Source organism: Pistacia vera, unplaced genomic scaffold, assembly GCF_008641045.1.
Source record: "Pistacia vera cultivar Batoury unplaced genomic scaffold, PisVer_v2 Contig271, whole genome shotgun sequence".
Taxonomy (NCBI): Eukaryota; Viridiplantae; Streptophyta; class Magnoliopsida; order Sapindales; family Anacardiaceae; genus Pistacia; species Pistacia vera.
Window position 1 is genome coordinate 35,985 of NW_022196081.1, and position 141,652 is coordinate 177,636.

The following is a 141,652-nucleotide window of genomic DNA, read 5'->3' on the forward strand; positions in this document are numbered from 1 at the left end:
AGTATTTTGACAACGACCCGATAAGTTTTAGTTGACTATTTGCTTTATTTGTCTGGCTTTATAGGCCCATCCTGATAGATTAGTTGCATCTCTTGGGCTTCTGCCTTGACTTTCGTATCAGAAATGAAAGAGCTCTCTATGACTTTCTTGTTTCCATGTTCAATCAGAAGACGTATTTCACTATTTCTATTAATTTTATTTATTTATTATTTTTGATTATATAAAAGAATAAATAATACAATAAAAGGGCTGAACCCTACATAAAGTGTCCATTTAAAACAATAGAAAACCCAAAGTAACCCGGATAAACAATCCTCAAAAACCCAGCACATATTACATGATTAAGGCAGACACAAAAGGAAAACCTGTACTTTCCAAACCAGCACAAAACAAGCTCAAATAACTTGGCAAAAAGACCAAAACACAATCAATAAAAATACAAAGGAAAACCGCAGCAGGACACTGAACAACTCAAAAATCAGCAAACGGCAAGCAAAAACAACCTTATCCTACATCTGTAGTAACCCCAACTCCCACCCAGTTGAACCTCCATAAGGACCAATCAAAACACTAAACCAGGCCATGCAACAGCTCCTCACCAAACAACCCAAAGCTTTTGCAATTGGAGCAGCAGTGCACGAAACATAGCAGGAGGGAATTAAGACTGCTCCAACAGCACATAGCAGCCCATCCAAGAGCAGCCACGAAAAGGGTCCCCAAAATCAAAAACATCCAGGCACCAAAGCCTTAATCACACAACAAGATCACTACGCACAAAATAGACCCAATCACAAGGACAAACCATCCATGCCTGAACAATAGAAACCGCCCAAACCCATCACAAGGCCAAAAAAGATCGCACCACCAGCTGAACACTACCCATCTCCACATGCCCACCTCAACCACACGGACAACCCCACCCACACAAACAAGGCCTAAAACAGGCCCTCCACAAACACCACCAAACCCCATAGCACTCACAAACATTGGCCAACCCTACCCCACCCTAAGCAAGACATAGGGATTTCCGACTCTTCCAGCGTTTTACGCACTTTAGAATTGTCCTTCATAAGCAAACTCATCAATCTAAGTCTAACAATCCCAACAACCCGTTGGCCCACCCAAAACCAATGCTTCCCCTAAGCCGTGGAAGAAGTGAGCGTTCCTTTCTTGCCACACACAGTAGCCCACAACCGCAAGGAGAAGACGACAAATGATAGTCCTAATACTTTTACCCCTAAAGGAATTAGCACATCAAAGGACTATGGTGTCCCACCCTCCAATTGACGCTGAGAACTTTCCTTTAGTCTAAGCCATTTTCCAAATTGCTTTTGAGAAACTAAACTTGAAAAAAAGGTGGTCATGGGAATCCATAAGGCACATTTCAAGTTCATAGGGCCCCTTCACAAATCCATCCTATCGTGAGTAACAAGCTTACGTTTGATGGCAAGCCAATGAATGAACAAATGATGAGGGATACATCCACCATACCATGTGAGATGGAACCAAGGCACCTGGCAACTTCCCAGGGACAAGTCCACACAAGCTTGACTAACCAAACTTAACTCTTTTGCCATCCTTAGTTTTTCAAAAAATTCATCATTAATAGTGTTAGAAGGAACCCCAGGAGTATTTTCCACCACTTAGGGGAAGCATTCTTGAATAACATCAGGCCATATCCATTGACCATTAATAAGTATCTCACTCACTTTGGCATTATGCCCCAATATTGAGGCATAAATTGTCCTGGTTGGAATGATCTTGTCAAGAGTACCCAAAGAATGCCTCGGATCATACCAAAGAGATATGGACTGCCCACTACCAATGGCAAACTCAACACGCCTTCTCATCTTCTCCCTTAACCTAAGAATTTTGCGCCAGCACCAAGTGGCACCCAAGGAACCTTTACACTCCAAAAGTTCCTACCCCGTAATCGGATCGTATGGATCCATTTACGTATGGCTAGTCCTTACCAGACACAATGCTCCATAGGTGATAGGCCATGAGAGACTGATTCCAATTTTTGAGTGGGCGAATCCCCAGACCACCCTCAGCCTTAGGCATACAAACATCATTCCAAGCCATTTAACCTTACCATTTCCCATATCATTACCCGTCTAGAGGAAGGCTCTCATCAGTTTTTACATGCCTTTAGTAACTGAACTAGGGAGAATGAACATAGAAGTCAGTAGACTTGCATAGAGAATGTTAGGATCCCACATTGAAAGGGAAAATGGTGGACATGTGAGTTATAAAGGTTTGGGCACCTTCCCTTGGCAAGCCGGTTTTCCAAGGAGAGTTTTACCCAAGCCCATGAAAGACCCATGACCTAGCCCAAATTGTTGAGTTATTGGAGTGGGTTTCTATCAATTGGTATCAAAGCATGATCCTGCAGACGTATGGTAGGCTGACCTTGGGCCCGGGTTGCTATCCCAAGGAAAAGGGATCCACCCAAAGGGTAAAGAGGTCGACGTGGAGCCCACGTAGCAAGGCTAGTGGGCCTCTCGAGGGGTCGAGAAGGAGAGTTGCTGACAGGCTTCTAGGGCTTGACATGCTTCTAGGCAAAGTAAGACCTAAAGGGAGGACAGTAAAGGCCGATGAGGGCAGGGTAGCTGATGAGGGCGGGCGCTCTTTGGAAGAAGACCAACTAGGGCGTTGGGTCTTGAAGCATGGGGGAATGTTAGGATCCCACATTGAAAAGGAAAAGGGTGGACATATGGGTTATAAAGGCTTGGGCACCCTCCCTTGGCAAGCCGGTTTTCCAAGAAGAGTTCTACCTAAGCCCATGAAAGACCCATGGCCCAACCCAAATTGTTGAGTTATTAGAGTGGGTTCCTATCAATTGGTATCAGAGCATGATCCTGTGGACGCGTGGCAGGCTGACCTTGGGCTGGGGCTGCTACCCCAAGGATAGGGGATCTGTGAAGTCACCCAAGGGGTAAAAAGGCTGACATGGAGCCCACGCAGCAGGGCTTAGTGGGCCCCCTGAGGGGTCGAGAAGTAGAGTTTCTAACAGGCTTCTAGGCGAAGTAAGACCCAAAGGGAGGGCAGTAAAGGCCGATGAGGGCGAGCGCTCTCTAGAAAGAAGACCAACGAGGGCGTTGGGTCTCGAAGCGTGGGGGAGTGTTAGAATCCCACATTAAAAGGGGAAATGGTGGGCATGTGGGTTATAAAGGCTTGGGCACCTTCCCTTGGCAAACCGGTTTTCCAAGGAGAGTTCTACTCAAGCCTATGAAAGACCTATGACCCAGCCCAAATTGTTGAGTTATTGGAATGGGTTCCTATCAATTGGTATCAGAGCATGATCATGCGGACACGTGGCAGGCTGTCCCCAAGATCATGCTGACCTTGGGCCCGAGTTGCTACCCCAAGGAAAGGGGATCTGCGAAGTCACCCAAGGGGTAAAGAGATTGACGTGGAGCCCACGTAGCAGGGTCTAGTGGGCCTCCCGAGGGGTCGAGAAGGAGAGTTGCTGACAGACTTCTAAGCGAAGTAAGACCCAAAGGGAGGGCAGTAAAGGCCGATGAGGGCAGGCGCTCTTTAGAAAGAAGACCAACGAGGGCGTTGGGTCTCGAAGCGTGGGGGAATGTTAGGATTCTACATTGAAAAGGAAAACAGTGGGCATGTGGGTTATAAAGGCTTGGGCACCCTCCCTTGGCAAGCCAATTTTGTTGAGTTATAGGAGTGAGTTCCTATCAGAGGCTAACACCGAGATAACCAATTGAAGGTGACCAGCATATGAGAGACACTTATTAGTCCAAGACTTGAGCTTTTTTTCGACTCTATCAATAAAAGGGAAACAATCAACATGGCAAAGTCGTGAGGTAATCAAAGGAATCCCTAGGTAACAAATTGGAAGCTGCCCTTCATCGAAGCCCATAACATTCTAAATTGTCATCTTAATATTAGTCTTCACATTACAAGAAAACATAACACTTTTCATCATATTAGGGAACCTAACAAAGTCACTTAAGGCATCATGGATAACTCTGGCTGAAAAAATATCACCATGGCAAAACATGAAGAGGTCATCGTCAAAACAAAGGTGGCTAATTTCTTGACTCTTGCATCTATAGTGGAACTGAAAACCTGAGTTCTCATCAATTTTCTTACAGAACACTGAAGATAGCACTTGCATGACAATAGTGCACAAATAGGGTGATAGAGGATCACCCTGCCTCAAACCTCTTTTTCCTTGGAAGAACCCATGAATCTCTCCATTGAAGGACACAGAGAAAGACGACGAAGTGACACGCTCACGGATCCAATCCACCATGCGACGAGAAAACCCAAACAAGCTCACAGTGTGAATAAGGAAACCTCAATCAACACTATCATAACATTGTGAATGTCCACCTTAAAAGCACATCTAGGTGGACTAATAGGCCTGTGGTAGTTAAAATTCCTTGGGCTAGTAGCATATTGTCACTAAGTCTCATACCCGGAACAACACAGATTACGTCTTGTCAATAATATCCTCCAGACTGTCTTTGATTCTATTAGCTAGAATTTTTGAGATGTACTTATACACAACATTGCAGCATGAGATGGGATGGAAATCAAAAACAGTTAACGGGACATCCTTTTTCGGAACCAAAGCAATAATGGTAGCATTAACTTCCTTTAGCATCCTCCCATACCTAACAAAATCAATGATTGCCATCTAAATCTCAGGCCCAACTGTATCTCAAGAATCCTTGAAAAACATTGCTGAGAACCCATCAGGACCCAGGACTTTATCATCCCCAATCGAAAAGATAACCTTGCGAACTTCATCCATAGTGACAGGTTGTATCATACAAGAATGGTGCTCTTCCGAAATTCTACAAGGGAACATGTCACAATTGTTCTCCAAACAGACAACAGAGGGGCCTACATTTGGAAGATTCTGGTAGAAAGACACAAAGGCGTTAGCCAAATCCTTATTCTCAATCACATCACCTGAGCCAGAGAGAATTTTGGCAATTCTTTTAACTCTCTAAGAGGATTCAAGAGACCTTTGAAAAAAAAGTTGAGTTCTGATCACTCGTACTTAATTAGTGCACTTTAGATATCTGTTTAATGAATCTTTCTTCATCCAAGTGGGTCATTCTGAGGGCCGACGAAAACACAACCTCATGCTCACCAATCTCACAATTATGAGGGTCACAGTCAAGGGCAAGCTGTAACATCTCAACATCCCTTCTAAGAATCTCCACTTTTCTACTAAGATGACCTTGATTCCTATTGACATTTCTAAAGAAAGGCTTTAAGGATTTCAACTTACTGACAACAGAACACATATGCGCCTTCACATGACAAACATCCTAACTCTTCTTTACACCATCTAGAAACTCAAGTTTATGCACTAGATAGTTGAAGAATTTAAAAGGACGGGCCTTCAAAGAGCTATTCTTAGAGAAAGAAGTAACATAGGGCTTATGGTCACTAAGACCTTGTGGCTAAAAAAAGTCCCGACCCTTGGAAACCTTCTCACAAAGGAAGAATTACTCATTACCCTATCAAGCTTTTTAAGGACCCAATTATTGCCATGAGGTTTTCCACTCCATGAAAACATAATACCCACTTGACTCAAATCCTCAACCTCTAAGTCTTCAACACAATTTCGAAAATAAAACATCCTTGAAGAGACAACAGATGAGCTCCTTAAGCTCTCACTAAGATTAAGAGTCACATTAAAATCTCCCAGGATAACCTAGGGGCTACCCCCTGCGGTAATCTTGTGAGCCCTCAAACACTCCCGTAACTCACGCCTTAAAAGTAATCATTATCAACATAAACAAAAGAGGAGAAGAAACTATCCCTATCAGTAATCTACCTAATGGAGCAATGGATAACCTGATTTGTCATCCCACAGACACCTACACTAAACACCGAAGGGTCCCAGCTAATAGCAATATGACAACCCCACAACTCATATTCACCATTAGAAACCCACTCCCATATACTAAAAACGCCATAAAAAACATGCTTCACATTCGATCTTGCAAAACAAGTCTCCAACACAACACATAATGTAAGCTTCTTATCTTTAATAAGGACCTTAATCTTTTTTTTTTTTTTTTTTGCTTAATAGGCTAGTTAAGACCTCTAATGTTCCAGCAACTGATACTAATCATGGATGGGAGAGAGGGTTTGAGGGCTGGTATTAGACTTGACAATACGGGCCGATAGGTTGGGTCCAAATGAGTGCAGGTACAACAGGTATGGGCCCAAAACGGGTCCAAAATATTTGACCTGCACGCTACCCTATGCGGGTATGGGTGGACTTGGAGTATTTTAATAGCTAAACTAATGCAGGATGCTTAAGTCATCCCCTAATCAAGATGTTGGCGCAAAAAAGCATAACATCCAACAAGAAATTTACAAATCGAATAGCTTAAGAAGTGGAACGCCAATCATTGAAGCATAACAAACACTTTTTATGAAAGAAAAATTAGTGGAACACACACCAACACAACATAACATTCTTCTAAGGAAAATGAACATCCATCACTAAAGATAGGAATTTTTCATTCACCATAATTAGATCCTTGGACTTATTACCTCTCTGACACATGCTCAAAAATAGAAGAATAAACAAAATTTGTTTCATGGTCCCTTTTTGCTTCCTTCTCAATTCCTTTAAAAGATAACCCAATAAGACATGAAACAAAACTTTGCATTACAATTATGCATTAGAAAAAACCTAACTTGAAAGTGATTACATATCAAAACTTATGTATTCATCGACACCATCTAGGCAGTGCAACACACCAAAGTCTCTAGATACCATCCAAACCAAATTCAGAAATCAAATACCATAACAGAGCATACTAGATTTCTACGCCATTGACCTCATTCTAGCATCCCCATCATACAAGAGCAAAGTTGTTTTTGTGGGATTTCCCCATCAAAGAATGACATCTTCGATGCATCTTCACATAGGCATCACTATTTGACTCATCCTGACAAAATGAACCACAAAGTATCACAAGGGTGAAGATCGAAGATGTCATTTAAGGTTGTGGGTGGCCACTGCACCACGATGTGGTAGTCGACGTGGCCTCTTCGTGGAACCAAGGAGGGCGTGGCTATGGCCATGGCAGCCGCTGCCATTTAGAAAGCACCCACACTGGCGGCCAAAAGCATGAGAAAATACCTAGGTTTAGGGGTGTAGTGTGTTCAATTCATTTTATGCCCCTTGAGTCCTTGACTGCTTGTGAGGTTTGTTTAAGTCAAAATTGTCTTTTTCATTTATTTATTTATTTTTACATTTTATTGGGTCTTCATTTCTTATTAAGGAAAAAAGATAACAGAATTAGGAAAATAATTTGAGTTCTGATTATTATTTACTGGGACATGTTGATGTACATACTAATAATCTAATTTATATTTTTTATTCTTCTTTTTGCATAAAAATTTCTAATTAATTGCCGTGTTGGCTATAATATGCACATATCCCATAATTAGTCCCAAAATTAAAATATATATTACAGTAGATACTCTTAAAATCTAATTAGGTATGGGATTAAATAAATTAAAAAAGGTAGAGCAACATCATATAAATAAATTAAAATAAATCTTTTAAAATCTGTTGACTTGTTGACCAATCTTTTAAAACATTGATCAACAATGAAGATGAAAAGGGTGACTGTTAAAAAAAAAAAAAAAAAAAAGATGAAAAGGTGACTTATCAAAAAAAGAGATGAAAAGGTGACATTTTTTCATTGGAAATTGGAGGGACTACATCGGACTTTATGATTGCTGCAAGCTTCTTTGACAAGCTTTCATCCTACACGGCCAGTTGTCCAAGATTATGCAAAAAGTTAGCTTCTGTTTCCCAACACACACAATATCCACAAAACCAGTGTATCACAAAGTAATGAAAATACAAACATTTCTGGGTGACTCTTTCCGTTTACAAACACTCAAACGGAAATAATCAACATAACATTTAAAAGTGATTTTGTTATTTTTTCATAACAAAAAAAGGGCCCATTTGCTTCATTCCCTAACAAACATCTGACCTTCACTTAAATGCAATTCCCAGTTTTAGATTTTCATTCAAATAGAATTTATTAACAACTTCAACCTATTGCTACTAGGGAAGTGAAGGGACTTGCAATGGGAGTATCGAAGCAACTGAGGCTTGCTCCTGTTCTTTGTACAAGTACACCACCAAAATTCACGTACCTATTACCAACATCAGTACAAAGAAAAGAGCCCAACCTAATTTCATTGTGCACTAACAAAAAGAAGAAAAAGAAGTGAGAGATAGGGATGAATTATAAGAACAAAAACAAAATCTACAAAAAATTCGTCGTCCAAACCACAGTTCTCTTCTTTTCGTCTTACCTGCTATGCACTGGTTTCTTTATATTAACAAGAGTAAAAACTTATAAAAAAGAACAAAAAGGAGTTATAGATAGGGATTAATAAGAACAAAAACAAAAGATACAAATAATTCGTCGTCTAGACCACAGTTCTCTTCTCTTTGTCTTACCTCCTCTGCGTTGGTTTCTCTGACTTAAGTTTTTTTAAATCAACGAGAGGAAAAACTTATGAAAAAGAACAAAAAAAAAAAAAAGAAGAAAAAGAAAAAAAAGTGAGAGATAGGGATGAATAAGAAAAAAACAAAAGTCTTACTTGCTTGGTCTCTGGCTCTGTGTGCGCTTGTCGTCCAAACCACAATTCTTTTCTCTTTGTCTTACCTTCTCTATGCTGATTTCTCTGACTTAGGTTTCTCTAAATCAATGAGAAGAAAAACTTATGAAAAAGAACAAAAAAAAGTGAGAGATACAGATTCAGAAACATCATCCAATGGTATGAACGACGTAACATAATTTATGAGCAATTCACCTCTAGTAGGAGGGATGAACAGGTGGACCACTCCCTGCAATAAAAAAAAAAATCAACCAAATTTACAAAATTAATTAATCAACATATCTTTTAAGCGACATTTAAAATAAATACATATTCAAAAAACAAATCCTTCAATCTTACCTGAGCCGCTTGAATTTCCACTTGAATTTTATCATAGTCCCAATAGGTGCTCTTCTCGGTATGCCACCACAACATCATAGGAAATGGGATCAGTGTCTCATCCAATGTTTCCTTCCGCCCCCTCGCCTTACCAAGGGTAGGGATAGCCTCGTACAACCAAACCTACATTGTAAAAAAATAATTCATATCAGATTTAAAACACATGTAATACAAAACAAATAACAAAAACTTATTAATATTTACCTGCATTGCCCACGGAAAGCCGAACAAATTATAAGTGCTCGCTTTATCATTCTCCATGTATTGGTAGCGTTTTATCACCATATCTTTTCCTTTGGAGGGAATCAATGGTTAATTGGAACGATAACCTTCCTCATGGATAAGAATTAAAGAATTCGCCATTACTTGCAAATCGCACCCAGTCAAAGTTAATGGCTTTTATTGAGTCATAAGCCATAAGGATGGAACGTACGAACCATATCAAACAAATTCATAACTTCTCTGAAGAGGTATAATTATTGTCATTCGCATCTAACCTCTCCTCTAAATCATGCACCGAAACTGACTATTGTCTCCTCATAACCTTTCTAACAAAATTTTCGGCTGCCTTGCTCTTCTTTACCCTTTCTTCCACTTCTACTTTTAGAAATGGTCCACAATTAAGGTCTGTCATAAAAAATAATTCCATCATCCCAAAACACATCGGCTTCCCGTCCACTATAAACCACATTTCATTTCTCTTTTTGCCTCTAACTGAGTGCAACAAAAGATAATGTGCAGTCTAGAAGCCCCTGTTCCAATTTTCACCTAACTCCGCAAAATGACTGAAATAACTCCTTCTAAACCAGTCCATACCTTTCCTTTGCCTACCTAGATTCTCCTTAATTTTGGAAAAGACTTGCCAACTTAACCTTATCGTAACCCTTGCAGGGAAGTATGGTACAATAACAACCTCAAGCCCATTTTCCTTAATATTTATGCTTCTAGAACACTGCATAATATATATAAATTGAATATAAGCATAGGAGCACCATGCCAAAAAGAAACCAAAACAAGCAACATGCTGCGTATTTGGGGGATATGGACTTGGTGTTGGTCTGATCGGAGAAGTTCGGGTGATTGATGCATTTTGTCGAGCACTTGGAGGGCATCGGGGGAGTGGGTGTTTTTGGCTTCAAGAGGACTAGAGAAGCCAAGTCAGGCCCTTGGGAGGCTTTCGTGGCAGGTTGGTTGGCTGGAGTTGGCAGAAGTAGGGTTGTGAAAAACCGGTTAACCAAACCGATTAGGGCATTTTTCAAACTGAACCGAAAAATCGGTTCAAGCAAAAATCCAAACTGAAACCGAACCGAATCAATGCTTAAAACGATTTTAAACCGGACCGAAAAACCAGTTCGAAAAACCGGTTAACCGACTTGAACCAAATTTTAAATATAAAAAATTTAATCTTCTTTCAATCCAAAGCATTCCCTTCGGAGGCAATAATAGATTTGATTATCTCATGATTAATCTTGGAATGACGCCCTGAAGGTCTACAAAAACTCATAACAATAAGTTCTAAACACAATAACACAAGAAAACAAATTAATCAGAAATAGAGATTAGAAGGAGAAGCCATGTACCTCAAAAGTTTCGTTGACGATAAGAAATTTCTAGAACTAAGACTAAGAGGAAGCCGTTTCTTTCCTCTCCATGCCAAAGAACTCAAGTTTCAGTCGCGAGAAAGGGAGAGTATGAGAATGGAATTTGAATACTTGAGAGAAAGAGGAGATGACAACTTAAATGGTAAATTGGGAGAGAGAATGAAGAAGCATGAACCACGAGGTACACATCTACACATGAGATGTAGAAATGAGAGAGAAAGAGAGACGCCTAGGGGTTGGGTTTGGTTTGACTTGTAAATGCACACTCTCCCATGTTCTTGACAATATTAAATAGGGGAAAAAATATTACTTTTTTTTTAAAAACCGGTTTTGGTTAATCGGTTTGAAAAAAATCTATAAACTGAACCGGATAATCGGTTTATGAAATTTTGAAAACTGAACCGGTTTACAAAAAAACCGAATTTTCGGTCCGATTTTTCGGTCCGATTTTTGGACTTTTTTTCACACCCCTAGGTAGAAAAGTAAGAAAACACATATGGGGGGCTGGGACTTGCCTACGCATGTAGACACCTACGTATGACATAGGCTTACGCGTGGGCAGCCCTGCAAAATGCAGCAAGCCCCCAGCCCCTCTTTACATTTCCACACTCTTAATGTGGATTGCATTTTTAATGTGGTAGTTCGTTTTTCTATTTGACTACTAGTAGTTTGCTATAAAAATATGTCATTTCTACAAAGAAGAAGAAACTTAGAAGCCGACAGAAGAAATTGAAAGCTTATGACCTATCCTCTCTGTCGAAGTTTTGTCCTGATGTGAAAATTTTCTTCAAGTTTATATGTAGAAAATAATTTACTTGATAATATTTTCTGAGGATGTTTGTAAAACCAACTTCTAGATACAAACATCCTCTAGATTTACCTTAAAGCCACCTTTTATTTTTTGTGATGTATTTGTTGCTTTTGAGATACACATCAAGAAAAATTTTGGATTACAAGTTTCAGATTGTGATCAGTTCGCACATCGGCACATGTATCTTATTAACCTAAAATTAATCACACAATCAACATATTTTATTTGCTGCTGTGCAATATTTTTCCTATTTGATTAATATGGCAGCATTATGTTCTCTTTGCTGTTGTGCAATGTTTTTGCTTGTTAGGCAGGATGCCTGAGCATATTTTTTTGATGAAATCTACCAGTCTTTATTCTTTCTTGACTTTTGTTTAAGAAACAATGACATTCCAAGTATGTGAGCATGTATCTAACTTTCACGATTTTGAGGTTGAAAGTACGGTGAAAGAAGCCCTTGAAAGGGGGGGATTAAGTAAATTGTTAAAATTACAACATATACCAAAACTTTGTGCACCTATAATCAAGGCATTGGCTGCCTCTTATCGGAGAGATACATCTTGTTTTAGGCTAAATGATAATGTTTTCCTTCACTTAGGTTTAGAAGATGTCCTTCACATCATAGGGTTGCTTATAAAGGGCAAACCTATTTTAGGTTTAAAAAGTGATGGGAAACTTTTGTAAATAAATATTTTCCAAGAGCTCCAAATGATTTTTTCATTAAGAAGAGGGGGGTCCAATTGAAAATGTTAAGAGGGATGACAACTAGAAGGGTCAACATCCCTAACAATTAATTCCATCACCAGGAGAATCCAAGAAACATGAATGAGAGTTTGTTTGTGTGTATGTTACCTAAGCAAGCAGCGACCAGTGAAGACTAGAGAAGCGGCGACCGATGGAGAATGGAGAAGCTTTAACAAAGAGTGAGTGAGTGAGTGAGTGTGAGAGACGAGAGTGAGTGTGTGAGACGAGAGTGACAATGGCTTTAGAGATTGGAGATGTGGTGACGGTGGAAATTGGAGAAGCTTTAATCAAGAGTGAGTGAGTGACTATGAGAGACTAGAGTGGGTGAGTGTGAGAGACGAGAGTGACGGTGGCTTTGGAGATTGGAGATGTGACGACGGTGGAGACTGTATACGTGGCTCTGGAGAGTGGGGACTGGAGAAGCGACGACGGTGGAGTTACCTGGGTAGCAGCGACAATGGAATGGCGTGAGTAGCGGTGACGAAAGAGTTGTTTGAGTGAGTGTGAGATGGAGTTGCATGAGTGAGTATGAGAGAGAAGATGAGTTACAAATTAGGGATTTCAATTTACTAATTAGTTTAAAAAAAAAAAAAACAAACAGGTACCCGCGGGTAGGGCTGTAAATGAACCGAATTTTTCGCGAATAGCTCGATATTCGTTCGATAACTGTTCGACTCAACTCGATAATAAACTATTCGCGAATAGTTCGATGTTCGTTCGATAATATGTTCGATTCGAGTTCGAACATGGGATGTTCGTTCGATTATGTTCGTGAACATTATACGTTCGACTGATCCATCTGTTCGATTATCGTTCGTTTATGTTTGAAAAACATGGTATACATTATTATAATTTATATATATATATATTTTTTTTCTTTTTTATATTATGTTTGGTTTAGTTTGGATGAATTTTTTTTTAATGGTAATCAATAATAAAATATTATGATGCTTTTTTTTTTTCTTATATATATAATATGTTTGGATTTTTTTTTTCTTCCAAATCTCATCAATAATTAAATATATAATATATAGCATTTTAATTAAAAATTAATAAAGTATTATGATACATAGCATGACAAATTTAATAACATAATAGATTGTATAATCAAGTGATATATAATATAGTAAATCCAATAATTTATTAGCTTCATATTTTTTTTAATTTAATCAATAATTAAATATTATAAGATAGCATTTCAATTAATAAATAATAAATATAGTATGGTAAATTGATTAACATAACATATTGTATAATCAAGTGATATATAGCATAACAAATTTAATAATATAATAGCTTAGTTAAATATAGTATGGTAAATTGATGAACATAAAATATTGTATAATTAAGTGATATATAGCATAACAAATTTAATAATATAATAGCTTAATTAAATATAATATGGCAAATTTATGAACATAACATATTGTATAATCAAGTGATATATAGCATAACAAATTTAATAACATAATAGCTTAATTTAATAACAAATTTAATTTACTGAGTTTTTATTGATTTATTTAAAATATAAATATAGATAGAAAGTTGATTTATTTTCAAATGCTGAATTAAATAGGTATGAATTATAAATTGTTGTATATTTATTTTTTAGAGCATGAATTGGAAACTTGGTGTATATTTTTTATTCAAACAGGTATTCGAACAGGTGTTTACAAGTTATCGAACAAGTTATTCGAACAAGTATTTACGAGTTAGTCAAACGATCACGAACTGATCGTTTTGTTAATCGAACGAACTCGAACAGTCATCCTGTGTTCGTTCGAGTTCAAACACGAATTCAAACACTCCTTCATGCTTATCGAACGAGTTTCGAACGGGGGTGTTCGTTCGTGTTCGGTTCGATTGTACGCCTACTCGCGGTACCCTTTTCACCCGTTTTCAAAATGGGCTGGATCGGGTATGGGTAAAAAAAAATGAGTCCAATGTAGTGGACTCGTACCCTACTGGTCAACCCGTGGATCCGGACCCATTTTGCCAGGTCTAGCTAGCACATCCCCCTCTAGGACATTTCTCAAAAGAACCTCCATTCATGACAAATTCTACCATCGAAACCTAGTTAGAGTCAACATCCGAACCCTCCAAGCTCGATTCAGAATTCGTTTCCATACCCTTATCAATTAAGCACGATTGACCCTAATTAACCATCACTAATTCCCTATCGCCATCATGTTCAGATGCTAAGCATTGGAACACATTACCTGTTCGGATACCTTTTTTCCACTTGCTAAGTTGAAAAAAGTTATTATTTTTAGAGCTCACAACCTTTTTAGACTTCGAACAAGGAGAAGGAATATCATTGGCAATCCTTGAAGGATCTACAGGGTTACTCGAAATAACAATCTGATTTGCCAAGGAGATACCCACTGAGGGTTTTAAATCTGCCTTGCCTTTACCCTTACGGTTAACTTTAATAAACCCTTTCTTATCACCTTGAGGGACCTTTGAAGAGTCCCTTACGGGGCTCTTTTCTACAGCTTTCGGAAGAGATGGGTAAGATTCCTGTGCATGCCCAAACACTTGACATCTTGCACACTGAGAGGGTCTCTATAGGTGGCCAACATGAGCCTCCATAGTTCTTGGTTCACAGTTTTCATTCATAGGCATTTTCATTCTAATCAATTCTGGCAATTTCCGGGTAGCATCAACTTTGATCAAGATGTTAGCAAAACCAATGCGGCCTAACCAATCAGGACACATTTCATCGGTAATATTATTAAGGACTATAGGTCTACCCACCGTGCTCGCCATATAGCTTAGCCCTATTAGACTCCATAACTGTAGAGGCGCATCAAAGAACTTTACCCATAGTGGAACTGACTTTGGGGAGACTTTGCTAAGTTCCAAGTCAGGATGCCATTTCTAAAGCAAGATAGGCTTATTTTGGAAAAGCCATGAACCATCCTCCAAACAATCCAACATAGCCTCTTCATGTTCAAATTTGAAGAAGAAAAATCCCTTATCGTTAAGCATCATTTCCTTTATACCGTACTTCTTCCACATTTTCATAGGAAAATGTTGCTCCATGTGAAACGAGGGTTTTTTTTTTTTTTTTTTTTTTTTTTTTTTTTTAATCAATGAATGAACCAACCAAACTGTTTTCCATTTTTTTTCCTACCCTTCTAGGCAATTGACAACGCAGGCAACCCATGACATACCATCATGTTCAAACGAGGGCTGAAAAGAACATAAGTTAGTTTTTTTTTAGCTTGAGACTGATTCTGACTAATCCCCATCCCCCTTCAACACTTAGGCACCACCTTCAGAAGAATTTCTAGATAAGACTTGAAGCTGGACTCACCATAGAGCCTCCGACCCTAATGTCGACCCAATAGAAACCCCTAAACCATGCTTGTAGGCACCTGAACGCCAGCCTCCTTGACATGACTACGATGGTATTCCTAGCCACAATCGCCTAAACCTTGACCTCGTTGCAACTGACATCGACACCTAAGAAAAACCCCAACCTTCCTAAAATTCCTCATAGGAGGACTATGTAACGGTCTCATTATTACTACCCCTAACTCTGAATTCACCACATTTTCATGGTGATGACCACCCCTTCGATGGGTAACTTCTGAATCCTGCAAGTCCACAATGATCCTAGATCAACTCCTAATAACATCTTGGGCATTGCCACTCAAAACAGGTTCTCCATTCCCTTTCATATCGACGACACATACCCTCACCAGTGGACACATACCATCACCAATGGACACAACCCTTTTTTCATCAAACCCATCCCCACCATTTTCTTAGAAAAATCAAAACACTCAACCACGCCACCCACCTCAGCATCGTTACCACTCAAATACATGGAGTCCTTTCCCTCTGTAGATTTGAATGACTAACTGCTCATCCCTTTGCTTCTCACAACGCCTGAGGAGCTGAATTTTTGCCCTTGACCCATCAGCGGAGTCCCTAGCTTCATAGAAGCAGTAGAAAAAGAAGAAAAAACGATCAAAAGAAGACAAGGAAAACCAAAGAAAACCACCCCAACCCTTGGAGCAAAACCCCATCCAACGACCTTGAGGGCCACGTTGACGACGACAACACAAAGTGTAGGGCAACGTAGCAACACAGAGAACTTTCTCTTTCTATCTCATGCTTGAAGGGTTCTTTTTTTTCCATTTTCTTTATCTTCTCTTAAAGCTGTCTAAAATCATATTGAAATCCATATTAACTTGGTACCTTTTCTCTTAATAGTTTCACCTTATGGATCTTGATTATTTAGAAAGCTAAGATAATTGTTTTTTTTTTTTTTAATTTTGGGATTTTTTGTTTTGCTATGAAAGTGAAGAAAAAATAATTTTTTTTTATATTTGGGATTTTGTTGTTTGGTTTATAAAAAACAAAAACAAAACAAAAAAAAAATATTAGTTTGAATGCTGATTTAGGAAATTTTACTGCACAATGAAAGTCGTAAAAGCAACAAAGCATCCATGCAAACAAACTTTTGATCAAAATTTAAATAGTTGAGGGGCTGATTTTTCACCATATCCATTTTATAAAATCAAAACGCAAGATACTTGCATAATGTTTGACATTCATATCCGGGTGTTCCTTGAAATGGATACGATGACATACTGACAATTATAATGATCTTAAAATAGATTATTTTCCTTTGACCAAAAACCCAAGTTTTGTGTTTCTATAGGCTTGCAAATGTGGACATTGATTGGGAAGGACAAATTTACCGTTGCACAGAAATTGATCATAAACTTGTGGAAATCGAAGGCCCAAACAATAATCTCTATCATTTTTTATTTTATTTTATATATTTTAACAATAACGCTTATCTAATACAATCTCAAACCATTCACTGTATGTTAATCTGTTGAGTCAGAAGCTTTATTCGTAATTCAGAATTCAGATCAACCAAGAAGGGCTATTGTTTAAAGTTTGTGGACACCAATAAAAAAGGTGATAATAGTATTTGGAGATACTAAGGGTGCGTTTGTTTTAATATTTTCTACCCTATTTCTTATCCTATTTTCAGAGTAAGTGGTTGTTTTGTTATTCAGAAAACACAATCTTCAAAATTCGATTTTGACAATTGTGACCGTTGTCTGTCTATTTTGCAGTGCTTTCTTCTTATTCTTTCTTCACTTTTTTTGTCTTTCTTTTTGTTCTGTCTTCACTCCTTCACCACCTTCACAAACGATCTTCCTCTCAATTCCCAAATCTATCTCCAAACGATCTTCCACCTAAATCAGAAAACAAACCCAAGATCTTGTAGCTTTCCTTCCTCAAGATCTCTGTCCCAAAAACGACCATATAAATTAAATCTGTTCCACCCACCGCACATTGTCTGTCTTGTGCCACCACTCATCACCGAGAATCTCTCTTCCTCCTCCACGGTCGTTGAACCTCTTGCAACGCCCACACACTTCAGCCTTGGACCACCACCGTCGCACGATCTTCAAGACCCCCCACCATCGTCAGCTATCCTCCTCCAACAGTAGGCCACCGGCTTCCACCACTGCTCATCACCGTCATACTATCTTCCAAACACACCACCATTCAAGATTTGCCCATTGCCCAGATGTTTCGGGCTTCGAGGTCCACCGTTGCATGATCTTGAATAAACACCACCATCGTCGGCCATCCATTTCCAACCCCAGGCCATCGGCTTCCACCACCACTCATCATCGTCGTACTGTCTTCCAAACACACCACCATTCAAGATATGCCCATTGCCCAGACGTTTCAGGCTTCGAGGTCCACCGTTGCACGATCTTGAACAGCCACCACCATCATCGGCTACCCTCCTCCAACGCTGTCTCCATAGGCGAGTTTCTTTGTTGGATTTAGGCACCTATCACTTTCACTTACTTTTTACACCGGCTGGCACCTATCTCTTTCATTTTTTTTTACACAGGTTGGCACCTAAAAATACAAGCAACAAGATGATTTTTTAGCTCAAAAATTAAACATAAATGTACCTATCTTAAAGTGGGCAAAAACTAGTTAATTAGGTCCAATTCCACTAATCTGTTCCTAGAATTCATTCAAAATACAAACAACAGATTGATGTAAATCTTGAAAGGGACTAACAACTTGTACATTTTATATTCATGTGTTATATTTTAACTCTAATTCTTTATAAACTCCATGTTATAAAGTGGTAACCAGATGTGGACATGTTAGGGCTAGACGAGAATTCCACTTTCCAGCTTAGATTTGTAAAGCAAGAGTTTTACTTTATTTATTATTGTCTTAATGTAGCTTAGAACAACCAAATCTTGGGATTGATATTGGTTTATAGGTTAAGACAACCGATTATGATATCAATGAAGTAGGTAGTTAAACATAACTTGCTTGTGCCACCGTTCGGGTTTCTATCATTGAAGCTTTGTTATATGAATCTGCTATATTTTATTAATTATTACTACTAGTTGGTGTGCGGATATGAAATGGTGGAGCAACTTCTTCTCATGAAAACCCACTTGTCCGGAGGAGCCCACCTATACTCTTGTATAGGTAACGAAAAAAGAAAAAAGAAAATACCGGTAATGAAAAAAGAAAAAGAAAAAAGAAAGAAAACAGTGTGGTGAGTGTTGTGTGGCGAGTTCATGAAGAAATTTTAGGAGTAAATTTTTTTGGGATTTGTCTAACTTATACATTTGTTTTGCAGATTCGACATCGTTATTTGATCTTAGGAACAAATTACGATCATATGAACAACTGTCAATATAATTTGGCCTGCCGTCATAGGATCGATTACTACTTTCAGCATAAGAGAAAATTTCGACGTCTTTCTAGACTTGGAGTTCATCATACACCCTGTTGGTCAACATTGCCCGTATCTTCCCTGCATTGACGGCTTCAAGTAGTGTTGGATTGAACGAGGTAACGATTTATCTGTGTTTAGTTTATGAGGTTTAAATGTGCGTATGTGTATTGGTAATGTGTTTGTTGATTAGTATGGTGTCCCAATCTTGGTTGTTGTTCTCACCGTACTGTTATTAGATGAGTGATAATGTGAACTGGTCTACTAAGATGACCCACAAATTTCTAGTCCTGTTGTCTGAGCAGACGAAAACTTCCCATGGTACTTTTATAAAAACAATAGATTACTAGGAAATGTTAGATGACTTATCATCATTGGCTGAGAGGAGACTCAACATGACACAACTAGCTTCTAAGTACTTTCGCCTGAGAAAAGTATATCAAGCATGGCGAAAATTGCTTCAACGCACTGGCTTTGGTTGGGATCATGAGTCGCACAAACTCCAATGTGTCCCTTACAGGTTTGGCAAGAATATATCAAGGTAAATTTTAAAATTTTTAATTCATATTAATCAACGGCACCATATTTTTACGAATTTTTTTTTTGGAACTGACAGATATTAATATGTGTTTATTTTTCATTACTAGCAAAACCCACAGGCTCAGCAATTCTTCCGCAAGGGACTTCCTTTCAAGGAACTTTATGAAGTCATATTTGAGAAGCAAACTGCCATAAGGAGATATGCGTACACATCTACGTCTCAACTGGTGGAGAACTTCACTTCTTCTAATCAGGGATCAGTTGACATTGATGATACTGACTTCGAACCTGATCCGAATTAGATGACAGGGGGAAAACGGCCAAATACATCTGGTCATGCAAGACTGAGAAATAGAAGGAAGAGAAGCAACCTAGGACAGGCACTTGTGGATGTCATTGGTAAATTGACGAACGTGCTTGTGGAAAGGAGGAGTATGGGATCGAGGGCTGGCAATCGTAGTAGAGATAAGGGGGACGAAGAGAACACCAGTGCTCCATCTGATCCGTTTTCCATGAGTCATTGTATTGACATCTTGACGGCCATCCAAGTACCCACAGAGTTTTACATGCCGGTTGTCAAGTACTTATATCAAAATCTAGGGTGGCGGGAGGTATTCGTAAAACTCCCGCCTGAGGAAAAGGTTAATTGGATTTATAACGACTTTTGCAATTTGTAGATAACCCTGTATGTCCTAAGTGTTTGCCCACAATTTTATATGTGCCAGTGGGCACTTATCCTTTTACGGCTAAACCAAACATTTTTTTCAACACCTTGATTTGAAAATGTCCCCAAATGTCTGCTACTGTATGAACTTATTCATTGTGCTATTGTTTTATGTGAGATAACATGTTTTATATGAGTTTGGGATTGTAATTAGAATTAAAAATTGACTATTATATTTTGCTAAGTACTACAACAACTGTTAAATGTTAATCAATGTTTTGCAAATGTGCAGGTTTAAATGGCGTCATCTAGGCGTACAGGAAGAAGACGATATACTGCAGATGACGAAGAAGAAATACTGATAGATATAACCATTGCATTGTGCGTTGTTGCCGCATTAGAAACAGATGGGCGTCAACTATTAACTGGTCATGATTACATGTTGGAAGTACTCAATGGTCATGATGACAGAATCTTTGACAAGTGCCGCATGGACAAAGACTGTTTTACATACTTATGTTACATTTTGGCATAGCAAGGGAAATTGCGACCAACTAGGAGGATGAGTATTGAAGAACAAGTTATGATATTTTTGACAATCGTTGGTAAAAACAAGACAATCAGAACGATGATGAAGAATTTTCAACACTCGGGTGATACGATCTCTAGATATGTTGGCGAAGTTTGCGAGGCGATATGTGAGTTGAAGACAGAGTTTATCAGGCCACCTGACTTCAGTGATGTTCCACTGAAAATATCAACCAACCGAAAACATTACCCTTTCTTTAAGTACTCCTTCATTATGTTTTATATTAGTGGATAATTAAGTTCATTGTGTTATTAATGTTGATAGTCGGTTAATATTACTAAAATTCAATTTTGATGATAAGACTGTATTGGAACCATTGATGACACACATGTATACGCTTCGGTTCCACAAGAATTTGGCGATAGGTACCGGAATCGCACAGGAACGTTGTCATAGAATATAATGGTTGTATGCGACTTTAGGATGATGTTCACTTATGTCGTCACTGGGTGGGAAGGATCTGTGCATGATTCAAGAGTTTTAAATTCAATTCTTGATGATCCTAATTCTAGATTCCCACATCCTCCACCAGGTATAAGTATTTTCTTGATTTATTATAGCATATTGTCTCCACTTTTGAGGCCCTGGAATTCAAATAACATGTGTGATTTTATTATAGAAAAATACTATTTTTTTGATGCGGGTTATCCAAATAGAGAGGGGTTCCTTGCCCCTCATAGGCGAGTGACTTACTATATTTCTGATCACCGCTGTAACCGAAGGGGGCCACAAGAGTTGTTTAACTACAGACATGCATCACTCCGCAATGTTGTCAAGAGAATCTTTGGTGTTTTAAAAAGAAGGTTCCGTATTCTCAATGGAATGAACAATTACCCGTTAGAAAAACAACAGAAGATGGTTATGGCATGTTGTGTACTTTATAATTTTATCAGAATATACAATATGGAGGACCCTATCTTCCAACGGTATACTGAAAATACGGGTAATGAGTAAGTATATTTTGATGGCCAAAACGGGGCAGAAGATGGCGAAAATGGAGAGAGATCGAGTCAACTGCAGCAAGGTATTATAGACAACATGACGACTTACAGGACAACATAACGACTGAACCGTGGGCAGCACATATGACCATGTCGTAGTTGTTAATGAAGTATATGTGTACAAACGATTCTAAGGGTTGATAATTAGTAGCTTTGTCATATATATATTAATGTGGTGTTTTTAAACAATTGGATTAGTACTTGAAATTAATATGAGTTTTTTTTTTTTTTTTAAATATTTAGTGGTTACGAAATTACCAATCAAATGTTTAATATTATTAAAATGTAAATTGATAAGTTTTTAGGTTATAATAATAAATTATTTTAACAAAATACACCAAAATATTATATTAATAAATCATTTATAAAAAAATATATCAAACAAATATTCAACACAAATAACAAGGTCAAAATATTTTATCAAACACATTTTATTCAAATCATATTCTTGTAATAATAACTCAACTCAACTCTTTAATACTATTTCAAAAATTTTATCCAAAATAACAAAACAAACACAAACAAACACAACTTTTATTATTTTAAATAATATTTTTGAAAAAATTGAATTGAGTTATTATTATAAGGATAGGATTTGAATTTAAAAATATATTTGATAAGATTATTTTTTAATCTCTTATATTTGTTAATTTAGTTAAACATGCCTATTTCAAAAATTGTTATGATTAAATGATTGGGGTTTGGCTCCTTAGTGGGTTGAGAATGGACTTTAGAGTTTAGACTAATCTTCAAGCCCAAAGGCGTTAGAGACCGACACCCAAGTAGAGAAATGGTGGAGATATTTTTTTGCTTTTTATTTTTTATCATTTTGTAGAATATTCAATATTGGAAATATTGTGACGCAAAAAGGTGAAAATTTGTTTAGAGATGAAGAACCGGTGGTGGAGATGTGACAACACTAACATGTGCAATTGTGTGCACTTGGTTTAAGCGGCTAGCCTAAGACTAAGCGAGGGGCAAGTGTATGTGGAATTAATGGACTCTGTTTCTCTGGTTCAAGGGGGATGGGTTTCAGACTGAATCTCAAGTGGGTTTCCCCCTTTCAGTCTAATTGTTTCACAACTTCCTCTTGCAGGCTCTCTTCTGCCTCTGGTGAGTGACTTAATTAATTTCTATATCTTCTGCCCCTTCCTGAACACAACAGAATTAATTGATTGGTTAAATAAAGAGAAGGTACCTGGTTTATCAGGTTGATAAGTGGTGAGAGTGTCAACTTTTCTTGTTTATCAAATAAAAATATTACTGGGTTTGGATTTTGTTTCTATGTTTGAACAAGAACTTTCAAGTCGTTTATAGTAATAACAACCAAAGCACCAAAACTTATTGAATGGAGTAAAACTGCCAAGTTTAATCTATTTTGTTACATGCTATGATCCTGAGGTTGCGTTAGTTTGATAACTCTATCCGGTTAATTTTCAGACTTAAGCATCACTTATCTCTATTACTATATATAAAAAAAAGATTTATCCACAATTATAGGTGGCGAGATAGTTTGTTTTTTCAATATGTTTTTCCAGTCCACATATCTTCAATCAGTATGTTTTATAGTAAGGCTTATATTGTATTTTGTTGTTAGCCAGTGTTTTGTTTGTAAATTTCATTTCTTTGTGGGGATTGTATGAGAGACTGTTGCTTCTGAATTTATGCAGTTCGAGGCAGGGAGGGTAGCTTGAACTCAGTAAGGTTGTCTTTCCTGTCTATAATTTCTGAGGAGGCTTCTAGCTATTCTCATGATCCTGCAAAAGCGTATGCTCGTTCATCTGCTGGTCCACAGACCTTAGAAAATGATTACTCAGAAACAGATAAAATTTCGCAGAAATCTGCGTCACAAAGAGGCCAAAATATGTGCAGCACATCGGATTATGGTTTACTAATGGAAAATCTTTATGTTTTAGAGTCAACATTTGCTGATTCGGATGTGTTGAGGTTGGAAAGAGAGATTCTGCAACAATTAGGAAGACTTGGAGCTCTTAAATTATTCAATACTTGTCTATCTAGGACACCAAAAACCTCAAGTATTTTTAATTTGTCTGATGTTCCTGCTGAGCAGACAATGAATGGCACAGTGGAGAATCACAAGGGGAAGATAATTATTCACTCTAAAAGGAAGGAAAAGAGAAAATCAAGGACAGAAAGAGTATCAGAAAAGTCTAGTAAAACTTCTTCAGTGTCATTGCCTTCAAAAGCCACCTGTGGAAATTTAGAGCAGCGCACTGTTTCTTTCACGAAAAGAAAATCAAACTCTAGAAGCAGAAGATCAATGATTGCTAGAAATGAGGCAGAGATGTCAAAGGGGGTTAAGGTTGTTTCCGACTTCTAGTTTGAAATGACTTTTCGTTCATCATGTCTGTGGGATATCTTTTTGATAATCTATTTTTGAGATATTACAGGTGGTTGCAAACTTGGAAAGAATCAGAACAACTTTGGAAGAAGAAGCAGGGCAAGTTCTCAGTTTGAGTTGCTGGGCTGAAGCAGCTGGAGTCAGTGAGAAGGTGCTGCGGCAGTATCTGTGTTTTGGTTGGTATTGCAGAGATGAGCTGCTACAGGGTACTCGCTCCTTAGTGTTATACGTTGCAAGAAATTACAGGGGTCTAGGAATCCCATTAGCAGACTTAGTTCAGGTTTCTTGACATGTTTTAGTTTGAAGAATTGCTACTGTGCACATAATCTTTCAATTTGTTTATTCCTTGACTAGACATCAATTAATGTTCCCCTATTGACAGGCCGGAAATTTTGGTGTTCTACAAGGTGCGGAGAGGTTTGACCATACAAGGGGATACAGATTCTCAACCTATGTTCAGTACTGGATAAGGAAATCAATTTCAAGGATGGTGGCACAGCATGCTAGGGGAATCAAAATTCCTGTATCTCTCTTTCTTATTTTGGAGATTGTTTTCTTGTACAATCATAATTTTTAATTAGAGCGGAGCTTGATTCATGTGTTGTTTTGGTTTCGTTACTTTTTGCAGTACACACTAAGCAGGTCAATAAATAAAATACAGAAAGCTCGAAAAGCCTTGAACAGCAGCCATGGAAAATATCCAGAAGATATTGAGATTGCCAAGTTCACAGGTCTTTCTTTGGCTGAAATCAGATCAGCTAGCGAATGCCTGCGAGTTGTGGGGTCAATTGATCAGAAAATAGGGGATTGGCTGAATGCAAAATATTTGGTATGAGCAGAACTTAGTTTTCTTCTTCAAGTGCCTTGTTTTACATGTTAAGTCTCTCTAATTACAAGTTGTAGGTATGCTATTTTTGTCCTTTGGCCCAGGGCAATGAATTTATCATCATAATGTTTGGAGCCAATGCCTACTATGTTTGATAAAACTCTTTGATTTTGGTGGAATACCAAGTTTCTTGTATTTGTTTAATCACTCTTTTTTTCGGGAAGCCTTGGAAGATGGATCCTTTCTGTCTATGTCTCTCTTCCTTCTCTCTCTTAGGGAGGGGGATCCTTTATTTGGGTTGGGGATTTGATTGAGGTACAAGGGGATGGTGTTACTTATGTTCAATAACTTTATTAATATGAATGTGTATGCACATATGCACGTTTTATAAGTAAGAAAATTCAAATTGTACACCCCATTATATGTCTACTTGATTCCTGGCATCGTCTCCAAGCCTTGCATGCTAAAGTATTACATCTTCCTTTTTTATTTCTCCAAATAAGTATGGGAAGAATAATCCTACTAGTGGGTGCAAGTTTAATATGAGACAACACTATAGATGCAATCTTATTTACATATAAGTGATAGTAGCATTTCATATTTGTTAAAATTTTAGATATCAATTATTTGATTGACAGCAAAGTGTTTCATGGGAATGATAATGCAGGAATTTATGCCTGATTTGTCTATAAACTGTCCTGAAGAAATTGTGACAAGGCAACACATGAAGAAAGACATTTATAATCTTTTAAAGAATTTAGATTCAAGGGAGAGACAAGTATTGATGCTAAGATATGGGCTTAAGGATCATTGCCCTAGGTCGCTTGAGGAGATCGGGAAGCTTTTCCACGTGAGCAAAGAGTGGATAAGGAGAATAGAGAAGAAAGCTATGACAAAATTATCGGATGAAGAAACCCGCAGAAATTTAAGCCATTATTTGGATTTGTAGTTACCATTGAACTCGAGAAGCTCCCATGTTCTTCTTTCCCCAAAAAGAAAAAGGAATTGAGCTTGGGAAAAGTGGTTAATCTGAAGCAGGCCGGAAAGCTTTTCATCAGAGTGCCAACAGATTTATCACCTTGAACGTGCAAATTAGTGAGATATGGCGTTTCTGTCAGAGGCATTATTCCACAAAGAGAGTTGATGTGAGTTTTGTATATTTTTGACCTAATAATTGATCTACCACATCAACTCTACAATGTAAAAAAATTTCAATGATTCATACATATTACTTTGATTTTGTTATTTCATTCTGGGTGAGGTTAGTAGAGGTCCTAGAGGATATACATGTATATTGGCTTTGTCACCATAATTGTGCAATTCTTTTGTTGAGGTTAGACGAACTTCAGACGTTATTATCTAGTGTGTTGTATGCTATAAATCTACAATTCATTCGTATTACTTTATTCCTTTGTCCTGTATGGCTTTGTCTGCCATTTCTTTTTTGTGTTTATCTGTGAGTGTCAAAACCGACTTTATTATAAAATTAAATGTTTTTAGGTTTGACCATTAGAGAAGGATAGTGTTAGCGTGTCATTCTCTCAAGACAACAACAGATTGTTTTAAAATAAGCGTAAAAACTTTTTCCCACCCAAGGTTTGCCTTAATGACATTTTCGCACCAAAAAAGTTTCAAAGTACTACTTTTTCACCCAAAGTTTACATTCTGTTTACTACCCAGAATATCTTTTCCAATTCAGAGGTCAACGGAGAGCTAACTTGATCCAAACTATTGAGGCTTTTGAAGAGGGGATGTCGGTGAGTCTTTTGGTGGTGAAGGTTGGATTTTGGTGGTTGAGGTTGGTTGGAATCTGACTTGGGAGGGGCGGTTGCGCGTTTCACAAATCACATGATTGTCGGTAATTGGTAGGGTCGACAGAAGCAAGGTTTGAGAGGTATTAGTAAGTGATGATTAAGAAAGAGAATAGTAACGCTGTGGGATTGTAAATATGTTGGAATTGGCTAACAAGTTGTCGGAATATAAAGTTTGGATAAGAAAATAGTATTTTTTGGGTGGGAAAAAGTCGTTTACTCTTTAAAATAATTGGTGTGAAACATTTCTTCATAAATAAAATTGAACAACATATTATAAATGCCAAATAAAACTAGGGATAATTTAAGCTACACGTCATTCATTTTCTAATCCTGGATGTCGTTTCTGAATTGTTCATAAACAAGAATGGTTATTCTCTTCGACTTTGGTCTACTATACATTATTAATACTGTAAAACCGTAACGTATCAAAAACTTGTTAGTTGTTACGAAACGAAACGGCATCGCTGCCCAAAAATAGCTTCTCTGGGACACCTTGCACTGCCTTCCTTTACCAACTGTCCTCTCTTTTCCAAGAATTAAATTAAAAATCTCAGCTCATAACCCTCACCCGCCTTCTGTCACAGACCAATTAACATTCTCTCTCCCGATCATTTCTTAGAGGCGAAGAATCTAATTCCCACGCGCCTTCTATTAACTTCACTCGCCTACGGCGTCGGTCACGTACTCACGTCGCAATTCTTTGCTTAATAATTTATTATTAGTTATTTCTCGTTGTCAGGAGGTGTGCATAACAAATCTAGCGCGCTCAAATCCACTGAACTTTAAAACGTGGCACTCTGTTATTCAGTAAAAGTACCAAAAGTCAAAAAAAGAAATGAGGACCCATAAATCTAACCAATGGAATTTCAAGCTCACTTAATCTTGATACCCTTAAATTATTTTCCCTTTCCTCGCACAATAAAGCCTCCCTCTAATTTGAGCCTTGCACCTCTCTCAAAAACTTTTGTTGCAGAGGGACAATTCTAGGGTTTTCAGTAAAATTATACAAATTCTCAAAAAATTTGTACATAAAACATTTACGTAAAGATGGTGGTGTCAACGGTTATGTCCATATGCTTTCAATTCAATCTCATTTCAAATTCAAATTCTAACCTTCAATTCTAATGACTTCAACAGCAAGTGAATGGCTCGAATTCACTCTCCCTTCCACACTCTTAATTTTACCATACTTTGTATCCTTCTGATCCTCACCGTAAACCCTAACTTTATTTTGTCGTCGATAAATGACGATGATTTCTCGATAATTGATTTCGATACCAATCTCTTCCACCAAGATTATTCTCCACCAGCCCCTCCTCCGCCGCCGCCTCACGCGCCGTCGGTGTCATGCACTGACGATCTTGGTGGCATCGGCTCGCTCGATTCCACGTGTCAGATTGTCAGCGACTTGAACCTCACACGTGACGTGTACATTGCCGGGAAGGGCAATTTTGTAATCCTACCCGGTGTCAAGTTCCATTGCCCAATCTCTGGATGTTCGATAATCCTCAACATAAGCGGTAATTTTACTTTAGGCAAGGATTCTTCTATTGTGACGGGGGCTTTGGAACTCGTTGCTCAGAACGCATCGTTTTTAAACAACTCAGTTCTGAACACAACTGGTTTGGCGGGAAAGCCACCACCACAGACGAGCGGGACACCCCAGGGGATAGACGGGGCAGGCGGGGGACATGGAGGGAGAGGTGCGTGCTGCTTGGTGGACGATACTAAGTTGCCTGAGGACGTGTGGGGCGGAGATGCGTATTCGTGGTCGTCTTTGCAGACTCCTGAAAGTTTTGGGAGTAAAGGAGGGACTACCAGCAAGGAGGTAGACTATGGTGGTGGTGGTGGTGGGAGGGTAAAGTTGGAAATTACAGGGTTTGTAGTGGTAGACGGCAACGTTTTGGCTGATGGAGGAGATGGAGGGAACAAAGGTGGTGGTGGTTCTGGTGGCAGCATTTTTATTCAGGCTTATAAAATGTAATTATTCTCTCTCTTTCTTTCATGTCACTTTTGGTTTTCTATTCATTTGCGTTTGATTAGTTTTAATTAAAATTTAGGAAACAATTTAATTGAGATGGTTTTGTTTTTAGCTTATCTATTTTTCAAAGATATGGAGAGGCTATAAACTTTGGAATCTGAACAATATGGGATATTGGAGTATGGAAAACTATACTTTAGTAAATGTGGGTGTTGGGCATTTATTATCCTGATATGTGTGTATGTAAGCTAGTGGAGTTGACCAAGCTGGGTGGAAATAATTTGATCAGTGATCTTCTTTAAAAGTCCTAAAATCCGTTTTCAATTTGCTTTCTTTTAATCATATATTGAGATACAAGGTTGCATAAGACTGTCAAGCACTGACTGATGATCATTCAATAAGTCCAAGATTTTATTTATTTTTTTATCAAAATAAGAAAATGAGGATGAAGTGCAAAGTCTGTAGTTTTATTAAACATTTAACTTCTGGCTTCAGCTGTTAGATTGAAGAGAGAGAATGAAGTTATTTTGTTGATGGATGCCCCTTGAGTTGGAGAGCCCTCTTTGGCATGCCCACTAATTGGAGTTGAAGATATGGATAGAACACATGGAATTTTTCAATTTATAATTCAATCTTGTTTTTCTAAAGATGTAAAAAGTAATAATTAATAGGTTCCCATGCTTTTTCGTTATATTTACTATGCCCCAAAATTTTGTCCAGATTTTCTTTGTGTTGTCCATTGTCAAAATCATGTTATATTAACTTGGTAAAAAATATTTATACATGTACAAGAACTTTACTGGACTATCAGTGCATCATAAATAAGTGGACAGCATTTAATGTAACTTACTTATATTGTGCATTTTTCCAGTCCATAAAAAAAATTGCCTCTTCTTCCCTTTCCCGTTCCACAATTCAATTAGTGCCAGTTTAGAGGCATACTGATGTTTGCTTTAAGTGGTGGTTAGTAGCTCCACCATTCAGGCTGTATTTCGCTTGTAAAGAAGTGAAACTCCTTATGTTTTCAGTAGTTGGCATCCTTGTCATTAAGGTCTGACCTATTTAAGGGAAAGTAACAACTCCTAATTATTTCAAATTTATTGTTCCTGTTCATATTTTCATTTAGGTAATTAATTTAAGAACAGGAGATAAAAAGTGGAATTACATTTTTTGCAATTTTATTACCAGAATATCTTGACGACGATAATGAATGCAAAATTGAAGCACAGTTGTTATTGTATCTGTGTGATGGGGAAATAAAATGCAATAACGAAGTGGAGCAGGAGACAACTTTTTACTGGGGAAAAGTGAGTTTGCTTTTATGCTGTGATCTCATTGATATCATCCAATTCAATAAGTCATGGTGACTGTAGAATCTAGTAGTTTTTGATAATATTTAAGATTTAACTCTTAGACTTCTAATAACTTCAATATGTTATTTACTCTGTTATATTTTCTTGCCTTGTTCTCTTACTAAAGAATAAGATTTTAGCTTTTGAGTAAGGCTATATCGTTTTTAATTTGTAGAAAGGTTAATTTGCTTCTCAAAATTATTTATCCTCTTCTAAGTTTATAAGCCTAAATGAGTCAATTCATATGTGGCCTCGAATAAAACATGTATGAAATCAAATTTTAGAGTTCATATCTTGTAGAACTTGAATGTTCCTCTTTGGTGTTAATTTGCTTGCTCAACTCAATAATTTTCAGATATTACGTTTTTCTTCTAAGGCAACCAAATTGTGCTTGAAAGGTGAACTAAAAATTTCCTCTTCTTTCTCAATCAATATGGAAGCATGATCAAAAGAAAAGGAAGCGTCTTAAATGAATAAATTAAGATGTGGAGATTGTGTGAGACTGCATAACGTGGACTGAGGTTGCAGATTTTTGTCACCAGTTACCACATTGATAATGGTTTTTTATGTACTAAGGTGTAAGATACATCTAAAGAATATTAACTTTCTGCCAAATATATAGCAAGTAGTAGTTGCTTTTGTTTCACTTCAATCACCTTAAACAATTTTTGCTTATCACAAAAAACAGGTATTGATATTCTCATTATCTTTCTTTGAAGAGCAGGACAGGAAGTGGTGTGATTAGTGCCTGTGGTGGTAATGGTTTTGCTGGTGGTGGCGGTGGAAGAGTTTCAGTTAATATTTTCAGCAGACATGATGAACCAAAAATTTTTGTTCACGGTGAGACTTATAATTTCTATTGCTGTGGCTCCTCTTGTTCTTCCCTCCTAATTAAATTGTAGTGAGAGTTATTTGTCACCCCTAGTTTACCGTTTCTGGTTGTTATTGGTAATATCTCATTATCTAAATATGATTATTATTTTTAATTAAAATTTTCTATTCTTATAAGAATTTCCCTTTTTGGTTATATCAATGTTGTTGCATTAAATATATGACAACATTAACATTTTTATAAAAGTTTAGTTTTTCAAAAGTCATTGCAAGACCTTTGCATGTTTCCCATGAAATTTTGTGTTTCCATCTTGTTGTTTTCTCCTTTTATTTGTATATGGAGCACTTATGCACTCATTCATCGATTGACTTAATTTTTGTTGCTGAGAAATTTTTATTAGGGCTCGATCACTTGCTCGTTATCAGATGGTTGTGCAACATTATCGGTGTTATGCTTTTGTTCTGTTTTAGTTGTCAGTTGTGTAAATTTTGTGCTATTCAAGCTTTTTACACTATCATTGTTTCAGGTGGAAGTAGTTTTGGCTGTCCAGAAAATGCGGGTGCTGCTGGGACTATGTATGATGCTGTTCCTCGGACCCTTACTGTTAGCAATCACAATATGACAACGGATACAGAGACACTTCTTCTAGAGTTTCCTAACCAGCCTATGTGGACAAATGTTTATGTTCGAAATCATGCCAGGGCTACTGTTCCCTTGCTTTGGAGCCGTGTACAGGTTTGTGGGATTTAATTCTTAATGGATGCTGACTACAATCTTTCATCGCTGTTTGATTTGGCTTCTTGTTAGGTTTTATTCCTCTCTTTTCGTTTCCCTTTATAGTCTTTTTTGTAGGTTCTGTTTTTTCTGGGGTGAGATTGGGTGTGTTTTCCTTCAGCAGCTGGGTCCACTTCCTCTACCCTTTTTGCCATTTTAAATTGATAAGATCTTGCGTGAGAAGTTTCTCATGAAGGAAATGAATGGAGTATGAACCATTGAGCAGTTTCCTTTGGGTTTGTGTAGTTCTGTTTGGTTTGTTTAAATTCAACATGTTGCACCAAATGAGCATCAATGATGCTCCTTTTCAAGTGTGATTATATGTTTATTTTTTACATGCATTTTTGGGGTATTTATATGAACTTCTTTTTGCTACATGATCATATTATGTACCTTATCTTCTCTTTGACCAGCTTTAATTATGAACTTTTAGTGTATCAGATTCTCAATATTTGCTACATGATCATGTTGTGTTGCTGCTATTTCTTGGTCTTTTTCATTTGTCATTTTTATTAGAGTTTTGGAGACAATGTTTTAAATACATTATTACCTTAATGAATCAGATTCCTTTGGATAATTTTTAATCTATAATATCATGGAATTGTTGAGTATCTTTTCTACAGTTATGTTTTACATGAAGAATGTAATTCAGTCATCTGTTTTGATGCTGTCTATAGGTCCAGGGTCAGATAAGCCTTTTGTGTCGTGGAGTGTTGAGCTTTGGGCTCGCTCATTATGCTTCGTCAGAGTTTGAATTACTAGCAGAAGAGTTGTTAATGAGTGACTCTATAATCAAGGTGAGTGCCATCTCATGGTGTGCTCCTGGTTCTTAATGTGAAAGATACTCCGAGTGTTTTTGATATTGATCTTTTGTTGCCAGATATTATTATGAAAGTCCTGAACATCTAGATCCACTTATTTTGATCAGAACATTCTCTTTTCTATATATATATATATATTTGTGTGTGTGTGTGATTTTTTTCTCCTTAAAAGTAGAAAATCTCAATCCTGTGAACCTCCATGCTTTTTCTTAACTTGACCCCTTATATCTCTTCCTCTTCAATTGTGTGTGTGTAGGATAGCATATGTGTATATCTTTTGTCTATATTTTGAGAGCTTCTATTTTACTTGTGAATTTATTTCAATTTATTTATTTATTTATTTTTGAATTTAAAGTATCTCTATGTATTCTTGTAATTTGACAATTCCTATAGGCATTGTCCCTATTTTCTATTAGCTATTTTTGAATCACATTTTATTCTTTTTATGAGCATGGCTCTTATATGAATGCTGTTGTTTCTCTTTGGACACAGCTGAAATAATTCAAACCAAATTCCTTGTTTCTACATACTTCTCATTTTTCTGTTTGTGTTGCATTCAGAGCTTGCACACTAGTTCTGCCTTATGAGATGCTTCTTTATATATACATGTAGTTCTTACTATGTTTTGGTCTGCTGTATGACCATTGGGCTTGGTATACTTCAGGTTTATGGAGCTCTACGCATGTCAGTAAAAATATTCCTAATGTGGAATTCTGAAATGCTTATAGATGGTGGTGGAGATGGAATGGTTGCAACTTCCTTGCTTGAGGCTAGTAACTTAGTTGTTCTAAAGGTATATGATCTATCATGTTTTTGCCAGCGTTGTGCAAGATTGGAAGCACTCATATGTGACATGGTATCGTTTTTTTTTTTTTCCGAAACAGGAATCTTCTGTCATACATTCAAATGCTAATTTGGGAGTTCATGGACAAGGTTTATTAAATTTATCAGGACCAGGGGATTGTATTGAAGCACAACGTCTGGTTCTATCATTATTCTACGGTATTCATGTAAGAAACTGTTCTTTAATTGATTATAATTGACCAATTGTCTGAGGAACTTGGTATGGTCGCTTATAAACTTTTTCTTTTTGTTGGCTGGATGGATATGAAAATTTGATAGTATTTTTTTTACTTGTGTTAGCTTCATAGATGGTTGGATGCATAATATCTGTTTTATGCTTCTTTGTGTACTGCTATTAATTAACCTTTATGGTATGGTATGGGATATGTAACTATACATTATGCTTTTGCCTTCAAATTTCAATCTTGCCTACTTTAACTGTTCTCAACTGCCTTTTGGCGATGCATAGTGATTTTTTTATAGACCAATCCACGTCATGACTCAAGAATTTGCATTAGGTTTATTTATTTATTTAAATTATGTGTGTAGCATTGGGACCCCCATTTATAACATTTTGTAATGTGATATATTTAGGATGGTTACAGGTCTTGCCATGACATTTTATGTCGTGGGAAATTAGCAGCAATGTATTAAGTATTGCTGAATTATCTGGTCTTGGCATGATATTTCTGTGTCCATTTTATATTTTTGGGGTTTTTTCTTAAAGCTTCCTCACCATTTTTGAGTTTTTGGAATCCCTTTTTTAGGTTGTTTTACTCCATAAAGTTTGGTCATCTTTTGGTTAAGTATGTGCCCTTGTATATTCTACGAAATGTGACTTTCGATTTGTTTGACTTGTTGCAGAGGTGCTATTGAAACGTTTGTTCTTTTTAATTTAATTTTGTTTCTCTTCCCCTTAACCAAAACTTGAGCTTAGGTTGGGTAAACACAAGGTTTTGGAGCACCCTCTTTCTGTTTGGTTTATTAGTTGAAATTTTTACTTTGCCATTTTTTTACAATTATTTAGCTACAAAACAAACAGATAATGAAGAGTTAAATCTATTTTGGTCCCTGAGGTATGGCCTAAGTAACAGTAAGGTCCAGTAGAATCTGGTAGTACCTTTAGGTCCTTGTCAGGTATTAATTTTTTGAATTTTTTATAAATGTCTAAAATATCCTTAATCTGTTAATTTTTATTTTCTTATAATTAATGGAATTGTCTAAATTTTTACCAGAATTCTCAGTTAGCAGCCGTTTATTTTTTTCACAATTCTATTAATTTCATTTACATAAGAAAGAGATTAGGGGTATTTTAGACTTTTACAAAAAAAAGTTTTAAAAAATTGTTACCTTTCAAAGACCTAAGTCTTACTATCACAGATTCTACTGGACCATACTGTTACTGAGACCAAACCTCAAGGACCAAAAATATTTCACTGACAATGAATTATAATGATTCTATATTAGAGTGACTAACTACTTAAGCGATGGAAATAAAAAGAACAAGGAATATTGTCAATGATATTATTTGCGGACTTCCACGAGTAATTGTAACAGAATGTTTATTCAGTGTATTTAGAAATTTTATACTTCTTTCCATATATGAGTATTAAGTGAATTTGTCATGTTTTGAATGCAGGTTGGACCTGGATCTGTTTTGCGGGGTCCCTTGCAGAATGCAACAACTGATTCTGTGTAAGCTTGGCGGTTGTATAATTTTTGTTTTTTCAATTTCTTATTTTGCTTTATGTTTATATTAAACCAGTTTTTTCTTTTGTAATATTTGTAGTACACCGAGGCTGTATTGTGAACGCCAAGATTGCCCTATTGAACTTATTCATCCCCCTGAAGACTGCAATGTGAACTCGTCTCTGTCTTTTACTCTTCAGGTGTTCTTTAAATATATTTTATGCAATTAAAAAAATTGAAGATTTTTATTTGTTTTTCCAATTTATATAACATTTGTGTTAGTTTGCTTTCAGATATGTCGAGTTGAGGATGTCAGTGTTGAAGGCCTTGTAGAAGGATCAGTTGTTCATTTCCACAGGGCAAGAACTATATCTGTTCAGTCTTTAGGAACGATAAGTGCATCTGGGATGGGTATGCTTTCTTTTCTGACTCTTCTGTGTATTTTTGTCCAGCCTTCTTGCTGCTGTCATTTCTTTCCTTAAAGTCCACAAATGGACTATATACTGTTTTATGTGTGAAATATTGTATTTTAGTATAGAAACTAAGATGCGACTATTCCACATTCTTGTGATGTTGTTACCTTACAGAGAGGGAAATAGGCCAAAATTCTTCGGAGATGTATTGTTTTAGCTAATTTTAGGTGATTTCACTTAAAAGAAATAATCATTTTCTGTTGAGAGAAAAGAAGAAGGCAGTAGCAAATTGTGGGGTAGAGTTCATCTTTTTATTCCTTTGAGCTTCGGTAGTTGAATTTGAAGATTTATCTTTTTTTTTTCTTTAATTTATTTAATTGGGAAGGGGTTCTGTGTTGATTTTGTATAGTTTTTGGGCCTTTTGTTGTTGGGAGGGATGATTACTATCACCAATCTTATAGAATTTGGTTCCCCTTGGTTTTTTGAACTCTTTGTTTATGTAATTACATGTTATGAAGTTTGTATTTGCTTATATTTTTTGGTTATGCAGGCTGCACAGGTGGTGTGGGTAGAGGTAATGTTCTGAGCAATGGTATTGGCAGTGGTGGTGGGCATGGTGGTAAAGGTGGCCGTGGATGCTTCAATGGTAGCTGTGTTGAAGGAGGTTTTTCTTATGGAAATGTTGATTTACCCTGTGAACTTGGAAGTGGAAGTGGAAATGACAGCTTAGATGATTCTTCTGCTGGTGGTGGTATTATAGGTATGTTTGTTTTTAATTCACTGAACAGATGCACTTGAAACTCTTCTGAACATAAATTTTAAGTCTCATTACCCTGTTGTGTTTGTAACTGCTGAAAGAATTTTGCTGTGTATGCTGCTAATGGTTTGGGGCTCTTAGATTGGCCCATGCTCTGCTGTATGTCCTTTCTTTTGCCTGGGGCTGGGAAAAAATATTTTTCTTCACATTCTTTGAATTTAGAAGTCAACATTGTGGTAATTTAACTTTTTATGTGGAGAATACTGGTTTGTTTGACGTGTTTTACAGTATCTGAGCTGGTAGTTATAGTTTTCACTTCTATTTCTTTTCACTTATTCTCGTTCATTCTGTGTCTGAGCAGTAATGGGTTCGTTTGAGCATCCTTTGTCTAGTTTGTCCATAGAAGGCTCAGTTACAGCTGATGGAGAAACTTTTGGAGGATCTTTCATTAAGCAAAAATTTGCTGTTAGAGCAAGTTCAAGCAGAGGTCCTGGTGGTGGTTCTGGTGGATCTATACTTCTTTTTTTGCGAACGTTGGACGTTGGTGAGTCTGCTACTCTTTCAAGTGTTGGTGGTTATGGCAGCTCCAAGGGTAGCGGTGGAGGAGGTGGTGGGAGGATTCACTTTCATTGGTCAGACATTCCAACAGGAGATGTATACCAGCCCATTGCAAGTGTGAGAGGAAGCATCCACACCGGGTTTGTGTTTAGCTAATTTGTTCAAGTTCTATATATTTCCGATGATACTACTCATACATTCTAGGGGTTTATCTATCATAGGAGTAAAATTTTGAATTTTTTTGAAACTTGATCATTCAATTGGTTGTATGTTATTTGTACTTTGGAGTATCTTAAATCTGTAGTTGGTCATTTTTCCCCAAATTATTCCATGAGCATTTGCCCAAGGCTGTAGCTATACTTTCTTCCGACTTATATTTTTGAGTCCTTTTTTTCCCTTTTGGAACTTTGAGAGAGGTTGCATAAATGTGACTTGGGAGATATATAGTCACTGTGATGGAGGGGATAAAGAATAACATAGATAATAGAGAATTAAGTCAAGATAGGGAGATAGACAGAAATTAGATAGAAAATCAGACAGATAGAGAAGAATTAAGATAGGAGAATCAAGAAACAGAAGGATAGAGAAGAGATAGACAGAGATAGATTAGTGAGACAGCAAGAAAGAGAAGGAAACCAGAAGAATTAAAGGAGGAAGAAAGATAATCAGTAGGGAGAGAATCAAAACTTTATTCCATAATAATCAACCAAGCCTAAAAACAATAATGAAAGAATCCTTTATTTATAGGCTTAAAGATAAAGGAAATCCTAATTGAAATTAAACAATAAAACAATTAAATAAAAGACTAAACAAGCTAGAACACTCAATCCGAATAGATAGACAGATAAGGTCTAAATAATCTTAAATTAATCCTGTTTTTCCTACATAATGTATTACCCTTGAGAGTTCTATTGCTACTGGACAAATATTGCGTTCTTCCATTCGTAACAGCATAACCAAGAACTTATACACACACGTACAGATATGCTCCAACACACTAGTTCAAAAAGGATGTCTGGTGCATTGCAATATGTTAGCAATTAGTTAGGTGATTTGTTAATTAAGGAAGAATTAAGAGCTATACCAAGTTGTACTGATTTGTGTTGCTCGTTTTCTTTCTGTTACTGATCAAGTGGACATCAGGCAACATATTAATGATATTTTCATAGCTTTTTTTTTTTTTTTTTTAATAATTTTGGGAACAGTTAAAGAAATGGTACATATATGTGCGACACCCAAAAATCCCGAGTGTGATAAACAAGTTGTGTTTACTACTGTGGTACAACAACTGCTCTGGTATTAGCATGCGGAACTTCATACTTGCTTTTCCTTGATTGTTCTTTGAATAATTTTGTGGAATCCATACATATTGTATTCATTTTGAGCCATTTGCCATAGGACACCCTCTCTAAGATTATATTGGAGACTTTTTCTGAGTGCAGACCTCTGGATTACACCATTTTCATGATTTGAAGTTTTTGAGATTGGAGAATGTTTCATCTCATATCAGATGTAACAAGTTTTATATAGAAATCATGTGTTGGTGCTTGTCAAAGGGATTCTCAATTGTTTCTTAATTATCATTTACATGTTTTATAGAGATTAAAAACATCAAAAGTTGTCAGTCATGGTTGCAATATAATGTTTCCCATTGATGTTCATATGTGAAGTCGCTGTTTTCCAATCATGTTGATGGTGTCTATCATTTTATAGGGGTGGTTTTGGTGGCCATGACGGTGGTGATGGAGAAAATGGAACCGCCACTGGGAAAGCTGCCCAAAAGGGCTTTATGGGATATTTTGTGAGGTGATGTTGCAATTTATGACATTTTGGTTTTTTGTGTTCTAAATATGTAATATCTTTGATGCCTTATGTTTGTTTTTTTTTTTTTTTTTTTTTTTTTAATTCAATACATTTGTTTAAGAGATTTTTTTGTCTAATTTTCAAGTTGCAGTAAATCAATAAATTTTCTATTTATGATGGTTGCATTCTTCAATATTGTCCAGCTGGTGCTTATAAGAAAGTTTCCGAGTTTCTAAATTGTGTTGTTGGTATTTTTCAGGAATGTCCTGTTGGCACTTATAAGAACGTTACTGGATCTGATAAATCTCTTTGTCATCACTGTCCTGCTCATGAGCTTCCCCATCGTGCAGTTTATATTTCTGTCCGAGGTATTTTTCAATTATTGGTGCTTCATTGTGGTACATGTTATAAAACCAGTATGGTAAAATTTTGCTGCTAATTTTTTAATTCTACTGTAAGCCAAAAGTTGAATATGGTAATAAACTTCAGAACCTTTTTTTTTTTTTCCATGCTAACAGGTGGTATTGCCGAAACACCTTGTCCTTACGAATGCATTTCGGACAGATATCACATGCCACACTGTTATACAGCCCTTGAGGAATTGATTTACACCTTTGGGGGGCCTTGGCTATTTTGTCTTCTTCTCATAGGTCTCCTTATTCTCTTGGCGCTGGTGCTTAGTGTTGCCAGAATGAAATTTGTTGGGGTTGATGAATTACCAGGCCCAGCTTCCACTCAACAGGGCTCTCAAATAGATCACTCCTTTCCTTTCCTGGAGTCACTGAATGAGGTTTCTTCAAAAAAAATTTGGCTTATGGATGATTTTGTCTGGGTAGAAATATAGCTTTTAGTCCTTCTGTCACTATCTATGGACAGATACTCCCCTCTCTTTTTGTGTTTTGGTTATACGTTTTTTCATTTGAGGTTAAAATATGCTGTTGCTTTTTCAGGTTTTGGAGACAAACAGAGCTGAGGAGTCCCAGAGTCACGTGCATAGAATGTACTTTATGGGTCCTAATACTTTCAGTGAACCCTGGTACCTCCCTCATACTCCCCCAGAGCAGATAAAAGAGATTGTGTAAGTAAAATTGCTGCTCTTTGGTTTGTCCCTTACTTTATGATGATGTTCTTGAATTCTATAGCTTAATGAGTAGGAGGATATTTGGTTTTGTTTATTAGTTGAAATTTGTTTATAGGATTTGTTTTTTTTCCATTGTTTATATGACTTGGCAGATACGAGAGTGCATTTAATACATTTGTGGATGAGATAAATGCTATTGCCGCTTATCATTGGTGGGAGGGTGCAATGTATAGCATTCTTGCTATTCTTGCATATCCCCTTGCATGGTCCTGGCAACAATGGCGAAGGAGGATGAAACTGCAACGATTACGTGAATTTGTTCGATCAGAATATGACCATGCTTGCTTACGTTCATGCCGTTCACGAGCTCTCTATGAAGGGCTTAAGGTTTTTCTACTAAACTAGTGTTTTAATTGGTTTATTGTTGTGACTTAAATTGACCTATAAAGTTGTGTGATTGTTGTACCATGTCCAATTCTTCCTGGCACATGCTGTATGTTAGTGTTCTTCCTCATAAAGTACATTTCAGCTTATTGGTTGTTTGAGATTTTGTTTAGGCTTATTCTCCCATCCATTTCCTTTTGTTACATATTCATACCTGAATGGTATGTATGCATTCTCCTACGAAAGGATTTTTTTTTTTTTTTTTTTTCCATTTTGCTGGATAATTAAATGGCATTATGCTGTTGTGAATGTGTATAGTGGTTATGTAAACAGAATTATTGGTCTAACTATACCTTATCTTTACTAGTTTGCAGTAGACAGAATTATTTTTTATTCATTCTCATTGGAATTCATCAAACCTGGTCTGGGGACTGCGACTAGCTTTTGATGTCCTTAATCTGTTAAACTGCTTGTATTTTTTGGATTTGTTATTATCTCTATGTTTCAAATTAGTCTTTGGTGCTGCCCACTGGGAAAAGGATACTTATGGGTTGTTTATAGAATGTTGTAGTCTTTTGTTATATAATTGACTGTTTATATTTTTTAATTGATTTTGTGTTATTTTTTCTGTTGTATATAGTATACAAAAATTATTTGCTTACAAATATGTGACGCTATTTTACGGTTTATTACTTGCTGTTTGAATATGTACAATCTGTTTGTTTATCTGCATGCATGCACTTCCATTCAGCAAAAAAGACTGATTTATATGCCCCTGAATATTTAAATCCTGCGATGTGGTCAAAGTATAATTTATAGTCTTGATGAATTGCACATTGTTATTCTTTTTTATTTTTTTTTTTTGGGTCTTTTTAGCATTTTTTTTTCTTTGTGTAGGTAGCTGCAACTTCTGATCTAATGCTAGCATATTTGGACTTCTTCCTTGGCGGAGATGAAAAGAGATCAGATCTTCCTCCTCACCTCCATCAAAGATGTCCAATTTCAATGATATTTGGTGGTGATGGAAGTTACATGGCTCCCTTCTCACTTCAAAGTGATAATATTCTTACCAGCCTAATGAGCCAGGTTCATTAACTGAGTATCCTTGGTCAATAATTTGTTCATGAACTCTTGGAAAAGAGATTTGTCTTAAACAAACAGCTTTTCTAATTGTAAGTCCTCTTTTTAAATTGTTTATGTTTATTTAAATTGCAGGCTGTCCCACCAACCACTTGGTATAGACTGGTGGCTGGTTTAANAAAAATTATTTGCTTACAAATATGTGACGCTATTTTACGGTTTATTACTTGCTGTTTGAATATGTACAATCTGTTTGTTTATCTGCATGCATGCACTACCATTCAGCAAAAAAGACGATTTATATGCCCCTGAATATTTAAATCCTGCAATGTGATCAAAGTATAATTTATAGTCTTGATGAATAGCACATTGTTATTCTTTTTTATTTTTTTTTTTTGGGTCTTTTTAGCATTTTTTTTTCTTTATGTGTAGGTAGCTGCAACTTCTGATCTAATGCTAGCATATTTGGACTTCTTCCTTGGCGGAGATGAAAAGAGATCAGATCTTCCTCCTCACCTCCATCAAAGATGTCCAATTTCAATGATATTTGGTGGTGATGGAAGTTACATGGCTCCCTTCTCACTTCAAAGTGATAATATTCTTACCAGCCTAATGAGCCAGGTTCTTTAACTGAGTATCCTTGGTCAATAATTTGTTCATGAACTCTTGGAAAAGAGATTTGTCTTAAACAAACAGCTTTTCTAATTGTAAGTCCTCTTTTTAAATTGTTTATGTTTATTTCAATTGCAGGCTGTCCCACCAACCACTTGGTATAGACTGGTGGCTGGTTTAAATGCACAATTGCGCTTAGTTCGTCGTGGAAGGCTAAGAGTAACATTTCGACCTGTCCTAAGATGGCTTGAAACTCATGCCAATCCTACTTTGAGAGTCCATGGCGTACATGTTGATCTTGCCTGGTTTCAGGCTACCACTTGTGGTTATTGCCAGTATGGACTTTTGGTGTATGCTATGGACGAAGACACTGAGTCTCCCCACACTGAAAGTACTGAAGTAGGAGGAATTGAGCAACAGTTACGTAATGGTTTCATCTGTTTCTTATACTGTCATTTTACAGTAGAAGCTACTAAGGTTTAAAGTTTAGGTATTATGTTGGTGGATTTGTAACAGTTTGGCAGTTGGTATGATTAGTTATAAATCTAGAAGAGCACATTAACTAGTTTACTTTTGAGGGTATAATAAATGCATATGCAGGAAAGACATAGTGGCATATAATTAGTTGAACAAATTCAAAGACCATCATCATGATGACTGGCAGGATATAGGAAGATTAACATGCTTGCCATGCAAAAAATTTCACTTCTTTATATATGAATGCTTGCACCTATATATAAAAGCATATATCCAGTGCTAGATGATATGAAGTTTGACTTGTTTCCTTTTGCATTTGGTTTACACTTAACAGTTTAAAGAGCATACGAGGGGAAAATCCATCTGGTCTTTTGAGTGATGATATGCTTTTAAGTCGAGCCCAAAGAAGCTGTGAAAATTTTATGAAGCGAAAAAGGAGTTATGGAGGGATTATAGATACTAACAGCTTACAAATGCTTGAAGAGAAGAGAGACATATTTTACTTTCTCTCTTTTATTGTTCATAATACTAAGCCTGTTGGCCACCAGGTCTCCTCACATGCTTTTGATACTAGTTGATTGTTTCAACTTTACTATAAATTTAAGTCTCTCTCTCTCGCTCTCTAATTAATTGTTTTTCTTAATTGCAGGACCTTGTTGGTTTAGTGATCTCAGTGCTACTTCTAGGAGATTTTAGCTTAGTGTTGCTTACGTTGCTTCAGCTGTATTCAATTTCTTTGGTGGATGTTTTTCTTGTTTTGTTTATCTTACCTTTTGGCATTCTTCTTCCTTTTCCTGCTGGAATCAATGCTTTGTTCAGTTTTGGACCAAGGCGTTCCGTAGGTCTAGCACGAGTTTATGCTTTGTGGAATGTTACATCCTTGATTAATGTGGTAAGTCTTCTTGTCTTTGCAGTGGAACTTATTTTCTTGTTCAAGCAAGATCTTTAATTCTTGTCTGGAGAGTCTTATCAAGATGAATGGTTTGGGTGGAAGAACAGTGATATATGCTCCCTTTTGGTTGCCCAGAACATGTTTAAAAATAACTGAAATTTAGGTGTTGCTTGGTATTATTTCTGTTTTCTCTTCTAATTCTGATTGTGGACTGCAATATTTATGATGCAGTTTTATAGAAGTTGTTGGAACAAAAAAAAGGACAACACCTTTTTATGCTTTCAAAAATTTAAGAGAAGAAATACAAAGTTATGACGCCATACGACCCCCTCGCCCTGTGATTGTTGATCACTTTTTATTTACTACCACCACTGCTACTCTCAGTACCGATGACCACCTGTCCGCCACTATTATCCAGCCTGAAGTTTTCATCTTGCCTTGATCCTAGAACCATCTTTTATGTTACGCTCCTACCATTTGCCATGTCACTACTATTACCATCAGCTAACCAAATATGTTATCTTCTTTCTTTTTTCAATGAAACAATGTAACTACCAACTTTCATGATTTAAAAAAAAAAAAAAAAAAAAAAAATAAAGAGTTTTAGAAGACACATTTTTGTTCCCTATCTCCAAAATGACATGAAACTTGCAGACTCCTGAGTGGACTGTAAAACATCTCTAGTGTTGGGGTTCAAATTATATTGTTTAGGTTTACAAATCTTCTATTTAGTTTTTTCCTTTGTCTCAGATTAATGATTTACATTTTTATCTTTGTTTTTTGAATTTAGAAATTGTTGTTCAATTGACTTGTGATCCATTACCAGGGCGTTGCTTTCCTTTGTGGATATATTCACTATAACCGTCAATCATCTCCTAATAAGAGACTTCCGAACTTTCAGCCGTGGAATATTAACATGTGAGATGATTCTGTGTTTTTGTAACTTTTTATTTTGATTCAAAATCTGTAAGTGTGCCTAATGTTGTCTATTCATTTCTTATTGGTTGGTGCAGGGATGAAAGTGAATGGTGGCTTTTTCCGGCTGGACTAGTTTTGTGTAAAATTCTCCAATCACAGCTTATTAATTGGCATGTTGCCAATTTGGAGATTCAGGATCGATCATTGTATAGTAACAATTTCGACCTCTTCTGGCAGTCATGATGATATACTTCTACAAGATATATTCCACTTTTAACAGCCTTTTTTGTTCAGTTTCAATTGGTCTCTTTCTGTATGTTCTTTGAGAGTACTAGGTGAGTGGCTGACACAGTAGAAATAGAAAAAAGGAAAAGAACAAAAACAATAACCCAAAAAAATCAAGAAACAAAATGAAGATATAAATACTAAATAGAGGCAGGCATTCATTCATGTAATTCCTGAGGGATGCTGAAGTTCTTTTTTCTTTACTATTTTGTTAAAAATTCAATGTAAATATTAAATAACAAATGGGGGCATACCCATATGCTTCAGGGAGTTCATTTTGTCTGCGTGCCCATATGCTTTCTATACATAGTTTCTTCACTCTGCTTTGGTCTATGTATTTTTTCGTTTTAGATTTTTCATCTGTTCGATTTGAAGTTATTATCATTGTGAATGTTGAATTCGCAATTTACAGAGGTTCTTTCTATACTTGGCTACTTTGTGATGTCTTGGATTCTGTTTTAAACCTCAATGCATGCAATTCCCTCAACACATATATACCATATCCAGTGATGTTCCAAGGATTAAATTAAGAGTTCATCCTCTGAATGAATAGCACATATGATAAATTATGACCTGGTTCTGAATTCACGGTTTTCACATTAAATGATTGAAATATTTACTATTATTTTCTTGTTTTAGAATTCAAAATAAAATTACTATCCTAAAATATATTTTATTATTTTTATTTTATTTCAATTGATTTAACAACAAATGCAGTATTTTACAATAATATTCGACTGTGTATCCATAAGCTAGAATTTAAAGTCGTTCCCCAATATGTTGGGCTGCTTCTAAAAATTCCCCTTGTTTTATAAACACATACTAAATGATGTATCTTTGTAAAGATATTGATGGAAATTCAATCTGCTCGATGTGTTTTGAGTCTTTTGACAATCTTTTGAACGTTCGATACCTTGCAGCCTCTCAATGAGTGTGGTTCAAGGTGCAGTCGTGCAGATGTAATTTGCGTACATATTGCAGACTACACCATATCTCTAACTGAAGGTTTGTGTCGATGAAGAACGGCTGCTTGTAAGCGTCCTATTGCAGGGCCTTTTATTAAAAGATTTATAATTTGTGTCACCACGTTCGGGGTTTCACCGTTTAGGTTAAATCACAAATAATTTTTTTTTAAAATTAAAAAAAAAATGGAGAATGGCGATGGAAAACAAGAGCCTCATCTACCAATTTGTAACTGTGAACCTGTCACCACGTACAAGGACACCTAAAACATCACAGTTCTTTTTTTTTTTTTCTTTTTTTTTTTTAAAAAAAGAAAAAAGAAAAAGGTCTCTGTACAACATAAAGAGCAACGAAGGAACCAAAAGAATTTTCACATCAGCTGCTACCAAGGTGTTTCATTTCAGATCTAGTGCCTTTATCTCTTGCCGGTACTGCACATAACAGCATAACCAAATCAAACCATGCAAGGCTAAACACTAAAATTGAGCAGAAAGGAATTAATGTCTTTTCAGCAAGCTGTTAAAACTGAATCCGTGTTAGTCAAACTGATATCACGGTGAACATCATCATAAACAAACAAACGGCAATTAGACATGCTCCAACATTTTAAATTAATCATTTAAATAAACTTTCTTGGGTGACTATTGGCATCCACAAGCAAAGGCCTTACGCGTCTAGCAACTCTCTTTAATTCAACAAGTGACAGAGGGGCATAAAGGCTTGAGAGGAAATATTTCAAGGAAAGAAGAACAGTTAAAGTTTTGAAGTGTTGCCAAGCTTTCAAAGCAGATTGTAAAGACCAGACTCATGATAGAATTGGGACCAACTTTGTTTGATGAAATTCCAAAAAATTTCAGCGTGTCAGCAGCAGAAAAGATCCATGTCTTATTAATTGGAAAATAATAGGCTCAATAATATATAGTAAAAGGAATTGCCACTAGAGATCAAAAAATTACCTGAACAGCTCTACTCTTTGTTCAGGACTTTAGGAACTTTGATATATGGCTCCTCATAGCTTGGAATGGCAGCTATCATGGCTTCCCTGTAGAGGAAAATTTGAAATTGGTCAACATATAAGGTGTGTCTAGCAGGAAACTTAAAGAAAAAACCATCTTACCTGTTCTCAAATGTTTCAGGAGAATCGTCACGCAAATTTTCAGTTTCATTATCTGTGAATTTGAAAGAGATTTTAATAACATATTAGAACTACATAACTCGAGGAGTGTCACCAACCAAGCAGCCTTTCCCCGTCTTGACTTTATTTCATGAAACTGAGAACATAAATAAATAAATCTGATGATAAAATTATTTGCTGTAGATAGTTTCCTGATAAGAAATTAGTAACTTATTATCCTATCTAAGGTGTACAAGATGGGTCAAAAGTTCTCCGTTACGGAGCTGTCCCAGGCTACTGCAATTACCAACAAAATTACTTAATTTCCTTCGCCTCTCCCAGATATTGTTTCATGAAACCGTCTAAACCTCAGTAGAATATTGCGAAGAGATGCTAAGGAACATTCCATTTACTATATTGACAGAAGGCAGAAGGATTGTATGATCTTAGAAGTTTCAGCTAGCATCTACTCAAGGATGATTACATATGGTTATTATCTCCACATACACGGCATATCACGAGCATCTAATTGAAAATAATAATTAACCATTTGGGAAAAGCAGTGACACAACCAGAAATTTCCATTTGGAGCCATGATACAAAAAGAAACAAATGATGGACCAAACTAGAATTGGATCCAAATTTTATAAAATTTAAATAATATATTCGTCTTACCAAAAAAAAAAAAAAAAAAGGTTCGCCAGGTAGGCCACGGCTGGGCAGGAGCAATAGTGCGAGAATTCATAACAAATTAAAATGGATAATTCACCAACAACCATATAATCCTCTCATAAGTGATATCAATTAATTTTTGAGCATGTTAGAAAACATATTTACCAAACCTATGTAAATACTTTCAATATGCATCCATGAATAAGGTATGCTTCCACGACTTGTGAAGTAAGAGATGGTAGATAATGTCTTTGAAAAATAACAAAATATAAATAAAAAGACAAACCTGCTCTGATGGCAGGATCAACACTGTTGAGATCAACAGCTTGAAGTTGTCCAAACCTGCCATTGAAAAATTAAAAAGTCCAACCATTTACAATTTAGAATTCTCACCGTCAAAGCCATGCGATAAAAACTTGAAACAAACAAGTCTAATATAAAAGTGTAAACAGGAACGCAAGTACCAGTCAATGACTTGTCGAATTTTAGGGGCAAATTCGTCAACCTAAAAAAAAGAGAGAGAGAAGGAAAAATGAAAACTGAGAGGAGAAAGGGTTAAAAAAGAATAAAAGTGTAGAAAATGAAAAAAAAACCTCATGAGGTGAAAGAGAGATTCGAGCAGTTTCAGCCAAACGAGGAACGTCTGGTGGTTCAAGAGAGGAGGTCGTTGCGGTTGTAGTTGAGCATTCTCTGAAAATGGGCGTTTTTGAAGACCAACTACTGCTTCTTGTTCTTGTATAATTAAAAATGTAATTGCTCTGCTTCTTCGGGGGTGCCACTCCTTTGAGCAGAAGCAAACCCTTGCTTCCCATTTCGTTTGTCTGGGAATTTTCTATCTCTATCTCCAATTCCCCGTTTATCATAACATCACTCTTTAATCTGGGCCCAACTTGTTTTGGACCACCACCTGGCAAACTTCAATCTTGGGCTCGCCCAATAAAAACTCCAATGTCAGCAATTATCTAGTTGATTTTTCAATGAGAAAACCAAAAATAATTCCCGTTTTTATAAAATATAAATTTTATTAGACCTAATTTCTTTTATAATTTGAATCTTATTAGAACATGATGAAATAGGAGGTATGAATTCTGCGCCAACAGAGCTCGGGAGAGAGCGGTTTAGTAAAGATATTTATGTAGTCTATTTTTCCTAATTACACAACTCCGAAAAGCATTATATATCACTAGTCTCTACATCTTTCCTTTCTTACAGAAGTAAAAATTAGATTTTCAATTACATGTGGGATTGATTTGCAAATCAACGTGTTCAGTAAAAAAATTTTACATAAAACAATCAACAATGACATGAGAATCAGCCTTTGTCTTCATCATCTCCTCCTTCATGCATCAGATTATTATTTTTGTCTGCATTGTTGTCCTCAAGATTAAGCAGTTTGGATGGACCAAGTAAGCTCTTTTGATTCTCAATAGTAGAAGGCAGTGCCAACACATATTGCGAGCTCTCGCTAGTGGACACTAATGTAGAGTTGGATCCTGAAGCAGGGGAATGAGAAGAGGAAGCGGAGGTGGAGGTAGGGGCAGAAGTGGAAGTGGGAGTGGGAGTGGGAGTGGAGGCAGATGCAGATACAGATCCCGCAATCGTAACTGGGGCTTCCTCTGTTTCATTTCCTCCACCGCAAGTTCCATCTTTAGCACCACCTACAGCCAAAATTATTTATTTGTAGACAAATATCATAATCTGAAAGCAAGAAATCTATTTTACAGATGCAATTCAAGGCTGGAGGAAAACTGTTTCAATAAGGAATCAAAAATTTCTTATAATACATGAAGAGGATGCAGAATCAGGCAACTAGCAACCTGATACAACAATTTTCAAACAGTAAAATCTCAAAAGCCAAAATTTATCATTTAGTGAGGTCATTTTCTTGAACTGAATGAGTCCCAGATGGTTTAAAGAAGAAGAAGAAGAAATCATTAAGTGGGAAGAATAACCTGTCTGAGTAGTGATAGTCATCTGTATGCTTGCCGTTGTTGACACAGAAGAAGTTCCAAGTCCTTTTTTCATCTTCGACTGTACAAAACAACCACAAAAACATGATACATTACTCTTGCATCACCTAATTACCAAAAACTATGCAAATGATCTTCTCTGTTCTCTTTCAACATGCTTTTTTATGCAGAGTCCGTTTCTCTTTCAACATGCATTTTTAAGCAGAGTTTTCTCTGTTTCTCTTTCAACATGCATTCACTATAAATCTATGTAGCCCTGCTCATGTTTTCATGCAAATGTAGTATACTCTTATGTTTAAAGAAATCAGTCACTCCCCTGTCTTCAATGGTAAAACCGTAAAAGGACTCAAAGATCTCTAAATTGTTGGCTCTAAATAAAAAGAAGGGGCAAAAGAACTAGTAAGGACTCTTTGGAGCCTAGCATGTTTTAAAAGAATGCAATTTACATTTGGACAAATAAAAGAACACCAAAAGGCCAATTAGTTTACAAACCTTCACATTTTCTTCACAATGCTTTACGACAACTGAGATGTTTGCACAACGGCCTTGTAACAATGTGTAAGCCCACAAAAGAAGCTTCCGAGGAATGCTTAGATCAAGAATTTCGACCCCATCAGTCCCTGGCTGAAATTGTGCTTCTGTTGCTAACCAAGATGGCACAAAATAAAGGTTAACACCAGACACAGGTGTTACACAGGAGCTCTCCCGATAGAAATTGTAAGAACTTTTAAGTAAAGAATTGGCAGTGTCTAAATTTTCATCCAAAGCTTTCTTGATTATTATATTCTTAATTTTCGACAACACCAGATTCCACTTTGTTTCAAGAATTTTCAAGTGAGTTTTGTCCTCAAATGATGAATTCCATATCTCATTTGTTTGTAGATCAACACAAAGCAACTGCCTATTTTCCACACCATTGTCTGATGAGTTAGGAGGTTGAATTTCACTAGTGGGCACAGAATATGATGGAGTGATCAACGCCAAGCTAACTATAAGACATCGACACCAAGCAACAGATGCATGCCTGCAGACTTTTGCACAGTTACTATTAGACAACTTTGGATTCTTGAAACGCTTTCGAATCTTCTCATTTATTGCCTCGAGAGTTTCCAGCTTGCCCTTCCTTTCCAGTGATACAATATATTGGTGGAGATATCTGAATTAACGTAGTTGATTGTTAGAGATGCATGTAACTATTAGACTATGCATTGACTGATGAAAATCTGCAGTAGCACTTTAAATTTCAAACATAAATAGAACGACAGAAAAAGTCTACTGCCCTACATGAACTAGATCTGCAACATTCCAGACCCAGATTGTTGGAAACTTGATACTTCAGAATTTGGATGTGCTATGAATAATGATAGCAGAAATACAGAAAGGCTTCAATTAGAATATTAGAAGGTTCCTCAAAAAGCAGAAAGATTTTGGGTTTGGACAAGGGGTAGAATATACACACTGGACAGCAAGACTGAAATCTTACCTATTTGTCTATGGGACTTTAGTATCAGATTTGGATAGAGGGAAGTTGGTACTAGATTAACAAGTAAACTTGAACAGTTTCTAAAGTAAGCATGGGAATCAGGGCCAAGACTCTAAACACTTCTTTTGTTCTAGTGCCTCAGGGATGGGGAGAGGGCACAGTAGAACTGGTTATGCAAATTATGGGGAAAAATGCCATTATGACATTATTTGGATTAGGATGCTTTCAGTAGTAATAGCCTCGTTGAACTATATGTCAACTATAATTAGGATCTCTTAAGAATGAAAATTACCCATAAAGGCTGCTTTCTGATATTTCTGGACTCTTGATCTCTGGCGCACCACATATCTCTGGCCATAAGTTCCCCTGTTCCATGAACAAAGCAAAGATCTTCTCCAATTGATGCTCAGAACTGCTTGCAGCAATAGAACCAGCAGCCTCTGCCTGATTCATGGATGAAAGTAAGGCCCTGATGTACCTCCCTAGTGCCACTGGAACAAGATCTTCAATGCACAACGAAAACTGGGTTCAAAATTGAAGTTAGATGCCACTTTAACTGCTGGAATTAATATCATCATTTGGATTAAAGTTATTGAAGCACACAACCTCCAATTACACCAAATTATAATATTTTAAATCAAAATATAATTTAATGGTGCCTGCATACAAAGCCCTTTTTCCGCTAGAAAACAGTTTACAACATAAAAGTTCTCTCAATTTTCAATGAAGCATGAGCTTGCAAGGAATTTATTTTCCTAGAATTTACATTGATGCATTTATAAAAATGAAGTGGTTACTTAGACTTTTTTTGCAAAATACCATAAACTTCTTTAATAGTACAAGGGATGACTTATTACCCTTTTATCTGCCTTAAGAGAGACATAAGCTCGCTCAAGAGTACAGATGTCTCCAGTCTCTTCCAACAGTTTCAGGTAGAATAACAAGTACTTGCGTATACAAGTAATAAATTTTCGAGAACTTTCAGGTAAATTAACTTCAAGGACCTTTTTGTTCCCTGTCAATCCTGCCATCTTGCGCCTGATATACACAAAAAAAAACAAAAGATGCTTAGAACATGACATTCACAGTAAATGTTACAAATGGGTTTTCTGGACACCACATAATAAGACACAACTCACTTTTTCTTCTTACATAGCATCCAAAAAAAAGACGACCTTTTAAAGGAGATCATTTTGCATGTATGTGACAGTGTTTGCATATCGAAAGATGTTATTTCCAGCCTTTGAATACATTTTGGTATTTACTTACTGTATGACGTCAATTTCAAATTTCCTCCATTTATCACTGCAAATTCCTACAGGCAGAGATCCAGTTGCCATTAATCTCAACTACTTATTTGATACATGAACACTCTCCAGATCCTATCCTCTGGTAAGTTATAACCACCAGATGTTTGTGCCTTCGAATTGCAATGATTTCAGTCCTTGGGGTGTCCAAAACCAACATAAATAGTTCGAAGTATAGAAAGAGAATATGTGAACATGATCATACCTTCCTTTTTTAACCAAGCCATCGATCTCCCACATGTTTATCGTAAATGATGACCTAGAAGATTTGAAACAAAAGGAGAGTTCATCCTTTGCCTTCTCCAAGTCACCAGATTCACCCCTCTTATACAGCCCCTGAGAGAGCATATATCTAGCCTTATGAAAATGTTTGAGATCCCCTTCAACACAAACTTCCAGGGCAGAAAGGCAATCATTGTAAAGCATGTGCCAAGCCTCTTCCATTTGAATCAATTCCTTAACTTTTGTATCCTCAGCACGAGGACTTCCATCCTTTATAACTTCTGGCAAATGCAGAATTTCAGGATTCACTTTACTAAATATGTCCAAAACAGCATCCTTCGTGGATTGACTATAGGAATATACCGAAATTATCTGGAATGAAACCAAATAACAATAATAATCAAGACAAAAGAGATGTGTCAAGTAAATCGAAGAACAAAAAGATGAAAATCATTGAAGTTCAAGTGCTCCACAAAAAAACAATAACTAATAGTTGCTAATTGATCTAAAACTTTAATATAAACCTTACCAGATATAATTAGGATTTGAAAAAATAAAATAAAATAAAATAAAACTATTCCAAAATGAAATTGGGTTTCAAAGACCTTTAAAGCCTCCAAATTCTGTTTTCCAAAAGTGCAAAGCAACTTTAAGCGAGAAGCGTGCATCCTATAGATAGGATCCACAGCTGACGGATTCAAAGCAATAGCCTTATCATAATATAATAATGATATCTCATGTGAGTATCCAAGCTTTTCACTGAGTTTCCCCATATAAAATGCATATGACCAATCCTCCCTGTACAATAGAGGGATTCAGTTAACTATATAAATTATATACAATCAGAAAATCAATGAGGAAAGAAGAAATACTTGTGGACGAAGGCTTTCTTAAAATGTTTGAATGAGTTTTCACAGAACGTCTTCCACGCAGCATCCTTAGAGGGAATGACTGATCGTTGATCATAAAATGGTACCACGTTTTGCAGGCTGTCATAGTATACTAATGCCAATAACTCATGTATCTCACACTGGAATCACACAAAAATTCACAATGGTTAACAACAATATACTAATCAAGAAAATAATCCATTTCATTCCATGATATCCCAGAGAGTATGATTAATATTCAGGACACCACAGAAGCACCTACATCACAGATTTTAGAGTCATTGTTATTACTTTATTAATAAGTCCTCCAATTAGACAAATGTATCTGCCTTTTAAAGTACACTAAGTTGCCACATTATATAACCTGAATTGATTCCTAAAGCTATGTATCATCATATATGCATATGCTTTGGGGACGTGCTTTGACATGTTGCTATTATCTAGCAAGCCATGTGTTACAGAGGTGAAATACAGATTTGAGGGCCAAGATTGAACATTATGCTGACCAACATTACTAAGCATAGGCACCATGTTGGTCAAACCTGCTGAGCTGACGTTTTTGCCAAAGCCAAACTCATCAATAGACAACGCCTACTCCTCCTTCGACTTGTCTCAACTCTCTGAGGTAAAGTAGCATTTTTCCTCCATCCTGTTACATTTATGTGCTTACTACCATCATTTAGCAACAAATCTACCTCCTGTTTTTTATAAAACCAAGAAAAAATAAAATTATTGACAGTGACCAGGAACATTTAAAAACATCCCAAATCAAGATTCATCATAATTATACAATATTCAAGATTGAAATGACAAACAAAACTAAATCTTGCCTCATCATATATATTTGCAAGTCTTTGCCAACTCTCAAAACGCATAGGATTGTACAAGAGATCAAATTTGAAAAGATTAGCATTTTGCTGTACAAAATCTTCCCCTTCTTTTGTGAGTACAAAGCCAGGCCATTTATCAGTTGTACTCATCTCCTCCGCCTGAGCTAGAAAATAATACAAGTTGTGATATACCTCCAAATATGGCTCAGAGCTGCAGCAAATTCGTTGCACAAGCAAATATAAGACATTCCTCAATAATTAGAAAAGATCTACAATTTTAAGCACAATTTGAAAAAAAAAAAAAAAAAGCTTATCCAATGGATACAAACAAAAAATATGTGCACCAATACAACTATACCTCCCAAATGATGGTAGCTTGTAATGTTTGAGGTTTCCCATATCAGGGAATATTGTCTTCATTACGCTTTCAAGGTACCCATCATATCCTGCCTCATCTGAGAGTTTATCTTCACACAAATCAGGATCATCTAAGAATTTGTCTATCGCATTTCCAGCCAAAACATCTTCTGGTGGTTGTGGAAAGTGTTTGCGTATAGCTCTTAACACTCTACGAAGTTTGACCAACCCAGTTCTCTGGGACATAAGCATATGTTAGCTAGACATTACAAGAAAGTAAAGTTAAACAAAAGTTGAATGAGAAAGAGAGACAGAAAGTACTTACAGAAGAATCCTTAGCATATGGCAGTACATACTGAAAAACATCAGCACATTGTTCCTTGGTCTGGTATTCTCCACGACTAGTATTCTTGTGCATTACTAAATCATCCTCATAGGAGGAATCAGACCTAAGATTTAGACCATATAAGCAGAAAAAGCACTGTTCCAAAGCATTATCAAGTGTTAGTTCAAGTTCCTCCCTTTCAGATTCAGTGAGTTCATCTCCACAATCAACATCATTACTATTTTTTTCTCCTTTTTTAATAGTATCATCATCATCATGCCATTCACATTCTACTTGTGAATTTTTTTTCTCTATGCTCAAAAGACATGCCGTGTCACTGGAAGTAATCCTTTCAGAATCATCCTTCTTCACAGCAATATTTCCACTGGTTTCAGCCCCACCCATTTCCAAATCCAGTGCATCTGATCTCAATGCTTGAGGTGCTTTGACATGAGTATTAGGAGAAAGCTGCTGGCCATGTTCTGGCTTTTCCTTGTTTGAAGAGTTCATGTTAGATTTCAGTTTAATATTCAAGGCAAAGAGATGTTTTATTGCAAATTTAAGAAATGTTCCTTCTTCCCCTTCACCACCCTCGCCTGCACAGCAGAGCCCATACTCAGCAAGCAAGTCATGGATTGCCACAATTAAATCAACCTGAGAAAACAGAGCACATAAAGTTGAAAAAGGAGGAAAAAGTAAGCAAAAGAAATAATTTACAAGTGGTCAACTCAAAGACTAAGGTAAACTCACTTGAGTTTTAACAGGTACTGTAGGGTTAAGGTGTTGAATCTTGCAGAAAGCAGTGGCTGCATCAACAAAGCAGCATTCTACCTTCTGGTCAGTTTGATCAACAATTACCGGACCAGAAGATTTCTTACAGAGAAAATTGCTTGCCACATTGCACATGACTGCCAGCAGCAATGATTGAATATCAGAAATGCTGCTCAATGGAACAACAAAGCCATTCTGCAAGCATATAATGTATAACTGTGTTAAATAGCATTTTAAATATAATATAAATGTTAAAAGACGAAATAAATCCATACAATTTAAATTATAAAAGCCCACACAGTGGATGAGAACTTCGTTATGCAAAAAAATGAACCTTCACTCATCCCGCTACGAAAGAGAGCTATGAAAACGCATCTCAAACATCTTTTCGTTACTGATCTATTTGATCTGGCTATCTCCAACAAGTTCAAAGATCTCTCCTCTACGTCGCTCTCTCCCGACTGAACTATTGGTGGGAGGCCTAACGACTGCTGTTGAGAAGAGGAATTGTTTGATTCTTTCACATCAGATGCTTAGCGGGTCAAACACTCATTAAGTACCCATTCATCAAGTAGCCAAAGGACTAGTCTATTAGGAGATGATGCCTAACTGCTCTTTTAAATGCAAGACCTAACTTTTCTTTATTCAATGAGAGATCATAAAATCTCTTTAAGCTAGGTGACAATTTAATTTTCCTCTCCCATTTCATAGGTGAGGTCTCTATAGTTTTAAGAAAAATGAACATAAAAGGAACCGAAATGACAAACAGAAAGAATATTTCTCATTGCTAATGTCTTTTGGCATGACATCATAACAGACACAGTAGAAAAATCAATTTACAAAAATGTAAGGGAAAAAGTTGATATGCTCATCTTAAGAAACCTTTTCCATTACAATAGTTCAAATTTGTCTGGAAGGATCTAAAAACACTGATGTCCATGGATAATTAAGAAAGATATTATCACTCCATAGATGCTATTTTCAGAAACTCACAATTGAAGGACACAAGTTTTATTTTCTTCAAAGAAAGGACCGTTAATGGTGATATACTGTTAAATCAAACTGTAGAAAGGATACTGATTTAATTAACCAAAGACTATTAAGTTTAAAACACAAGAAGAAAGTCAAACATTAAAAAAATTCGGTGGCCAATGAGCCACATTGCCTACAAGGCTAGCACCAGTCTGTACCTGGCTTGTCTAATGCTTGGCTGCACCTTACTTAGCGGGCGCAGCCTATTGCCACCAATGGTCCAGGGCCCAGGGTACCAACCATGATTTTTTTCTTTTGAATTTTTAATTTTTAATAAAAAGATTTGGTGAACTTGAACTTTTCTTTTTCCTTTTTTATAATTTTTTATATTTAAGTCAACATCGTTTTTTCATTTACTTCTGTTATCAAATTTCTGGGATACTTTATGTCATTTCATTATTACACAGTTAAATATAATGGTCAAATACAATTAAACTATCCCTTTATAAAGAAAATGTAAATTGTGTCCTCTAACTGTGAGTTTCTGAAAACAATGTTTGCTGAGTGATAATGTCTCTTAAGAAAAAGAAACTATGAGGTTTAATTCTTTGGCAACTTATAAGCGAGAAGCATTCCAACATCTCCCATAGGAAGGAATGATATGATCAATATAGGATCTCTTTTCACAAAATAGTGATAATCTAAATTCTGTTTATGTTATTTATATTCGTGACTCTTACTTTCATATGATCTTTCAGAATAAAATGATTTCAAGGGAAAAGAAACATAGATACTTTGAAGTACTTTGAGATTCTAAAGGACTTTAGAAGAATAAACAGTGACTTACAGGATCTCCAGATTGCTCAATAAAGCTCTTCACTTGTGATACACATTGCAGAATTGCCTTCACTTCCTCCGCAACCAAGTGATTCCAATGCCTGATTGAATTTTCCCTTGCTACTATATCTGAAGAAGAATGCCTTTTTGACCCTGACTTCTGATGGAAGTGTTTGCATGAAGCAATACTGACATCCATACCAGAAACAGCCATAACTATTTGCAACTTCCGCCAGTGACATTTGAGATACACCTCGCTGTTCATTGGCTTTGTCTTCTTACACATTTTAATTAACATGTCTAAAGCTGATAGTTCAACAGATGTAATCCCTTCCTCTTTTTCATCAGCAGCAGGTGAAGGTAATAGATCAAGGTAAACATTTTTGGCCGAAAATAGGAGTGGAGAAAGCAGGTTCACACACTCCATATACATTTCCTTCTCAATCATCTCACCTAGAGTCTTCTCCAGCAAGAAATCAACCTCTAATAAATTAATTTGATGAAGAATCCTTTCAATACTTAACTCTTTAATGATTTTGCAGTGTGGCAGGTGGATCAAACGTAGAGAATTCTTCATATTTCCTTTTTTTTCCATCAATGACAAGGAAATACAAAATTGTTCATGAGCTTTTGACTTGTTACCATCCAAAAGAGACAATTGCCCATTCAACCAGAAGTACCTAACCCAGAGGGAACTTTTATTGCTCAATAAGGAATTGTCGACAAGTGAATCCTGGAAAATTGAATTAGAAGTTGATACTCGATCAGCATCTTGTAACCTCTCCTTTAAATAGCAACTTCCATTCCCTGATATGCTAGTCAAGTGAAAAGGATAATTCAAAGCTACAGATTCAATTATCTTACAGAGATGATAGGATGCCTCTGACATGAATTCAGATCGCTTGGAAACATTGGAAGGAGATGACCCAAGGTCATAATACAACTCAGCAAAAAATAGACTACATTCAGGGCTCCTATCCTGACCCCAATGTCTGGTCAACTTCTCCAACTCTAAAAATTTGAAAATTGCATCATGGCACATAAGGCTTTTAGTTGCAGCATGTTCTAGAAGCAAGTGACCCATATGGTACGCACCATAATTATTTGAGGTTTCTCTCACAAATTTAGTAACTTCATGACATTCAGTCTGCAATGAATTACCTTGATCAGGGCAGGAAACCACACAATTAGCATGATCACCATTTTTAGTTCCTGGTCCCATGATAAAAGATTCAAGAAATTGAATGACATCTTTGGCCAGATCCTTGTCGGTACTAAAATCTACTTCTTCTTTCCCAGGTTTACGACTCCTAAGCCTTTCTAGACGAGTACTCCGCCTCTCCAATGGTTGTTCTTCAAAAAGATTCGCTTCCTTTTCTTTATTGATGCTTCTTCTTTCAGAGTTACACTCAGCAAGGGGCATGCTTTCAACCATTTGGGTTGTGTTAACTCCTTTCTTTTCCCTGATCTCCATGGCTATTTCTGAACTGGAAGGAAAGTGTAGAGCTAATCTTATATCACCTGATCTGTATCCTTTCCCAGCTCCCATCTCAGAATCACACCTATTCAATGGAAGTAGGATTTCCAAGAGTGCATCAGCCAGAGCTGCCCAGGAAGCTTCTGCCATGCACAGTTCTATATTCTGGTTTAGCTTTTTATGAGCAAGACCTTCATCAAGATTTTCATCTGCTGCTTTTCTCTTATCAAGAAATTTAAGTCGCACATGTTTAGGTTCCAACTTATCTATACCCCTTGGAGCATATGGAACTGGTTCTGACTCTTCTATAGTATTTTTCACTTTCAAGGCACGAGAATGTGATGGCCAATGCCTCAAAATTAACTCTGCAACAGAAAGACATGCAACCTCATCACCAATAGCAATGAGGACTTCCAATAGTTTCTCCATGCAATTCCCTGCACAAGTCATCAGGCAGAATAGATAAACTTCTAGTGCACATCAGGAAATGTATTTCAGTTAAAGACGATAAATGTAAAATCCAAAAAGCACAAAACTATGTTGCTCAATACAAAATAACAATTGTCAAATACTTAGATAATTAAAAGCTTACAGTTATTGGGGCTGCACAAAAGCCCTTGCTCAAATGCCCAACGTGAAATACTCAGTAAACCCATTGAGCATGCCAATGTTCCTAACTGGTTCCAAACAACAGAATCCTTGGTGTCAATTTCTACAGCTTGAAGATAACAATGTAGTGCACTCTCATAATGACCAGAACCTTGTTGAAGGAAAACAGCAGCAAGGTTCTTCAATGCCAAAAATCTGTAAAGAAATACATTTTAAGAAAAAGATGACTGATCCAGATACTTACAGCAAAATAAAACTAAGAAAATTACACAATTAACTGAAAGTATTGATTTGACATGATTACCAACAGCCAGTCACTGATTCTAACTAAAGAACAGCATGGCAAGAGATTATATTAACCAGGTCTAAAGCCCTTATAAACAGAGGGGGAAGTGAGAAATTAGAACTCAACAAAAGCAGACAGATCCACGTAGTGCTAACCTGAGCTGCAACAGATGACCATCACTGGCTTTACCATCCACCTGGATCACAAAGAATGATGTCGATAATAAACTCTAATCATAATACACAACGCAACAGACAGCATGGAAATTTCCAGGATGAAAAATAAAATATATACTTGAGCATTGGAAATCAGAGGATTTTTTAGAACAGATTCTAACAATTCTCGAGCCTTGTCAAATTCTTTAGACTGTAACTTGAGAAGTCCTTCGTGGTAAGTTTGTGAAAGATGAAATTCCTGTAAAACTATTCAGATAATAAATTAGCCTCACAGAATGGTGAGTAAAAACAGTATGTACAGAACTCACAGAAGAAAGAAAAATTGTCAAATGCATAAAAAAATAAAAAAAATAAAAAAAAAACCCTAAAACCAAAACGAACCAGTAAAATTCGACACATAATTTCATGAACAAGCATTGTTTCTCCATAATTTAGTCGACAAAATAAAACAAGAGTTACTACATTCGCAACAAATAGGAAGAGCATTAGACATGCCTGGGCTTCTTTAGTAGGCGCTAATGGTTCCCATTGGCCTCTAGAGTCCGTGTCGTTAATAGCAGTGATTGAGAACTGGAATTCAACAACAATTTAAATCAAAATCCGATAAACAATACTTCAATGATTTATTAACGACTAAAGCAAGCAACAACAACGCTGAAAAAAACAAAAAACACCGTACCATTTCGGCCTGACTTGCGCCTGACCTCTTTTATTTCGTTTGCTTCAGAGTTTAGGCGGGTTGGACGTTGGAGTACAATTACCTCTGTTTGGGTTTTTGCTCCATCCAATTTACCCTTTGCTCTCATAGTCTCTTAATTTTTTTATGTACTTGAGAAAAATTCCCATTCGCATCGTCATTTAATTTTAATACAAAGTTAAATTCTTGACAACCCTGTGGTTTGATTTGAGAACCTTTTTTCCTCCAACGTTGTGAAAATAACGCTGACACCCCAAATAAAAAGTATCAGGTATAACCGTGAGGGTAGAAAAGATATTTTGAAAAACAGTTAGAAGTGAGTGACCATTGTACATTTAAGTATAACACATTCAAAATGATATCATTCCCCCAAATTTTTAATCATTTTTTATTGTCGATTGTCTCGTTAAAGATAATAAATTCAAAATGATCGATTCAATCATCTTTTTATCGTCAATTGTGTCATTAAAGATAACACATTCAAAATAATCGATCATTCACCAAAATTTTCAATCATTTTTTATTGTCAATTGTCTCGTTAAAGATAACACATTCAAAATGATCGATCGATCGTTCGTCAAAATTTTCAATCATTTTTCATTGTCAATTGTCTCATTAAAATTTCAATCGTTTCAATCAAAAATTTTCATTTGTTTGTTGTTGACAACTATTTAGCTAAAAGTTTCAGCCATTTAGTAAAAAATGCTAACAATTTATGCACAATATCTTTTTTAACTTTGAACTATTATATATAACTAATGAAGACATCAATATGAAGTTCAGAGTAAAACCATTAAGTTTTTTTATGCTAAACATCATTAAAGACATTGTAATAGCTAATCCGATCAATTTGTATCTTCTAGTGGGAACAAAAAATACGTTCATTTATGTTTTTAGTTCATCATTTTTTTATTTTTTTATAATTACTAAGGTGTCTGAATTAGTTTACGTGTACCTTAAGGTCAAATAAATAAATAAAATGATAAATACTAAAATATAGTAATTATGTTCTTAAAAAAAATTGTGCATGTTGCCTAACTCCTTAATGTTATGAAAGTGAATTTTATTAAGTTTGAAGATTCCCTTCCCAATCGCGCCATAAGACCGATATATCATTTAACAAAACAATTCATATTATCATAAAATTTTCATTAAGTAAATTTAATTAATAACAAAACTTCTACTAGGCTGCATACTTGTTCTTAATAATGTGTTCTTTCCAAATCACCAAAAGGTCGTGGGCTTATGGTGTACGGATTTGTTGATTATGACTGGACAAGGCGCCATTCAGTGCCCGCTCAAGGGCTAGTCCAGTAAGGCAATTGCCTTGGGTTAGGCCCACCTTGATTCAAGGCTTCGTTAGTCGTTACAAATATCTATCTAAGAATTTTTCAAATTTAATCCACTTTTTTTTTTTTTTTCAAATTAAGTTAAAAACATATTTAATTTCTTTAAAAAAAGGCTCACTCAATATTGTCTGTTTCCTCATTAAATATCATTAAATTTCTTCATATTCTTCTTTTATAATATAGTATTATTACTTACAGATTTTTTGTTTATACTTTTTTCCATTGTAGAATTCTAACATTTCATTTTTTTTATTTTTTTTAATAAAGAATAATGAAGAAAAGAAATTAGATTCTGTTCTTTTATTTTTTCTTCCTTATAATATCCTTTCAATGCTATATATAGTACATGATTAATATATAGTTTTTAATTTCACAATATTCTTTCAATACTATATACATGGTTAATATAATTATTTTCTAGTATAATTTCAGAGTCATTTTCCGTTTTTTCACATATGATATTAATATCTAAAAATATTTGAACTTATAACAAACTAACATATATTAATTCAATATTAAAAATATATGAAATATAATTAACTAATATATTTATTTGCCTACAGTTTTAATCAAATTTTACTGAATTCAATAATAATAAAATGCTAGTATATTTTATAAATTTGTATCCTCTTAATAATAAAATGCTATTATGTTTTATAAATTTGTGTATAAAACTTGAATGATTTATTTTTATTAAGCATTAGAAAGCCTAAATTAGAATTTTTGGGGCTCCAGAATATGAGATTTGAGCTCGAGAGTTTTTGGGGCTCCAGAATATGAGGTTTGAGCACCATAATATTAATACTGGCCGCTGAATGCCACGTCTGTTTTTTTAGAATGATCGGCCTACGTGTTACCAATTCTGCATTACACCTATGCACACATGCATTAATATTAATATCATTATAGGCATACGTGTCGAATCGCTTTTTCTACATTTTCTGAATTTTTGTGGAGCAATAAGCCAATAACCCAATAAAAACCGATTTTTATTTTTCATAGACCATGATTTTGTTCTTTTATACGCTGAATTTAACAACAACATTGAAATCCGTAGACCATCGGTTGCTGAACTGAAAGCTATAGGCAAACAAAAGATGATTCATTAACAAAGAAAAACCTGATCGGTTACAAAACCAACTCAAACTCGAAGTAAATAAAAATAACCAAGCAGGCAACTACATAATGTAAGCTTGCATGCATGAAGGCAAATCAAGGATGACGATGAAGATCAAACCCAAACAGAACAAAACTCAATAACCCTGATTAGCCTCCTGAGCCTTGTGCTGCACATACTGTCCATACTCCTTGGCCCTTTCCTTCATTTCCCTAGCCTTGTTAGCTATCTTCATCCTAGCATAATCCAGCTGGTCAGCTCCCGGTGGGTGCTTTCCCGTCACGTAACCGTATACCCACGATAACAACGTTATCGCAGTCACGCCACACCCGCCGGAGAACAAGAACCCAGCAGCAGCCAAGAAAGTCACCATCCCAGCCGGGACTAGAATTGGACTGAACAGGACTAGTACTGGAGTAGCCAAAATCAGAGCTATCACTGTCCCGGTTATGGTTAAACCTGCTAAGAACAACAGTGACGCACCTATTGCGGCTGCCGTCAAAAACTCATGTCAGGTATGAGGTTGGTGCTCTGTCGTAGAACTCCTGGGTGCTCATGGCCTTGGACGATCAGACATGATGGACGACCGTAACTGTTGTGATCACGCGAAATGGGAAAGAAAGATGAAAAGATTGTGAGAGATGGCAAAGAGTAATGGTGATATAAGGAGGTGAGTGAGGGGGACGTGGCGGAGAAGGAAATGTAATATTTTATCGTGATGTGTGATGTGACGGTGATGGAGATGTCTAGAACATAGAGAATCGGTGGTGCGCGTTGGCAGCTCTGATGTTGTGAGTTTATGTCATGAAGGCACGTGGCAGGTACTGTCTCTTACGGAACTTTTATGTGTAACGGTTGTTCTCTTTAGAGGCGTTTAAACTTCTCACGGATTGTGGAACCAACAACCGACGTTCGATGGTGTTCTGCATCATTTGCTACCTGTTCGATTGTTACATATCAAGATATATGCTACATAATAATTTTATGAATTAATTATTAATATAGTAATATAAATGCATTGATTAATATGAAAGGAGTGCAATTCTGAACCTTTTTTCTCTTATTAGTGACAAACCCCTGTTATATGTCAATTCGTTGAAAATTTGATGTAATATTTATAACCTGTTAGTTAATTATCACCTTCACAATCTCAAACGCGTTAGAAATTTGGAATGTTTGAAATCGCAGCCATTAATTGAGTCTTTCAGTAATAATTATGGGAAAAATAGTGTATTGACAATTACTAATTAGAATTTGACAAATTATGCCTCAAATAAATAATTAATGTGATCACCATTGCATGCATTTAAGTAGAGAAAGAATAAAAAAAAAAAAAAAAAAAATCATATTTTTAAACAAAATTTCATTTTTGAGTGATTACTCAAGAGATTTTGAATCCCTCATCGATTGTTAATAGGGGTGACCACTGAAACTTTTACCTGGCTAATAGTTTAGGTTTAAGGATTGTTGAGATATCCGTAAACTAGCTTGGATACCTTGATCATTAAAAGAAAAAAAAAAAAATTACCTTCATTCATATTTATGTTTCAAATACTTCTCTTTATTGTCTTGTATAATATTTTACAATTTATGTTTAAATACTTCTTCTTTATTGTCCTTGTATATATTTTAAGATAGTATAAGAAATATTAAATTCATTTGTTGGGGTACTATTGAAAATGATGGTGACAAAGCGTTTGAAGTATGGGACAAAGCATTAAAGTATATATATATATATATATATATTTATATTTGACCACGTTAAAGTCATATAAATAAAAAAATGATAAATATTAAAATATAGTAATTATGTTTAAAAAAAATTATATACACATTTGTATCAATTTTATAATCTGAGTTTCAAGCTAGATCACTTGCAATCATTAGGGGAAATAATTCAGGTCGTTTACATCCACACTCATCTAAACGGCAAGTCGGTTACACCAGCACAACGGCACATTAATCTTGGAATAAAACTATGTGTACTAACCAATGAGTACTAATCCAAGTACTAACATTGGAAATTTGAAATTCTCTCCAATTTTTTTTTTCAAATTTTCAATGATAGTACTTGAATTAGTAGACATTAGTTAGTGCACGTAGCATTACTCTTAATCTTGTATACAATTCAGGTCCCACGGAAGCATGAAAGACAAGTTGTAAAGCCCAACTACAAGTCAAAAGATCATCATGTCACAGCCCCACCAAGACCGTCGGATCAAAACAAAAAGCGAATGTAGTGGTGCCACCCACATGGGTCACATCGAATAAGCATGCCTCGATGGAACGTATTCTGACCATTAGGTCACAGCTTGTGACTGTAGAGTGTAGACCCACTATTCTAACAAAATACGAAGACAGCAAAGACGCTCCTCACAAAAGAAATTTTTTTGAAATGCGTCTTGAGCGAGATGGACCACGTGGCGATCCGTACTAATTCGACCGTTGTGAGAAATTCTTATTCAAAGTGTCTCCATAGATCCGTTCCTTTCTTTGTCCATCTTCAACTGCATACCAAATCAACCATTCACTTACTTACGAACTCTCTCTCCCTCAATGGCGATTGCTGCAGAGCAAGAGAAGGTAAACCAAATTGATGATTTAGAGATATGTTTATGTGGTTGACTGCGTAATGTTTTCGAATCATCTCGTTTGAATTCTAGGGTTTTTCTTTTCTATTTTGAAGTTTCTTCTATTTGGCTCTTGGAAGGCAGGAGATTGTCTTAAATTGTTCCAGGAAATTTTCTTCTCCCCTTGTTCATTTCCTTGAGAACCAAACGGTTTTTTTTTTATTTTTTCCTTAGATTAAAGAAATCGTCTTAAAATTCAGAATTGATTGAAATCGGGGAATATTTGGGCCTTTCTTTTTAGTTACAACTTACAAGTACTGATTCCTGATTTTCGAATTATCTGATCATACATAAAGATTGGAAATTCTTAGGAGGCTTCAAAATTCTGGGGATTTTTCGGGTTGTCATCTTAATTTATATGTTTTTTTGAAATCGGGGTTGTGTGTTTAATCAACAAAGTAACTTGTATAGTTGTATTCATACATTATATTCAAGAACATATGGGTTTTAGATAATGGTATATTTTTAGTTATTAGTTTTTCTTTTGTTTTAAGTTTTAGTTAATGGTGAGGTTTTAATTATTGCTTTTTCTTTTGTACAGACTTATTCGGGGGTTTCGGCAACCGAGAAAAAAAGATGGACTCTAAATGACTTTGATATTGGAAAGCCTCTTGGACGAGGAAAGTTTGGTCACGTCTATTTGGCTAGAGAAAAGAGGGTCAGTTTACTTGCTCGTCATAGTTCATTTTGATTTCTTGCATATAAAGATATACTTCTTATACTTTTTGTGAGTTTTAGGGTTCAAATAAGCTCTTTAATTGGTAAAATTTGTGCTTCTAACGCTAGGGATATATATTTCTTCATTTTGGTTTAACTAGCATGGAATATACTTTTTAATGTCTGAAATGTCGTTCATTTGGTTGCACAGAAGTTTGAGATTGAAGAGGTGATAAAACTTATAATTTGTGCTTGTTTAATCATAGTTCATTTATACTTTGGTTGAGTAGCGATCTTTTGTGTTTTTGGTGCTACTTGTATTCTTGATAAAGCCCAAGATCCAAAAGAGAGCTCATCTTTGGCATCCACAGCTGGGCAGAAGAATAGAGCAATTTGTTTTCCAGTGTGTGAAAGTTCACATGATCTATATATGTGTACTATTAAATTATCTTTTGGTACTTTCTTGGATTGTGTTTGCTGGAAAATGGAAATTGTGTCACCAATTTGATATATGCTTGTTTATTTTTTGTGAAACAGAGCAATCATATAGTGGCACTAAAAGTGCTATTTAAGAGCCAGCTGCAGCAGTCACAGGTTGAACATCAGCTACGACGGGAAGTTGAAATACAAAGTCATCTTCGACATCCCAACATATTACGGCTTTATGGTTACTTCTATGATCAGGTATAATTTGTTGCTTTATTATTCCAGAATATGTCGTTTTGGTTGAAAAGTAAACAGGCAATTTGATTGTTTTTTGCTTTTTAAAAATGATTGTTGCAGAAACGAGTTTACTTGATATTAGAATATGCAGCGAAGGGTGAACTTTATAAGGAACTTCAGAAGTGTAAATACTTCAGTGAAAGACGTGCTGCTACGGTAAGTTCTTTCTATACTCTATATATAGTTTTGCTTATCTTGTCGTTGTTATGATTTTCTCCACCTATGTTGTCAACTTTTGAGTCTTCTGTTTAATGGAAGCCCAATTTCAGGTTTCCTCCTGGTCTTTAATCAAACAAATTATGGAAAAATATTAATATTAAGAAAGCACATTCCAATAGTAGTTTACTACCATGTAACTGATGCTAACAAGAAAGTGGAGGGACTCGTATACAACATCACCTGTAGCTATGAATGGCATGATAATAAATTTGATTTCATTGAAGCATGCAGCAGCTAACTAGAATACTTCAGGTTTCTCCTGGTCTTTAGTCAAACAAATTCTGGAAAAATATTAATATTAAGAAAGCACATTCCAATAGTAGTTTACTACCATGTAACTGATGCTAACAAGAAAGTGGAGGGACTAGTATACAACATCCCCTATAGCTATGAATGGCATGATAATCAATTTGATTTCATTGACGCATGCAGCAGCTAACTAGAATACTTTGTTTGTGCTGGTATTTTTACAGTATGTTGCATCATTAGCTCGGGCTCTCATTTATTGTCATGGAAAGCATGTAATACACAGAGATATCAAGCCAGAGAACCTGTTAATTGGTGCACAGGTGAGCCAAATTTTTATATCCATTTCATGTTTCTTAACTGATTAGTGAAACCTTTCTTGTGCTTATCACGCCAATGTGGGGTGTCCTTTGTCAGGGTGAGCTAAAGATTGCAGATTTTGGATGGTCAGTGCACACATTTAACCGTAGGCGTACCATGTGTGGCACACTGGATTATCTTCCGCCTGAGATGGGTATGTACATATAGCCCATTCCAGTTAAGTTAAAAGCTTGAGGATTCAAGGCTTTCTTTAAAGGTTTTGTTTGCTTTACTCCGAGTGAAGCAACCTGAATCCTATTATTGTAGTTTTATCAAGAAAAATGTATTTTCAAATATTTAGAGTTTCTTCCCAAACAATATTCAATTTCACTTCCTGTTGTATTTTCTTAACAGTGGAAAGTGTTGAACATGATGCTAGTGTGGATATCTGGAGCCTTGGTGTTCTGTGCTATGAATTTCTTTATGGTGTCCCTCCTTTTGAGGCCAAGGAACACTCTGATACGTATAGAAGGTTTGTCAAAACTTGCAATTAAGATGTCAAATCCATTTTTCTTGTAAATGGTATCAGGAACCGCCTGCATCAAGATATTTATATAGTTGATCTAATGACTTTCTCAGGATTGTCCAAGTGGATTTGAAGTTTCCTCCTAAACCAATTGTGTCTTCTGGCGCTAAGGACCTCATTAGTCAGGTTTGTTCTTTTACTTGAACTACACCAAGTTACATTTTTACATAAGGCAACCAGCCATCACAGCGATTTCAATGTTCACTTTGAGGATCGTGCCTGAATTTTCCTTTTCTTATGTAAAAACAGATGCTTGTCAAGGAATCTGCACAGCGCCTACCACTACACAAGCTTCTAGAGCATCCATGGATCATACAAAATGCTGATCCCTCTGGCATCTATAGGGGTTGTTGAGTTAAATTGCTGGTTGGAGAACCGTTTTTAATTTCTTGATGACTTTCAGGAACTTTCTTGCTGGGTCATCTTTACTGAAACAACATTGTGACAGAAGGAAGGGATTCCTTGTGTGATGAAAATATCCAGACCTCTGATGACTTGTTATGGTTCATCACTTTAGATATCCTTATATGCAGTTTGATTGCATAGGCAGTCTCCAAGATCTGTAGAAATAAAACTATTGGTTTGCCGAAAATTTTAACATTCATTTGTATTCTAATTATCATGTTGTATTTTTATCCATCGGAGCAACAGCTGTATTCTTTGTAGTTTCTTTTGCCATACCCCTAGTGCAATGCAGTCAATCGTCATTGTCATTTTGTTTTTAGACCCTTAGCAATAATAATAATAATAGTAGTAGTAGTTAATAGCAGTGTTTTAAACCTCGGCCCGGTTGAACCAAGACCTGGGGCCTTCACTGGGCCAGATTACCAATTTCCCGATTCACTGAAAACCTTAGAAATCGAGATGATGATCGACAAACAGTTAAAGGTTTGTATGTTAGGGGTTTTGAAGAGTAAGGGCTAGTGAGTACAATGGTGGCGACAGAGGTGATTTCCAGTGAGTGAATCAATCGAAAATCGAAAAAAACTTGTGGTGGCAACGACTGGCGATTGGTGAGGCGAACGAGGGTGGGGTGAGGTGGGTTTTGGTCAGGAGGTTGAGGGGAGTATTTTTATAGTGATGGGGAGGGTTGTCAACATTGGCGGTGGTGAGATCTGGCTTAGGTTGTCGACACCGACAATCGTGAGATCTGGCTGAAATCAGGTTCGATTATGGCCATAGCTTGGGTAGATTTTCTGGGGAATGGCTCAGGGGATGATTGTGATTACATTTGGTGTGTTGTCACCGCCAACCAATTGACTGCCGATTTGTATTTGGGGTGTGTTTGCTAAATTGCAAACCTGTGGGTAGGGGTGTGAACGAGCCGAGTATCACCCTAAACGAGTCTGACTCAGTTAAGGTTAAGCATTAGATGAGTTCGAGTCGAGTCGTGAGTCAGCCGAGTTAGGAAAATTCGACTTGTGACTCGACTCGTTTATAATCGAGCCGACTCGTGACTCGACTTGAGCTCGTTTGACTCGAATAAAAAAGTTTGATTATGACTCGATTAACGCGAGCTCAATTATGGCTTGATTACGGCTCGTTTGACCATTTTTTTATATAATCTGCAACTTATTTTACACAAATCAAATCAATTTTTTGGTAAATTTGCATCCAAATCAACATAAATCACATCAAAATACGTCAACAAATTACATAACATAAACACTGATTAGTAATGTGCAAATAAGGTTTATGATTTTGGGGAAATCGTTTATGCGGTTTGGGTTAATTGGGGTTAAGGGTTAATTTGTGATTTTTAAACCTTTTGCATGTCAAATTACAAGACAGACCTAAAACTTGTATTTTTTGCAAAAAAACCCTAAACGAGCTACTATTGATTTGAGAGCCGAATCGAGCCGTGTCAGGGTAGACTAGAACTCAGCTCGGTACCTGATTCGAATCTTACTCGAGCTAGCTTGGCTTGATTAAACTATAGCTGAGTTCGAGTATTTAATGAGTCAAGCCTACTCGTGAGCGGCTCTTTATTCGACTGACACCCCTACCTGTGGGAACTTAACTATAATTTTTTGGGGTGTATTTGTGAATTTTAAACTTTTGGACACCCAATTTGACTGACCCGACAACTTTGTCGGGTTTCAACTCAGGTTGGTTATTAAAACATTGGTTAATTGCAATTTCCACTATGAAGTAATTGAAACAATAATTTATCTGTCACTATTCCGAACATATCTTTGATTGGTTAAATTAAACACCAAAACTTTAATAAAAAACTGACAAATTACAATACATATTCGGGGGTTAATTCTTTTGGGTTAATTTTTATGATTTTCAAAAAGCATGTTACTTTCTTATTTTGAGAATGAAAGTTGGATCATTTTATTACAAAAAGGAATTCAAGGCTCGAGCACCGAAAGAATTCCCAGCTTTCCGTTACCATCAAATCCACCAATATACTTGATAGGTAAAGACCCTCTTTCAGAACTCTTAACTTCATGACACAGAAATCAACTTTTAGAAAAATACTTGCTCTCCACACTGAGTTGTGAGAAGAGAACAAAGTCATACCAATAGGCAACAGATGAATTTGAAGATATTTAATAATAACTCGGTAGAATAACTCAACAAAACTGGTATAAAGGATGAACTCCTCATACAAAAAGCACATCTACCTCTCAATATTACTAACAATAGTCAGATACACATTTCTATCAACCATAGATCCACCATCACAAGGCTTCAGCTACAAGTGGCAACTAACGCTTATAGAATGCAACGAGCAGAACAGTAATTTATACAGCTCAAATGTCATGTACCTATGTCTTTGGCTCAGATTTGTTATCTTTGCAATTTTCGTCATCCAACAACTGGTGTTGATGTTGTTTCTCTTTCTTGAATTCAGCGAGTTCTTTGTGGCTCAAGAAGCTTGGCTGGTTGGTAGAAGAAAGCAGTCTTGCCCACATCCTGTCAGTAATAACAACATTTTTTTGCTTCTCTGTGATTCGCTGCATTCCGATATCCAAACCAAAGATAACATTAATAAGCTTCGATATGAAAAACAGTTTCCTCTGAAAAGGATTAGGTCTGGCTAGTGACAAATGCTGAATTGCATAAAAGAACTTACGTTGAAAGGAATGTAAGCATGTCTGCCATTGACAAGACCAACTGTGAAGCCTGTATACCCTGCCATTGCTCCATGTACTGCACTATGTGCGAGGAGAGTGCAGTAGACATTGTCGGATGCATTGCTTGGAATAGCCCGGATCATGTATGTAGGATCTGCAAACCAATTTGGTTAGAGCAGAGTCATTGGCACATCCATCTTGGTCAAATTTAAGAGAGTATAGTCAACAAAGAAGGCAAGTCTCAGGTACTGACCTATATATTTCAAATTAATGGCCATCTTGTGTTGGCTGGCAAAATGGTGCTACGATTAAAGAAGCTGAAGCAACAGCAAAGTGTTAAATTTATAAAGACACAGAATTCCTTATATAGCCCATAAATTACGTTACTGTTACATATGGTGCTGATAATTTGAGAATTTACAAAACGATTCTAATAGATTGCAAGAGGTACCTTGATCTTCTGAGATATCCATAGCCCAACATCTTGAAGAAGCTTGTTTCCTGAAGCATCTTGATGGTTCATGGACTGCAAGCTCTCTGAAAGAAGATCCTGTCCTGCTCCTTCTGCTATAACAATAACCATATGCCCATTTTCTTTGAGTCGTTTTTCAATATATTCATAAAGTCCTCCACGTCCCTCAAGATAGAAGGGTGACTCTGGAATCAAACAACAGTCTACATCTCGGCTGCCAAGTGTAGCATACATCGCAATGAAACCTGCTCCAGTGATTTTACATCATATGGTGAAAAATAAAAAAGGCTTAAAAATGAAAACATGATAAGTACAAGCATGTGAAAATTGAGTAAGTAGATCATTCGAGCTTCATTGATGTATTGAGTTTTAGCATATGAAACCATCAAGATAGATGCAAAACTTACCACTATAGCGTCCCATGAGCTTCACAACTCCAATGCCATTCTCTATACTTCCAGCTTCAACATGTGCTGCATCAATGGCACGTTGGGCCTCCTCAACAGCAGTATCAAAACCAAAGGATTTATCAATAACCTGAATCACGATTATGACAATCCAATATTAAGCTATGTAAAGTTAGAAAACACAATATTTCAAGAAAGAAATGAAAAGAGAAACAATAAAACTAAATTATGATCTGTAAAAAATGGGTGGAAATAAGTACTGGAATATCGTTGTCAATAGTTTTTGGGATTCCAGCAACTGCAACTTTGAGGCCACGGCGCCTAATTTCCTGCAAAATGAGAACTGCATTATATTACAGTGGCAAACACAGAAACAACGATTAATTATATGGATTGGTGTTCAAAATTAAAGCAATCAATCAAGCAATGATAACAAAGACATGTATGTTAATCTAGAATTAGTCTGAGGGACACTTGAGTATATGTTCATGCAGCCTAGGAGTATTTTTATGAAAATTTAAGGCATCACATATGTTCGCCAGATTCAGCAGATTAATCTAACATCTGTAGTGACCTTCTAGCTTGACATAGATTATCAGAAATAAGCATAGGTAAGGGCATATAAACCACATAATGGTGGGCTAATGAAGAAAATCTGTAAAGGACTGTAACAGTAAATAACAAATAAGGTAGTCGGAAGTGAAAAATCCCAAAAAAAACACATGTAATTACTGATATCTTCAACTAGTGATGATTCAGAATACGCACTGTTAAACAGAAAAGACGGTTTATAAACAATCAAGTCCAGAACAGATTTTCATGCTCATTAGAAGTCGTTACAGTTGAGCAATTTTTCTGCAGCTGTGTGATCTTAACAGTAAAATGTGATTGACATAATAATAGTAACATTTCTAAGTAGCCATCATGCATGCATCTAATGGGAGACACATGTGAAGCTATCAATCTGTAAGCAATATATGACAGCCAATAGACTTTCTTCAACCTTTCAAATAATAGTACCTCGTAAATGACTGCTGCTCCCTTTTGAGTTCCATCTCCTCCAATTATGTACACCTGGACCATTAAAAGTCATAATGAGAATCTATAAGGGGATTTATGTGCCTATCCAGCAAGAAATTTCACCATTTACACAAATGATTCATCCAAAAATTTGAGGAAATGACCGTTGACAAAATTCTAGCCTTCACATACCTGATTAATTCCACGATCCTGAATGCTGTCAACTATCTTTGAGGTATCATGGCCTCCTCGTGATGTCTTAATGATGGTACCACCACGCTTATGGATGTCATTAACAACTTTAGGCGTTAAATCGATGGTATTTTTGCAGTAGAAACCCCTATATCCTCCCTACGGATGAATCAAACAAAATCCTCAGGGGGGTCAACACGAAACAATTATGTTCAAGATTTTTATACGAAATATTAACATTTTTATCACAAAACCAAATTAACTAACTTCTGCACAATGCTCACACATGGCAACCACTTCAACGCCCGACACAACAGCTCTTTTACTTGTTGATAATAATTGAGATAATTTCATCAGCAGCATCCCCTCAAAATTAAATTCAAATAGCTACATATAATCTGACCAACTAATGTGTAACCATGGCCTCCTTTCTTGTGCAACAATATTTTGAAGGTCGTGTGATAAATATATTGAAAACATAAGAAACTGGAGCAAATGGCGTGTGTGGAGCTGTGCCATATATATACACATACATAGATAACATATACATAGATCCTTTTTCTGATACTATAATAAAAATATTCAATGACGTTGAGCAAAAATAATGTGGCCACTTACATCTATTCCGAGGATTTTGTTGACACCGTACATGTGATAAAGGCCACAGACAATTTCCCTGATCACAGTGTTGAGCCCGGGGCAAAGGCCACCACATGTTACAATACAGGCTTGTACTTCATCTGATTCAAAATACACCTGAACAGCATAATGTAGTGAACTTAGTAAAATGCATATGGTTTATGAGTAATTAAACAGGAAAAATAATAATCACCTTCTGGCGAGGTCCGGCACGCCGGAAATGTGTCCCTCTTGGATCATCTTTGTGAACAACAATCTAAACAAAGAAGAAGACGGAGAAAAAGTAATCAGTTAGCTCTTGTATCCAAGCCACCTTCCCTGACACGGCAGATAGTTCTCCATGAAATGATTACATATAAGTTAACAAGTGAAACAAACTTTCTGACTCTGTTTCCAACTTTCAATTCCGAAAACAAGGGCGAAAAAACCAGGCCATAGAAATATTGCCGCCGAGTTTTTAAAAAGTTGTAGTCATCACGACAATTATTTGGATGGGATGCCACGAATAAGAAGAGGCAAATGAAAGCATTTACAGAAACAGATCTTCCAGTTGACAAATGGCGGGGAGAGGAAAACAAACCAAAAAAATTTGGAAGTCGAAGCATAAATCACCTTTTGAGCAACTGTATGATCCACATCAACAAAATACTGCCTGTAATCACAAAATACTCATATCAACAAGAATCATCATATCATAACTAAAGAAGGTGGCAATGGATCTGTCTGGTCTTTAAGTTGAAGTAATAAGGAGTTTTTACTTACTTAACTACGGAGTAAGCTGGATTTGACCGCAACGGGTTGGGATAAGTCTGCCGTACAAAACAACATCTTTAACAACTAATATAGTTTTTTGCAAAAATAAAAATAAACTCAGTCGAAGTTGAAGAAAGTGATCAAATCAATCGTTCAAAATTCATACAGGGAGATCAGGAATGTAATCAGTGAGGTGAGGAACATCTTCGAGGACATAACCAGCGTCACCATCAACCAGCTTGAGCTGTAAATTACCAGAATGCTCCATTGTTTGCTCTTCACTTTTACTGCTAAATTTTTTTGCAATGATATCCGCAATTCACGATGATTAAAACGGGGCCGTGTGGCTTGCACTTGCGCCGCTTTATGGCGAGTGTTTGGGGAGGCGTAAGGAGAGAAAAGGCACGTAAGGTGGTGTGGAGAAAGCGGCGTCGTTGGGGGGGTTTTAGGTTCGACTGAGATTGTTTCGTACGAAATATGGATGCAAAACAGGTGGCGAGTTTTTCAGAATTTCTAGTGACTGTAGCTCACCCACTGGTTTTTATTAATTTTGCTTTGAGTAAACGACATGTACCCACCCAAGGTTTCACGAAACGACTGTACCACCCCTAGTTTCATAAATTCCAGATTCGCACCCAAAAACCAACATGGTTAAAGATTTTTTTTGATATGACACAAGTATGGAAGAATTATTACCATATTGCCCTCAATAAATAAATAAATAAATTGTTCTTTAACCCTTGCATATGACCCATCACCAAATCGCCCATCAAAACACGGCCAACGATGGAACTCCACAACCCAAACCAACAACTAGAAATCCCTAAGAAAACCAACCAAAGCCACTACGCTTCGGCGGCAGCGCTGACCAGGCTAAACTTGGTAAAATCCAACCTCGAGATCGAAGCAAGAAGTGACGGCGATGGCAATCAATCCTAGCGGTGTCATGTCGATGGTTTTTGCTGCTTTTTCGATGCCAAATCGCAATCGTCACCTTCCTTGTTCGCCAACCAACCACAAGCAGCAAAGCGCTCCTGTTTCCGCCGCTGATCTACCACTAAGACTTCAGTTGCAGTGCCCTCCACAAAGCCAGATCGGGCCACTTTCAGTCGCTGAATGTAGTTGCTAACCAAATGCACGGTTGTTTTAAAATTGAAAGAAGTAGTTGCAACTAAGCCCTACGCACCCACTGCCATACATTTCCTTTGAATTTTCAAATTTTTTGTTGTTTTTCCCCTCCTGAAATTTGGGATTGATGTGGATTATGTGTTAAAATCTGTAGTTGTGGTTTGTTGAATTGGGTTTTGAAATGATTTATGGGAGAGTCAATGGGTTTTTTGGGTTTGGTATGTGTTTGAATCTATAATTGTGGTTTGTTGAATTGGGTTTTGAAATGATTTATGGGAGAGTCAATGGCTTTTGTTTCTTGTGTAGTTATGGTGTCAGTTAGCGGCTTTGAATTGGGTTTTTTTTTGGTTGTTTTGTTGTGAAATTTGTGTAGTTGTGGTTTTGTTTAATTGAGTTTGGAAACAATTTCCCTCTTTGAAATTTAAAGACGTTGCGTTGGATTGTGCTGGGGGAGGAATTGAAGGATTCTCGGCATTGAGAGTGGAGTTCCTAGGCATGGTAAGGAAGAAAAGATGCGAGGAAGAACAAAGTGGAAAGCAAATGGCCATATCGTTAAATTAAACGGTTTTCTGTTAATTTAAGGGTGGGAATCTGGAATTTGTGAAACCAGGGTGGGAACTTAGGACTTGGCGAAAAGTTGCGTGGGAACAAGTCGTTTACTCTTTTGCTTTTGTAAGTATTTAATCAAGATTATGTTATGTAGATGCCTCTGCTTTGCTTTTTTGTTTATTTGAATTTGTACTCCATGGATAATTTTGACAAAGACTATCTCTTGATGAAGTGTCCTTTACTTTTACCTTTTTATTTATTTTTTTATTTTTTTTAATACAAGTCATAGGTTTTTTATCTATCAATTTTGAATTTTGTTCAAATATGAACCCTTATTAACATGTCCTAGAAGAAGATGATTGACTTTCATTGATACCACTACAATAACCATTTATTATTACAATATTCATGCATCAATAAGATCAACATATACAGCTTTACATGAAAACGTGACATCTAAAAGACTATTATAATCATAGTTTTTCACACTTATATTATTTTTATCCATAATTCAAACGATTCATAAATAAATCAAGTATATAAACTTAAATTAGTCTAGTTCTTCTGCTACGCTCTGAAAAATTAAAATAACACTTAAAGTTTGTCAAAAAAATAAAAGAAAGAAGAAAGAATTTAAATTTTTGGTTTAATGCACATTACTAACTAACCTATCATATTATTATTATTATTTATTATATTTTTTTATGATCGCGATATTCGGTCAATTTATGTACATTTCAACTAATTCTTCGAAAATCTTGAAACTATCGATCGGAGTCAGGTAAGAGTTCTAATAACTTCCCTATTAACACTCAAAGAAAGACTTGAATTTAAGACTTCTTGAATAAAACACCTAAGAGTCACTATCGAACCGCCCAACCCCCTAAAGGTATTTCCTATAAGATTACATTATTAAGGCTTTTATGGAATTCTAATTTCAAACGTATATCATTAGGTTAATAACATTTATTTATTTATATAATGATAATAAATTTTATTAACTTTAGGAAAAGTTTTTTATTTTTAATTTTATTCTTAACTAGCTTGTGACTCTTAATAATTAAGAAATGTTACAGTATGATTTGGCGTCTCCTCATTGGACCTCCTTTGTTGTCATGTTGTCTCCTGGTACGCCACGTCAGTGCCCACAATAAGATGATCTCTTCCTGTTGCCGGTGTAATTTGAAGGCTATTACGTACTCCTGTTTTTTTTTTTTTTTTCTCCCCTTCACATTGCTTGAAAAATCCCGTGTAAGATCTGTTACACCTTCTTACACAGAGAACCAACCAACTTTGAAGATTTTATGAATCAGGTTTCACTTCGTTAACATGTCGTCTCCTGCAGAGTAATGCTGTTCACTATCTCCCACCTCACTCTTCTTTTACAATCATTTTTGTCCTTTCTATCATTGTTTTCTTTTATGATCAATTGGAATTTAATTTCTAAATTGCCGATTCGAGTCTTTGGTAATCTCAGTGGCAAGTTTTTGATTTGTTGAGAAATTGAATGTTATATTAGTTTAAAAGTTTTAATTTCCGCCAACATGGCCCTATCCATTACGGATATTAAATTTGTATTTTATTTATCAGCAGCGAAGTTGAATTTTGATGGCATTATTAAAAATTTGATTTCTTGGATGGTTGATAATCTGGCATTTGGTGACTTGATTGTTTGGTATGTTTCAGATTCTACAATTCTCTTCCTCCTATCAGCAAAGCTTTTGGGACCATATGTGTGGTGGCCACTGCAGCTTTCCATTTGGGATTGTACAGTCCCTGGAGTATAGCGTTGTTTTATGGACCTGTTTTCTCCAAGTTTCAGGTTTAAATCCAATCATGAAACTCATTTAGAAGGAACCTTTTTCTGCCAAGTTTTACTTTTATTTGTTTCATCATTGCTGTGTGTTATATAATAAGCATCTTGTGAATTTTAATGCCAAGATAAATTTTTACAACAATGAACATAGATTGGTGGGTTCTGTTGTGGTCCCAAAAGAGAAAAAATTCTTTGAATTCTTAAGAAACACTGGGGATTTCTAGGTATCAACAAAAGTTAAAAAAAAAAAAAAAAAAAACTTTAAATATTGTGCTTCTAATACTTGTTGAACCCTCTGTTGTTTCATAGGTGTGGAGGCTTATTACGAATTTCTTTTTCCTCGGAAAATTTTCCATCAATTTTGGAATTCGTCTTCTAATGATGTAAGTACTAATCACTGAAAAATACTTTGTATGTAAGAACATTTTGATGATGAAGAGTAGGTGTCTAGGATTACATGAGACTAGTAGAAAGTTATTTACCAAGGGAAAAAAATCTTGTCCTCTGTTCACTTATATTGGAACCTACTATTTTTATAGAGCCAGATATGGTGTCCAGCTTGAAAAAGGTCCATTTGAGAGGCGGACAGCAGATTTCCTGTGGATGATGATTTTTGGTGCCATAACATTACTGGTATGGGCTAATTGGTGTTTATAAAACCTTCCAAGTTCCAAAGTTTTTAATGATTTACAATGTTATGCATGGTCACATTTCCTTATGTTTTGTCAACCCATTTTTCTTTTTTGGCAAAATATTAGTGCCATTAGTTTCTTCTATCTAACTGTGGCATTTGGTGTTTAGGTGTTATCAGCCATTCCGATGTTATGGACTCCTTTTTTGGGGGTTTCATTGGTGTCCATGCTTATATATGTATGGAGCAGAGAGTTTCCTAATTCCCAAATTAGTATATATGGGCTTGTCACGCTCAAGGTACATTTCCTCAACTCTCCTTGTCCCATATGCACATGCAGTGGGATAACAGTATCTTGCATCTTGTTGTGTGATGCCATTGATAAACATTTAGATCTGTTTTCATGGGTTGGAGGGGGGATTCAATACTAAGCTAATATTTTCTGAAACGCAGGCATTTTATTTTCCATGGGCCATGCTTGCTATTGATGTTATATTTGGTTCACCGTTACTACCAAACTTTCTTGGAATCATAGCAGGGCATCTATATTACTTCTTGACGGTGCTACATCCTCTTGCTGGTGGAAGAAATATATTAAAGACTCCAATATGGGTGTATCCTCTTTTATATTCTTCTTGATCTTTTGATTCACACATCTCCCCCACAAATTATTGGTAAATAATAAATAAGGATCAACGTATCCCTTTTCACATATATCTAATTTTAATATATTATTAATACATATGACTCAAAGGAATGGGCACCAAGTGAGCTATTCAAATTCAGGTAACCTTTGCCCGAGATGTCGGACAATTAATCAATCATGTTACCTTGTTATTGTAATCAGACATATGCCTAGTCTGTCATGGAACTCCATGTTTTTTTGTGTTGTACATAGCATTCTTCATGTTTTTCTTTGTTAAATCATGGATTGAGTTCTGTTCATGTTTGCTTGAGTTGAATCATAGATTGATATTTTTAATACAAGCCCCCACCCCCCATTATCCCTTTTTCCATATGCAAAGAAGCTTGTTTCAGCAGCGTTTTGGTTCATATGCATATTATAAACTTGTGCTATGAAAATTCCTTACATCTTACAACTCAGGCATAAACTTGTTGGCCTTTGGAGAGTGGGATATCCAACAAATACCCCTGTCCAGACAGCAAGTGGTACTGGTGTGGCTTTTAGAGGGAGGAGTTATCGGCTAAATTCATCCTCTGGTAGACCATTTTCCATCAGAAACTTGTGGTCATCTTGATTTCTGAAGAATCTATACTACTGTTAACAACCTTCGTTGATATGCTTTCAGTCGTGATGCTAATTAAGAAAAGTCCAATAGTGGAAACTAGAAAGAGTATTGAACAGATTTTTTTTTTTTTTTTTTTATTTGTTTGACAATTCTTTGGCTGTTTGTAGCATATTTGTCATCTGAATTGCAGCTTGAAGAACCAAAAGGAATACGGTAATCTGAATAATGTTATATGATCTTTCTCATTGAATGTGATATTTGCTGTTAGGAATATTTTGCTTGTGTTCTTATTCTAATGAACTCAATTTCTGACCAATCTTTACATTATTTTGTTTTCATACCCCTGTGTGGACTTGTAGTTAGTTGATCTCCACTCATTGTGAGACTTAAAATATATTAATCCTCTTCCTTCTTGTTGAAGAAGGCGCCAACCCATTTGCGTTATGTGGCTTTTCTTTCAAAGTTCGCTTTCTGCACGATGAATAATTTTCTGGAATCTTGATTTGTCGTTAGAGTTTTGACCCTTCAAAGATAACCTTCTAGAATTTTCATGATGTTTGTGATGGAACTGAGTCCATGACCTCCATTACTGATGGATGATCTGTCGTTGACACGTTGTCTAATCACGCAACCATCACCCCTTTCCATTTTCATCCTCCACGGACAGAACATGCTAGTCCGCTTGTATCTAATTTAACAGTAATTTTTAATTTAATTATATTTGTAAATAAACATAAGATATAATAGTATATTCATAATTTATTTTATTTTTCTTTTGTGAGATTCTTTGGTATTAGTTTATTCATTTTGTTTAAAAAATATTTTCTAAAAGAGTTTTTAAATATAATAGTCGGTTTTCATTATTTTTAAATGAAACAAAAAAATAATTTTATAAGAAATTATTTGATATTTAAGAGAGTTTTTAATATTTTTAAAAAAGATTTTTGAGAATTATAAGTGATTTTAATATCTTTTAAATGAAACGTACGGTTCAATTCAAAGCTATTTATAAGAAAATAAAATAAAACTTTATATAATCTTTTATGTAATATGATCCATATTTTGAATTTTAGGAGAATGAAATCTCAAAATCGAAACTTTAAAAGAAGAAAGAAAAACCAAAAAAGAAAAAGAGAAATAAAATAGGGTCCCAGAGGGTAAAGAAAATAGTCCACGGTGGAGAAAAGTTGTCGTTTTACCAGCTTTGATTTCACGCTACCTACCTTCTCCTCTCGGTCTATATCTTTAGTCTTCTTCCTCTGGCTTCACATTTGAAAGTTGAACAATACCAGTGTCCACCCTTTACACCTCTCAATCTCAAACAAACAAAAAACCGAAGGAAAAATTAAAAAAAGCCAGAAAGATGTCGTGGCAAACGTACGTTGATGATCACTTGATGTGCGAGATGGATGGTCTGCACCTCACTGCTGCAGCTATCATCGGCCATGATGGCACCGTTTGGGCCCAGAGCGCTAATTTCCCTCAGGTTCCTTCTTCTATTTCGCGCAGATCTTAACTTAAGCTTTTGCTCTTTCGTTAAAATCGATGACGTTGTGGATTTGCTTTCTTGTATTTGACTATTTATCTTGTAATAAATGATGAGTTTAATTGATTTTGATGTAATACATGCAGAGGTTTTATGTTCTAGGATTTTTTTAATCCTTTTACTGGGATGATCCACTTAATTTTGTTTTGTTTTGTTTTGACATTTTGTAGTAGACTAGCAAAATATTTGTCATCAAGGTTCTTGATTAATTTTTGTTGCTTTTATGCAATGTCTCCTTTTAGCCGTTGATTAATATGAACTAATTTGTCGAATTATATTTTGGGTGGCCGTATATCTACATTATATTTTGCTAACCCATCTTATTATTATACTCATGCGGCCGTCGTATCAGCTGGATTAGTTTGTTTTTATTGCAGGACTTCATTTGTAACGATCTTAATATGTTCAACACCAAACCCAGTCAACCTTATGCTGATTTATGATACTAATGTGTCTATCATATTTTCTTTTAGGCTCAGCTTCTCTGTTTGATGAAGAAAAATGGTGTATAACTGATGTTGACCACTTACTGGTTTTTATACGTGTAACCCTAAATCTTCTTCAGTACTTCACTTCTTGCTAATCTCCTCCAGTGTACTATAATATTTATGTCTTTTCCGGTTTAAAAGTACAGGTAAAGAAGTAATAACATTGTGAATTCAGGCAACATTTATGTGTGTGTCTTTGAATTTTGGCCTGGTGCCCCATGTGTACTCCCTTGTTGAGCTGTTACATTTTAGAGTTAAGGAATGCTAGTGTTATCTTTTGCTGTGTGCTATTCTGCCGATGTGGCTATGTGGAGAATTCATGTTCAGATTTCTGCTGGTGGATATGGACTTAATTTTTATTGTGCTGCTTAGTTGTTTAGTCTTTATTTTTATTTTTGCCTGAAAAGTGTTTTTGGTGTTGCAGTTTAAGCCTGAGGAAATAACAGGCATTATGAATGACTTTGCTGAACCTGGGACTCTTGCGCCAACCGGCTTATTCCTTGGTGGTGTGAAATATATGGTGATCCAAGGTGAACCTGGAGCCGTCATACGAGGAAAGAAGGTGATAATTTGGCTTTGTATTCTTTTATACATCATAACAATACCACTGAATGCACATTCAATGTCATATCATTAAACCAGTCGTATATGTCATTATTATTATTATTATTTTTAAATATTCTTCATAGGTCTAACCTAAAGCTGTAGTTCAGACCTTTTTATCTCATAAAGAATTACCGCATTCCATGTCATTCAGAATCAGAGCTGATTTGTAATGGTTTAGTTAACATTCTTGAACCTGCTTCATGCTGATTTTGAGTCATTATATTAGATAATGTAATAGCTTTGTCTACAGAAAAAAATTGGCTGGTTTTTTAATCTTGTAACTGTTAGATCTCCAATATTCCTGTCACTCTATGTGAGAACTGCTGGTGAAGTTGGAAGTGGTCAGTATGCTAAGTTTGAATTAAGAAATTGGTGATAGGAGTTTGACTTTTGATTCAGTATGAGGAGGGTGCCAAATATCAATTGCAGGGAACAATAATACCTGTTGCTTGTAAATTCGGAGTTCATATTTGTATGTTACGCTGGTTTCTTTGCGAGTAGAAAACAACTTAATTAGTAAAACTTCTTTGTGAGTTAACACGTTTGTTTTTCTTGCTACTTTTGTGGAGATTCAGTGACGGTACTGATTATTATGTTACATAATGAAACTTATCCAGTTGTAATGCCTCTTTATTTTTGTGTTGCTCGTTATTATATTGATCGAGAGTTTTGTTACATGTATTTCAGGGTTCTGGTGGTGTTACCGTCAAGAAGACCAATCAGGCCTTGGTAATTGGTATATATGATGAGCCTATGACTCCTGGTCAGTGCAACATGATTGTTGAAAGGCTGGGTGATTATCTAATTGACCAAGGTCTCTAAGTGCTTAAGGATTTTATTGATAATGGAGAATTAAGTGTTGAGAGTTAAAAGTGTTATGGTGCTTGGGGATTTGAGAGACATGGTTGCTCAAAGACATTTGAATGAATTGTGTTGATTTATAATGAAATCAAGAATATTATCTGTAAGGGAGTTGTGAGGTTTTTGTGATGTGAGTGAAAGTGTTTTTGTTAGACTAATATGTTTGTTGTTTCTCGTTGCATGTCTGTTTAGGAGCCAACTCCTGATCTACCACCTTGTGGAAGTTGCAGTCCCGGATAGGTTTTGATCATGCCTAATTTGTTTATCACACTATTCAGTCTTCGGATTATAAGGAAAAACTATTCGTTAAATTTGGGTGGTTTTAATCAGGATTCTTAGGTGTATTTTTGAGGTGCATTACTCAAAACGTTTTAAGTATTTTTTACTATTCCCATTAAGTTTTTTTCACTATTCTCATTAAGGGGTTTTTATTTTAAACCTTATCTTTAAAACAAAAAAAAACTATGTCAATTTATGCTTTCTACTTATTATTAATTTTTTAATAAGAATCTTATTCTTTATTAAAATTATTATATAACATATAAAAAAGTTAGTTCAATAAACTTTGACTCTATTTGTTTGATTAAGATCATGTAAATATTAAGTTCTTTGTTTTGTTGTTCTTTTTTTTTTTTTTTCACATTTTTCTTCTTCATATGAAAATTCATGTTACCAAATACTATATATATAAACTAAACCCCTCAAATAATGTGGGAATAAATTAAAGGTTTGTAGGATGTTTAATAGATTCTAAAGATTAGTTGAGATATGGGTGAATTGACTTGAACACTTTAACATCTCGATTATAAAATAAATAAACAACGTTATATTATACCTTTGATGTGGTAATATGATAAAATACAAATGGTAGAGTGAACATATAAAATAAAATAAATAATTATTATGTAATTTAAAAGATAATGAAACATCACCTTTTATTTATCGCTCGGTGAAAAGATTTATAAGTATAGTACTATAGTATTACTTTTTATATTATATTTTGATGTTGATTTTCAGTATATAATGTTTATGCAAAGGGATTATCATAAATCTAATAGAATGTTTTAAAGGAACTGTATATATAGGAAGATTTCGATTTGTTGAAGAGTAATACTACATTAACAATCATTTCTCATTAACTTTCTCTCATAACTATGATGAGGTAGTTCGTAATTATTAGTAGGACTTATGCGAGACCCATGTAAGACCTGAACTAACTAATTATGAGCTGCTGTATTAAGATTATGAGAGAAAGTTTGTTCGAGAGGGGGTTGTCAGTGAAGTATTATTATTCTTTGTAGCAAGTAGCGGAAAAATACGGAGATGGGTTATTGCTTATTACATGTAAAGCATAGAGAGACCGGCGCCGGCGCACAAGATTGGTGTTTTATTTGACAAGGGCCCCTGCTTTTTTTATTTAAAAATAAATAAATATAAATATAAATTAAGAAGAACAAATCAGATCGAAGGCCGCCTCTTTCAGTTGTCAAATACCATTGATTTGTTGGTTTAGAGAAGAGAAGAAAATGGAAATTCCTACGAAAGCGAAAACAAGAGAAAGCAAAAACATCTTCGCGATTGCTTCTACAGCCGAGGATCGGAGGATTATGTCTTCCCGCCAGTGCACTCAAGGTTTTCATTTATTAAATTTATTTGTTTATCAATCTCCAATTATATGTATTTTACTGATGTTTAAATGATAAATTTACTACTGCAGAAGGTGTTCGTGCTGGAGCCAAGGCTGCTGCCGTTGCTTGTATTGCCAGTGCTATTCCTACGGTGATCCTCACTTTTACTTTTCTTAACTGCTCTTTTAAATTTCATTTTTTTTTTTTAATTTGCTTTCATTTACTTTTCATTCTTTAATCTATTGTTGTATTTGTTGCTTAGCCAGTGATTATATATATATATATTCTATCCTTTTATCTTGATTCCTCAAGCTCAAACTAGAAAATTTTATTTTGGAATGGTATGTCCATGTTCATTATGGTTTATAATACAAGAATCCAGGTATTTTTTTTTTATTGTCTTTGTTGATGAGGATTTTGTCTTGGAATGGAAAAGGAAATATCATGTAATTGTTACACAGGTCTAGCAATGTGACAGAGAAAAGGTTTTCACTGGATTACTAACCCATATTTTAGACTGATTTGGGATGAGTTCTGGGTCTGAACGTGTCACATGAATTAACCAGATGTTGAGTGCTACTTTCATCACTGCATACGAGCTTAATCATTAATACACTAATTTAATGATCTTTTATGTAACACAACCCATATTTTAGACTTGGTTTGGGATTAGTTGAGGTCTGAACGTGTTTTGTGAAGTAACCAGATGTGGAGTGCTACTTCCATTATTGCATATGAGCTCAATCATTGATACGCTAACCTATTGATCTTTGATGTAACACAACCTATTTGAGACCTTCCAAAAGGGAAAGTTGATGATAGTTCTCTTATTGCCAAGCTTGGTAACTGCTTATTTCTTTCTACAATTGGTGATGTAGTGGTCTGTGTTCGGAGAAGAGGTGCATCTGATCTTTAATTGTGTGATTTCAAACTTTCTAAGATCCACTTTACAGAAACTACTATAATGTTTGATGTTTTTTGACTCTTTCGATGGAGCATGGTGATTTCTGACTTGCCTTTTGGTTAATGCTCCTAATTTCAGCCTTTAGCCATGAAGTGTGGAATTATTTATTGAGATTGAGTTCTTTTATGAAGAGCTTTGCCCTTGTAACAGAGGCTATCAGTTGTGTGTATATATATATATATAGGGTCTGAATTTTGACATTTTGTTGTATATATATATATATATATTGGGTCTGAATTGTGACATTTTGTTGGGGCATCTCTGCGCTATGCAGATCGTGGCTTTTATGATTGGCATTTGATTTGCTTCTTGTGTTGTCAGTTGATTGCAGTTCGAAAAGTCCCTTGGGCAAAGGCAAACATTAACTATACTGGTCAGGCACTGATTATATCTGCAGGTACAATCAGGATATGGATAATTCTTTCAGCTTCTTAGATTTGGTAGATTATTTTTGTGTTTTGCAACATAAAATCTGAATAATTTCACCACCACATAAAAATTAGAGAATCATGCAATATCAATTGGATTTGTTAAGCAAATTATTAGCTTTAATGGAGTATAATCACTAATCAGACTCTTAAAGGATTTTTTTATTAAAAATAATATTATGCTGATCTGTGGAAAATCAATAGTTTATCATTGTTTACTGATGATAGAGACTTTTGTTTATAAACTCATTGACCATTATAATTAAGAATTAATTCTTGTTTATAATTTTTTTCTTGTGGTGAAAGTAGAGCCGTAGGATGACGTTTCAAGGCCGGAGGATTAATGTTAACGTTCATTTATTTTTTAACAGCGTCGATTGCTGCTTACTTTATAACTGCTGATAAAACTATATTGGAGTGTGCAAGAAAGAATTCCCATTATGAGAGATCAGCTTGATACACAGGTCACCACCAAGTCTCGGCAACAGCAGCTTGATGCGTTTCTGTAAATGGTAATAGTTGTATTTATAAAGACAATCTTTCTCTTCGATAAACAAGATGGGAAGTTGGATGTTTATTCTATCATTAAGTATTTCGGTTGAGTTCCATGCGAAAACTCAAGTGACGGTGGTCCTATACATAATTTCATGATAGGATTAAGGTTGATTGAGAATACTGAACATCTATTTTCTGAGTATGCTTAAACTTTTATAATTTAAGGAAAAAATATTTTTCCTCACAGACTTTTATAATTTCAACTTAAAATTCATATATTACTATTCAATTGAGTATAAAATACAAGGTCATACTTCTTTACTTGTCCGGTAATTCGCTTTGTCAATTTCCTCCGTTCAGATCTTGATCAAAACCTTATCTATGGTTAAACTTTTCACCAGTGGATATTAAATAATTATGCTATACAGAGATCCTTGTACCTCGAGAGGAAGTGATTTAAATTTATAAGTTTGAAGTAACCTAAATAGCTGATTACTTACATAACAAAGTTGAGATGTTGTACAAAAATATTGTTAACATCAAATGGTCGAAATTTCTGGCCTGATTCAATGAAGCTATGGAGTATACATATCACACTAATGAGGTATTGTATTTTTGCCAAAAGAATAATCTTCTGTAATTTTTCTTCCGTTTGGAAAAAAAAAAAAATAATAATCGGCATTTGGAATATGTAGTGTCATTCTGAAAATTAGAACCACAAATGAACCTATAAAATCTAATAACTTGGTCATCTAATCATTGATAGCATGACTGAGTCAGATTTTGTGGGTTGCATTACGCATTGTATAAATAGGTCCTTCTCCAACCTCAGAAGGCGTACCGATAAATGGCATCGGCTACACCATCTTCATCGTTGCTAACACCAATCACATTAGCAACTGCTTTGGTCTTCTCAGATCCATTACTGAGAGCAACACCCAGTGAAGCCAATTCAAGCATCTCAGTATCATTCTCACCATCACCAATTGCCATTATCTGAAAAATAGATGGTCAGAATCAATTCAAATAATCAAACAGAGATGGTTTTTATATTTCAGTCACAGTTGGGCCAACTAATCAAAATCATAAATTCAATATGTTCTATATTCAAGAAACAAAACAGAATATTAGTTAATTTATGTATGATGGATGACTCTTTATCAATTGGTTATACCAATAACAACTTTTAGATTTTAATACATAAAATCAAGTGAAGATAATATTTTTCCTAGTCGGAGAATTAGGTGATAATATCATCTAGCAGTGTCAGAGCAGGATTAATTAACTCAATTTCAGGTAAAGCTATATTAAACAAATGCAGAAACTAACCAATTTAAGGGCACTACTCTAAAACAGCATCCTGGTGGAATTGTTGTTCATTTTGAATCAAACAGAAAGCAGAAACACAAGAATAAAACATGGAGATATGACAGCAGATTGTATTAGCCCATACCTCCTTTGCAGAGATGCCCAAATGATCAAGCAGCATCCTTACCCCACTTCCCTTTGAGGTCCCAGCGGGGACAATTTCAAGCATGTCTGGAACAGCTTGAACAACATTGGCACGCCCCCTTGTTGCTTCTGACCAGTACGGCCTTATGGTAGTAGATACTCCCTCAGCAGTGTCTAAAAGGATGACCTTCTGCAAATTCAAAAAGAAATGCCTTGATGAAAGCCACTATCAGAAGGAAAGATAACACATTAGGTTGATATATATAGAGCGAGATGTATCCTGCAAGCACACATTAGAATAACAAAATACATACCAATATATGTTCTAATTACAAATAAAATAAGGAAATGCAGGAGACTTGCAGTTGTGATGAGTAAAAAGTTAGTAACTTATGGAGCAATTTTCCAAAGATTACACTTAAATTGTAAGATTGAAATCATTATAAACCCTCACTGAGAGTCGAAAAAAACCTGCAACATAGAGGTCAGAGCTATTTTCCAAACACTTAAATGTGATCAGTATACTTCTTTTTCCTTTATGGCGTGGTTAAATCAAAATAATATGATTTTATCCTTGCAGTTAAAACTTTTCTATTTGTTTTCTCAGAGTGAGTACCTGTATATCAGCAGCAGCCAAGAGATGCTCAATGGAAGGCATGACCTCTGCCTGTAAACATTTTTCATGTAAAAAGTTACTATAAAAGAAGAAAGAATTATCATGTGGGTGAAAGACGATCAATTATCATGTGGGTGAAAGATGAACAATATATTAGGTACCTTAGCCTCATGATATATGGTATGCAGTGCGTCAACGAGTGGATGATCAAATAGTGTTAAGCAACGGCCCTCACTGAATGCAATAACAGGAATCTTATGCTCCCAAGAGTATTGACATGCCTGCATTTTAAGTTAAGGGCTCACAAATCACAACATGGAAAGGGGTTCTTTCAGTTTAAGCAAAAGGATCCGATCTGATGCCTTGATAGTTAAGAACAATCTACCATTTTGTCTGTGAAACACAATGCCAATGCTAGACAGAAGATACTCATACAGGTTAATGATACATCTTTAAAGGACTGGTAGAAAACATATCCCCATAAATGAATTACAGAGGTATGCCTTATATATCTTCCTTGGAAAGAGGACATATGTTGATTAAATATACAGAGGAAGGAATGCAATTGTGGTTTAGAAGACAGTACAATCTAGTTACTCTTTTCCCTCTGAAAGAAAAGATCTACCATAACTCGGGAATTCACCTCACTCTTCTGCTACTTGAGCTAAAACCCAAAAGCAGTCCCATCTAGAAGTCATTTATGGTTGAGATAAACACAGAAACTTGTGGCTCAAAGAAACAAAGTTCGTTCCTGTTTAACACACTGAACCAATCACGTAAGGGCTCCAGATGCCAATACCAATATAGTTTGGCATAACTGACATAAAAGTAGCCACTGCCCCTTGATTGCTACCATACTACAGGAAGAAATCCTGTCAGTAGGACAAAAAGGAAAAACCTTGATCCATAGAAGACATACACAAGTACTTGAACTTTTCTTTCTTTCTTTCCTTTTTTATTTTTCAGAAAAAAAAAATCTTTTTATCATATATATTGTACAACATATAAAATAGTCGAAACTTAATCCAAATGAGAGATACCTAACATCCAAGTACAACCATATTACCTCTCTGCAGACATCTGGATCTAAATTTCTTCTGAAAATTTCCCGACCCTGTCTACCATAAACAAGCAATCCCTGAAATCAAGTAGATGGAACCAATAAGACAAAAAATATGGTGATGTTGTATGTTATATTGTATAGATCTCAAATTGCAAAACACATATACACGGCCAGTAATAGTCCACTAATTAGAAGTCAGAGTAGGTCCCAAAAAAAATCTTTTTGTCCAAAATTTACAACTTCAAGAATATGGAAAATATCCGGTGCTCACTTAAAGAGAAGCAACAAGCTGATAAACTCAACAATGCCAGAAAGAAAAACCTGTAAGAAAACCCCCGGAGAGAACTCCGAAATAACGCCATCTCTGCCAGCTAAATCAACCTTCTTCAAAGCATTTATCACAGCTGGACGAGCCTGTTTTAGAAACAACATGCAAATAAATTTCTTAGCATAAAGATATACTTCTAAAACAATGTCTTTATGGTCCCTACAAGAAATAAGCAAATAAATTTTCATCTGCTCTTACTTTTCCGGTGGCTATCACCACTTTTAAACCCCTTGACAATGCCTCCTTCAATGCTTTAGCATTTGTCAATGAAATTTGACTTTTACTGTTCAAAAGTGTACCTTGCATTTGAATAAATAATAAATGATCAAAAATTTTACGAAAAAATGAAGAAAGATTCAAAGACATTGTAGGTGCAATCCTACCATCCATATCACAGAAGATATAACTGAACTTTGGTTTATAGAATCGGAGACTTCTTTCTTTCCTCCTGTCTATTAACACTTTTATCTGTCAGATTAGCTCACTGCCAATTTATATATGGCTACTACACGTTCAAAATGAGTAAAGATAGTATGCATCAAATGAGAAGAAGGTCTATAGGATATAATTACCATCCGAATGCTCAATATGAAGATTTACATTAGTTTCAGAATCATATGCACTCTGTATTAATCCTTTTCCCTTCCACCCAAGACTCTTCAAAAGAAATTCCTCCTCCTTCTCCATTTCTGCTTCAGCCTCCTCACTAATCTCATGATCAAAACCCAAAAGATGTAACAGCCCATGAACCTGCAAATAGTAAAGCAATTAAGAAACCCACTTTATACATTGCCTTCCTAACACAAGCAATATTCTTGAAAAGCAAAAACAATATAAATCTACTTGAATACGTCCGTTTACTTAATTCCATTTGACTCTTCACAGCTTTGGGAGATCTCAGACCAAGAGATAAGATTCCTTAATCAACTGCCCATGAGCTATCAAACACATGTATACAGAGACAAGTGACTAAAGCAACAAACTGGAAATGTAGAAGCCACTGAATACAAAAACTGTCAAACCAACCATTAGGATGCGTATTTCATCAAGAAGTGAATGCCCTCTTTCCTCCGCTTGTCTTGCAGCCGTTTCAACTGAAATTACAATGTCACCTAACATGAGCTACAAGGAAAGAAAAGTAAATCAGGTCAGAGAGTTGTCACTCAAAATTTTTGATGAATAGATTGAAAACTTACAACTGGAAGTTTGAGTTCAGGGACATGTTGTGACATGGAGAGGACATCAGTAGCATGGTCCTCATCCCTCCATTCTTTGTTAAGCTTACGAATAAAATCATCATTGCAAAGGAGTATAGACAACTCAATACTTTCGAAACCGCCTAAGTCTTCTATAGAAGTGTCTCTTGTTTTATACTGTGAATCCTTCAAACCATCAAAGGCTGACTTCATCAACATCGGCGCATTCAGTCGAAGCATTTCTGCTATATTCTGTAGCAGATTCAAATCACTAATTAAATTAAACATTTTGCGCGCCAAATGTTTGTAGAAAAGCATTACAATAATACAGATAAACATAAACAAATAAATACCGAGATTTCAGGATCATCAGGCAGCTCCTCTTCAATGCAAATGCAAACACTGAGCTCCAACTCTTTTTCCTTACTCTTGGTGGCGCGTCTCTTCACTCTCCGGTACTCTCTCTTCTCAGCGAAGACGCTAATTGATGGTTTTAATAGCTTCCCATCTTTCCCGGCACAAAGCGCGTGAAACTGCCGTCTAAAAATGGAGGATTTGGAGAAAGATGAGATGTGAAAACGCTTGGCAGGGTAAGGAAGGAGAGAAATGGTGGAAGAAGAGTGAAAGAAAGCGATGGTAATTGCGGAGGGTGCAAGGATACGCGCCATAGGATTGGTGGAGGAAGGGAGAGAGCGGAGGAGAGGAGAGAAGCGAGGGAGCATTTATGTTTTGGTAAAACAAGATATGTTGTGGGTGTGTTGGTTGAATTAACAACGGTCTTTGCCGTTTGTCTTGTGACTGTGATTAGTGAGATTCAACAAGGGAAAGACAGTTAGACAGCTTTAGCCTGAAGCCTCTTAATTTCAGTTAAGTCAGTCCTAAATCCTAATATCCAATTATAATAAATATAATTTCTTTATTCAAATAATCTCATGTTTGATTGTAATTATAATACATTAAATTAAAATGTATGTAAATTGATTTCAAAATGTTAAGTTGACAGGCTGTCCAAGAAAAACTTTTATAATAATTTATTTTATTGTTTATACTTTGTATTCGTAATATTCCATATCATATTCTCGGACTCCAACTGTCCTTCTCCTGGTGGCTGGTGGCTTCATGAAAAATAATGCTACACCAACAACTTCTTCTCGTGCACTTTCTTTTTTAATATGATATATCAATTCGTAATTGATCAACCGTAATTTATCATGTAAGACTCATTACGAATTGTCACATCAGAGTTGTGAGAAGAAGTTGTAGATGTAGCATTTTAAATTAAATTTAATAAAACTAACTGTTGTTTAATTATTACTGTTATATAAAGTACTCTTATACATTAAAACCTATTTATAGTGATATTTTATATAAGAATAACCTTTATATAGTCATACAAAAATTTGTCCCAACTTGAGATAGTTATAAATAAGAATAAACTCCACATTGTAATATGTTTTAATTTTTATAATTCTCGTCTTAAGAAAGTTGTCTGTACATAGTAATAATTACATATATATTAAAAAAATATATTATATGTTACATTAAATATTTAAGATGAAATAAAATATTTATCTAAAGTTGTTTAAAATAATGATTTATTCTTTAGAATTGTTACCATATCTTTTAACTTGTGAGTACGTAATAACTCGCTAGCATGTACACCTTATATTTATAGTTTTTTAAGCATGTTTGAAGCTTTTTGACATAAACTTTTTGTATTTTCGTACTATCATCTTTAAGATTATTTCCTTTCACTTTTTGTCTAATTACAGTAATGACTATTAAAACAAATAATTGAAATCCCAACATATACTATTAAAACGTGAATTATAAAATAGAAATCAAAATAGTAATTTTTATAACTACACCTCTATTAAGTTGTAACCTCTTTATTGTAATAAATTTATTTGATCCCACTATTATGACTATAAAAATGTTTAATTGTATTTATAGTATAATTATTTTAGTTATATCTTTGTCATTTTTGTGATTTAACGAATATATTATTTTATAAATCGAGCTATTATAACACAAATTACTGATGTTATCTATGATTCTTTACTAATTAAAAACTTGATAAGTTTGATATTAAATGCAACTAATTTTAATTTCTCATTAAATCCATTTCATTATATTAAATCAAGAACTAAAATTTTGTGTCAGAAATCTATATAAAAGATTAGTGTTATAATAGTCTAACTATTATAATATATGACTTTAATTGTTTATTATTTATTTATTTTTTAATTCAATAAGACTACTCGATTACCGAGGTTGTGTAAGAAAGTTAGATAAAAAAATCATAAATCATATTAAACGTATTATAACTTTTAAAAATAAAGTACAAGTTATATCAAGTAAGGAATCACAAATAATGTTGTTTGGTTATATATATATATATATAAATTCAATTTCAATTTCAGATTAGTATCTAATAAAAACATATTTTCATGAAAATATTCCCTTTAATTATAATAGTAAGAAATAGGCGAACGACTACACATACCCAAGGTTTGGCAAAATATCAATTGATACCCAAAAGGTTTAAAAACAATAAATAGATACCTTCCGTGTTCCGTCACGTGTTGTTAGTGATTTCCGTTTGCTAATAGTGAAAAGACTAGAATGCCCTTTGAGAAATATTAGTCTGTTTTTTAATTACTTTTAGACCCCTTAAGTTTTTTAATTTCATCAAATACCTCTAGAAAAAAGTTTAAAAATTAACAAAAACACCCCCACCCACCCATACTTGCCAAATTCCTACAGCCGCCGCCAGTGGTAGCTAGAATCTGTCACAACGATCTACACCACCATCGGAAATGGCCAGTAATTCACCGATTTGGCCGGAAAGTGATAGCCAAAGATGGAGTGTTGCGATTGTCGACGGTTAGATCTGGCCATATCCGTGGTGGATCTGGCTGGAAAAGGTCATATCAACGCCCTACATGCCAGATCCGACTAGTCTATGGTGTAACACAATTTTTCAGCCGGATTTTAGTGGTGGTGGTCGGAATTTGGCACTACGGGTAGTAGGGGTATTTTTGTTATTTTATAAAATTTTTATATATTAGGGTGTTTAGTTAAATTAGCAAACTTAAGGGGTTTTTTATAAATTTTTTAAAAACTAAAATATCAAACTTTTAAGGGCATTCTAGTCTTTTTACTATTAGCAAACGGAAATCACTAACCGTACGTAATGAAAGGTATTTATTTGTTATTTTTAAACCTTTTAGATACCAATCGTTATTTCGCCAAACCTTGGTATGTGTTAGTCGTTTCCCCGTAAGAAAGAAGATAATTTCTTCAGTTGGCCAAAACAATAAAAAGTGAGAAGGAAAAGATCTGAGCAGCCAAGAAGCTAGCGCGTTCACACCTCTACTTGTTCTTTGTCATTTACTTTAGTCCGGTTAATCGCGATAAATTATTATTTTAATATCATTAATCCAATCTAAAACCCCTTTTCCAATCTCTTCCCTTACCCACTGATTTCTTCTTCCACCATTCCTCTCACTTTTTTTTGAGATACACAATTCTAGATCTATTCACCTTGATGAACTCCTGTGCAGTTTCATTTTAGGTTTAGCCTAATTGATTCGATGTTTACCGGAATTGCATGACCAATTTTAGTTAAATTACGAGGTTTTGATGTGAAGAGGTCACTGAAATGGTGGGTTCCCAGAGTCCAACGGGTTCTTCCTCACAAGAAATGAAGAGGTACGGAATCACCAAGCCAATCTCTGTAGCTGAGCCACCGAGGCTGATTTTCAGCGTAATAGGGATTTGGAGAAGGTAATTTTCTTTTTTATATGTAGATGTTTCTTTGTACAAACTTCGTTTTCAATTTATTTGTGCTGGATTTTAAAATTTTGTTTGTATGTTGAAGTTTTTGGTTGATTCGGGTCTGTATGCGAGCGAAGAAGAGATGCAAAAAAAAAGAAGTATTGGGTGCCTTGATCAGGTAACTTACCAGTTTATTTGAGTTGTTTTGTTGTTGGCCCACTTATGCTTAAAAGACAAAACTCACTTGGAGATTTTATCCGACTGGATAGGTTTAATTTAATAACTTTCATGTGATGCTGCTTCAGGAATTCGTATGATGATGAATCATGGGCTTGGGACATAACCCATGCCTTATTCTTTAGAGAGAGAACAACATGTTAAACTTGCAAACAATAATCAAAACTAAAGGTTTTTTTAAGTATAGGAATTTGTATATGTGCGGGAGCGGGGTAAGAGCGAGGTTTTGTTGTAAGTTCTTTTTGAACTGATGGATGTGAGCAACTTGATTGCTTTTGTAGATTGTAAAAGATTGGGTTAAGCAATTGACTAGTCAAGGGGCTACACTGATCAGATGGTGGAGGATGCAACGCCGTTTTTTTACTTTTGGGTCTTATCGTCTGGAGTAAGTCTTGTGTTCTGATTTACTTTGTTTTATCATTTTCTAGATTATACAAAAATGTTTATATCGCCTGAGCTTTGCTTACAGCGTGGCATTGGAATCAATGTTTCTATTGACACATTTCACGTATAGTAACTAAATGAGTTAATAATTAGATACTTTTTGTTGGAAATTTGAGATCCACTTACTTGCCATTTGGAACATGGGATAAACTTTTGATTGGATTATGTCTTAAAAAAAAATAAATTAAAACAAGACAAAAAGATGCAAGGGGCTACTGCAGCATCTTGTAAGGTTTCTTAAATTGTTTGGAGGAAAGGATTGGGCAAAGAGATCATCATTTTAGCATTCAAGTTCAATGAAAATTTGCCAATAGTATGAAATTTCATAGTCAATGAGAAATATGGACATGTGTATGTGTGTGTGCTTGTTTGGAGATTTAGTAACAATTCTACATTGGCAGGCCATGCCCAGGGTCTGACATAGACTGCTCTATGTGTTGGGCCATCTTACATCAGTCGAGAGGTAATTAATATTTTGGCTGATTCATGTGTATTTAGTGAATCTGAACCTCTTTAAAGTTTTTTACTATTCTATGGTGACTTTCTCCAGGAGATTTCTTCATTATTTTGCATGATATATTAGCTTGAAATGGAAGAAGTTACTGAACTTCAACCAATCCAGATGCTCATGTCCCAGTTATGAAATTCAATTCCAAGGAGTATCAATCGATCTTTTTATGCAAGTATTTCTCTTCTGGTTGTTCCCAAGTAAGTTGTTAATTAAATCAATTATTTTATTTTCTAGTTATTCTTTTATTATTCTTTGGTTTTTGATTCTGGTTTATAAGATTTGAGCCTGATACTGTCATCTCTTCCAACACTTTACTGATTAAACAAGGGGCAAATGGCCAAGGTGTAAGTTCAACTTCCTTTAATGTTAGTGTCAATGGGAAAGTTTTGTACTTGTCTTGCACAATGACTACTTTTCAGACTATTTTTTTTTTTTTTTTTTCAGGATTCTATAACAATTCATATCATCAATAGGCAGAATTGTTGTTATTGCATGTTATTACTTGATTGGTTTGACTGTTTTAAATCTAACACATTACAGCACCTTGACACTCGCATGCGAAATGCTTTCTCAATATGTTGCGATGGATATTTGCTGCCTGTTTGGTTTGATGTCATTATAGTTCTGGAATCAACTTATTTGCAGGACGTTGACATTTCACACATGTCGTGGCTGTGTAATGTGATGATGGCAAACTGTTCGAAGTCTTAATGGGTGTAGGGTTGCAGATCAAATTCTTAACATGTTCCAATGTTGAGGTAAGCATAATATTCGGTGCCCTATATTATTCTATTCCGCGTTCGTATGCTTTCCTTTAATTCCTTAAAATACTGCGCACTACTTAGCCAACGCTCAGATGTTTGAAGTTTTGGGCTAAAAGGCGTGGTGTTTATTCAAATTGAGAAACTTTCCTTTTCATTTGTTTATTTTTTGCACCCTCCGCGGGGAATGTCCTGATGTAGGTTGGCCGCCTTTTTTGTAGGCCTTTGTAAATCCTCCTCTCTTTAATACAATTTACTTAGGCAAAAAAAAAAAAAAAAAAAAAAAAAACTTTCCTTTCCTTTTTTTTTTTTTGTTGTTGTCATGGCTATTTCACTTTTGTATGATGGTTTTCATTTTCTTTTTTGCCTTGTGTATAGGTTACTGGATTTCTTGGTGGTGTAAATTGGCTCTTTTGGTTGCACTGTGTGCCATTTTATCTAATGCAATTCCTAGTATGCTGGTTTCTCGATTTTCCAAGTTTACACGCAGTGGCGTTGGCCAAACCCTGTCATGCTATGTCCAATAGAGGAGGATGAACTAGGGTTCTTCAGTATGGGATCCTCGTAAAAACCCTCGGGACCGATCTCATCATATGCCGATATAAACTCCAGCATATCCTTGTATGAACTCTAGCTACAACGTCTCTGTAAGTACCTCCGAGTTATGATGGAGCAGTTCCAGTTTGGTTCAAGATCTGTGAGGTAGAGTATAATTAGTTATATGTCTTCCTTTAGCTGCCTACATTTGATTATTGAGGTCCTTCCTTTCTGATTTGTTCTAATGTAGGACATTGAGTTCAACAAAGCCCAATGGAGTGCTCTTTTTGAGCCTTATCTGTTCTTTGAGGCATACAAGAACTATCTGCAGGTTGACATAGTTGCAGCAGATGCTGATGATTTGCTGGCTTGGAAGGGTTGGGTGGAGTCACGGTTTAGACAACTTACCTTGAAGTGTAAAGTCTGTCTCTCAAAATATTATTTTGAGAGGCTATAACCTGCTGTTTTTTCGGCCTAGTTTTGTGAATTACTGATGATTATTGTTTTTGAAATGATGAAGACATAAGTCTGATTCCTTTCTAATACTTGATTTTCATGTATCTCTGTACAGATAGAGCGGATACAATGGGATGCTGCAATGCCATCCATATCCAAATGAATACTTAGACACATCCAAGCAGTGCCCAAATTCTGCGTTTTTATGGGTTTGCGGAGGAAAGAGGGAGTAAGTGATCAAGAACGTCAACAATTCGATATACGGGGAACAGTTGATGACTTCAGGCAAGAGATAGGGATGTACATGTTTTGGAAACCTGGGATGGATATATATGTTTCTCATGTACGCAGAAACAGCTTCCTGCTTTTGTGTTTCCGGATGGATATAGCGATCTCGACCATCTAGGAACTTAAATGATCAGGAAGGAAAAACTTGTGATGATGTGTCTGCATCTTTTGGAAGACATGCTAAGAGGAAAATTAAACATGAAACTGAGGAGGTGAAGCCAAACAAAGCTGCGAGGCAGGCCTCTATTAGTCCACAAGGCCATTGTCTTTTTCCCAGAATGATGCAAGTAGATCTGGTGTAGCATCTCAGATTGGCTATAGTGCAGGGTTTTCGTCTTTGCCGTCTCAGGTGCCAGCTATCTAGTGAGAATTTGGTGTGTGAAAAAGATAGTGCATAGCTTACATGCCATTGGGTGAAACTGTAGAGCATAAGTCAGATGCCTCAATGACGGATTTCGATGCATGGAAGCAGTTTTCCTGTATGTTAGCATGAGGTACCATCGGCCAAATTGGTGGAACCCATCCCTAAGCTTGTTTCATGTGAAGTCCCTAATACTGAAACCGGAGATATGGGTTCAGCCATCATGGAGGGTGTGGAGACTGTATCCTCTGTAGGACTGTTAGATTGGAAAGGGTGCTGTTAAGGTTGATCAAGAACTAGTCAAACCATGTATCTCAAACGGAATAGTACAAATTGCTGAAAGGGTATGATAGACAAATCCAGCTCTCAGAACCTCAAGGCGAGGTGAGTTTCTCTGTTTGAGGATTTTGGGTTAAGATGGCAGTTGAACACAGGAAGTTTTGGAGATAGTGAAGTCAGGAATCTTTGCAGGGTGGTGAGTATGCTGCTGATTTTGGCACACTTCTGGAAAATGGATGTCTAAATGGAACGGGTATTTCAGAACAGCTTGTCAGAGGACTTGGAGGTTCTAAATCTACCTTTCGTCTTAATTTGATTATGTTGATAGATCCTGTTTCTGCTTTTGGTTATAGTTGGGTAATATGCTGCTTTTTTGTAGTTAGGCGCACTTGGGTGATTTAACTATGACTATATTGAATTGAAACCTAATTTCATGTATACAATTTCAACTTTTTACCTTTTTTCCTGCTTCTTAGTTTTGCTGACTTCATCTTTTTGATATTGCCTCAAGTGTTTTTCTCAAATTCCTGCTTCTTGAACTTGTTAAATGTTTTACTCAAGCACTCCCTGACTGGTGCATATGTGGTGGCAGGTTCTGTACCACCATACGTGCTATATTTCCAGTAACTGTGCTTAAGAACCTGATTATGTTTTGTGTTTGAGGATCATATACATGACTCGTTCACTTATTTCTTATCTCTAATATGTTGTTGGGCACCCAAGTCGACTCTTACACGCCTTGTCCATCCAGACAAATAATGCACTTGGAACCATTGTCCAATGATGGAGCTAGGTCAGAATCTTTGCCGAAGCCGGTATAGAGGCATGTTTTGACACCCACAATTTTCTTTTATTCAAATTGTGATTTTTTTATGCTTTCCTTTGGTTTCTGTGTTTTTTCTTGTGGCAGATTGAGTTTGGGGACAACGCATAAAGTTTGGGAAGTGCAGCATTCTGTAAAATCACTGCTATGGCAGAATGAGATAAAGCACCTTGGTAAGTTCCTCATTTATTGCAGGCCTGCGTTATATTTCAACATGTGCGTGCACAATAGTGCAATCATGCTCACTTCAGAAAATAGTTCAAAAGGGTGACAGCCTTGCCAATTTGGAATGCAGTCAACCATGCAGAGAACCATGCATAACTGGAGAATTAGCCTATTGTTTTAGGTGTTTGTTGTGCTGTGCAATGATCGGGGGTGCCCAAGAAACTCTTTATGTACACTGGTGCTTTATAGACTTCTTGTCCACTGAGAGCTGTGCTTTACTCATTTTATGAGTCGTTTAATGTGACGTGTATATAAACAGAGCCTGTTGGATGTGGTCTGGATTGTGTCCTGTATGTTTTAGATTTTACACAATCACTTTTAACTGTTTGTATTATGTAATGTACGCTTGCTTCCTTGTAATACACTTTTTATTGTGACAATTATCCTCTCCCCCAAACAATAAAAAAATAAAACTAATGCTCTTTTTATATGGTCCGTTGTTAATATTTTTGTTGTAATAGAGTATTACTTGTTGGTTTGCAGAATCAGGAAGCGTTGGCTGAGATTGAGTTGTCAAGATGTTGGAAGTATTTTCTAGGGTTTTGCATGCTTAAATCTGTGCTATTTGGGTTGTGAGCTTGTTATGTCAAAGTTTCACGACTCAACTATTCAAAAATATAGAAGTGCTGAAGGACTGAAGTCCAAATTGAGACTATAGATCATTAACTAGAAATATACACGAGAACTAACCTAGTGGACAGGATTCCATTTTACGAGTACAACTTGAAGTGGTATAAGGACTCATTCTAAAGCAACACTCAAATTCTTAATGCATTTTTTAGGACTATCATTTTCTTCCCCATCAGTTACCTTCTTACTACGCTTATAACTATAAGATAGTTAGCACACTCAAATCTTAATGCTAGTAAAAACTAGAAGTGGTATAAGACTCATTCTAAAGCAACACTCAAATCTAATGCAATTTTATACGAGACTATCATTTTCTTCCCCATCAGTTACCTTCTACTACGCTTATAACTATAAGATATAGCATGCCAGAAGGAGCAGCATCAACCTCCCTTTCTGTCTTTCTCCCTCCATAAGCTTCTGTAGATTACACCGCGAAGAATTCTGAACATCTTTCATGGAAGGCCTATCGTTTGGCAAGGTGCTTGTACAATAAGTCCTAGTTTAAATACGGTGGTCATTTGTTCCAGGTAATCTGATTCCTTTATCTCCGGGTCAAAAACATCCATGATAGGTTCTCTTCTGCATAGTGTCTCCATGCCCATTCGCAAGGTTTGAATGCTCATCTCCGATGTTGGTTCTTTCCTGTCACCAACTCCAGCAGTACCACTCCAAAGCTATAAATATCAATCTTTTCGTTCACTTTTTTGTGTAAGCATACTCTGCAATGAAATAACAGAATTGGTTAAAGCGGGTGTTACTATTGGTGTTATTGAAAAAACAAAGTTACAGTTTGTAAATGTTTCTTACCTGGAGCAAAATAACCGAAGAGCCTGCAACTGCAGACATTGTGTGAGGCTCTCCCTGCTTAGCCAACATCTTAGCCATTCCAAAGTCTGCAATTTTTGCTTTGAATTCAGAGTCTAACAAGATATTGCTAGACTTAACATCTCGGTGAATGATCTGGGAGAGCAGTCGTGGTGCATATAGCATAGACCTTGTGCAGCTCCAGTGGCAATCTGAAGTCTTGTTGGCCAATCCAGAACAACATGATGGACCGAATTGGTCCCTGTTGACGCGGATCTTCTCTTCCTTGCGTGAAGCCATCTATCCAGGCTATGGTTTTCCATGTACTCATACCAGAAGCTTGAGTTCTCACTTGAAATACAGCACCACACCTTAACTATATTTGAATGCCGAATTGTGCCCAATATTTGAATTTCTGCAATAAATTCTTTTTCCAACTTTTCATCCAGTTTTCTGTTGTTCCAGATCCTCTTCACAGACAAATTCACCTGAACGGTTAACGGCAATCCGGTACACCTGTCCTGAGCCCCCACTTCCAATCAGATTACTTTCTGTCAAATTTGACAAAATGTTTGATTCTGTGAAGTCCAGTCTATGGAATGAGGTGAGCTTCCATGTTGCAAGATCTTGCTTTTGCCTTTTATTTTGGTAGTCTCTAATCACAAACAACCCAATAATAGCCACCAAGAGAACAAAGAATACAGAGTTAAAACCAAGGCTAGTGTGTTGGCGAAATTTTGCCGGAGTCACGGAGTTTGGTGTTACAACTTGGAAGATTTAGAATAGGAGTATCGACGCAAAGATTGGAGTTGTTAAAGAAACTGTCTTCATATGCAGGTTATTGAGCTCATGTGGGATCTTTCCTGAAAGTTTGTTGGAGACAGGTTGAGATATGAAGCCTCAACCTACCGAATTCAGGTGGGATTTCACCTGAGAATTGGTTCCCGATAGATCTAAATAAAGAGGTCAGGTAAAAGACCCAAATGCTGCAGGAATTTTACCAGAAAATTCATTTCGGGAAAGATTCAAAGTGGTAAGTGTCTGCCACGAGATTATACGGGAAGGAATGTACTTGAAAGTTGATTGCGATCAAGTAGTAGAGTAGTGAGACGAAAGACTATGTCAACTCAACCGGAATTTCACCTGAGAAGAGGTTGTTGCTTGCCTAAAACATCCAAATTTTTCCAAGAAGCAACTCCAGCAGGAATTTGACCTGAAAATCTGTTGTCACTGATTTCCAACCTTGTCAAATTCCATGCCAATTTGCTAGTTAACTCACCCGAAAAAGCATTGTTGTTCAGTATCAAGCTTGACAGATTGAAGTTGTCCAAATGCCCGAAGGAATCTCACCGGAGAACTTGTTGTCGTAAAGTTGGACGGTGCGCAAGAGCTACAATTCCAAGCGATTTTGGCACCTCTCCACTGAGATTATTAGAGAAAGCAACAACTCCTGTCAAAACACCTGCAGCACATAAATGTTGAGGTAGTTGACCACTGAATTGATTAGATGACACCTCAAATGCTCAAGCTTTGAATGGAGGCCTATTTCTGGTGGCAAGACTCCACTCAACTTGTTTTCGAACAACGAAAACCTGTCATGAAGGCATCAGGCCTATGCTGGGCAACTTTCCAAAAATTGATTTGAAGAGATTAAACAGTGCAGATTCTGTAGCTTCCCAAGTCTTCTGGTATGAACCGGTCAAATTATTCGCCGAAAGATCAAGCTCAACCAAATTCCGACCTTCAACGATTTGGCAACTCACCAGATAGTTTATTGTGTAAGAGATACAACTTGTCAAGTTCTTTAACGAAAACAATCCACTAGGAATAGGACCTGTCACTGGTTTATTGCCAAAGACAGAGTTTCAAGACTCGTAAGATTGTGAGAGAATCCGGGATTTCGCCATCAAGTTTGCTTCATTAATCCACAGAGTCTGCAACTTCTTTAACTTTCCAAATTCGACTGGAATACTTGCGGTTTCATCTTCTCATAAAGGCCAACCCAGCACTTCGAGATTAGATAATTTACCGATTTCTTTCGGAACGTGCCGTCGAACTCATTTTGATAAAGATAAACACCTGCAACTCCGACAATCGGCCTATACTCGGAGGTATGTAGCCAGAAAAGTTGTTACCCCAAATTGATATTGAGAGCCGAAGGCGGTCGACTCTGTTTGGTAACGGACCCACGAAAAGATTCTGAGAGAGGTCCAGGATTTCAAGTCTGGTGCAGTTCAAGATATCTGGAAACTCTCCGGGGATGTGTTCAAGGAAAGGTCAAGGGAGGTTAATTTTTTCAGGTTGCATATTGTTGGTGGGATTTTTTGGGTGATGGCTTTGTTCTGGAGCGAAATTTCGGTGACCGAATTTTCTATGCAGGTGATTTCAGGCCAGTCACACGGTGATGACGTGGCGTTCCAGGAACTGAGAGATGGTGGATTTCCCAGTTCTTGCTTAATGTTGAGAGGATGGTTAGTTCTTTGTGTTTGGGATTTGAGAATTTACTTGGAAGGGTATGGAGATTAGAAGGAGAGTGAAGTGAATGTGCAGCAGTACTAGAAATGGGAGGGGTATTTAGGCATTTCAAATGATTTCAGTTAGTGCTCCGATGGAGTTTTTGCCGGACCAACTGCAATTGCGATTTGAAATTTAGTTAGCCGAGAAGAGTGTGCGGGGGGCTAATAAGTAAGGTTTTGGGAATCAAAATGACCCTAGAAAATAAATATAATTGCAGTTTTGCCACTGATGAAATTGCGATTGTAAGATTCAGTCAATTTGGTGTTTTCCATTACAGACATCTGTATCATGACAGGTGGTCTTGCCTGTATTGGAGAGAATTAAATAATCCAAAATCAAGCAGCCGTTTTCTTACTATCTAGTTACAAGGTTTTTTGCTTTTTGTAATGAAAAGGGTTTCTATTTACATATTTTATCAGATCTATCTAATGTTAGAAACAACTTTTTGTTTATTTAATTATCTTATCTCTGATAAAAAATTTTTACAATCATTAAATAATTTCTCAATTATACTTATGATTGCATTTATTCCTATTTTTCATCCTTAAATACCGTCGTTTCTTTTATTTCAAAGATTCTTAATTTTTTACTGTAACGCGACGTACGTTAGCACTTAAAATGCATCGACGTTTTCTTTGGCAGAAGATGGGCTAATTTTAGCAAACTAGTTTTATTAATAGCATCTAAGCTTTTTTTGGCTTTTTTCAGTCAATTCCAAAGTCCAAAATTACTTTCGAGACCACCATTGGACTCTCCATAACCTTCCTCGACAAAATCTATATCTTCACTTGTCGACCTCCACTCACCGTTTCGACCACATCAACCGTAACTTATGTGTTACTTTTAGAGTGAGAATCATAATAAATCAATCAGGGTATCATTTAGATTTCGTTAAACTTCGGGTGGGAATATGCTCGTTCACTCAATAAAATGTCCAAAAAGATTAAATTTGGTTGATCCTTGCGTACGAGATGTTAATTTTTTCCAATTTTGAAATAATCATTTCTGAAAATAAAATCTTTTAATTGCTGTGATTTTAAAATCTATAATGATATGTTTGATAAATTAGATTTTAAAATGATTAAAAAGATAATTTATTTCCTAAACTACAACAACCAAACGCACTCCCAATTCTATTAAGGTGATAGATGATTGATAGGACTTCAGTGCGGTGGCTTGACGATTGGCAACGTGGACACGGATTAACATAGTAGTGAGAGAGGGGTAATTTGTGGTGTTCAAAGAATATGTTGGAACCGAATCGGAGGCCTTAGGTTTGTTCGGTTCTATCCAGAACTGACTGTCACGAGTAGGTTTCCGTTCCAAATTTTTGGAACCGTTACTTGCAATTCCAATTCCGTTCCTATAGTTGGAACCGAACCAGAACCAGAACCATAAACCAGGAACCGAGACTATAAAAATAAAAATTAAAGATTAGGGGATTTATAAAAACTTTTATAGAAAAGTAATGTTAATACATTTATATTTATATTTCATAACATTTAAAGTAAGTTGGTTTGACTTTTGAGAATCTACCTTTACAAATAATAAGTTTGTAATTTGATGAATTTATAATTTTATTTTTTATTTTTGTTACAATGCCAGGTGGGGGGTATTGTAAGTTTTTAAGGGTTTTTTTTCTTTTCCATTTAAAAACTTTTGGGGTCATGAATTTTATATGGTACACCGAACGGAACCGAACCTTTTGTTACAGGTTCTATTCGGGTACCTAAAACCAGAACTGTCCGTTCTGTTTTCGGTTCTAATTGTAACTGTCGTTCCAGTTCTAGTTTGATTCCTTCAAAAAAATAGGTACCCAACGAACACCCCTAGTAATTTGGTAGTTCTTGACTACATATGGGGGTTTTTGTAACACCTTGATTTAATTGTCAATTTATAAGTGGAAGTCAATGGATTTATAAGTCAATGAATTGGATGGTATACGATTAAGACAAAACAAATGAATTGGAGAGGTGGCAAGTAACACAACTTCAGATATTATACTTTATTGGAATGAAAACAGCATTTCATTATTTGTTTTGAATGTTGACTATAGATATGTGATCCCAATCTTGGTCAAACTTTTCTTTTGAAACCATTCATTTCCTGTACTGTCGTTTTATATTCATGTTATTCCCTCTCACACGACTGCTAACCCTACCTTCATTTCTTAATCCCACTTGACTATTTCACCGGGCTTGATTATATTTTCTTGATATTTTTCTCTCAGACAAAATCCTTGCACATGATCTGGTATTTCCGATACAAAATTATACGAAGATTTTTTTTATTTTTTTTTATTTTTTTATGATCGAAAAGATGTCTAACTAGTTTATATACATCTAATTAATCCTTTGAAAATTAGAATTCTCAAAATAGATTCTACCCAACTAATCTTTTGAAAATCCAATTATCAATAGAAAAAGAGTTAAATAACTACTTTTATTACTTATAATATCTAGAGGCTCAAACCTAAGAACACATAAAATTCTTTTGCACTTTATTATTAGTAAATGGTCCTTCAAGTGACCAATAAAAAGATTAATTATAGATAACTGGTATATGATTCTTTTTCCTCAATGAATGTAACGATTTTCAAACGTTATCGATGCTGCCTAACGCAACAACCACTTTTTTCCAGATACGTGTATAGAAAAAGATGATCCATTGTTAGTGGAGGATCCACTGCAATATTTGAAGGGGTTTGAACGTTTAGAATATTGTTCTTCATTACCTCTAGATTAGAGAGGATCACGTGGAGCCAAACATGTCTTTTCTACTTTAACAGACTTGACTCATATTGATTAGAATTAGTCTATAGAATAAAAACAAACAGCGCAGCCTCGGAATAATTTTTGGCAGGGGATAACTTATTGTGTTACAAATTATTACTTTTTTAAGTAACAACATCTAGCAATCATCATGTATGTAAAATCTAGAAGGAATGAGTCTGTTTTGTTTCAAGTATAAGACAGGACAACTAATTCTTAATATTCTATTCATTTTGCTTACTTTATCTGTTGCCATTTCGTCAAGCACACTCACACAAAGTTTGGGATTCCTATGATAGTTGATACCAATACATATACACAATATAATATTTAGTTTTTTAAACATAATAACAATCAAAGACGTGGGAATATTTTTATACTCTCTTTGTAAGACTTTAAAAAAAAAAAAAATCGTAATGTTTGGAAAAACTTAGAAAATATTATTAAAATAATGTTTGAAGTTATCCATCTATACATGATTGAATCTTGTTTAACTAAATCATCATCATAACTCAGTGGAAGGTGAAATCCTAATTGTGGATGGTGTGCTAAGTGCTAACCCAACTAAGTATTAATTTTGCAATTAGTAGACTATGTAAATGGTAGGTGGCCAGATGGTAATATAACTTATTAAAGAATAAATGTTAGAAAAATGTTTATTTTTCCTTTTTTTTTTTAATTATTATTTGGCGTTCTTGCTATTATATGTACTATTTTAAAGTTTTTTTATAAAGAAAAATCATATACTGAATAAATAATGAGAATCTTCTAGATAGAAATGACTAAATTAAATTTATAGAAAAAATATACAAGTTGTTTACGAGGACTTATTTTCCAAATTCACGTTGTGGAATGGAATGGTTTTCAAGATTAATGATTATACAAGCAATAAAGCTAAGCATCAGGTGAACCAATCAAGAAAACTGGCTTTCACACCTAACGTCCAGGAAAAAAAAAACAAAAGTCTTTTAATCTAGATGCATGCACTTTTTGTTTTTTTTGTAATCTGAAATCAAAACTCAAATTAACAGATAAGGTCTTAGTTACACTGTTACAAACACTTAATTAATGACTTAAGAGGCTTGTAGGTATTGACAGCCTGGTTCAGCCTTGAATGGAGCCACATGCTGCGGCCATGGCCCCAGCAAGCACACCAATTCAGAAGCTGGAGACTAAACATGATACTTCCTCTTTTACACATTTTTTCCCACAATGTACATCTCCACAGGGAAGTAAACTGTCAAGCCAGTAACCAATGGCTCCAAGAAGTGCAAGTACTTCATTGAAGAAGGCAATGCCATGGAAATTACCGTTGCCATTACCACAAATATCGTTCTCTCACACTTACCCTGAGAAGATTGACGCTAACATTGACTTAGTCTTGCTGATGTTTAGAGGGTATTCGTGGCCGATGAACTTTGAATAGGCCACATCATGCTAGCCCTTTGCTCGACCGAGCTGAATACTGGTTGAGCCACTACCTATTTATCCAAGATTCACTAAAAATTAAGGATATTTAATTGGGAGAATGTGAGCATTCCGGTTTGTATTACTGTTTTATGAGACATAGAGGATTAAGAGAAAGCCTGATATCTTCCTGAGGTGCATGACAATGAAGAAATTGGCTAAATCGTCAACCAAAAGGCTTGTAAAATCCAAAGCCATCAACATGTTACCCGCTCATGGTTCCCTAATGCGGCGTAGCCAAGGCAGCCGCATACCACTTTCAAAGTTGTGCTGTAACGTAGCTATTACGTTAGCCCTCTTCATAACTTTGTTTTCAGCGGTGATGACCTCAATGTGTTTCTAAACATTTATGGGAAAAACATAAAGACTTTATTAGAATGATTCACTACAAAGTAAGACTTGCGTCAAATTAGACTCAGCCATACATGCTAAGTTAAATTATTTCCCCAGTGATGCAGAGCCGATTAATGGGAATAAAGTCTTGACAATTTATCAATCAAGGGTGGTCATAGGTTCACTTGGCTTTCAATCAGATAGGAGAATATCGCAAGCAAATATCATGTCCCCCATGCTCTAAACATCCTCCAAATTTTCTCATCCAGAGTGTGGAGCCCTGTAACAATCCGCTAAGAACCGGCTGTGTATAATGATAGGCTGAAACATTTAAAGAGTTTGCAACGCCGTGATCCATCCAAGCGTGCTCTCCCCCAGGCCAGTGACAGCACTCCAATCCCCCATGGCTGTAATTATATGTGCACTTGCAGTCCACACAGTCCTCGTGTACCTCACCAATTAGAATTATATATAGCTTCAAAAGTAAAAGTTATTTTAACTGGGAATGCAAGTTTACGCCACCTGTATTAGTTGATCTTTAATTGCAATTACAGACCTGCATTTAAAAGGACTATAAAGTATTCAAGTTTGATTAATTATCATTGTCCTTTAGACATTAATAGCGAGGGTATAAATTAAAAATTTGGAGCCTAAGCAATGAAGAATGCATGCATCTGGTTTTGCTGGTCAAATCTCTGTCAAGAAGCCTCGTTGCCAATAGATGATAGACCCTATTACGGTATATTTGACTTCCTTTTACCATGCAGGAACGCTTTGGCCCACAAATTGGTTTTGGGTTTTACATAGTTATTATCGATCCTCATTGAAGAACATCATGCTTTGTTTAGATATGAAATCACATATGTCAAACACAGAAGTTACATGCATGGAAAGTATAAAATTATACACGGACGCTTGATCCATCAAAAAGGAAAACAAATCCTAAGTTGAAGGCATATGTGTGTACAGGAGTTAAGACAGGATGAATACCAGTTCTTTAGACCTTCCATCATCATCAATCTCCCTATCTGCCACTTGGCTAATCCATACTAGATTCACAGATATCTCTTCTTGAATTGTTGAACTATCTTGCCATATCCAATAACACATTATACTTGAACAAGCATGTGTACTTGGAAGATTGAACTATTCAGTGGTCGTTATATGAAATAATCAAAGTTCATGAACAAACAACAAAAATGGCTTGCTTAACTGAGGGGGAGAAACAAAGTAACTCTTGAAAATTGTGTTGTTGAGAGCATAATAGTCTGAGAATGGTGCACTATCCTGGCTTCCTAGGCACCAATATTTATACTCTATTGAGATGCAGTTGCACTCCGGCAGACTTTTTATCACGCATGTAAAGATGTTGCCCGCAGGTTACATAAGCTGAGGTGTGAATTGCCGGCCCTATGATTCATTACAATTCGAAAATAGGACACTCATTTGCCACATTTAAATCATTTCCTGAACGTATTAAATCACTTTTGCATGTTTAGTGGTGAGCATTTATTAAGGTCTTATCTTCTCCTCCAAATCCGTTCGCTATGCCAATTTGGGAGAAACCTAATCAAAGTTGAAAAAGTAAATTTCTTTTTCTCTCGTAATATTGGGCTTTACATAAATTAAGATGTTAAAAACTATGAACTTGATATTTTTTATAGGTATTGGTTGCCCTCATGCTTGTTCCATCAACGTTTTGATACAGTTACAAGATAATACTGTCAAATCCAAAATTCAGGTTATGTAAGAGAAAATTCAGAATTCCTTGAACAACAATGTTTCTCAGTTAACTTTTACCCATTTTTTACTTCTAAAACTTGTTACAAATTCAAATAGACCGGTTTTTTCTCTATATTTTTTATTTGAGTAATACTACGCTGATAAACGTCTCTCACTACTTTCTCTCACAAACACCCAACGTGGCATTGAGTTGGTTTTACACGTCAAATCACAAAATTTGACTAAACATGAACGGCCGTTACTTAAGGAGGAACGGCCGTTACTTAAGGAGGAACGGCCATTCATTCATAAGGAATAGTCGTTCTATTCATAAAGAACGGCCGTTTGCATAAGGAATGGTTATTCCATAAGATGGAAGGGGTGTTCCATCTTATGGAACAGGTGTTCCACATGGAACTCCCATTCCATAAGAAGGAATGAGGGTTCCATGAGCCCATTTGGATTAATGGCCGTTCCTCAGTCAAGAACGACCATTCCTCATCCAAGGAACGGTCACTTCTCATCCAAGGAATGGTCGTTCCTCATCTAAGGAGCATCCGTTCTTATTTTATAACGACCATTCCCTATGGAGGAATGACCTTTTTTTGGTGTAGTCGAAATCATTTTGCTACTGTTCTAGTGGGAGCTACCAACTCGCAGTACAACGTGTGCGGTTTGTTAGAGAAATTAGTGAGAGATGTTTGTCAGGCTAGTATTATTGTTTTTATTTTCCTAATATGTATGATTGATAATCAGATTAAGTCGAGTATAGTATTATAGTTTGTTAAGCACTGATCATTACATCTGCTACTTTCAGTATGCAAATAACATGAAAAGAATCGAGTTACACGGAGAGCAGCCATTAATGGTCAAGCCGTGGCTCAGCTTAAAATCCGTTTGTGAACTGCATCTCATAAGACTGCTCCAAACATAAAATCAATACAAATAAAGAAAATTACATTAGCATAAAACTGAAATTACAGAACTTCATATAGATTGGTTTTCTGTTTTCTTTGACCAAAAAGGAGTATGAAATAAACAACTATATTGAGCAGGGAAATGAGTGCACAACAAATTCAACTCACGATAATAATAATCGCATTGTGTTCATGGATGATGACAATACGCCCATGAAAAACAAATTGGAACTGCTGAAATGCTGATTAAAAAGCACTGTTATAGAAACAAGAAAACTTAGCTGTTCATTTCACTTGTACTCGAACGATGGCACCGGAGGAGCATCAAAGCTCTCCAAGACCTCTGTCTTAGTTCCACTACTTTTTCCCTGATTCCTCCTTTTTACCACCAAAAAAACCTCCAAAACATCTGCGAACTTATGAGATTTTGCGAGCTTTCTGGCAAAATCACACGCAACAGTTGCCTATAAGAAAAAATAAATTTGCTATTTGGGATTTTTGAATATATTATTTTAAATTAATAGGCATATTCCTAAAAGATCTCAATTTGTTTCAAATTTTATTGTAAGCTTATACAAAGTTTAATAAACCTTACTTACTGCAGGAACAATTTATTGCTAGATTCCTGCCTTCTCTGAATAAATAAAATAGAAAGACTTCCAGTACAGCTGTTCTGAGGATGTTGGGCCCAAAAGCAATTCTGGATTCAGAAATAGCATTCGTTTATTCTTGATCTCAATGTTGTCAAATATATGAAGTTATAGTGAAACATTACTCAAGAGGTACTTAATTCGACTCTCTTCTCAAGTGTAAATAAGGGTAGTTATTGAAACCTTTATTTGGTCGATAGTTTTAAGGTTCTAAGGAATTAGTTGAGGTGCACAAAAAGAAAAACATTATTACATCCGTGGGCGGATCCAACTCCTTTGAGGGTAGGCCTGGATTTAAAAAAAAATTAATAATATATAAACCCACAAAAAATTGTTATTAATATATATACTAAGTCCACCATCAGATTTTTAAAAAATAAGAACTATTATACATATATTTAGGCTTACAAAAAACTTGCTATTTATATATATATATATTTCAAACCCACATCATATTAAAATTTTAAAACTCTCTTCACTCTTTTTCTCCACGGCTCTACCTGCTTTTTATGATTATAACCTAAAAATTCTTTATTCTTTCATTCTCTCATTCTCTTTCTCATGATATTCGCTCTTAAAAGTTTTGAAATCTAAAATTATTAAAGCTTTCATGACTCAATGTACCACAATTAACTCCGTTTTCTATTTTATTAGTTTTAGGTATATATATTGATTATTTCAATTTAATTTTTTTTAGGGTTGAATCATGCTTTTTTTTTTTTTTTTTTTTTTTTTTTCTAATTTTTGGTAAAAAGACATGGGTCTTGTGAGTTTACTTTGTGTTTTGTGTCTAAGAATGAACCTACTTTCCCAAATTAAAACTTTAACTATATTTTAAAGAACGTTAGTTTTCACCCTTCACCCATCACTTTTCTACATTTCAAACGTCACTATTCAGCTGTTCAAAATTATTAAAAAAATTTGAATTACTATTTACGTTTGTACCAAGAATTTTTTTTTTTTTTTATTAATTCATATTAAAAGTCAACGCAATGTTGACTTAATTTAAGTTTTCATTGACTTTAGCTTAGGTTAGGTCTAATCAAAGTAATGAAAATTTATATTATAATATTTGAAAGCCAAAAATTAAAAGAAGATTTTGTTCAAGATTTACTCCAAATTTTGTTTCTCATAAATTTATTCAAGTAGGAAAGTATTGTGTTATTGCATTCATTTCTCCCAGGTTCTTGATATTGTATTATTTTCTTTGCTTAAAGTTTAATGGTTTTTTAAAGTTTTCACTAATTGTTTGACAAATAATGGTGGAACCGCGGAGGCTCTCACGGGCCAACATCCTGGATCCGCCACTGTTACATAGACTTGGTGTGTTTCGGCAGTGTTACTAAAGAAAAAACAGCCTCATGCCCAATCACAACCACAACTACAACAACACATAGATGTCGAATTCACACGAGATAAAATTACACTTCGGAAAAGCTGAAGTTGCATTATTATTACAAGTAATAATCAAGATTTATACAACTAATTAACTAGAACATAAACTTAAGCTTATACAGCACATATATTTCTCTTTCTTACAATTCAGGAATTTCACTGAGAAGAGGCTGTTGCTTGCCTTAAAAACATTCAATTTTTTCCAAAAAGCATCTGCAGCAGGAATTTGACCTGAAAATCTGTTGTCATTGAAATCCAATCTTCTCAAATTCCATGACAATTTGCTAGGTAACTCACCCGAAAAAGCATTGTTGTTCAGTATCAAGCTTGACAGAATGAAAGTGGCCTAAATTCCCGAAGGGATCTCACCGGAGAACTTGTTGTCGTGAAGTTTGAGGGTGTGCAAAGTGCTACAATTTGCAAGCGATTTTGGCAGCTCTCCACTGAGATTATTAGAGAAAGCAACAACTCTTTTTAAAACACCTGCGGCACATAAATGTTTAGGTAGTTGACCACTGAATTGATTAGATGACACGTCAAATGCTTGAAGCTTTGAATGGAGGCCTATTTCTGGTGGCAAGACTCCACTCAACTTGTTTTTGGACACACGAAAATCTCAGTGAAGGCGTTAGCCCTATACTTGAAGGCAACTCTCCAGAAAACTGATTTGAATGGAGATTAATCAGTTGCAGATTCTGTGACTTCCAAAATTCTTCTGGTATGGAACAGATCAAATTATTCGCCGAAAGATCAAGCTCAACCAAATTCCGACCTTCAAACGAGTTTAGCAACTCAACATATAGTTTATTGTGGCGGAGATACAGGTATGTTAAGCTCTTTAACGAAAACAATCCAATAGGAATAGGACCTGCCAAATTGTTTATTGACAAAGAAAGAATTTGAGGACTCGTAAGATTGGTAAGAGAATCCGGGATTTCGCCCATTAAGTTTGCATCATTAATCCACAGAGTCTGCAACTTCTTTAACTTTCCAAATTCGACTGGAATACTTGCAGGTTTCATCTACTCATTAAAGGCCAAACCCAGCACTTCGAGATTAGATAAGTTACCGATTTCTTTCGGAAACGTGCCGTCGAACTCATTTTGATAAAGATACAACCTCTGCAACTCCGACAATCGGCCTATACTGGGAGGTATATCGCCAGAAAAGTTGTTATCCCCAAAATTGATATATTGGAGAGCCGAAAGGCGGTCGATATCGTTTGGTAACGGACCCACGAAAAGATTCTCAGACAGTTCCAGGATTTCAAGTCTGGTGCAGTTCAAGATATCTGGAAACTCTCCGGGGATGTTGTTCAAGGAAAGTTCAAGGGAGATTAAGTTTTTCAGGTTGCATATTGTTGGTGGGATTTTTTGGGTGATGGCTTTGTTCTGGAGCGAAATTTCGGTGACCGAATTTTCTATGCAGGTGATTCCAGGCCAGTTGCACGGTGATACGTGGCGTCCCAGGAACTGAGAGATGGTGGATTTCCCAGTTCTTGCTTAATGTTGAGGAGGATGGTTAGTTCTTCTGTGTTTGGGATCTGAGAATTTACTTGGAAGGGTATGGAGATTAGAAGGAGAGTGAAGTGAGTATGTAGCAGTACAGTAGAAATGGGGAGCGTAATTTAGGCATTTCAAATGATTTCAGTTATTTACTCCGATAGAGTTTTGCCGGACCAACTGCAATTGCGATTTGAAATTTAGTTAGCAGTGTGCGGGCGGGCTTATAAGTAAGGTTTTGGGAATCAAAATGACGCTAGAAAAGAATATAATTGCAGTTTTGCCACTGATGAAAATGGGATTGTAAGATCAGTCAAATTTGGTGTTATGTTCCATTACAGATCAGCTGTATCCAAGCATCATGACAGGTGGGTCTTGCCCTTGCCCACTCGATATTGGAGAGAAATTAGGAATAAATCCAAAATCAAGCAGCCGGTTTTAATTATCTTACTCTCTGATAAAAGAAAAAATATTGACAATGCATTAAAATAATTTTTCCTTTGCTTTTTATAACTATGATTATTGATTAAATAGATTAAACGACATATTCCCACCTGACATTTAGTGAAATCTCAAGTTAGTACTTATGGTTGCATTTATTCTAAATTTCCACCTTTAAAATACCGTCGTTTCTTTTATTTCAATAGATTCTTAACTTTTTAGTGTTGTGCACCGACGCTTTCTTTGATAGAAGATAGACTCATTTTAGCAAAACGTGGCTTACATTAACAACATCTAAGCCAACGGTTTTTGGCTTTTTTCGGTCGATTCCAAAATCTAAAATCACTTTCGAGATCACCGTTTGACTCCTCACAACCTCCACTACAAAACTCATATCTTCGTTTGTTTACTTCACTCACCATTTCCTACCACATCCAATAGTAACTTAGGGTGTTGCTTTATGGGTGAGAATCTGGAATAAAACAAGAGTCTGTTGGATGTGGTTTGGATTTGTGTCCTGTATGTTTTAGATTTTACAACAATCACTTTTAACTGTTTGTAGGTATGTAATGTACAGTTGCCTCCTTGTAATACACTTTTTATTGTGACAATTATATTCTTTCCCCCAGACAATAAAAAAATAAACTAAGAAATGCATCTTTTTATTATAGTCCGTTGTTAAATATTTTTGTTGTAATAAGAGTATTTACATTGTTGGTTTGCAGAATCAGGAAGCGTTGGCTGAGATTTTGAGTTGCCAAGATGTTGGAAGTATTTTCTAGGGTTTTGCATGCTTAAATCTGTGCTATTTGGGTTGTGAGCTTGTTATGTCAAATAGTTTCACGACTCAACTATTCGAAAAATATAGAAGTGCTCAAGGACTGAAGTCCAAAATTGAGATCTATAGATGCATTAACTAAACCTAGTGGACAGGGATTCCATTTTACAGAGTACAAACTAGAAGTGGTATAAGGACTCATTCTAAAGCAACACTCAAAATCTTAATGCAATTTTATACGGGACTATCATTTGCTTCCCCATCAGTTACCTTCTTACTACGCTTATAACTATAAAGATAGTTAGCAGTGCCAAGAAGGGGAGCAGCATCAACCTCCCCCGCTGTCTTTCTCCCTCCATAAGCTTCTGTAGGATTACACCGACGAAGAATCTCCGAAACATCTTTCATGGGAGGCCTATCGTTTGGCAAGGTGCTTGTACAAATAAGTCCTAGTTTAAATACAGTGGTCATTTGTTCCAGGTAATCTGATTCCTTTATCTCCGGGTCAAAAACATCCATGATAGGTTTCTCTTCTGCATAGTGTCTCCATGCCCATTCTGCAAGGTTTGAATGCTCATCTCCGATGTTAGGTTCTTTTCCTGTCACCAACTCCAGCAGTACCACTCCAAAGCTATAAATATCAATCTTTTCGTTCACTTTTTTTGTGTAAGCATACTCTGCAATGAAATAACAGAATTGGGTTAAAGCGGGTCTTACTATTGGTGTTATTGAAAAAGCAAAAGTTACCAGTTTGTAAATGTTTCTTGCCTGGAGCAAAATAACCGAAAGAGCCTGCAACTGCAGACATTGTGTGAGGCTCTCCCTGCTTAGCCAACATCTTAGCCAGTCCAAAATCTGCAATTTTTGCTTTGAATTCAGAGTCTAACAAGATATTGCTAGACTTAACATCTCGGTGAATGATCTGTGGAGAGCAGTCGTGGTGCATATAGCATAGACCTTGTGCAGCTCCAGTGGCAATCTGAAGTCTTGTTGGCCAATCCAGAACAATATGATGGACCGAATTGGTCCCTGTTGACGCGGATCTTCTCTTCCTTGCGTGAAGCCATCTATCCAAGCTTTGGTTTTCCATGTACTCATATACGAGAAGCTTTGAGTTCTCACTTGAAATACAGCACCACAACTTAACTATATTTGAATGCCGAATTGTGCCCAATATTTGAATTTCTGCAATAAATTCTTTTTCCAACTTTTCATCCAGTTTTCTGTTGTTCCAGATCCTCTTCACAGCGACAAATTCACCTGAACGGTTAACGGCAATCCGGTACACCTGTCCTGAGCCCCCACTTCCGATCAGATTACTTTCTGTCAAATTTGACAAAATGTTTGATTCTGTGAAGTCCAGTCTATGGAATGAGGTGAGCTTCCATGTTGCAAGATCTTGCTTTTGCCTTTTATTTTGGTAGTCTCTAATCACAAACAAGCCCAATAGAATAGCAACCAAGAGAGCAAAGAATGCAAGAGTTAAAACCAAGGCTAAGTGTTTGGGCGAAATTTTGCCGGAGTCACGGAGTTTGGTGTTACAACTTGGAAGATTTAGAATAGGAGTATCGACGCAAAGATTGGAGTTGTTAAAGAAACTGTCTTCATATGCAAGGTTATTGAGCTCATGTGGGATCTTTCCTGAAAGTTTGTTGGAGGACACGTTGAGAATAGTAAGCCTCAACCTACCGAATTCAGGTGGGATTTCACCTGAGAATTGATTCCCGGATAGATCTAAATAAAGCAGGTCAGGTAAAGACCCAAATGCTACAGGAATTTTACCAGAAAATTCATTTCTGGAAAGATTCAAAGTGGTAAGTGTCTGCCACGAGATTATACGGGAAGGAAGTGTACTTGAAAGTTGATTGCGATCAAGTAGTAGAGTAGTGAGACGAGAAAGACTAGTCAACTCAACCGGAATTTCACCTGAGAAGAGGTTGTTGCTTGCCTTAAAAACATCTAAATTTTTCCAAGAAGCAACTCCAGCAGGAATTTGACCTGAAAATCTGTTGTCACTGATTTCCAACCTTGTCAAATTCCATGCCAATTTGCTAGGTAACTCACCCGAAAAAGCATTGTTGTTCAGTATCAAGCTTGACAGATTGAAAGTTGTCCAAATGCCCGAAGGAATCTCACCGGAGAACTTGTTGTCGTAAAGTTGGACGGTGCGCATAGAGCTACAATTTCCAAGCGACTTTGGCACCTTTCCACTGAGATTATTAGAGAAAGCAACAACTCCTGTCAAAACACCTGCAGCACATAAATGTTGAGGTAGTTGACCACTGAATTGATTAGATGACACCTCAAATGCTTCAAGCTTTGAATGGAGGCCTATTTCTGGTGGCAAGACTCCACTCAACTTGTTTTCGAACAGACGAAAACCTGTCAGTGAAGGCATCAGGCCTATGCTTGAAGGCAACTCTCCAGAAAATTGATTTGAAAAGAGATTAAACAGTTGCAGATTCTGTAACTTCCCTAAGTCTTCTGGTATGGAACCGGTCAAATTATTCGCCGAAAGATCAAGCTCAACCAAATTCCGACCTTCAAACGAGTTTGGCAACTCACCAGATAGTTTATTGTTGAAGAGATAGAAGTTTGTCAAGTTCTTTAACGAAAACAATCCACTAGGAATAGGACCTGTCAAATGGTTTATTGCCAAAGACAGAATCTCAAGACTCGTAAGATTGGTGAGGGAATCCGGGATTTCGCCGATTAAGTTTGCTTCATTAATCCACAGAGTCTGCAACTTCTTTAACTTTCCAAATTCGACTGGAATACTGGCAGGTTTCATCTTCTCATTAAGGGCCAAACCCAGCACTTCGAGATTAGATAAGTTACCGATTTCTTTCGGAATCGTGCCGTCGAACTCATTTAGATAAAGATATAACTTCTGCAACTCCGACAATCGGCCTATACTCGGAGGTATATCGCCAGAAAAGTTGTTATCCCCAAAATTGATATATTGGAGAGCCGAAAGGTGGTCGATATCGTTTGGTAATTGACCCACGAAAAGATTCTTAGATAGTTCCAGGATTTCAAGTCTGGTGCAGTTCAAGATATCTGGAAACTCTCCGGGGATGTTGTTCAAGGAAAGGTCAAGGGAGGTTAAGTTTTTCAGTTTGCATATTGTTGGTGGGATTTTTTGGGTGATGGCTTTGTTCTGGAGCGAAATTTCGGTGACCGAATTTTCTATGCAGGTGATTTCAGGCCAGTCACACGGTGATGACGTGGCGTTCCAGGAACTGAGAGATGGTGGATTTCCCAGTTCTTGCTTAATGTTGAGGAGGATGGTTAGTTCTTTTGTGTTTGGGATTTGAGAATTTACTTGGAAGGGTATGGAGATTAGAAGGAGAGTGAAGTGAATATGCAGCAGTACTAGAAATGGGGAGGGTAATTTAGGCATTTCAAATGATTTCAGTTAGTTACTCCGATAGAGTTTTTGCCAGGACCAACAGCAATTGCGATTTGAAATTTAGTTAGCCGAGGAGAGTGTGGGGCGGGCTAATAAGTAAGGTTTTGGGAATCAAAATGACCCTAGAAAATAATATAATTGCAGTTTTGCCACTGATGAAAATGGGATTATAAGATCAGTCAAATTTGGTTTCTTACTATCTAGTTACAAAGGTGTTTTGCTTTTTGTAATGAAAAGGGTTCTCTTTTATTTAAAAAATATAATTTACATTGATTCTTTACATATTTTATCAGATTTAATATAATGTTAGAAACAACTTTTTGTTTATTTTGATTATCTTACTCTCTGATAAAATAAAAAATATTGGCAATGTATTAAAATAATTTTTCCTTTGTTTCTTATAACTTTATGATTGTTGATTAAATAGATTAAACGGCATATTCTCACGTTTAGTAAAATCTCAAGTTAATACCTATGATTGCATTTATTTTAGATTTTTATCCTGAAAATACCGTCATTTCTTTTATTTTAATAGATTTCTAACTTTTCTCTGTAACGTGACGCACATTAAAATGCATCAACGTTTTCTTTGGCAGAAGATGGGTTCATTTTAGCAAAACGTGGTTTACATTAACAGCATCTACGCTAGCCGTTTTTGGCTTTTTTCAGTCGATTTCAAAGTCTAAAATCACTTTCGAGACCACCGTTGGACTCCCCACAATCTCCTCTGCAAAATCTATATCTTCACTTGTCGACCTCACTCACCGTTTCCGACTACAACCAACCGTAACTTATAGTGTTATTTTTAGAGTGAGAATAAATACAATCAATGGTATCAACTTAAGATTTCGTTAAACTTCGGTGGGAATATGTCGTTCACTCAATTAAATAAGTCCAGAAAAGATTAAATTTGGTTGACATCCTTGCGTACGAGATGTTAATTTTTTCCAATTTTGAAATAATCATTTCTGAAAATAAAATCTTTTAATTGCTGTGATTTTTAAAATCTATAATGATATGTTTGATAAATTAGATTTTTAAAATGATTAAAAACGATAATTTATTTCCTAAACTACAACAACCTAAACGCACTCTCAATACATTAAGGTGATAGATGATTGACGATGCATTGATAGGACTTCAGTGCGGTGGCTTGACGATTGGCAACCGTTGGACACGGATTAACATAGTAGTGAGAGAGGGGTAATTTGGTAACATTTAATTGTAACATTTATAAGTGGAAGTCAATGGATTTAGTTAAGTCAATGGAATTGGGATGGTGTACGATTAAGACAAAGACAAATGAAATGAAAAGGTGGCAAGTAACACGAACCTTCATAGATTTGTTGTTAAATGTTGAAACCATTCATTTCTCTATCACACCACTGCTAACCCTACCTTACATTTCTCTAATCCCACTTATCCTATTTCACCGGGCTTGATTATAATTTTCTTGGTATTTTTTTCTCAATGACAATATCCTTGTACATGATTAATTGGGTATTTTTTTATACAAAATTAATAAAGAAGATTTTTTTTTTATTTTTTTATCACCGGAAGTATTTGAACTAGTTTACATACACCTTAACTAATCTCTTAGAAACTTGGAATTGTTGGCAGGATAAGATCTCTACCTCAGATAATTTTTTAGGAACCTGAAATTGTAAATAGGATAAGAACTTCAATGACTACCATTATTACTTATTAGTATCTAGAGGGACTCAAACTCAGGAACGTATGAAACATTATTTTGCTCTTTTATCATTAGACAAACCATTCAACGGTGGTTAATAAAAAAGATTAATTATAAGCATAATTGGTATATGATTCTTTTTCCTTAATGAATGTAAAGATGCTGCCTAACGCAACAAAGTCAACTTTTTTCCAGATACTGTGTATAGAAAAAGAATGAATCCATTGTTAGTGGAGGATCCACTGCAGTATTTGAAGAGGGGTTTGAAAGTTATAGATATTGTTCTTCATTACACTATAGAATTGGAGAGGATCAAGGTGGAGCCCAAACATGTCTGTTTCTACTTTAGCAGACTTGACTCACATTGATTAGTAAATTAGTCTATAGAATAAAACAAACAGCGTAGCCTCGGAATAATAATAAGGGGATGAAACGTATTGTTGTTACTCAAATTATTACTTTTTTAAGTAGACAACATCTGGCAATGCATCATGCTATGTAAAATCTAGAAGAAATGAGACTCTGTTTTGTTTCAAGTGTAAGACAGGACGACTAATTCTTAATATTCTATTCATTATTGCTTACTCCAGCTGTTGCCATTTCGTCAAGCTACAACCTCACACAAAGTTCGAGGATTCCAATATGATAGTTGATACCGATATATATATATATATAATATTTAGTTTTTTACACATGTGAGAGTTTTTTTTTTTTTTTTTCATCGGAGTGTCTGAATTAACTTATATGTACATTAACTAAACCCACGAGATCTGTTAGGGCCAAAAATCATCCTTGGCCCAAATAGAAAAACGGGCTCGACAGTGAAGAAGAAACCAAGTCCAATCCCAATGCGACCCAATCCGGATTAGGCCCATCTGATACAAGATATGGCCTGCCCAAGCCATCTGGACACGGGCCTCCCAATTCCAGCTCACTTCCTGGGCCTATAAGCGAGTTCAGAGCCCACGGCCCCCACGGATCATTTTCCTGTTCCTGTTCAATCTCCTATTTGGAGTCACTTTCCTGTTCCTGGTCACTTTCCTACTCAAAGTGACTTTTCTGTTCAGATCACCTTCCTATTCGGACGCAGGTAAGACAGCTCACCACCGCCCTAACTTTTCTAGGGTTTGCATCAGAGTTACACTAGGACTCCTACTCCCACCGAGATTAGGAGACCAGACAGTCACTATATAAACAAGGCTCCCTCCACAAGGAACTACATTCACCTTCACACCCGAGCTCTTACTGAGAGCTTCACATCACTGCCGGTCACAGTCTCCGACTAGACTTTCGGTAACCTCTACTCCTCCCTAGCCCTTACTATACTAGCCTCTTTCAGTCTTGCTGACTTGAGCGTTGGAGTGCCTACGGCAAACACCACCCCGGTGTTTTCGTTCGCTTCACGCATTTGTTTCTCTACTGTGCAGTGCAGCGGATCACTATGACCTCAACCTCACGGGATCGACCCCCCTTCCGTATGTAGATTTTTACGTCTACAGTTTGGCGCCCACCGTGTGGACTCTAGCATCATTCGGCTCAACGAACCTTGCTACGTAAGAACTTTCCATGGCTGACAACTCCGACAATGCTAATCTCGGCCTCGAGGCCAAACTGGAAGTCTACAATCGCTCTTATGCAACAGAACTCGGACAAGGTAGCCGCACTGGAAGCCAAGAACAATGCAATCCGACAGAAAACACGTCCATTAGGTCAAAAAACCAATCTCTCAAGGAAAGATATCAATTCTATGATCTAGAGTTCCTGCCTGGCCAGGCACCCCCCAATCGGTTCCGCGCCCCTGTTCCGTTTATACAACCTCTCCTTACCTAGATCGACCCTCGGTCTCTGACAAAAGGCCGTGTCTGTTAAACTCATCTGCGTCGACGATTCTGTCCTGATTCATGGAGATAAAGATATGCCGGTAGAACATCATTCAGCGCGATTCATCCCAGCATCAAGATCAAGATGATCCAATGGCAGAAAGCCCTCATCCACAAGACCAGCCCAATCTAACCATCCCACCTTACATCTAGTCAACCATCCCACAACATACTCCACTCGGCTCGGCTCATCCTCACGGTGAATGGCCAAACTAAACAAACCCAGCACCCGAACCCATCCATCCTGACCAACCAATGACTATCAAGGACTCCCCTGACCATTCATGTAGGGCGAAACACTAGAACAGTTACCATGTGAGTCATCCAACCGAAAGGAATGAACGAAGATCTATCTACCGGAACACACGAAGGAACAACTTGTCAGACTACCTCACAAGGGATGACCAACGGAATGTACCAAAGACATTGCAAAGGCTGACCCGGTCATGCGGGATGACCTAGTGGCGTCCCCTTTTCCTATGGAACAGTACTAGCCAAGAGATTGGCCGATGTGGAAGCAGTGATGCGACGCATCAGAATGCCGATCCCAACCAAAAAGAGCAGGCCCCATTGTTACGCGGATTTACCCTTCGGGAGGAGATCGCCCTAGCCGACATGCCTCAAAAGTTACTATCCCTAACATGAAACTGTACGACGACACAACCGATCCGGACGATCACATAGCCTCGTACAAGCAGCGAATGTTCATCGTCTCAATACCCCGATCGCTTAGGGAAACCTGCATGTGCAAAAGTTTCGGTTTGAGCTTATCCACCCAGCCCACACTCCAATGGTACACGAATCTCCCGAATGGATCCATCGACTCATTCGCTCAACTCACTGACACATTTGTGGAACAGTTTCAGCAGCAAGAAACTTGAGAAGCTGTCGGCCGACCTATACAGAGTATACTAGAGAAGGGGCGAGCCACTGAGAGAGTATGTCAGCAGATTTAACAAAGAAGATCTCCATCCCTGCATGTAACCCTAAGACAGTCGTAGATGCCTTCAAAAGGGTCTCCTCCCGGACAAAGAACTATACAAAGAACTTACAAAGCTGGGATGCACCACGATGGAAGACGCCTTTCCCTGGGCAGTGATCCAAATAAATGGGAAAAGGATGAGATAAACCGAATGATTCACTCCAGATACGATTCAAGGCGGAATGACAGGATGCCAGAGCACAGCCAGCGGAGCACCGCTACCACCCCCAGCACGTAATTCTAGCAGAGTCAGGAAACCATATGATCGTCAGTCGACAAACCGAGGGTAGACAGTTCTATCGAACTGGTACAAAATACCGGATACAGCCTCAATGTTGAGCCAACCCAGTCGTCGCGATTATGAAAGGAATGGGATCCACTGTTAGTGGCCAGGCAAGCTCAATCCCAGGCAAGGAGACACCAAATGGTGCGAGCTCCACGGCGATCATGGGCACAACACCGCATCTACATCGCCTTACGACTGAGGTCGCTGCACTTCTAAAGAGGGGACATCTCTGGGATCTGCTAATCGATAAGGGGAAGAACACCATTAGCCATAAAAGTTCAAAGAACCATCACCACCTTCGAGAGAACCTACACCAAAAGGTTTATGTTCGCTCATCTCCGGAGGATCAGAGATCAGTGGGGTAAGTTACTCATTGGCCAAACGATATGCTAGGCCAACCACCACCATGAAGTCCAGTCCATCCATCCGGTCTCGCGGTCACACACTCATCAGGTAATTCGTTTAAAGATGACGAGCTGGTCACCTTGGCCGCTCCTCATCACGATGCCCTAGTCATTCCCTGCAGTCGCCAACATCCTAGTGAAATATTATTTGTAGATGGAGGCTCTTCAGCAAACATCTTATCCTCGAAACAGTGAAGGCTATGGGACTGGAAGAGGTAAACATCAACAGGCGGCCGACGCTGCTATTGTGGTTTCAGCTCTGACCAGAAGTATACTATCGGGGAGATATCCTCCCTATCTATGCGGTGGAGTGACAAACAGACCATTTTTCTGATAATCGACTGTCCCTCGCCATACAACATCATCTTGGGTCGACCTTGGATCCATGACATCGGGCAATCCCTCTACCTTCCACCAGATGATCAATTTCCAACCAAGAGGGGGGTACGAGAGATCAAGGGTGACCCCAAAACTTCTAGGGATTGCTACAAGAATGCCTTCAAAGGCAAGGGTAACTTTTCGTAGCAATTACAGTCTCATCTAACCCTACCGACCGATCCGGATCAACCATCTATGGAAGAGTTGGATGAAGTACAGATACATCCGGACGATCCCAAGAGAAAGACACACATAGGGTCCTGCCTCAAGCCCAGGACAAGAGAGAAGCTGATATAATTCCTCAAACGAACCAAGACTGTTTCGCCTGGTCCCACGCCGACATGACCGGAGTCAGTCCGGAAGCAATGGTCCATCACTCAAGGTAGACCCAGATCACCCACCAGTGAAATAGAGAGAAGGAATTCGCATCAGAGCGTAATCGAATTGTCAACGAAGAGGTCGAGAAGCTCCTGAGCAATGGTATGATCAAAGAGGTCCACTACCCCGAATGGTTGGCGAATGTCGTGGTGGTAAAGAAGAACGGAAAATGGAAAGTGTGCATCGACTTCACAGACTTAAACAAAGCCTGCCCCAAGGATTCCTTCCCACTCCCACATATCGACATGATGGTCATGCGACTGTAGTCATGAGCTCCTTAGTTTCATGGATGCTTTTCAGGGTATAACCAGATCTTGATGCACCCGGACAACCAAGAGAGACATCCTTCATCACGGAAAGGGGAACCTATTGCTATAAGGGTGATCCCATTTGGCCTAAAAAATATAGGGGCCACCTACCAGCGGCTGATCAACAAGATGTTCGTCGAGTACCTCGGAGACACCATGGAGGTGTACATCAACAACATGCTCGTCAAGTCACTGAGGTCGACACACCCTCGACCACCTCACCAGCATTCGCTGTCCTCAGGAAGTACAACATGAAGCTAAATCCAACACGTGCTCATTCGGGTTCTCGTCGGGTAAGTTCTTGCTACATGGTGACTCAGCGAGGGATAGAAGCCAACCCCGACCAAATCAGAGCAATCCTTGGTATACCGTCTCCAACTTGCGTCAAAGACGTCTAGCGCCTCGTAGGACGGGTAGCCGCCTTGAGCCTTCGAGCCGCTTCATCTCCAGGTCCAACAAGTGCCAACTTTTCTTCCATGCTCTCAAGAAGTCTAAGAAGTTCAAGTGGACCACCTCTTGCGAAGAAGCCTTGCAACAGCTAAAGAGGTACCTAACCTCCCCTCCGCTCCTCTCCAAACCTATGCACGGGGAGAAGCTCTACTCTTACCTAGCGGTCTCGGAGACAGCCATCTCAGCAGTACTAGTTCGGGAAGAAGAAACGAAGCAGTTGTCGGTCTATTATGTAAGCAAGCACACTCCTTGACGTGGAAACACGTACAGTCAGTTGGAAAAATTAGCCTTTGCCTTCATCCATGCATCCAGAAGCTCAGGCCATACTTTCAGTGCCACTCAATAGTTGTACTCACCTCCTTCCCACTCAAGAAGATACTGCACAACCAGAGCTGTCAGGCCGACTCCTGCAATGGACAGTAGAGCTCAATGATTTCGACATATCACACCAGCCTCGCACCGCCGTCAAATCCCAGGCCTTAGCTGACTTAATTACTGATTTCACCCCGAATACCACCACCCAAGCAGAAAGTGAGTTGTTTATGCATGAACGGCGGATCACCCTCCAAGTGGACTCTCTTAGTTGATGGCTCGAGTAACGTAAATGGAAGCGGACTTGGAGTGTACTGGTTGCGCTAGAAGGAGACATCATCTGCGAGCAATACGGTGTGGTGTTCAGTGCACAAACAACGAAGCCGAATAGGAGGCCCTCATAGCTGGCCTTTCCTTAGCCAAAGAAATTGGAGCAAAGAAACTAGAGGTGAAGTCTGATTCCCAGCTCGTGGTCAATCAACTGCAGGGCACATATCAAGCACGCGACTCAAAGATGACATCCTACTTGAGCATGGTCAAGGAGCTGCAGCGCAATTTGATGAGTGCACCATCGTCCAAATCCCCAGAGCGGAGAACTCCCATGCTGATGCCCTTGCCAATCTTGGCTCAGCCCTCAAATGCTCTTCCCAGTCATCCGTCCCTTTATTATTCATGCATGCCCGCCAACTGGGAGGGACAACAACCAAACAAGCCGCCAGAGGAAGCCATGGGAGTTGAACTAGCCGACTGCTGGATGACTCTGATAGTAAGACACTTAGAACACGACGAACTCCCACTGACAAAGAGCGGCACGACGCTAAAAGCAAGAGCCGCCAGATCCACCATACATGAGGGCCAACTCCTTAGAAAATCATTCTCGGGCCCCTACCTCAAGTGCACAAGCCCAGAGGAGGCCCAACGTGTCCTTGCCGAGTTACATTAAGGCGAATGTGGAAACCATGCTGGAGGACGCAACCTTGCACATCGAGTGATCACTGCTAGGTATTACTGGCCGACCATACATACCGATTCGGCCGCTTATGTGAAGAAGTGTGACTGTTGTCAGAGGTTTGCTCATGTCTCACCCCTCCCACCAGAGCGACTCTATCCATCCTCACACCCTGACCTTTTTGAAGTGGGGAATGAACATCGTGGGAAAACTACCGACTGCACCGGACAGCGAGTCTTCATGTTAGCTGTGACAGACTACTTTACCAAGTGGATTAAAGCCGAAGCCTTCGCACAAGTCAGAGACCGAAAGGTAAAAGCCTTCATCTGGAAGAATGTCATCTACGTTGACATACTGAAGGAGATCGTCACCGACAATGGATCCCAGTTCATCAGTTCAGCGCTTCAGGGATTTCTGTGACATGTGGAGAATAAAATTGAGCTTCTCAACCCCCGCAACCCCCAGTCTAACGGCCAGGCCGAGTCATTAAACAAGACCATCATTCAGACACTAAAGAAGCAGTTACAGAAAGCCAGGGTGCATGGGCAGAGTGCTACCTGGAGTCCTCTGGTCATACCGAACCACGGCTCGCTCGTCATGGGCAAGACCATATTCTCCCTCACATACGTTCTGAAGCAGTCATCCCAGCCGAAGTATTAGTCTCGTTCAACAGGCTCTAATGGGCGGACGGGAATCAAACGACCAGAACCTTTGCCAGAACCTGGACACCATCGACGAGCTACGCGAACGGGCGAGTATCCGTAATGCAGTCTATCAGCAACTGGCCGCCCGACATTACAACCGCAACGTGAGGATCCAGACTTCAAGATAGGCGACTGGGTCCTCTGCAGGGTTTTCCAAAACACCAAGGAGATCAACTATGACAACTCGGCCCCACTTGGGAAGGCCCCTCAAGATAACTAAAGAAGCAGGGAAGGGTGCTTACAAACTCCAGACCCCCGAGGCAAAGACATCAGTAACAGTTGGAATATCGTTCACCTCAAACGCTACTACTTCTAAGTGAACTTATCTTTTTTCTTTTTTCCTTGTTTATTTTAAAAGGGATGAGTGGGTCTATCCACCTCCTCTTAGACAATCGGCCTCATGGCCAAATATTAATGAAGTTTTTTTTCTTCAGAAATTTTACATCCCCAATCGCCTCCGGTCGATCGATTATTGTTACCACCTTCAGATCGGCCGGCCCGATCCACGAAATTGCACCTTCGAATCGCCCCCGCTCGATTCACTATTACACATTCAAATCGGCCCTGTCCGATCCACGATTTCGCACCTTCGAATCGGCCTTGCCCGATCTTCAATAACACCTTCGAATTGACGCAGCTCGAATCATGATAACACCTTCAAATCACCCCAGCTCGGCACACGAAAACACTTTCGAATCGACCCAGCTTGGTTCACAAAACACCTTCGAATCGACCCCGTTTGGTTCACGAAAACGCCTTGGAATCGACCCCGCTCGATTCACAAAACACCTTTAAATCGACCCCGCTCGTTCATAGATCATTTCGGTCGGCCCGCCTGATCCACGAAGGGACGCCGTCAAATCGGCTCAGCCCGACCTACGATTCACACCTTCGAGTCGGACCCGTCCACCAGAATTCACACCTCCAGATTGACTTCATCCAATCCAAGAGACTTCGTACTCGGTCGGCCAAACCGAATGAATGGTTCTTACACCGTATAAAGCAAAACGCCAACCTAGCCCACATAGGCTTACATGCCTTAGCCGCTAGGTTACACTGAAGTAACAAACACAACCTGGTGCATCTACAAGTAAAGAAACAATGAACTCATTCATCCATAAAGAAGCATCGAAGTTAGAACAACCGAGTACAATACAAATAGCCTCAAACGCTCAGTTCAAAATACAAAAGAACGGCACACGCCAAGAAAAAGGGCATCGTAGGCCCTAAAATACAAGGAAAAACTACGCTAACTATCCGCAGTACGAGTGGCCTCCTCCATCTCCGACTCGGTCATCATGTTCGCACCGCCCACCCGTCCTAGCAGCCTGGTCGCTCCATCCCCAACATCCGACGGCCCGACTGACTAGCAAGGTCAGGTTTTGTTCCTCGTCCTGCAAACCCGGATGACTGACTCCCTCTTCCTACTCCCGCATGAGCTGGATGTCTTCGTCCGATCCCAGTGAGAAGTCTTCCCTTCCTTGAACTCAAGCATGAGTTCACCACGGGCCTTGATGATAGCGTCATCGGCAATGGAAATACACTGCTCCCTAAGAGACTCGATCTTTGTGGTCTTCTCGGCCAACTCACGCCTCAACTGCTCTAACTCACGCTCACTCTACCCTCAGACGTTGCTGAAACTCTTGCTCGGCCTTCCGGGTTGCTGCCTCTTTTTAGCGCAAGCTGGTGTTGGCCTTAGAAACATCCTGTATCCGTTTCTCCTACGCCACGACAGACTTCCTCAGATGAAGACTGCTAGTGAGTACTTGCACAACAAAACTTGCCATCAGAACGAAATTCAGGAACAAAACCATCAAATACTATGTCATACCTGAACGGCACGGCTCAACCCCAATCAGCCGCAGCAACTGCACCTATCTGGTTCAGACGCACCTCGTCTGCCGAGAACAAAAATGAGTCGACCAGCTTACTCATAGTAGTCGCATCAGAGTAAGTTGACTCTTAGCCGAAATCGTGATGGTAATCGTCCCAGCCTCTTCATCCATGACTGCGGTCTGGACGACCCAGCTCCAGCTTTAGGTTGTTGACTCGACGGCTGTTGACTCCACGTCGCTAACACATCCTCTGCTCTCCTGTCCTCATGGCTAAGGACTTCCTCATCTTTTCTCTTGGCGTCGGACGATAGATTCGCTCGCACTCGGGACGGTCAACTTCTTCATCAGTGATTCTGCAAGTACAAACTTTCCAACGTTAGTGGGTTCAGCCCAGACTCACAAAAAATGATATGGTTGCAGTATTGACTCAGAAGCACATCCCAAGTCTGCTTCAGCGAGGGGAAGGGAGTAACTCTTTGTATCGCCTCTACTCCACCCAAAGAATGCTGGTCCTCAGGTTGGACTCTGCTAGCACTACTCGCCAGTCCCTCTGCTCCAATGGGATGTCTAACACTTTTTGGGTCGCAACGTCCAGCCGTCTTCGCTCTGCCTAGCCCAGCCCGATTGAACTCAAGCTCTGTAAACAAAAAACACAATCAAGATTTGTAATCAAAAGTAAAAAGAAACAACCAAGTTCTCACCAGTAGCTTGCTAGCCATCGGGATCTCGCCCTGACCCATCTCTCCAAAAACACTTGACCCCTCAAGAGAGTATCGTCCTTCCAGTTTTTATCATTGGACCGCATGTCGGTCACCAGGTAAGACCGATCATGCCTCAAGTTCAACAGATACCGACCCTTCTCCTTATCATTCTCTTTCAAGAAGTACGAGTACAGCAGCTCGTGCAGCCCAACCTCACTTGATTCCGAACATAAGGTCCTCCAAACCCATCAGCAATCTCCAAGCTTACAGAACTGAGATGGGGCAATCATGAAGTGGTTCAATACCTTCCACGAGGCGAGGGACGGGTAGCCTCAACCCATCATGAAACCACTTCTTGTAAACACTGTCCACCTGGTGCCTCCCAATCAACCCGCTTGTACCCGCAGCGTCCGGATATCACCAACTCGGAATGTGATACAGTTCGGATGCACCACACATCACTATCCTTCAGCATAGGCAAATAATCTCTAGTCAAAATCCCGCTGCCCTGTTGGCTCGGCTCTTCCTCAGCTACTACCGGAAGATGGACTATCGGCCCCTTCGAAGTCTTCCCCACTTCTCCCATGCCTGCCCGAGCTACTCGACCAACCTCACTCGTCCTAGGGGCAGCCACACTAACTCTAGTCGGTATCCAATCAGAACGCCCCCTTCGGGCATCATCACTATGGTAGGGGCACGCTCGTACTCATCCTCTAGGTCTGCCATAATCCCGCTCGAACTAGCTGATTGGGAATCTAACATCTGGCTTGATCGCCCAACCCGACCGACAGACTCAAGCCTGCTCCTAAACTCATATAATTCTGTCAAGTGACCACTCGGTCTGAGCTACCGATCAAACAAGCCCACAAGCACTCAGTTATTACTCGCCTCTCAGTGTCATCGACCTAAACAAGTTCTTGTAAACCCTGGTCAACCCTCCCTGTCGACCGACCGACCGACCTAGTCCTAGATTCAAGTCTCCCTTTGCTCGCCCTAAGTGACCGATTCGTCTTCAAGCTCAACCTATAGTCTACTCACCCTTGCTCACCGACCTAGCAACTCAAAATTCCCCACTCGGTCTGGGTGACTGATCAACCCATATATCCAATTCGCACGTCCCCTTATCACCCGGTCAGATAGACCGGACGTCCCACTTTTACACAGACTAATCAATCACTCGATTCGGTTGGGCAGACCGACCGAGCAAAATCAAGGTAATGCCTAAAATCGACTTCGTCCTCTCGATTCCGTCCAAAACGACCAAGAAAATACAAAAAATCCAGCCACTTGCCGGAAACTTACCAGAAATCCAAAATTCACGCCTATCAGAAAACCAAAACTCCAACACTTCTAAACTCTTCAAAACCAATCAAAACCATTCAAAATTTCAAAATTTCATCCTATTTTACAAAACTTTAGCAAACAACCAACAAAAAGAAAGGCGTTGTGAAAGAAAGGTTTACCGTGAAAAGCCACCTTCCGCGGGCAGAATCCACCGTTGTTGAGGAAAAACTGGAACGAAATGAAGAAAACGAGAAAAAAAATTTCTGCAGAAAGAGCGAAGAAGTGCGAATGGGAGACGAACAGTCCACCCATTTATTTTTAAAAGGAAATCTGACAGACCAAGACACGTGGCGGCCTACGATTGGACGGGAGTCAACACGTCTTTTCATTTTCCGCCTCGAAAACCAGAAGCGATCGCCATCGTACACATGGCAGGGATCCAAGAAACCTAGGAAACGGTAGCGAAGCCACTTCCCATCGTCCTGCCTTCCCGACCAAGCCACCACGCGACTACCAAAATGGACCCAATTGGCCCCATGATCCACAGCCCGTGCGAACCTCCCGAATGGTCGACCAGCTTCGAACGGCCGGCCTGAGCTCTCTGTAGGTAAAAAAGGTAGGAGGCTTCGCCTATTTGTCCTTCCAGAGCGGACGACGGACAGCCAATGGTGAAGACTTCCACATTTCTTCCATTAGATTGCCCGAGCACCCCGACCGCGAACATTCAGTTTAATGCTCTTATTCATTCGACCCATCCTGCCGAGCGGACACCGTGGCAATAGAAACACCCTTACCTCTCCAGTTGCAAGACGTATCGAACGAGCTCGTGAGCTCCGAAGCCTCGTTGTCTGTCCTTTCGGCCTTTCACACCGATCAGGCTCACCACTTTAATAATGGCATACTCCGAACCAGTGATGGATACTTAACGACCCCCGACCAAGAATCACCTGCAACGATCGGATCAGCTACATCAACAACCGGTCATCCAGGAAGAAAACCGAGTGCCCCTCGATCGCTTCCTACTCTCTGACTTAAGAACTCTTAACTCAGAGAGTGGGGGGCAAACAATTAGGGCCAAAAATCGTCCTTGGCCCAAATAGGAAAACGGGCCCGATAGTGAAGAAGAAGCCAAGCCCAATCCCAATGCGACCCAATCCAGATTAGGCCCATTTGATACAAGATATGGCCTGCCCAAGCCATCTGGGCCACGGCCTCCCAGTTCCAGCTCACTTCCTGAGCCTATAGGCGAGTTCAGAGCCCACGCCCCCAGGGATCATTTTCCTGTTCCTGTTCAATCTCCTATTCGGAGTCACTTTCCTGTTCCTGGTCACTTTCCTACTCAAAGTGACTTTCCGTTCAGATCACCTTCCTATTCGACGCAGGTAAGACAGCTCACCACCCGCCCTAACTTTTCTAGGTTGCATCAGAGTTACACTAGGACTCCTACTCCCACCGGATTGGGAGACCGACAGTCACTATATAAACAGAGGCCAGCCCTCTCACAAAGGGTTCTACATTACACCTTCACACCCGAAGCTTTTACTTGAGACTTCACATCACTGCTGCGTAGTCACAGTCTCCGACTAGACTTCCGGTAACCTCTTTACTCCCTAGCCCTCACTATACATCGCTCTTTCAGCCTTGCTGACTTGAGCGTCGGAGTGCCTACGGCAAACACCACCCCGTGTTTCCCGTTTGCTTCACGCGTTTGTTTCTCTACGTGTGCAGGTGCAGCAATCACTAGTGGCCTCAACCTCACGAGATCAGACCCCCCTTCCGTACAGGTAGATTTTATGTCTACAAGATCTTATAACTATTAATCAAATAAGAATCTTGTGGTTTATCATACTAACAATCAAAGATGTGGGAATATTTTTATATTCTCAATAAAAAAAAAAAAAAAAAAAAATCGTAATTTTTGGAAAAACTTAGAAAATATTATTAAAAAAATGTTTGAAGCTTATCCATCTATACGTAGATTGAATCTTGGTTCAACTAAATCATCATCATAACTCAGTGGAAGGTGAAATCCTAATTGTGGATGGTGTGCTAAGTGCTACCCAACTAAGGTAATTAATTTTGCAATTAGTAGACTATGTAAATGGTAGGTGGCCAGATGATGTAATATAACATTAATTAAAGAATAAAATGTTAGAAAAAGGTTTATTTTTCCTTTTTTTTTTTTTTTACTAATATTTAATTATTTATTTGGCGTTCTTGCATATTATATGTACTATTTTTAAGTTTTTTTTTATAAAGAAAAATCCTATTAACTGAAATAAATAAATGAGAATCTTCTAGATAGAAAATGACTAAATTAAATTTATAAGAAAAAGTATACAAGTTGTTTGACGAGGAGGCTTATCTTTCCAAATTCACGTGTGTGGAATGGAATGGTTTTCAATGATTTAATGATTATACAAGTCAATAAAGCTAAGCATCAGGTTAACCAATCAGAAGAAAACTGGCTTTTCACACCTAACGTCCAGGAAAAAAAATAAGTCTTTTAATCTAGATGCATGCACTTTTTTGTTTTTTTGTTATCTGAAATCAAAACTCAAATTAACAGATAAGGTCTTAAGTTACACTGTTACAAACATCTTAATTAATGGAACTTGAAGGGCTTGTAGGTATTGACAGCCTGGTTCAAGCCTTGAATGGAGCCACATGCTGCGGCCATGGCAGCCAGCAAGCACACCAAATTCAGAAGCTGGAGACTCAACCATTTGATACTTCCTCTTTTAACATTTTTTCTCACAATGTACATCTCCAGAGGGAAATAAACTGTCAAGGGCCAGTAACCAACGGCTCCAAGAAGTGCAAGTACTCCATTGAAGAACTGCAATGCCATGGAAATTACCGTTGCCATTACCACAAATATCGTTCTCCAACTTAGCCTGAAGAGATTGACGCTAAACATTGACTTAGTCTTGCTGATGTTTAGAGGGTATTCGTGGCCTATGAACTTTGAATTAGGCCACATGATGCTAGCCCTTGACTCGACCGAGCTGAATACTGGTTGAGACACTACCTATTTATCCAAAGATTCACTAAAAATTAAGGATATTTAATTGGGATTGTATTATGTTTTATGAGACACAAGAGGATTAAGAGAAAACCTGATATGCTCCCATGAGGTGCACGACAATGAAGAAATTGGCTAAATCAATAAACCAAAAAGGCTCGTAAAATCCAAAGCCAGTCAACATGTTGCCCGGCTCATGGTTCCCTAATGCGGCGTAGCCAAGGCAGCCGCATACCATGTTCAAAGTTGTGGCTGTAAACGTAGCTATTACGTTAGCCTTCTTCATAACTTTGTTTTCAGGCTGTGATGACCTCAATGTGTTCTAAACATTTATGGGAAAAACATAAAGACATACATTAGAATGATTCACTACAAAAGTAATACTTGCAGTTAAATTTAGACTCAGACCATACATGCTTAAGTTCAAATTATTTCCCCAGTGATGCAGAGCCGATTAATGGGAATTAAGTCTTGACAATTTATCAAATAATGGGTGGCCATAGGTTCGCTTACTTGGATTTCAATCAAGATAGGAGAATATGCGCAAGCAAATGTAATGTCCCCCAGTGCTCTAAACATTTTCCAAATTTTCTCTGCAGCAGTTAAGTCCAGCCCAATTTCCACTCCTGTGAGAGTGGTCTTTTCTGCTTGCCCTGTTCAAATCTCAAAGACTTTTATGGTAAGGAATATATGCTACTGCTGTTTGTTGATATATAACAATCGTTAGAGCCCATCATTGGGGCCTATGTTCATCTATAACCATAGTAACACTCCACCGAATAACAAGAAATTAATGGTTAATTGGTAGAAAGAAAAACACCCAAGAAATTAACTCATTTACCTGAAACAATCTTTACAAATGCCAGCCCCATTCCAATGCCTGAATACGAAAAAGACATGATTGCAGCGACGGTGGAGAGCCATGATAGCTTATGAAAGTTTGGGATTTGAGACAAAAGAATTTCAACAATTCCAATTGCAATCATGTATTGATTATTGGATAACTTGCATGGCGTGAACGAAATAGAGACAACAACAGGAACAAAATATAATAGTAAAACAAAACAAACAGTAAACAAAGAAAAATAATACGCGCGATTTACCCTGGTTCACCCAATGTGGGCTACGTCCAGCTGAGTCAATATTATTGCAATATGTCTCACCTCCCTCGTTTACAATGAATGAATTGCTCTCTCACTCATAACAAGAGAAAAGTATGTTTATATACTAGGTTTAAGAGATTAAACCTAGTTTTACAAGGATTCTTATTCCTAAACCCAACCCAAAAAGGAATTACTAACTTAAAAGAAATCCTATAGCGGGACCCCCAAGTGCGTCTCCATTACCCATTAATGCTGAAGTAGTCGACAACTCCAACATGGCGCTCCATGGCCTTCTTTGTGGAAACAATTCGATCTGCGTATGGCCCTGAAAGTTTGTTGAAAAAAATTAAATTAAACATAGTAATTAGCTCCAGCTTAATTAAAAAGTTAATTAATGTAGCTTAATATGATTATCTTACTCCATGCTTATTGATGTTGTGATGGTATAGCCTACTAGCATCCCAGTCAGGAGTATAAACTGGACCAACTCACAGACCTTGTTCTTGTTTCCACCTAATAAATATAAACCATCCAGAAAAATCAAAATCAGATTCAATATAACTTTACCTTGATGTGATTGGATGTAATTCTTACTTTGTATTGTACGATATATATAAACAGTAAACTTACCTAAGTAACATTTTACAGCCTCCCCATATGAGTAATTTCTCTTTCCAGAGGCCAGTGACAGCACTCCAGATCCTACTATGGCTGTAATTATATGTGAACTTGCAGTCCACACGGTCCCTGTGTAACCTCACCAAATTAGAATTATATATAGCTTCAAAAGTAAAAGTTACTTTGACTGGGAATAAAATTTACCCCACTGTATTAGTGATCTTAAATGCAATTACAGACCTGCATTTACAAGCACTATAAAGTATTCAGATTTGATTAATTATCATTGTCCTTTAGCCATTACTTCAGCGAGGATAAATAAGAAAATGTGGAGCCTAAGCAATAAGAATGCATGCATCTGGTTTTGCTGGTCAAATCTCTGCCAAGAAGCCTCGTTGCCAATAGATGATAGGACCCTCTTACGTATATTTGACTTCCTTTTACCATGCAAGGAAACGCTTGGCCACAAGTTGGTTTGGGTTTAACATAGTTATTATCGGATCCTCACTGAAGAACATGCATGCTTTGTTTAGATATGAATTCAGATTATGTCAAACACAAAGGTTACATGCATGAAAAGTATAAAATTATACACGGACGCTTGATCCATCAAAAAGAAAAAACAAAATCATAAGTTGAAGGCATATGTGTATAGGAGTTAAGACAGGATGAATACCAGTTCTTTTATACCTTCCATCATCATCAATCTCCCTATCTGCCACTTTGCTAATATCCATACTAGATTCACAAGATATCTCTTCTTGAATATGTTGAACTATCTTGCCCATATCATAATTAACTATGTTTACTTGAACAAGCAATGTGTACTTGGAAAGATTGTACTATTCAGTGGTCGTTATATGAAATAATCACAAAGTTGATGAATAACAAACAAAAAATTGGCTTGCTTTACTAAAGGGAGGAGAAACAAAAGTAGTTCTTGAAAAAATTGTTTTGTTGAGAGTATAGTCTGAGAATGTGCACTATCCTGGCATCCTAGGACTAATATTTGTACTCTATTGAGAATGCAGTGCAGGCAGACTTTTTATTATGTATGTAAAGATGTTGCCTGCAGGTTACATAAGCTGAGGTGTGAATTTCAGGCCCTACGGTTCATTACAACATCTACGTTAATACAATTGGAAAATAGGACACTCGTTTGCCACATTTCAACCATTTCCTGAATGTATTGAATAACTTTTGCATGTTTAGTGGTGAGCATTTATTAAGGTCTTATCTTCCCTTCCAAATCGGGAGAAGGACATTTTCCCACCCAAGGTTTGGTGAAATGACCCTTTTCCACCCTTCAAGTTTTAAAATGACACTTTCCCACCTTTCGTTAAGTTTTGTTATATTTTCTATTAATATTTACTTAAAAAGATGAAAATACCCTTACTTATTTGTCTTTATAAATTTTTTATTATTTTTTAACTAACCAAAAAGTCAAATATTAAAAAGTTAAAAAAGAAAAAGTAGTTAACTCCAACTAAAAAGTTACGAGTAATGTTATAGAATTGTTTAAAGTTAAATAATCTTAATATTTATTTATAAGGTCATTAATATCTCATCATTATTATTCAATAATCTACTAAATTTGTAATATTTTTCATTTTTACTAATTAACATAGAAAATCAATATTCCTAATTAATTAAATAAACAAAGGAAAAAAAAAGTATCTTTACATTTGAACTAATGAATAATCACTTTAACTTAACTAAATTTTAATTTATAATAAACTATTTAAGGGTATTTTCGTCTTTTTAGTCAAATATTAACATAAAACACTAATTGAATCTGATGAAGAGTGAGAAAGTGTTATTTTGAAACTTAACGGGTGGGAAAAGTCGTTTCGCTAAACCTTGGGTGGGAAAATGTCGTTCTCCCCTTCCAAGTCCGTTTATTATGCCAAATTGGGAGAAACCTAATGAGAGTTGAAAAAGTAAATTTCTTTTTCTCTCAAAATATTGGGCTTTAGATAAATTAAGATGATAAAAACAGTGATTAGGAACCCAACCTGAGGTGTCACCCTGTCAAGGGGTCAGGTCCCTGGTTGACCAATTAAAATGGTTAAATCGATGGTCTGACCCGTGATAAATAAGTTTAAAATCTAGTAAACACACCTCTAATAAATCTATCCGTCCCTACAAGTTTGATTTCTATCAAACACACCCCTGCGACAGTTAGGGTGTTGATTTTTCCAGCCAAATTTCAATTGATTCCAACATAAAAAATACAATCAGACACCACCCCTTAAACCACCCGCCTCTACTCTACAAAACCCTTCTAACCCCGGCACTTGATAGCCCTTTGTTTGTCGACGGTCAAATTACGGATTTTGGGAATAGTAAAAAGCCGTAACCCGGCCTAAAGAAGGCCCTACGTCCTTGTCGAACTGGTTAAACTAGCCGGTCCGAGCTGAGTTCCTAATCACTGTTAAAAATTATGAACTTGATATCTTTTATAGGCATCGGTTGGTCCCAAACTTGTTCTATCAACATTTTGATTCAGTTACAAGATAATACTGCCAAACCTAGAATTCAGATTACGTAAGAGAAAATTCAGAATTCCTTAAACAACAATGTTTCTCAATTAACTTTTACCCATTTATTACTTCTAAAACTTATTACAAATTGAAATACACCGGTTTTTTTTTTCCTAACATGGATGATTGATAATCAGATTAAGTCGAGTATAGTACTATAGTGTGTTAAGCATTGATCATTACATCTGCTACTTTCAGTATGCAAATAACATGAAAAGAATCGAGTTACACGGAGAGCAGCCATAATGGTCAAGCCGTGGCTCAGCTTAAAATCCGTTTGTGAACTACATCTCATAAGACTGCTCCAAACATATAATCAATACAAATGAAGAAAATTACATTAACATAAAACTGAAATTACAGAACTTCATATAGATTGGTTTTCTGTTTTCTTTGACCAAAAAGGAGTATGAAATAAACAACTATATTGAGCAAGGAAATGAGTGCACAACAAATTCAACTCACGATAATAATAATCGCATTGTGTTCATGGATGATGACAATACGCCCACGAAAAACACATTGGAACTGCTGATTAAAAAGCATTGCTGTTTAGTGGAGAAAGCTCGTTGGTTTAATGCAAAGATTTGTGCTTCGTCTGACCCATCATAGAAAGCCTTGGCCAGGGCGTTCCAGATTTCTCGTGCGGTGCGTATCCTGAGATACCGCTTCATAATTTCAGCTGACATGGATGTCAATAACCAGCCCTTAACCTTCTGATTTTCTACATACCACTTTGCATAAGAAGCATCAGTCTTTGTCGGTTGAGGTGCTTTTCCCATAATATACTCAAGCTTTTCACGCCCTACAATATGCATCTCCATGATTTGGGACCATACATCATAGTTCGTCTCATTAAGAATGATACCAGACTTGAAGCCAGTGTTTTCGGATTGCACATGTATGACTGGTGTAGGTGACATGGGTGTAGGTGATTCAGGTTTGTTGTCAGTCATGGTACAAGGAATAGATGAAGATTCAAGTTATAATGATACGTATGTGTTGTAGCACAGAACAATTAAAGCAAGGGTAATGGCAAATTAAGAAGATCAATTGCAGAAAAAAATTGATTCACCATTAATCAAACTGAACTTTTTTCTTCTACACACTCACACACTAGAAAGCGTTTAAAAGTTACAGAGCATCCAAAAAAAAAAAAAAAACTGCAAAAAAACTGCTTACAAATTGCACATAAACTGAACAATAACTGTAAAAAACTAACAGCAACTTTGCCACCTTGGCATCACTTTTTGGTTGCAGTAGTATTTAGATGCACATCTACAACACTCCTTGCATCTAAGCTGCTGCAAACCCCCAACTTCAGTCTCAAAAATTCAAATATAATCTTGGACAACGCTTTTGTGAATATATTAGCTACCTGATCTTCAGACTTACAATACTTAAGTTGAACCAACCCTTCCTTTTGCACATCTCTAAGAAAATAGAGTTTTATTTTGAAGTGCTTAGTTCTACCATAAAACACAGGATTATTAGAGATTGCAATGGCAGCTTGGTTATCCACAAACACTTGAGTGGCTTCCTCTGGCACCATATCTAAATCAGCTAACACTTTTCTAAACCATAAAGCTTGGTTTACTGCTACTGTAGCTGCTACATATTCAGCCTCTATAGTACTTTGTGCAACAAGTTCTTGCTTCTTTGAACACCAAGAGAACACTCCCAAACCAAAGCTAAAACAAAAACCTGTTGTACTCCTCATGTCATCTACTGAACCTGCCCAATCACTATCAGAAAATCCATGAAACTTCAAATTTTGACAATAGGAAAATCTGATACCATAATCAATTGTGCCTTTAATATATCTGACAACTCTTTTTGCTACTTGTAGATGAACCACACTAGCACAATGCAGGAACCTGGATAACAAACTCACTGCATACGTTATATCAGGCCTTGTTGCAGTGAGATACATTAAACACCCAATCAAGCTCCTATACAGCCCCTCATCAACCTTTTCAGCTCCATCTTCCTTGCTGAACTTTTCTTTAGGATTCATAGGAGTATTTGTAGCCTTACACTCACTCATCTGAAACTTATTAAGAATCTCCTTAGCATACTTTTGTTGGCATACAAAAATCT

General features: G+C 37.0%; 14 protein-coding genes and 1 pseudogene across 16 annotated transcripts; 7 read left to right on the plus strand and 8 right to left on the minus strand.

The window, feature by feature from the left end:
• Positions 1–22,582: 22,582 nt before the first annotated feature.
• LOC116133645 (RNA polymerase sigma factor sigC-like) lies at positions 22,583–25,960 on the plus strand. Its single transcript, XM_031419329.1, has 6 exons — positions 22,583–22,838; positions 23,396–24,048; positions 24,137–24,367; positions 24,470–24,610; positions 24,716–24,916; positions 25,581–25,960. The coding sequence occupies exons 1-6, from the start codon at positions 22,751–22,753 to the stop codon at positions 25,860–25,862; spliced, it is 1,596 nt and encodes a 531-aa protein (XP_031275189.1). The 5' UTR covers positions 22,583–22,750; the 3' UTR covers positions 25,863–25,960.
• A 1,701-nt stretch (positions 25,961–27,661) lies between these two features.
• Positions 27,662–44,554, plus strand: LOC116133644. Its single transcript, XM_031419328.1, is given in 23 exon segments — positions 27,662–28,707; positions 30,785–30,900; positions 31,419–31,627; positions 32,344–32,463; positions 33,152–33,280; positions 33,372–33,497; positions 34,970–35,025; positions 35,120–35,219; positions 35,313–35,430; positions 35,983–36,192; positions 36,551–36,887; positions 38,461–38,513; positions 38,516–38,553; positions 38,810–38,918; positions 39,069–39,340; positions 39,501–39,628; positions 39,784–40,018; positions 40,913–41,101; positions 41,846–42,126; positions 42,519–42,732; positions 42,834–43,076; positions 43,903–43,994; positions 44,090–44,554. Coding segments are annotated over 23 exon segments (4,359 nt in total). The 5' UTR covers positions 27,662–27,871; the 3' UTR covers positions 44,238–44,554.
• A 1,025-nt stretch (positions 44,555–45,579) lies between these two features.
• On the minus strand, positions 45,580–47,840 carry LOC116133606 (glutamyl-tRNA(Gln) amidotransferase subunit C, chloroplastic/mitochondrial). The gene is made up of 6 exons (XM_031419280.1): positions 47,622–47,840; positions 47,493–47,533; positions 47,315–47,370; positions 46,360–46,411; positions 46,199–46,284; positions 45,580–45,673 (listed from the first exon to the last, which is right to left on the minus strand). The coding sequence occupies exons 1-5, from the start codon at positions 47,838–47,840 to the stop codon at positions 46,209–46,211; spliced, it is 444 nt and encodes a 147-aa protein (XP_031275140.1). The 3' UTR covers positions 45,580–45,673; positions 46,199–46,208.
• Positions 47,841–48,174: 334 nt separating this feature from the next.
• Positions 48,175–60,346, minus strand: LOC116133621 (calcineurin-binding protein 1). Its single transcript, XM_031419298.1, has 19 exons — positions 60,220–60,346; positions 60,036–60,110; positions 59,659–59,778; positions 59,520–59,560; positions 59,062–59,273; positions 57,003–58,906; positions 55,163–55,378; positions 54,413–55,066; positions 54,089–54,324; positions 53,731–53,941; positions 53,443–53,598; positions 52,883–53,040; positions 52,616–52,808; positions 51,994–52,382; positions 51,339–51,519; positions 50,774–51,003; positions 49,491–50,154; positions 48,981–49,059; positions 48,175–48,686 (listed from the first exon to the last, which is right to left on the minus strand). The coding sequence occupies exons 1-19, from the start codon at positions 60,220–60,222 to the stop codon at positions 48,340–48,342; spliced, it is 6,069 nt and encodes a 2,022-aa protein (XP_031275158.1). The 5' UTR covers positions 60,223–60,346; the 3' UTR covers positions 48,175–48,339.
• A 2,296-nt stretch (positions 60,347–62,642) lies between these two features.
• Positions 62,643–64,237, minus strand: LOC116133607 (oleosin 1-like). Its single transcript, XM_031419281.1, has 2 exons — positions 64,232–64,237; positions 62,643–63,208 (listed from the first exon to the last, which is right to left on the minus strand). Exons 1-2 carry the CDS (start codon positions 64,235–64,237, stop codon positions 62,840–62,842), a joined length of 375 nt encoding a protein of 124 aa, XP_031275141.1. The 3' UTR covers positions 62,643–62,839.
• A 1,015-nt stretch (positions 64,238–65,252) lies between these two features.
• On the plus strand, positions 65,253–68,609 carry LOC116133642 (serine/threonine-protein kinase Aurora-2). The gene is made up of 9 exons (XM_031419327.1): positions 65,253–65,286; positions 65,875–65,991; positions 66,528–66,674; positions 66,774–66,869; positions 67,406–67,501; positions 67,596–67,692; positions 67,893–68,010; positions 68,118–68,190; positions 68,314–68,609. Exons 1-9 carry the CDS (start codon positions 65,260–65,262, stop codon positions 68,416–68,418), a joined length of 876 nt encoding a protein of 291 aa, XP_031275187.1. The 5' UTR covers positions 65,253–65,259; the 3' UTR covers positions 68,419–68,609.
• A 2,134-nt stretch (positions 68,610–70,743) lies between these two features.
• Positions 70,744–74,962, minus strand: LOC116133623 (ATP-dependent 6-phosphofructokinase 6). Its single transcript, XM_031419299.1, has 13 exons — positions 74,800–74,962; positions 74,643–74,689; positions 74,493–74,532; positions 74,074–74,136; positions 73,860–73,997; positions 73,242–73,400; positions 73,050–73,103; positions 72,290–72,358; positions 72,030–72,159; positions 71,602–71,867; positions 71,404–71,452; positions 71,150–71,304; positions 70,744–71,030 (listed from the first exon to the last, which is right to left on the minus strand). Exons 1-13 carry the CDS (start codon positions 74,899–74,901, stop codon positions 70,842–70,844), a joined length of 1,461 nt encoding a protein of 486 aa, XP_031275159.1. The 5' UTR covers positions 74,902–74,962; the 3' UTR covers positions 70,744–70,841.
• A 2,594-nt stretch (positions 74,963–77,556) lies between these two features.
• Positions 77,557–80,280, plus strand: LOC116133624 (derlin-1-like). Of its 2 annotated transcripts, none has more exons than XR_004128590.1 (7): positions 77,557–77,656; positions 77,997–78,132; positions 78,436–78,509; positions 78,666–78,759; positions 78,928–79,056; positions 79,211–79,454; positions 79,863–79,921. XR_004128590.1 is itself a non-coding variant. In XM_031419301.1 (7 exons), exons 1-7 carry the CDS (start codon positions 77,640–77,642, stop codon positions 80,014–80,016), a joined length of 765 nt encoding a protein of 254 aa, XP_031275161.1. In that variant the 5' UTR covers positions 77,557–77,639; the 3' UTR covers positions 80,017–80,280. The 2 variants fall into 2 exon arrangements, 1 of the variants encoding a protein (XP_031275161.1); XM_031419301.1 differs by having other exon boundaries at positions 79,211–79,371; positions 79,863–80,280.
• A 948-nt stretch (positions 80,281–81,228) lies between these two features.
• On the plus strand, positions 81,229–83,819 carry LOC116133639 (profilin-1). The gene is made up of 3 exons (XM_031419324.1): positions 81,229–81,493; positions 82,466–82,603; positions 83,335–83,819. Exons 1-3 carry the CDS (start codon positions 81,371–81,373, stop codon positions 83,467–83,469), a joined length of 396 nt encoding a protein of 131 aa, XP_031275184.1. The 5' UTR covers positions 81,229–81,370; the 3' UTR covers positions 83,470–83,819.
• Positions 83,820–84,836: 1,017 nt separating this feature from the next.
• Positions 84,837–87,110, plus strand: LOC116133641 (early nodulin-93-like). Its single transcript, XM_031419326.1, has 4 exons — positions 84,837–85,140; positions 85,226–85,287; positions 86,422–86,497; positions 86,900–87,110. The coding sequence occupies exons 1-4, from the start codon at positions 85,035–85,037 to the stop codon at positions 86,983–86,985; spliced, it is 330 nt and encodes a 109-aa protein (XP_031275186.1). The 5' UTR covers positions 84,837–85,034; the 3' UTR covers positions 86,986–87,110.
• A 502-nt stretch (positions 87,111–87,612) lies between these two features.
• LOC116133626 (endoribonuclease YBEY, chloroplastic-like) lies at positions 87,613–92,484 on the minus strand. 2 transcript variants are annotated; one of them, XM_031419304.1, is made up of 12 exons: positions 92,032–92,484; positions 91,679–91,930; positions 91,509–91,604; positions 91,055–91,232; positions 90,866–90,934; positions 90,681–90,781; positions 90,476–90,568; positions 90,158–90,229; positions 89,253–89,372; positions 89,092–89,142; positions 88,477–88,662; positions 87,613–88,019 (listed from the first exon to the last, which is right to left on the minus strand). In XM_031419304.1, the coding sequence occupies exons 1-12, from the start codon at positions 92,398–92,400 to the stop codon at positions 87,852–87,854; spliced, it is 1,755 nt and encodes a 584-aa protein (XP_031275164.1). In that variant the 5' UTR covers positions 92,401–92,484; the 3' UTR covers positions 87,613–87,851. The 2 variants fall into 2 exon arrangements, with proteins under 2 accessions (XP_031275164.1, XP_031275163.1); XM_031419303.1 differs by having other exon boundaries at positions 88,477–88,665; positions 92,032–92,483.
• A 2,453-nt stretch (positions 92,485–94,937) lies between these two features.
• Positions 94,938–98,994, plus strand: LOC116133608 (nuclear poly(A) polymerase 4). Its single transcript, XM_031419282.1, is given in 26 exon segments — positions 94,938–95,427; positions 95,430–95,467; positions 95,562–95,636; positions 95,977–96,004; positions 96,007–96,049; positions 96,051–96,080; positions 96,541–96,602; positions 96,690–96,724; positions 96,726–96,753; positions 96,756–96,785; positions 96,788–96,811; positions 96,814–96,851; positions 97,296–97,340; positions 97,342–97,400; positions 97,489–97,549; positions 97,790–97,817; positions 97,820–97,879; positions 97,882–97,958; positions 97,960–98,065; positions 98,068–98,097; positions 98,100–98,113; positions 98,199–98,369; positions 98,524–98,602; positions 98,605–98,754; positions 98,757–98,789; positions 98,792–98,994. Coding segments are annotated over 26 exon segments (1,632 nt in total). The 5' UTR covers positions 94,938–95,342.
• A 2,364-nt stretch (positions 98,995–101,358) lies between these two features.
• On the minus strand, positions 101,359–115,174 carry LOC116133609 (annotated as a pseudogene).
• Positions 115,175–116,443: 1,269 nt separating this feature from the next.
• On the minus strand, positions 116,444–119,731 carry LOC116133637 (receptor-like protein kinase 5). The gene is made up of 2 exons (XM_031419321.1): positions 117,076–119,731; positions 116,444–116,984 (listed from the first exon to the last, which is right to left on the minus strand). The coding sequence occupies exons 1-2, from the start codon at positions 119,708–119,710 to the stop codon at positions 116,542–116,544; spliced, it is 3,078 nt and encodes a 1,025-aa protein (XP_031275181.1). The 5' UTR covers positions 119,711–119,731; the 3' UTR covers positions 116,444–116,541.
• A 15,075-nt stretch (positions 119,732–134,806) lies between these two features.
• LOC116133610 (amino acid permease 8-like) lies at positions 134,807–137,797 on the minus strand. The gene is made up of 8 exons (XM_031419284.1): positions 137,686–137,797; positions 137,022–137,138; positions 136,811–136,904; positions 136,673–136,716; positions 136,130–136,303; positions 135,802–135,941; positions 135,383–135,610; positions 134,807–135,294 (listed from the first exon to the last, which is right to left on the minus strand). The coding sequence occupies exons 1-8, from the start codon at positions 137,795–137,797 to the stop codon at positions 134,869–134,871; spliced, it is 1,335 nt and encodes a 444-aa protein (XP_031275144.1). The 3' UTR covers positions 134,807–134,868.
• Between the last annotated feature and the right edge of the window lie 3,855 nt (positions 137,798–141,652).

Coding starts and splice junctions, on each gene's coding strand:
- LOC116133645 (XM_031419329.1), top strand. CDS start 22,751: ATGGGTTTCAGACTGAATCTCAAGTGGGTTTCCCCCTTTCAGTCTAAT. Junction 24,049..24,136: donor AGATGTCAAAGGGGGTTAAG/GTTGTTTCCGAC, acceptor GAGATATTACAG/GTGGTTGCAAACTTGGAAAG. Junction 24,611..24,715: donor CTAGGGGAATCAAAATTCCT/GTATCTCTCTTT, acceptor TACTTTTTGCAG/TACACACTAAGCAGGTCAAT.
- LOC116133606 (XM_031419280.1), bottom strand. CDS start 47,840: ATGGGAAGCAAGGGTTTGCTTCTGCTCAAAGGAGTGGCACCCCCGAAG. Junction 47,534..47,621: donor TCTCTCTTTCACCTCATGAG/GTTTTTTTTTCA, acceptor TCTTTTTTTTAG/GTTGACGAATTTGCCCCTAA. Junction 47,371..47,492: donor ATTCGACAAGTCATTGACTG/GTACTTGCGTTC, acceptor TTTCAATGGCAG/GTTTGGACAACTTCAAGCTG.
- LOC116133621 (XM_031419298.1), bottom strand. Junction 53,041..53,442: donor CAAAAACGTCAGCTCAGCAG/GTTTGACCAACA, acceptor GTGTGATTCCAG/TGTGAGATACATGAGTTATT. Junction 50,155..50,773: donor TCAGAAAGCAGCCTTTATGG/GTAATTTTCATT, acceptor ACGTTAATTCAG/ATATCTCCACCAATATATTG.
- LOC116133642 (XM_031419327.1), top strand. CDS start 65,260: ATGGCGATTGCTGCAGAGCAAGAGAAG. Junction 65,992..66,527: donor ATTTGGCTAGAGAAAAGAGG/GTCAGTTTACTT, acceptor TTTGTGAAACAG/AGCAATCATATAGTGGCACT. Junction 68,191..68,313: donor CTAAGGACCTCATTAGTCAG/GTTTGTTCTTTT, acceptor ATGTAAAAACAG/ATGCTTGTCAAGGAATCTGC.
- LOC116133623 (XM_031419299.1), bottom strand. CDS start 74,901: ATGGAGCATTCTGGTAATTTACAGCTCAAGCTGGTTGATGGTGACGCT. Junction 74,533..74,642: donor CCAGCTTACTCCGTAGTTAA/GTAAGTAAAAAC, acceptor TTGTGATTACAG/GCAGTATTTTGTTGATGTGG. Junction 71,453..71,601: donor GGATATCTCAGAAGATCAAG/GTACCTCTTGCA, acceptor CTTTAATCGTAG/CACCATTTTGCCAGCCAACA.
- LOC116133624 (XM_031419301.1), top strand. Junction 78,133..78,435: donor CTGTTTTCTCCAAGTTTCAG/GTTTAAATCCAA, acceptor GTTGTTTCATAG/GTGTGGAGGCTTATTACGAA. Junction 78,510..78,665: donor GGAATTCGTCTTCTAATGAT/GTAAGTACTAAT, acceptor CTATTTTTATAG/AGCCAGATATGGTGTCCAGC.
- LOC116133639 (XM_031419324.1), top strand. CDS start 81,371: ATGTCGTGGCAAACGTACGTTGATGATCACTTGATGTGCGAGATGGAT. Junction 81,494..82,465: donor AGAGCGCTAATTTCCCTCAG/GTTCCTTCTTCT, acceptor TTGGTGTTGCAG/TTTAAGCCTGAGGAAATAAC. Junction 82,604..83,334: donor CCGTCATACGAGGAAAGAAG/GTGATAATTTGG, acceptor CATGTATTTCAG/GGTTCTGGTGGTGTTACCGT.
- LOC116133641 (XM_031419326.1), top strand. CDS start 85,035: ATGGAAATTCCTACGAAAGCGAAAACAAGAGAAAGCAAAAACATCTTC. Junction 85,141..85,225: donor TTCCCGCCAGTGCACTCAAG/GTTTTCATTTAT, acceptor TTACTACTGCAG/AAGGTGTTCGTGCTGGAGCC. Junction 86,498..86,899: donor GGCACTGATTATATCTGCAG/GTACAATCAGGA, acceptor ATTTTTTAACAG/CGTCGATTGCTGCTTACTTT.
- LOC116133626 (XM_031419303.1), bottom strand. CDS start 92,400: ATGCTCCCTCGCTTCTCTCCTCTCCTCCGCTCTCTCCCTTCCTCCACC. Junction 91,605..91,678: donor CTGAACTCAAACTTCCAGTT/GTAAGTTTTCAA, acceptor CTTTCCTTGTAG/CTCATGTTAGGTGACATTGT. Junction 90,230..90,475: donor CTCCGGGGGTTTTCTTACAG/GTTTTTCTTTCT, acceptor ACTTGATTTCAG/GGATTGCTTGTTTATGGTAG.
- LOC116133637 (XM_031419321.1), bottom strand. CDS start 119,710: ATGCCTAAATTACCCTCCCCATTTCTAGTACTGCTGCATATTCACTTC. Junction 116,985..117,075: donor TTTCGGTTATTTTGCTCCAG/GCAAGAAACATT, acceptor ATTTCATTGCAG/AGTATGCTTACACAAAAAAA.
- LOC116133610 (XM_031419284.1), bottom strand. CDS start 137,797: ATGGGCAAGATAGTTCAACATATTCAAGAAGAGATATCTTGTGAATCT. Junction 137,139..137,685: donor TGGAAGGTATAAAAGAACTG/GTATTCATCCTG, acceptor GAGGTTACACAG/GGACCGTGTGGACTGCAAGT. Junction 136,905..137,021: donor GGCTGTAAAATGTTACTTAG/GTAAGTTTACTG, acceptor TATATTTATTAG/GTGGAAACAAGAACAAGGTC.